Source organism: Gossypium raimondii, chromosome 5, assembly GCF_025698545.1.
Source record: "Gossypium raimondii isolate GPD5lz chromosome 5, ASM2569854v1, whole genome shotgun sequence".
NCBI lineage: Eukaryota > Viridiplantae > Streptophyta > Magnoliopsida > Malvales > Malvaceae > Gossypium > Gossypium raimondii.
Window position 1 is genome coordinate 24,986,263 of NC_068569.1, and position 144,179 is coordinate 25,130,441.

General features: G+C 32.3%; 9 protein-coding genes and 3 long non-coding RNA genes across 16 annotated transcripts; 3 read left to right on the forward strand and 9 right to left on the reverse strand.

The window, feature by feature from the left end:
- Positions 1-250: 250 nt before the first annotated feature.
- Positions 251-1,229, forward strand: LOC128041222 (uncharacterized). The gene is made up of 2 exons (XR_008195926.1): positions 251-537; positions 835-1,229. It is a non-coding gene; the product is annotated as an uncharacterized LOC128041222 (long non-coding RNA).
- A 7,684-nt stretch (positions 1,230-8,913) lies between these two features.
- LOC128041386 (uncharacterized) lies at positions 8,914-12,059 on the reverse strand. Its single transcript, XR_008196394.1, has 2 exons — positions 11,989-12,059; positions 8,914-9,132 (listed from the first exon to the last, which is right to left on the reverse strand). It is a non-coding gene; the product is annotated as an uncharacterized LOC128041386 (long non-coding RNA).
- A 13,235-nt stretch (positions 12,060-25,294) lies between these two features.
- Positions 25,295-27,133, reverse strand: LOC105770321 (transcription factor TCP23). The gene has a single exon (XM_012591467.2). It carries the CDS (start codon positions 26,820-26,822, stop codon positions 25,557-25,559), a length of 1,266 nt encoding a protein of 421 aa, XP_012446921.1. The 5' UTR covers positions 26,823-27,133; the 3' UTR covers positions 25,295-25,556.
- Positions 27,134-43,236: 16,103 nt separating this feature from the next.
- On the reverse strand, positions 43,237-44,264 carry LOC105771349 (NDR1/HIN1-like protein 6). Its single transcript, XM_012592782.2, has one exon. It carries the CDS (start codon positions 44,177-44,179, stop codon positions 43,403-43,405), a length of 777 nt encoding a protein of 258 aa, XP_012448236.1. The 5' UTR covers positions 44,180-44,264; the 3' UTR covers positions 43,237-43,402.
- Positions 44,265-46,036: 1,772 nt separating this feature from the next.
- On the reverse strand, positions 46,037-50,958 carry LOC105770327 (probable alkaline/neutral invertase D). 3 transcript variants are annotated; one of them, XM_012591476.2, is made up of 6 exons: positions 50,753-50,956; positions 50,624-50,642; positions 49,637-50,032; positions 48,676-49,107; positions 47,114-47,672; positions 46,037-46,685 (listed from the first exon to the last, which is right to left on the reverse strand). In XM_012591476.2, exons 3-6 carry the CDS (start codon positions 50,021-50,023, stop codon positions 46,390-46,392), a joined length of 1,674 nt encoding a protein of 557 aa, XP_012446930.1. In that variant the 5' UTR covers positions 50,024-50,032; positions 50,624-50,642; positions 50,753-50,956; the 3' UTR covers positions 46,037-46,389. The 3 variants fall into 3 exon arrangements, with proteins under 3 accessions (XP_012446930.1, XP_052487426.1, XP_012446928.1); XM_052631466.1 differs by having other exon boundaries at positions 50,624-50,958; XM_012591474.2 differs by lacking the exon at positions 50,624-50,642 and having other exon boundaries at positions 50,753-50,955.
- Positions 50,959-70,654: 19,696 nt separating this feature from the next.
- On the forward strand, positions 70,655-76,460 carry LOC105770743 (protein disulfide isomerase-like 5-2). The gene is made up of 5 exons (XM_012592073.2): positions 70,655-70,923; positions 71,117-71,220; positions 71,587-71,957; positions 73,231-73,538; positions 75,650-76,460. Exons 1-5 carry the CDS (start codon positions 70,669-70,671, stop codon positions 75,968-75,970), a joined length of 1,359 nt encoding a protein of 452 aa, XP_012447527.1. The 5' UTR covers positions 70,655-70,668; the 3' UTR covers positions 75,971-76,460.
- A 1,177-nt stretch (positions 76,461-77,637) lies between these two features.
- On the reverse strand, positions 77,638-83,494 carry LOC105770331 (receptor homology region, transmembrane domain- and RING domain-containing protein 2). The gene is made up of 4 exons (XM_012591485.2): positions 82,954-83,494; positions 82,414-82,641; positions 80,857-81,261; positions 77,638-78,483 (listed from the first exon to the last, which is right to left on the reverse strand). Exons 1-4 carry the CDS (start codon positions 83,087-83,089, stop codon positions 77,933-77,935), a joined length of 1,320 nt encoding a protein of 439 aa, XP_012446939.1. The 5' UTR covers positions 83,090-83,494; the 3' UTR covers positions 77,638-77,932.
- A 3,334-nt stretch (positions 83,495-86,828) lies between these two features.
- On the reverse strand, positions 86,829-91,619 carry LOC128041391 (uncharacterized). Its single transcript, XR_008196397.1, has 3 exons — positions 90,742-91,619; positions 87,606-87,686; positions 86,829-87,443 (listed from the first exon to the last, which is right to left on the reverse strand). It is a non-coding gene; the product is annotated as an uncharacterized LOC128041391 (long non-coding RNA).
- Positions 91,620-96,857: 5,238 nt separating this feature from the next.
- LOC128041010 (uncharacterized) lies at positions 96,858-103,532 on the forward strand. Its single transcript, XM_052630283.1, is given in 3 exon segments — positions 96,858-98,151; positions 98,368-99,877; positions 100,076-103,532. Coding segments are annotated over 3 exon segments (6,261 nt in total).
- A 5,015-nt stretch (positions 103,533-108,547) lies between these two features.
- On the reverse strand, positions 108,548-110,017 carry LOC105767612 (GRAS family protein RAM1). Its single transcript, XM_012587183.2, has one exon. It carries the CDS (start codon positions 109,989-109,991, stop codon positions 108,627-108,629), a length of 1,365 nt encoding a protein of 454 aa, XP_012442637.1. The 5' UTR covers positions 109,992-110,017; the 3' UTR covers positions 108,548-108,626.
- A 16,060-nt stretch (positions 110,018-126,077) lies between these two features.
- On the reverse strand, positions 126,078-134,586 carry LOC105770334 (uncharacterized). 3 transcript variants are annotated; one of them, XR_001126191.2, is made up of 7 exons: positions 134,123-134,586; positions 133,377-133,547; positions 132,645-132,879; positions 127,843-128,065; positions 127,586-127,763; positions 126,392-126,539; positions 126,078-126,308 (listed from the first exon to the last, which is right to left on the reverse strand). XR_001126191.2 is itself a non-coding variant. In XM_052631695.1 (6 exons), exons 1-5 carry the CDS (start codon positions 134,510-134,512, stop codon positions 127,599-127,601), a joined length of 1,164 nt encoding a protein of 387 aa, XP_052487655.1. In that variant the 5' UTR covers positions 134,513-134,584; the 3' UTR covers positions 126,392-126,539; positions 127,586-127,598. The 3 variants fall into 3 exon arrangements, 2 of the variants coding, with proteins under 2 accessions (XP_052487655.1, XP_012446945.1); XM_052631695.1 differs by lacking the exon at positions 126,078-126,308 and having other exon boundaries at positions 127,586-127,743; positions 134,123-134,584; XM_012591491.2 differs by lacking the exons at positions 126,078-126,308; positions 126,392-126,539 and having other exon boundaries at positions 127,211-127,743; positions 134,123-134,584.
- A 3,244-nt stretch (positions 134,587-137,830) lies between these two features.
- LOC105770335 (cypmaclein) lies at positions 137,831-138,609 on the reverse strand. Its single transcript, XM_012591492.2, has 3 exons — positions 138,492-138,609; positions 138,350-138,389; positions 137,831-138,261 (listed from the first exon to the last, which is right to left on the reverse strand). The coding sequence occupies exons 1-3, from the start codon at positions 138,549-138,551 to the stop codon at positions 138,089-138,091; spliced, it is 273 nt and encodes a 90-aa protein (XP_012446946.1). The 5' UTR covers positions 138,552-138,609; the 3' UTR covers positions 137,831-138,088.
- Positions 138,610-144,179: the final 5,570 nt, after the last annotated feature.

The following is a 144,179-nucleotide window of genomic DNA, read 5'->3' on the forward strand; positions in this document are numbered from 1 at the left end:
TAGCGCGCCACTTATGCCCAGACTAAATCGAGACATGCAACAAATTTGCGAGGCCAATTTAAATAATGAAGAAACAAGCAGAAGGATCAAATTAAAACAAAACAATAATGAAAGGGATTAATGGCGCAAATAGCCCATTTATCAGAAACGCGCGGATCCCCTGGAGCGGGTCGGGTCGCGCGCGGATCTTAAAGGCCAAAACGGCGCCGTTTTAAATTTAATATAAATACCAAAAAAAATACTAAAAAAAACAGTTTCATCTTCATTTTCAACAAAAACAGAGAGAACTCTCTCAACACCCTCTCCCCAGGAACCGACCAAAGGCTCCGGCGCACCTCCGCCGTAGCTCCGCCGTAGCTCCGCCGTAGCTCCGCCGTAGACGGCAGCCGGAGGTGCAAAACAGAACCTTTCTTAGCCCCGCTTGAAGCCCACCCCCTTTAGAACTCGGATTCAAAGCCGAATCCTTTAAAAAACGAGTCAAAACCGAAAAGAAGAGAAGGAATCCGTTCGCCTTCCCTCCTCTCCGGCGCGGCGCAGGTAAGGCTTCTTCTCATCCCTTTTTTGTTTTCTATTTGATATGCAAAATAAAGAAAATAAATAAAAGAGGAAAATGCGAATCTGATGTAAAATAACAACCTGGAATCCGTTTGTTTGCTTTTATTTCTTTCTGCTAATGTGTTCTCTTTTTTTTTTACAAAAATCCCCCCTTTTACATTTCACCACATACTTGGCTTTATAGCCGAAAGAAAAGATGAAAAATGCAGGAAAATTCCCTCTTTTGCTACTGTTTTTCTAGTCTGTTTCCATTTCTCTCTTTTTGCTACTTGTTTGCAGGTACATGGCAAGGTCAACTTGCCATTTCGGTGCAAGGCCGGCTGGTGGTGGCAGGCCTCGGGCGTGGTGCGCGCTGAAGGCTCACATGGGTAGCAGCAGGGGAACGGCGCCAGAAACCCTAGGGTTTCTGGCATTCTGAAAATGTCAAACGTTTTGGGCCGTTTGGGCTTTTGAATTTTGGGTTGTGGGTCTGTTATTGTAATTGGGTCAGTAAATTTTTTTGGGTTGGTAGGTTCGGGCTAGGGTTTATATGGGCCCGGGCAAAATAAGGTCTGTACAATACCCAAAAAAAATCACTTAGTATTTAAATATACATTTCTGCTATTTTCAATTATAAACTTATAGTATAAGTACTATTATTTGTTATCGTACGTATAAAAGATGTTCATTTCCAATTTTGGTTCCTATAATTTGATATTTTTAGTTTTACTTTTCAAAATATGTATTTTTAGTTATGATACTAACCTTTTCCCTTATTTTCATTAAATTATTTGACGTGTTTTATTTTTAAACATTTTGGTGATGTGATATATACTTTGTTGTATTCTTTTTACACCCAAATAAATATTATGCATTTTCTCCTTTTTAATATTTTTTAACTGTGCAAAAAGTTATCAAGAATAAAACATAATAAGGTGTATTTCGTTAGAATCAACAAATCTGATTTAAAACTTAATAAATCAGTACATGTCCTATCAAATCATCAATAATAAATCAAAAATAAAATTAAACATGGAAGCGTATTTGAATCTATTAATTTCTTGAAATATTTGAATCTTGAGGTTTTGATCTTCCAAATTAGCACACAGGTAATTTAGAGAAGGCGACTCTCTCTTTCCTAAAGATGGGATGTCAAAAAAGTTAAGTATGTGTAATTTGGAAACCATAACACTAATATATACCTTTTGCACATTACCATCAATTAAAAATTAGTTACTAGAGTATCTACACATATTTGATGCATACTTTATTTAATAACTGAAGTTCAATAAGTCTTAGCCAAATTAGATCATTTTTAATTTGAGCTAACCTTTTATGATAGTAAATATATAATATGTAATTATTCTTATTATATATGTAATTTATTATATATGTAATGTCCATACAATCTAACAATCTCCCACTTGGACTACATATATATATACTAATTACATTATAATCACATGTCATTTTATAATTACATTTTAAAACTTTATTATCATATCCAAAAGGCATTCCAAAAATCTCATCCATTAATTATGTTAACATTGAACTAATGTGACCTTTGTTACATATATCGTAACAAAATCCATCATTGGTCACAAATATTAATACAACCAAATGACATAGATCTGTACGGATGTATAGCATGGAAATGCATGCAATGTGATCTAAACATGCCTATTCCCAAGTGGTCCTCCTTAACCTTAGTGAGATCAAACTTTACCAAAATTAGAGTGTGAATAAACTAAATAGATATTATTTCTGCAAAAAAAATAACCTTAAAATATTTGTAAACTACAACAATTAAGAATGCGTCTATAACAAAAAAAAAAAATTAAATTTACAAAATCGCACTAAAATTGAATATCCTAAAATGACATTACACCTATATAAGCAGCGTGCTCATAAAAACCTTAGTGGTAGTCCCTTAGTAAGCGGATCTGCAATCATAGAATTTTTCCCAATATGCTTTATAGACATCTAACCACTTTGAACTCTTACTTTAATAACAAAAAATTAAAATTTATGTGCTTTTGACTTCGATGTGCTCCTGTTGTTATTGCAATAAAGGGCTACAAATTATTGTTACAATTTGCACCTTAGTGACAAAAATTTTGCATCCATATTCCATTAAAATCGAAGTCTGTCAATTCCAAGAGATTGGATGATGGAAAAAATTAATAGTTCTAATACTTCTAAACCAGTTAGTACTATAGAATATATGTCATCGAGCAATAAATTGTATTTTAAAAATAATTGTATAACAAATACAAATGAAAATTTAGTTTTACCCTCTAGTTCTCAACCAGATGAAGAAGAGGATAATATTAGTACAAACAAGACACCAATAGGAATTAAAACTGCTCAAATTACTATATTTCCTCGATCCTAGTAATAATTCTAGAAAAACTAGAATGGAAGAAATTCAAACTTCAACAATTGATAAAAAGTCAAAAGTTGGAATAAATATCAAAATCACATTTCAATTTAGAAAATATAAAAATATTCTCTAAATGCTTTTATTGATACTGAGCTACAATCAGAAGTTACGTAAGAAATGCAATTCTGAGAAAATGGGAATTAATGAAAAACCTATAAAATAATAGGAATAGACGGTAGTAAAACTATTATACATTATAAAGTAAAAAATTACCAATCTACATAAACAATGTTAGATTTGTGATTCCTAAAATTGTATGTTTTCCTAACATGAAAGGAGATATATTATTAGGAAATAATTTTATATGTAAATATTTACCTTTTACTATAGATAAAAATTCTATTTGGTTATCGGAAAAAGATGATTTTATAGAAATTCCAATTGAAGAAAATAATAAAATTGTGTGTAATAAAAAATTTACACCTATTAAAATTAATTAGTAGTTTATTACTAATATTTGCTGATTTTTTGAGCAGGCCTCATGGATAGAGGTAAACAGCCTCTAAAAGAAATAGTCGGTGAATGGACAGCCGTTCACAAAAAGCCCAACAAAGGGAAAGCAGAATCAAACTCCAAAAAAGGATTTGTATCTGCACAGATACCATTTTATCCTAACCAAGGATATTATGTGTCCTGTCCAAGGGTAAACCAACCACTTGGATCAAATGTTTTAAATTACCCGATGGTAAACCAACCAATGGGAAATACTTTTTCATTGACCCCAAATACGGTGAGTCAATTACAATGGTCCCAAAATCCGAATTCAGTGTCACAAACAAGTTATGCTGAAGTCATTAAGGGAGCTGAGAATTTGTTGAATCAACAACAAATTCAAGAATTAAAAGATCTTTCAAAAATTAAAGATTTTTGTAATCCTGGTTTATCACCAGAAAATTATGATTTTATAAATGAGATATGGAAAACCCATATTTCAAATCAAAGAGCCAATTTCTGAAGAGCTCTTACCAAATTTTCATTATTCTTAGTTGAAAAAACAACTAAAGAAAATGAAGCTGAAGATTTATTATTAAAATCTATTTTATATAGAGAATGAGATGAATTCCAGTTAGAATTCATGGATATAAGGGAGATAAACAATCTTCTTGATATCATTCAATATTTTATTCATAAAGGGAAAAACAATTCTATTATGAATAAAGTATTTAGAATCTGTTTATATAACAAATCTAGACAGATTTTACCGATAGAAATATTCAATAAAATTAATGGAATTATCTGTAACCAGCAGAATCAATTCCAAAAAGTTATTATATAAACAGAAGGGCTTCCTGTTTTGTACGATAGGAACTGAAGAGAATGAATAGCGAAAGTTTTTGTATTTATTTCCTTTGGGCTCATAATTTTCAAACCCATTTATTTATTTCAAAAAGTGTTCTACACTTTCCATCTATGATTTAACATCATATTGATCCAATCCCCACCACATCAACCTCTACTTTCTTTTCTTTTCATTCTTTCTTTTTTTCTAAACAATATACAACGAATAACACTTGAATTAATTCCAAACAAAAACAATAAATATTTTTTATTTACTTTAATATGGGAACTTAAAATGATCCAATTTGAGAATATGGGTCAAATCTACAATTATACGTATAGTACAAGACTAATGATTGAATTTAATTAAATAAATTTGAATATTACTGTTTGGAATAAGACTAAAAAATCAATTCTAGAATTAAAAAGAAACAATTAATCAAATTTAGTACCGCCTCTAAATTTACAACTTCTGTAAAAAATACAGATTAATAGTAAAATTAACAAAATTAAATAAAGATTTTCTTTATAACATCATTTAGTTGTTTGATTAATATAGTGCTAAACGATGTTATAAAGAAAATCTTTGATCATAAAAAGATAAAATAGCAAGACATAAATTCATAATTAGACGTTAAGGGTATGTTTTGGTGAGAGGTTTGAGAAGAAGATTGTATGAAACTGTGATTTCATAATAATTTTATTCATTTTTAATAGGAAAAATGATAAATTAGATTTTTCCTTTTGAATTTTAGTATTTTTAGTTGGATTTGAATTTTGTCAAGAGAAAAAAGCTGAAAGTTAGGAGAAAAAAATTTAATTTGTCATTCTTTTATTGGAAAGTGACAGAGATAACGTGAAATCACTGTTTCATACAATCCTTAGCCAAAGTTTGGTGGAGTAATTTTAAGCTTTATTTGGCTTTTCAATTTAAAAAAAAAATATTTTAGTTTTTAATTTAAATTTTCATCTTTTCTAATTTTAAATTTGTGTTTTTGTCAAACCATCTCAAAATAGATGGAAATTTTAATATTATCACATGGATAAAAACTTAAAAATATGATTTTAAAAAAAAAAAGTAAAATATCTATCGTTGCTCATAAATATTTGGTAAAAAAATAAACGATGGGTAGCAGGTGAAGTCATGAAGAAGATGTGGCCAATGAACTATATGAGGGATCACCCCATCTTCTCTTGCTAACATTCTCTGCAGAGCTTGGTTTACCTGTACCACACTAAAATTACATGCATTATAGCTTCTAGGTTTTTGAGGCACTTGTCAAAAGTACCTCTATAAGCTGCTAGGTGGTATTCTGCACTTTTGAGCCCCCAAGAAAATGTAGTATATTTTTATATATCTACAACAAATTCAAGTTATAGCCGCGTTGTAAAGCGAAAATGCCACCGTGGTCCAGCTTTGCGGTTTTGGGCCACCCAATTTCGACTCGAGATACCTTTATTGATCCCATCTGATTTGAAATCCTCGAAAATGTATGTTACTTCCTACATGATTTAAAGAAATGGATTGTTTTTGTTCACTAGGCAAAAGAGCACCCTTTTTCTTTTTGACATATCATGTTTTTTGGTTGAATTCTCATTTTTTTCATTTTTGGGAGAGGATTCCAACCGAGACACCCACATTTAATCATTTGATCAACAAAAATGACATATCAAAGAAAAGTATATTTTGTATTAAATGTATTTCAAAAGGCGGGTTTTACAAGGCACTTTTGCCCATGTTGTTCGGTCAGCAAAAACAATCCATTTATCCGTTTTTTTTTAAAATAGATAAAGTGGCATGTGCCATTAATTTTGTCAATATTATATACAAGGGCATTTTCATAATTTTATTATGAGCATGCGAATTTTTTAATTGACCCGCCTTGAAACCTGATTTCAAAGAAAAAGGTTGACCCTATTAGATCAAATTAGATTGGGCCGAAACCCGTCGGGTTTAGAAATTTTTGTCATCCCTATATTTCACAAAGAAAATACACCAAAGGATACGAATGAAATTAAAAAAGTTTGGTACACAGGTAGTATGTATTTTTAATTCCACAAGTAAATTTAAAAAATTGTCATGTGTCTCCCATTTCTTTTATATATATATATATATATTTATATTTATATTTATTTTTTTAAAAATATTTTACTATATCTTATAGAATACTTGTCATCACTTTAACCCTACTTATAGAATCTAAAAACTTCATGTGTGTGTATGTGTGTGAGGTTATGCAGGCTTTCAAATATTCCATTTGGATAGACGCTTTTGGTGAGATTAAAAATAATGTTGGTAGCGAGATTAGTTTTTGTAGTTATGAGATTGGATACTGTAGTGGTGAGACCAAAATCAGTGGTTAAGTATGTATTTGGATTCAATTATAGCAGCGAATTGAATTATTGCAAGGAGAAAAAAATTACCATTATAGACATTGGATTAAAAGATTAAAATATATAGAATAAAAAATTTAATTTATTTTATTTTATAAACTTAAACATAATAAAAATTTATTACAATTATATTATGGCATATAATAATTAAAAATAAATTATATCAAATAATTTTTTATGTATTTATATTATTTGTTAAATTAATTAATTATAAATTAATTAGTATTAACCTTATAATTATTGCATATTCATAAAACGCATAGAAAGTTAGAGTGCGCGTCAGTTGTCGCTTGGAGGTAAAGAAGTTTTTATAAAATCAATTTTACAAGCTATCTTAGTTGATACAATGCAATGTTTTTTATTGCCTGTTACAGTATGTCATGAATTGGAAAGTATTATTAGTAAATTCTGGTGGAGAAATTCTAAAACAAGGAAGGGAATCCATTGGAGTGATTGGAGGGGGATGTGCAAGCCAAAGGCACAAGGAGGATTGGGGTTTAGGGATTTGAAAAAGTTCAACCTAATGTTGCTTGCAAATCAGGGCTGGAGATTAATTAAGAAACTAGATTGTTTGTTTGCTCGTGTCATGAAAGCAAAGTACTATCCAAAAAATAACTTTATGAGTGCTAGTTTAGGTTCTCACCCTTCATATGCCTAAATAGCATTTGGGGTGCTAGAACTAGGCATGGGCTGGAGAGTTGGAAATGACAGATCAATAAATATTTGGAACGATGCTTGGTTACCAGGGCCTAGACATGGAAAAGTAACAGTTCAGAATATTGATATTAATTATACAACAATAGCATATTTTATTATTATAGAGTTGGCTACTTGGAATTTGGAGGCCTTGAGGAAGCTTTTTGTTAAAGAGAAAGTAAACATAATATTGACTATCCCAGTTGTTGAAGTTGATCTTAGAGATAAGAGGGTGTGGAGGGGTGAAAATGCAAGTGTGCATTCAACAAAAAGTGGATATAAGTGGCTACTAAATGGGGATGCGACAAGATCACATAGGGAAGTGACACAACAATCTACACTATTACAGAATTTCTACAAAAAATTATGGAGATTACAAATTGCGAGCAAAATTAAAATTACAATATGGAAACTGGCTAATAATTACATTCCTACGTTTGGCAATTTATAGTTGAGGAAGTTGTTGGTGATGAATTTTTGTCCTCTCTATCGTACAATGGAAGAATCAGTGAGCCACATTTTTCGAGATTGCACGTTCATCAAAAGTGTCCTGCAATGGGTGGGGATCGATGTCTCACCCAATATTCAAGGACAAAGTTGGAAAACGTGGTTAGCAAATCTGTCTGTTAGTATAAGAGAGGATCAATGCAAATGGTTAGCCATTGTTTTTTGGGCAATTTGGCACCACAGAAACAAGGTTTATCATCAAGGTGAAAGATAGAGTATAGTTGTAACACCCCTAACCCGTATCCGTCGACAGAATAGGGTTACGAAGCCTTACTGAAATTTACAAATCAAATATAGATATTTCATAACATTTAACATTCATATCAGGAATCATTCATAATGAATCATATCCCTTAAATTATCCCACGAGGCCCAAAATATGCATCAGAAATAAGTAGGGACTAAATCGAGTATTCGAAAAAATTTTTGCGAAATTTTAAAATTTTTCCTAAGTGCAGGGTACACACACTCGTGTGTTTCACACGGCCAAGAGACACGCTCGTGTGGGCATTCGAAATAGGGTACATGGTCATGTCTCAGCTCGCGTCCATACCCGTGTAACTCTCTGACTTAGGTCACACGGTCAAGTCACAGACCTATGTGTTTTGCCATGTGTAGGTGCAAAGGTCACACGGCCAAGCCACACACTCGTGTGCCAGGCCGTTGAAAAATCTTAAGCATTTTGTTTTGAATTTTTAAAATGCAGGGGACACACGGTCGAGACACACCCATGTGCTAGGCCGTGTGTCACACACGGCTGAGACACATGCCGGTGTCTCTGCCCGTGTGGATAAAATAAGGCCATTTTCAAGCCATATTTCTCATCCATTTGGTCTTCTACCTACATTAACATTTTAACATATTCAAAAACCAATCCAAAACATTTAAACTAAACTAAAACCAAGTCATAAATATGTCATATACCTCATTTCTCAACATTCCAATTTACCATATTTATCAAAACATCTATTTGCTTACTTTTACCAACTATACTATCTCATCTCATACATCAATATGCCTATAACTTATCCACCATTCAACCGCATCAAACACAACAAACATGAAGAAGCCACACATATTCATACATAACATAAGTATGTCCTACTTAAGCCATTCCAATGGCCATTTATAACCAAAATACATATTTGTCATCAATGGCCCAATTGAACCTATACATGTCATTATACCAAAAATTTAGTTTGTTACATATACCAAAATAAGTCGAAGGATAGTGTGATGATGCTCCGACCAGCTTCCAACCACTCCGAGCTTTTGATTTACTATAAAACAGGAAAAATAAAATTGGGTAAGCATATTATACTTAGTAAGTTCGTATAACGAGAAATTAACTTACCATTCATTTATATTTAAAGTAAGTAAGCAAAATTCATCCAAAGAAATTTGGCAATTTTCATAAATATATATAACCTAAAAAAACATGTTAGTCATGTACTTCATGTGAATATCAAGAAATAAGGATGAGCTCATCATGTAAAAATTTTCATAAACATATATTTTCCACATCATATACTTATATAACATATACATTTTTATAATAATTCATCTCAAGGTCAGATTATTCCATGTTGAAACTTTACCCGTTGAATTTATTTGAAATATCGATGGATACACAGGTAGTACACTCGAAGTGTACAAAACTGTAATCCACCAATTCATATTCAGGAATGCTCATACGAGCACATAAACGAAATGCTCTCTCTTGAGCCATATAACAGGAAGCTTATGTGAGCCATGTAATAGGAAGCTTATCCAGGCTATATAACGAGAAGCTCATAAGAGCCATAATCGGGAAGCTCATGCGAGCCAATAATGGGTAACTCTGAAGAGCCATTAACGGGAAGCTCCAGATAACCATATGTAACACCCCTTAACCGTATCCAACACCGGAATAGGTACGAGGCATTACCAAAACACATACACTTGTAAACGTATTTAACCGAGTTATAAAATTTCATCAAAATTAAAACTTTCAAAATAATTAACATGTTTCTATAACTTTTCACAATATATCCTCAAAATATTATAATCATAATAATTAGGGCCTGCGAGACCCGATACATACTCATGCAATTTAATGCTTCATTTCCATTTCATTCAATTCGCAATTTCTCATGCTCATAATTTAAATCATATCACTAGCAATTTCCATTTAATTCACGTACAATTCAATGACATCAAATTCAAAACTAATACGTATTTACCATTTAACTCAATGTTTATTGATTATACCATTCAATAACACATTTATGAAATTCTCAATTTAGCAATGAAAATATCGCTTTAGTTTGAATAACAACATCGTCTGATATAAATACACTACCACTTATCCATTTACTTTAATTCTTTCGGGCCCATTTGTCACTTACCATCCTTAATCAAATTAGGGAACGGTCACGGAAAATTGAGTACTTCACTTTCACTTTGCCATAGTATAACTATGGTCTTACGTATGATCACTTATCACTTGTCCCTGATCAGATAAGTGTAGCCACCTATCACTTTGTTTCTTGATCAGATAAGTGTAGCCACTTATCACTTTGTTTCTTGATCAGATAAGTGTAGCCACTTATCACTTTGTCTCTTGATCAGATAAGTGTAGCTAAAGCTATTACTTATCACTTTGTCTCTTGATCAGATAAGTATAGCCGAAGCTATCACTTATCACTTTTCACTTGTCACTTGATCAGATAAGTGTAGCCGAAGCTATCACTTATCACTTTCCACTTGTCACTTGATCAGATAAGTGTAGCTGAAGCTATCACTCATCACTTTGTCACTTGATCAGAAGTACTCAAATCCGGCGTTCCGCTCAATTTGATCATTTATTCATATTTCAGGCTTACCAACATGTGTTAATTCATAAACCATTCATGGTATTATTTCATGCCAAATCATATACTGAATATACCATACACACATACTATGAAACTTTATTTTCACACATGAGCTTAAACCATGACCAATAATGCACAAAAATAAGCATCATTCATATTTCATCGTTTATGAGTTATAATCAAACATATGACCATTTATACACGAATCATTCATATATTTCCCAATTTTCCTCCTCCTCCTCTCCATTCCACATCCTTAATGTGTATAACACACTTAAACAACATTAACCATAATTTCAATATACACTAACATGTATATTCAAAGCTGTTTATCCGAGTCAGAGTCACTAAATTATTTTTATCCAGAGCTACAGAGCTCCAAATTAAGATCCGTTAATTTTACCTGAAACTAGACTCACATATCTTCATACCATAAAATTTTCATAATTTTGGTTCAGCCAAATAGTACAGTTTATTCTTTAAAGTTTCCCTGTTTCGCTGTCTGACAGTTCCGACCACTCTTCACTAAAATTAATTATCTCATTGTACAGAATTCGGATGATGTTTTAGCTTGTTTCTTCTAAAATAGACTCATTAAGGATTCTAACCATATAAACTATAACTCATAATAATTTTTTACAATTTTAATGATTTTCCAAAGTCAGAACAGGGAACCTGAATTCATTCTGACCTTGTCTCACAAAATCTATTATATCTCATGATTTACAATTCCATTGCTCACATCATTTCTTTTATAAGAAACTAGACTCAATAAGCTTTAGTTTCATATTTTATTCATCCTCTAATTCAATCTCTACAATTTTTGGTGATTTTTCAAAGTTACACTACTGCTGCTGTCCAAAACTGCTTTAGTGCAAAATGTTGATTTCCATTTTGCCCCAAATTTCACAGTTTATACAATTCGGTCCTTTCTCAATTAACCCTCAATTAATCTAATTTTCTCAATTAGTACTTTACTAGACATTATAAGTTGTTACACAACTATTGAAATTCAGAATTTCCACATATAACTCTATCTTCAAACTCTTTTACTATTAGGTCCCAAACATTCACTTTCTATTCAATTCTTTCAATAAAATCAGCATATGAACAATTTAAAGCTCTAATTTCATGCTAAATCATCATATACTTCCAGCACATATTCATATCAACTTTCAACTTCTTTCATAAAATCAAAAACTAATGAATTTAACAAGTGGGCCTAGTTGTAAAAGTCATAAAAATACAAAATTTCAAGAAATAGTCAAGAATTGAACTTACTTGTAATAAAAATATGAAGAACCAGCTTGAAGAAGCCCTTCCATGGTGTTTTAGCTGATGAGAATTCAGAAAATGAAGGAAATCTAGATAATTCCACTTGGGTCCTAACTTTATTAAGCAAATTTTGCAATTTTCCAATTTTGCCCTTAATTCTCCTTACTTTCTTGCTGATTTCATGCCTCTGTTGTCCAGCCCAAATAGACCTTGGGTCTATTTGTCTTTTAAGCCCTCTTCCTTTTATCATTTAAGCTATTTAATCATTTCCCAAAATTTTGCATTTGTTATAATTTAGTCCTTTTGTTCAATTAATTATCGAACTTTAAAATTTCTTAACTAAACTTTAATACTAACTTTTAACACTCCATAAATATTTATAAAAATATTTATGGCTCAGTTTAAAATCCCGAGGTCTTGATACCTCATTTCGATTCTAATTATTTTAATATTTATTTCTAGTGCACTATTCACTATTTCAAAAATTTTCCTAACTTCATATTTAACTTATACTTACTAAATTAATAATATTTTCTACCCATTTGTCGAATTTAGTGATCTCGAATCACCGTTCCGACACCTCTGAAAATTCAAGCCATTACATTTTTTTTTCGTCGGATTTGTGGTCCCGAAACCACTGTTCCGACTAAGCCTAAAATCGGGCTATTACACCATATATCGAAAAGTTCAAGCGAGCCAATATCGGGAAGCTTAGGAGAGCCATTAACGGGAAGCTTACAAAGAGCCTTTAATTAGGAAGCTCCAAATAGCCATATAACAGGGCGCTCATAAGAGCTGCAGTGTGCCCACAACACATGCAGGATCACAACTGATTGGGATGCTCCGAAGAGCTATTAACGGGAAGTTCACAAGAACCATATAACGGGAAGCTCGAGAGGGCTAATAATGGGACTTTCTTTCAAGTTCTGGTGTGTCCGCAACATATGCAGGATCACAATCAATACGGGAAATCTTGTATCCATCGAATTTCATTTATTCAATCGGAACTTGATGTTTGTTAGACATTGTCGGATATAATATTAATTTCATATTCATAGCAAAAATACAATTACATACACAACATTCAATCCAAGCATATAAATATACACAATTTAGTTACACAAACATACTTTGACAAGTGTTCGTGTACACAAAATCTACTAATCCGACACTTTTTCTTTTCCACGACCTAACTTCGTTTTTGAGTTAACCGGATCTATACGAGTGAATTTAACGTCAATTTAATACAATTCATATTCAATTCAATTAAATTCACATCTTAGGAAAAATTACCATTTTACCCCTTTGCTTTTAATTAATTTTAATTTCGTCCCTAGGCTCAGAAAATGAAATTCATGCAATTTAATCATTATTCTAGGCCTGGCCAATTTTTACATGTAACATTTTCAGCCCATTTAATTCATAAAATTTAGAAATTTTTTCATAAATTTTACATATTTACAATGTAGTCCCTAAATCACAATTTCATCAAAATTCACTTTTCAAAAGTTATTTATCTATTAACAACCTTTCATTTTCTACCATAAATTTCATAATTCATGCATATTCATCCATGGAAAACCCTAGTACTTTGATAATTTTACAAATTAATCCCCGAGATAGCTAAATTAAGATTTTACGATCTCAGAAATATAAAAATTACTAAAAACGGGACAAGAATTCATACCTAATTGAGTCAAAACAACTTCCTTGAACTCAACACCCAAAAAATAGGGTTTCCATGTCTTTTAATTGGGACAGATGATATAAAATGATGATATTAGATATTTATTTTATTTATCATCTTTTATTTATTTACTTTCCAATTTAGTCATTTTCTTTTCTTAAATTTCCATAGATGAATCATCATACTTATATACTAACTCCTCTTAATGGTCTATTTACCATATAAGGACCTCAAATTTTGAATTCCATAGCTATTTGATCCCTTTAGCTACTAGAATTCAACTTTGGCATTTTATGCAATTTGGTCCTTTCCATCTAATTGAACATGAAATCAGTAAAATTTTCTTAACAAAATTTTTATACGATGTTCTTATCATACGGTAAACCATAAAATAATCTTAAAATAATTTTTTTTACGGACTCGAGTTTGTGGTCCCGAAACCATTGTTCCAGTTTCATTGAAAACATGCTGTTACAATAGTTGGCCTGGTCACATTTATTAAAACATATTACACAGAGAGTTTTCACACAGAACTAATGAAAACAACAAGCATAGGTCAAAATGACAGTACACGGACTCCACCAAGGTTATATGAAGTTAAATGTAATCTTGACGCGATTTTTGACAAGTGCGTACTTAGTTCAATGACTGGAATAATTTTTAGAGATAACGAGGGGTATATCCTGGCATCTTGTACTTACGCGAACAATTATGTGGCCAACGCAACTACCGCTGAGGCGAGAGCCTGCTTACAATCGATGGCAGTGGCTGAACAACTAGGGTTCCAAAGATTGGTGGTGAAGTTGAAAGTTATTAAAAAAGCTCGGTCAATAGGGGAGGATAGATCGAGCATAGATGTGATTGTAAAATAAGTAAAAGAAAGGGCACAAAGATTTAAACGATTTACCTATTGTTTTGTGGGTCGATCGGTGAACCATGCAGCCCATACGATGGCTGATGAGGGAAAATAATGGTCATCGCTGAGGATTTGGGTTGAGGAGGTGTCTTCAATAGTAGTAGTGGCGGCTGAGGAAGACAGAAAGTCTTGAAGATGAGGAGGAAATGGGTTTTAATGACTCCAACGGTTTCAGTTTCTTCAAAGTTCCATCGTGAATACTAAGGGTAATGAATCATTGGGGATGGACGATGGCAGTAGAGAAGCTATTGAGGGATGACAGAGAGATTGAACTATTTTTTTCTTTTAAATTTGTGTTTTGGTTTTCTATTTTGCTTTATTTTTTTCTAGTGGATTTTTTGGGGGTTATTGAATGACTGTTGATTTTGCTTTAATTGTCAGTTAAAGTCTTTTTAGGTTTTCGGTAAGATTTTACTTTTCTTTAATTAGGGGACAGTCACAATCTATTTTGGTTATAGCATTCGTGTGACACGTGTAACGCATGCAGTCATGCAATTATTTTACTTGGTAATGGCATCCTTTCATTTTTCAGTCAAAAAAAGTGATGGTTAAAATGGTACAAGAACTTTTTGAGTGGGAATGTTTTTCTTTTCCTTTTGGAGCTTTAATCTTCGGTTGAAAATTGAGGTGAGAGTGTGGTGAGATGTTGCAAATGCATCTCACCATTAATGATCCAAATAAAAAAAAAAAGAGTAAAAAAACATATGCTCATCATCTTCACTAATGATAATTAACAATTCAAAGAAGTACTAAGTGTATCATCAAGTTTGCTTTTTTCTTTTTCAATTAGTAAAAAGTATTTTCTTTGATTTTTTCAACAACTTTTGATTATTTTCTTTAAGCATGAAATTCTCCTCAACTACCTTTATGTTAATGTTACATTGTTGATCCCACTTGTCAAGCATGTTTTTGCAATTTTTTTCTTATGTGCTCATCATTTTCATCATTCTCACTCGACAAGTATTCATCTCTTCAAGTCATATTAGAAAACTTAATTTTCATAGTGTTTGTACACTCAACTTGTATGTTCCCAAATCCCTCACAGTAGTAACATTGAATACCTTTCTTCTATTCTCTAAACTCATCATCTATGGCAATGGATTTCTCTATAACTTTTATTGGCAACACATCCTCTTTCACTACTCCTATTCCTTCTAATAAATTTCTTGATTGCTTGATTGAAATTTTTGGTAAGAAGGGCTAGTTGCTCTAGAAAGTTCTCAACAGTAATTTCAGCATCAATTTAAAGTAAAGATACAATGTTTGAAGTTAGGTTTTTTCTCTAAGTTGACTTTATCCTTTCTGATTTCCTCCAAATTACCTTTGAAGGTTAGAGGTGATCTAATCAACTAATCGGTTCTCATAGAGTTGTTGTCTTTTGCCTCCTCAATGATTGCCATTTTGATGGAAATTCTTTCTAGAAGAGGTCTAAGATCCTTGAGCGCACTTTGCATTTGAATATTTCACACTAAATGTAAAAACTGAAATAGTGATATTATATAGCTTAGCATAAAAAAAAGAGAGTATTATCCTCATAAATTCTTACATTTCGAACATAGTAGTTAACATTTAGATATTTGACTACTCCCTATTGTCCAACCTTCATAAGAAGAAACACACTTGGAAATACGCCTGAACTTCATGAGGACCTATCACATTAAAGATTACATTTAAGGCCTTTGAGTTGTAGCTAGTTGTTCTGTCTTCTTCAAGTGAACATATTCTTTCAGGCTTAGGAGAGCAAACTCTATTGGCTTTAGTAATGAAGAGTTTCTTGTTAGAAAATAATTTAGAAATTATGTCAGATTTGCACACAACAATTTTTAAAAAAAATCTAAAACAAACTTTTGTTGTGAAATCTAAAATAATAAATCTGATCAAATAATCACTTGTGTATTGAGGCCTTTAAGAGATGTCCTTGTTGTAATACTCCTTTGTGAAGGTACTCTAACTTTTTGATCAACCCAAAGTAAAATTTGAACTCTTTAGACTTTCAACAAATTGATATTTTCTACTATTCTCAAACTTACGTTTGCTTAGAGAGTAAACTCTAACTTAAATAACTAAATACATCACAAAATCGAGACTTTCCCTTCAAAAAGCCCTTTACGCAAACCTTTATAATTGAATCCAAAAATTTCAACTCTCTAAATACAAATTATAATTACTCCTAATCTAAAATCAAAAAGAATTTATTTGAGTATAAGAAAATTACTCAAATAAAATACTCCTTAATTTTGTGGAGTTTTCCTTTAATAGTTGATAGTTAAATTTTAACTAAACATGTGTATTTATAAAAGAATTTATATAAGAACTTAATTTCCTTTCAAAGTTCTAAATTAATTTAGGGGTGAGCAAAACTCGATTTGATTTAATTTTTTTTTGAATTCTAAGTTAATCAAATCGAGTTATTCAAGCAACTCGAATTACTTCGAGTTTGAATCGAGTTGAATTTTATAGTTTGAATAACTTGAATAATTCAGTTATTCAAATAACATATTGGTTTATTGTAACCTTCCTAACTTGGTCTGGACGTTATGACCAGATTGAGAAGGCTACATTAGCCACCAGAATGGCTAAGAAGACTAACTAACCTTTAAAAAAAAAAAACTACCCCGTCTAAATTTAAGAAAATCGTGGTTTTTACTTTGAGTTGGGTTAAAACCTTCAAGTCATCTATACTTTAGGATTCATTTTATTGTTAATAGTGATGTTTTAGTAAAACCATTGCGTAATGAATTTATTTTGTAAAACTCATGGTAATATAATGCAGTGGAAAATCAACAATTATGTTAGATTTTACTTAAACAAAATAACATGCAATTACCGATTATTAAATTCAAACTACTACTCGAATGAATAATACATGCATAAAAATCCCAAACCAAAAACTACCAAGCCACAATCCAAATAACAAAATTACAACCCTAACCAGTGAAAAACTTTATTGGAAATTATTTTAAAAATAAAGTAGTTTGAAGCCAGAAGGTTCGTCTACATGTTGGGTCCAATCCTAATCTCGAGCATTACTTGAGAAGTTTAAAACTAGAGAGGTAAGCTTAAGGAAGCTCAGTGTGAGTCAAAATTACAGAACATCATATAATCATTCATATCGAATATAACAGTCAACGTTACCCATCTATACCGTTGCATAGCAATATTAAATTAGTGTATGAGCATGTTATGTTGCACAATGCAAAGGAAAAGGTTCCTACCTAACCATTTGCCACACACCATGAGTTCTCCAAAACTCGTCTACCGAACTCCAAACAGTGCTAGACGAAACTCGATGTGGATAAACCACAAATAATAGTAAAGTAAGTAAACTGCCGGTAAAAATGCAGTCAAGTTGCCAGTAATGTGGACTAGCCACCAGTATTGCAAACAAGATGCTAGTAATGCGATTAAATTGCCCAATCTCCTCGGTACCCCGATGCGGTGCACTAAGAACAATATTGCAGACTTTAAATACCATTAGTACTCCACGGAACTCCTTTGTCAACCATAAAAACCTATCCCATGCAAATGCAATATGTCATGCAATCAGTAAACACATCATGTTTCCAATAATAATTTCGGTACAATGAAATGCTTAACATGCATATCAATAAACAATATTGGTGTATGCCTTGCTTACCTTTCATTTAATAGTAACAATGGCATGCGCACATGCTTTCCATATAGTCAATATCACATATGGTATGTAATTTAAATACATATAAGCTCAATGTCAATCATGGCATACTACATACATATCAATCAATGGTTCAAAAATTCAATATGTTATACATGAATTCAACACACAATTTTCACCACAAATTATAACACAAAATAATACATTACATACAACTCGTACACAATTCAATCAGTCCCAACAAAGCCTTCTACAATTGGGCTTCCTATTTAAATATGTATTGATGGTTGTCGAGGCCACCAAATATAAATTTCTATGCTCTAACTAAACTAAACAATAGTTTAGAGAAGTAAGGTCAATCCCACAGGGATTAGGATTCCTAATTTCATTTTTTACGTAACCAGATTCTGTGGTCGTGGCAATTGTCGTGCCCACGACTTGTAACATGTTATGCTGAAAAATAAAACAGACATGTTTTAGTTGATTAGGGTTTAAAATATGGGAATAAATAGAACAAAATAATAGTTGAATTATAAATTCAAAATAAAATTAAATAATTGAAATTAAATTACATAATCAAATATGTGAATTTTTAGCCTTAGACTTGATATATTCTAGACTCGATTTGATCCTTGAAAGTGAATTTTTCTTTTCAAACGGTAAGTTGGTTATAGTGATTAAAAACTCATTAACCACCAACTCTTCCTTGTGTAGTTGATTTCAGGATGTCCTACAAACTAACCATTACTGATTAGGTCGTTTAAATCTGATCATTATGTCCCTTGACGAAATCCAACTGGCATTTTCCCACCTGGAAATGCCAATTTGTTTGTGGGAACCCAAATGCGGCAGACAACTCTAATCTAATCACGCTTTTTGAGTTGAAACTGAATTAACTTTAAGGGACGATTGTAACTATCCCATATTCTAGAGAGATAATGAATATCGTGTTGTAAGGTTTTAGTACGGGTTCATTTCTCACAATTCTTGACAAGAATAATAACTGACCTAAAGTTAAATGTAGATTAGTTGAGCATGAAATTAATCATACTTAATTGGATTATGAGAGTGGACTTCAATGAAAGATAATATGTAAAGAAGGGAGATGACTAAAAGAGCAATTGCACCAAAGTATAAAAAGCGGAAAGAAATGGTAGAATGCTTGACGCAAGAATATGCTAATCGTCTTTTTAAATTCAAGTGTGTTCTAATGCCAAAATTGCAAGCCTTTATGTACACCCCTCAAAGAGCCAATTTTACATGATTTATGCCTAAAATTATGCTTAACAACCAACCGCTAAATCAGAATTTTCTAAATATAAAATTTGTCTAAGTCAAAAAGTCTAATATTTTTATCAGCCCAAAAATAATTCAAAAAATTTCAATTCAACCCCCAACTTGCTTTTTGTTCCAATTTATCCCGATTTTTGCTTGTTTTTGAACTTTGACACTCCAATTGCATCCTTGATAAAATTTAAGCAAGAAAACACAAGCTTAGTAGTATTCTATTAAAAAATTGACCAAAATTAGGTACATTAAACAGACAAAATTAGCTTGCTATTAGTACCTTACTTGACACTCCATTTATTAGTAATTAGGCTATTTGGTCATGCCAAAACCATTAAGGATAACTACCATTTTAAAACATATTTTAAAATTTTAAGACTAACTTAGCAAAAAGAAAGACCCACACCTTAATTCGCAATCCACAGCACAAACCCAAAAATTCGCAACTCCAAAATATAGATCTAGACTATTAATTTGCCATAATTTGATATGTCAAATTAGCCTTCCCCGTACACCTAATAAGCTTGTTTCCAAGCAAATTAGTATCTTTTTCGTGGTTTTAGGATTTCAACTTAATAAGTGGAAATATCTCATTTTACTAGTTTTTGAGACCTAAAATTGGCCAATTGTGCCATTGGAGGCCCTAAGATTCTTTTGAGTGTTATAGGTGCTTATCGAAGTCCCAAAACTATGCAAAACTATCACCAAAGGAAGGGGTATTGTGACATCGAAGCACGAGAGTCACGATACCCACTCAAAGACCTTGATGAAGACCACCTACAGTGGTATCACGATATCCACTTGCCTTGGAAGGCCCTATTTGAAGACTGTCGACGGTGTTGTGACATCCACACTTGGGTATAGCAATACCCTTTCGTGAGGGGACAAAAAATCACGCAAAGGGTAGTCTTTGTCCAATTGAAGCACCAATAATTGAAGGCTCGTTCTAGGGCATTTTGAGCACAAGAATTGGGTCAGAATAGCTGCTATATTAGCCAAAATTTGGTTGAAAGAGAATAGAGCCCCAATAAAGCCACATTAGGGTAGTTTTAACTTAGGTTTCTCTTTAGTTTTCTTTGTAGTTTTCTTTTTTTTTTCCTAAGGTTTTTAGTTTTATCTTCTTCCTAAGTTTAGATTTAGTTTTTCCTTTACTTTCTTGTTGTTCGTCTTGTTCTTGTAGTAGTTAAGTTAGGTAACATTGTTGGTAGGGTTTATTTATATCTTCTTCCTAAGTTTAGATTTAGTTTTTCCTTTACTTTCTTGATATTGCTTAAAATATTTCTGAATTAACTCAATTAAAACTAGATTGAATATCACTTTTTCACCGTTAGGTTATAATTAAAATTTGAGAAATAAATATGTAAGTTAGAAATTAACTGAGTTTTAAAAAGATAATCACCGTTACAAGAAAAATGTTAAATTTAATCAGATTAGCTAACTCATGAGTTTTTTTCTTTCTAAAAATAGGCTACTTTTTCTTCTTAAATAAACAAATGTTTTAAAATGACTATTTTACAGACTCTGATAGCTTACTGGACCATTTTGGTGGCTAATGTAAGCTTTCGATTTCAGGCCTAGCGTCTAGGTTGGGTTGGGAGGTTACAGAAAATCTCTTGCCCCCAAAGCTTACCCCATCCCTACCCCATTTAACAAAATCATATCATAATTAAGATTCATAGGTTGCTTTAGATATAACTTTTTTTAACATATAAATTTCTATTTAGTACATATTTATATAAAAAAAAGTAAATATGAAAACTTAGTTCATGATAAAGTTAATTGTTTGGTTTAATATTGTAGACTTAATTTAAGAAGTAAATTTTTTGTCAAGATTTAACTCACTAACTAAACTGGAGTGTTGTTAAAATCGGATCAGATTGATTGAATCGAAAATTAGTTGATATATCAATTCGAACAAAGGGATTGAACTAGCTTCTGAGCAAATTGCTCGAGCTTGATAAAGAATTGGAAATTGGGATAGATTGTCAATGATGGAATTGATCAGTGGTAGATCTTGAGACTAAGTTTTGCGGGAACCTAATTAAAATTTTCAAAATCTCTAAGAGTTTAATGAGAATTCTTTTAAAAAAATTTTGGGGGGACTAATTTAAATTTTTTGTCAGATTAATGAGAATTTCAAAAAACTTTAAGAGAACTTAATTAAAATTTTCAAAAAGAAAAATAGGTATAATGAGAAGTTTTAAAAATTTTGGTGGGACTAATTAAAATTTTCTAAAAGTTTTGAGGGAGAAATGTAATATTTTCAATAATTTAGGCCTTAATTATTTTTTAATGGAGAAATGAAATTTTTTCAAAATTTTGGGGGGCCAAGGTTGCCCTGTCCATCATTATGATCCGCATCTGGAACCAATTAAATTAGTTTAATTTTTAAATAATTTTTAATTAATTAATTATTTATGATTGAATTGACTTTGGGACCTCTTTGCTTGGATTGGCATATTAACGAATTCTTGATCCAATCCGACTAGTTAATACGATCAAGTTACAAAAACATTATAATTTATTGAGTTGAATTTTTAAAAAAACTACCTCTTAAAGTAAATCTACAGTATTAAACCAAATAATTAGCTAGTTTGTTTAAGTTCCAAAAACATTATAATTTATTGAGTTGAATTTTAACAGAAAAAAATTGACTCTTAAATTAAATCTACAATATTAATTTTATCAAGATTAAGTTTTTATATTTATTTTGAATTAGTATCTAGTACACAATCCACAAGTAATCTTCAAAAATAGACATATATTTATTTTAAAATATTTATTTATTTTTAATATTTTATTATTCCCTTAATCTGAATTTGTTTATTTTTATTATATATAATTATATGATGAATGTAAGATTTATATATTAGAAAAGTTAAATCTAAATCAAATTGCAACTTATGGATCTCTTTTTCCTTCTAAATTCATTTTAAAATTTAATATGTATTTCTCAAAAACAAAGAACTAGTTGATGAAAATATCATGTTAATTCAATAAAACTCAACCTATTAGACTAGTTTAATCCTCCTCGATATTCAATTTTCTATTCTATATGTGTGGAATTGTTATATAAGTTGCAACTAAGAAAATACGTGGTATGATTTTGCTAAGTGGGCGGTTCCTATTAGAGATGCAACATTTTTGGATAAACACCATGAGTTTTAATCCCATCTTTACCTTATCAAACTATAAATTTTCAAATATTTTCATTATATCTTAAATTATCGATAATATCTCAATTATGTCATTTTATTATTAAAGCCTTTAATTTAACTGTTGTTGCATTAAGTAAAAATTAAAAATAAAGAGAGTAAGCAATAGAGCTTTTGTAAAATCTTGAAAACCTTAAAATTAAGATTTTAAAACATCCATTTTACGATATTTATTTTTAAAAATTTTCATTTTAAATTACATCACATAAGGTTTGACATGTCATTTAACAATTGAATTAATGATTTTAGTAACGTAAGAACTCAAAATGATATAACTACAATAGTTTGGGGATGTACTTAAAAGTTTTTGAAATTTAGAACCAATTTAAAATGAAGGTCATAATTTAGGGGTGTTCAATGGAATTAACTCTTATCTTATTAGCTACTATCTTTTGTAGCGTTTTGGAGTGTTGCTAATTAAGGGTGAACAAAACTCGATTAAAAAAATTCAAATATCAAGTTAATTGAATCAAGTTGTTTGAGTTATTCGAGTTTCGAGTTTGGGTCGAGTTGAATTTTACAATTCGACTAATTCAAATAATATGTTAGTGTAAATACCTCTTTGGTGCCTGTCAATTTTGAAAATGAGCAAATTGGTTTCTCTCTCAACAAAAATTACAAAAAAGAAAATTCAAAATAATTTTAAAAATTCAAAATATTCATAAAAATCTAAAATTTGTATTTTTAAAAATATAAAAAATCTAAAGAATATATATAAAGAGAGTTATATTTTAAAATTTTTCTAAAACAATAAATCTAGAGACCTAAATAAGTTAATTAATGTTTCAAGTTTATCATACTAAAATAAATTATTTCTTATTATTTCGCTTTGAAAAGGTTTTCAAATATATATGATTTCAAATGTATGTGCTCTAACATGGTATTAGTTATAATGTAACAAGATTTTAATTTGACATGTTTAATTTTTTAATTTAACTCGAACAATTTCACTTGATTCGATTTGAATTTCATTTCACTCTTTCACTCAACTCGATTCGAAAAAAATTTCAAATCAAGTTAGGATGATAAAATAAGACTCATCAACTTAATTAACTCGAAATTTTTTTACTCGATTCGATCTAACGCGCACCCCTATTGCTAATTTCTAAAATAAACTCTATTGCATATACTTCTAAAACATAAGCAATTTTTAATATCATTATGCTTCTTTTATAATTACCATTTATCTCATTCACTTTTAATAACTTTACAAAATAAAAGTTGAAACAAAATAATTACAAATACTACAATTTTGGTGTATTAGAAAAAGAAATTAATATTTGAAAATTTAATTTCCTTCCAAATGTAACAATGAGATCCAGTATTAAAATGACTCTAAACAAAATGCTAACTATAACATAAATAAAATCAATAAATATATTGAAATTTCAGTAAAATTGGCAAATAATCTCTTAATTTAATAGTAAAATATTTGTGTTGTATGATACAAGAGTTTAAATTCACTCCAAAATCTTTTACCTCTTCACTCACACTTATCAAACAATAAAATTAACATTTATACTTTAATTCCAACTCGAATAATTTAAATTCACACCTAAGGTGAAATTTGTTAATTCTTTTCATTTTTATGATTTGAGGACGTTGGTTTGAATATGGAGATTAATCACCTTTTCTTTAATAAAATTATTGAGAATAGTTTTAAACGATAAATTTGGATTCAGATGAGATATCAAGATTAAAAAGAATATACTTAAAAAATCAAATTTTATATTTTTAGAGCTGAAATTTTAATGAGGGAAAAGAACAGTTGAAATAGAATTCCATGGTGAAACATGATAAGAGAAAAAATCCAATTACTTGGGCAATTATTGTTTTGAAAAGCAAAGCTTAAAGCTTGATTTGTAATTAATTGACAAATGAGAAAGACAGTTAGAGATGAAGCAAGTGGCAAGATTCCTTTTTAATTGCCATTTCCTTTTATCGTAGAAATGGACAACGAATGGAAACCCCAATCCAACAAAGTAGTGCGAAAAGATATATAAAACCTAATCCTTTGATATCAAGACATGTGGTTCACATTGAGCAGCATACACCAAGCCTGCCCTACTTCCCCTTCTTTCCTTCACAGCTCTCCTACTTTCTTTGAGAGAATAATTCTTTCATAATCTTCTTCTTCTTCTTCTCTTTCCTCTCTCTTCCCAGTTCACTAAATGATACATCCTAAATACCTTTTTTACCCTTTCAATATAAAAATATAAATTTAATTGTTACATTAAGTTATTTTTTTAATTTAAAATATCATGTTAGACAGGATCGATTGAGTGAGGTAGCCCACCCAGCCTACTGCCTACTACGGTATTTATAATGAATATGTACCATAATAAGCTGTATAAATTATGTTAGAAGTAGGGTAGAAAAGAAATGTTAGATGAAAGATACAGTTGATTGGGTGTCGGGTGAAGTAGAAAGGAGTTTATTTTATTTTAAGCATAATACTGAAAAGCTTATACGCCTATCAGATAAGAGAAATGAGAGAAGAAAGAGGATGTAGCTAGATTGCCAAAAATAGATTAATAAAGGAGAAAAGAAATTATTTGCACCAAAAAGTAAGGTTGGCATGAAAATATTCTTTATTTTGTTATAATCGTTTTCTTCTCCATATTTTCACACTTCTAATAGTTGGGAAATGGAAATGATGGGATGTGCTAGTTTAATGGGCAATCTTTGACACCCAACTGCACATCAATTACAACAGTTCAGCATCCTACTAGAGGATCAAAGCTAATAGCTAGCAATCAACAATCCAAAAATAGCAACAAAACACGTGCATTTACAAAAAGGTAAAAATTAAAAAAAAAAAAGTAGAGAATTGTATCATTGGGAATCTGTAGCTGGATTTTCATCTCCACTGTCACTGCCTTGAGTTTGATTTTCATGATGATGCTGCTGTTCCAAATTCATTTTTAAACCCACTCTATTATTGTTGCTGTAAACATTCATTCCACTGCCAAGTAACCCCATGTTAGTCTCCGTCACTCCTAAACCAAGCTGTTGACCCCCGGCCTGCTGTTGTTGCAATATCATTGAGCCCAGCTGAACCGGATTCCCTCTACCCCCACCTGAATAATGAGCCGGGAATGTCCACATCTGGGCTTCTGGCACTGTAGCTGAAGCTGCTGTGGCGCCACCGCCTACCGGCAGCATCCAAAAGGCATTACCTCCATTGGTGGTGGCCGGTGCAACGGCCCACATAGCTGGAGCTGGCATGACGTTGGCTGTTTGAAACAAACCGGGTTCTTGTTCTGGCATTCCGGTTCTCTCCGGTTTAGGAGAATTCGCGTCTATGGCACCCGTTTCAGCATTGTGCTGAGATGTTTCTTTGAAAAGGTCATCTCTGAATGGCTTTGTAGCGTAGTTGTCGTTAGGGTTACTGCCACTTCTCATGTGAGTTTCGGGGTGAAGGAGCTGAGGGTAAAGTTGATGATGAAACCCTAGCATGGCGGTACTGTTGCCGATCCTTCTGGCCTCATCTCCATTACTGTTGTAAAAACCTAAAGCGCTGTGGAAAGAGAGAGGTGCGGATTTTGATGAAGGAGCTGAAATGGTTGATCCACTGCTGCGAAGTGAAACGTTGAGAGTGGAGAAATTGGCTGGAATAGTGCCGGTTCCCGTTGCAGCTATGATGGCAGGTTCCGCTTGTTGAAGCAGCCACTCGATGGTCTCACCATCTGATTTATGACCCAATTCTCGGGTGAGTTGGAAGACCCTGGCGGCGCAAACGGCGGGCATTCGGATGCGACGGCCGCGGCCATCGACCTTGGTGTGACGGTCTTTGGTGGGTCTTTTGGCAGCAGGAGGCTTAGCGAGGGAAGAAGTGGAAGTAGGGGAGGAAGAGGGAACCCCAATTTGGTTGGAAATGGAGCCCATGAATGAGACATGATGACCTGGGGCCTGAGGCTGTGCCTGAGTCTGAGCCTGAGCCTGATGGGAGGAGGTCCCATGTGCGGCACCAGCAGCAGCTTGTGGTTGACCATCACGGGAGACTAGTTGCAGTGAAGCTTCTTGTTTTTGGCCATGGTGATGATGATGATGCTCACTGCTATTGCTGCTTTTATTGCTCTGTGACTCCATTATCAGCATATGGGGTTTCCAAGGATTTCTTTGTCTGCCAAATTAAACCATCTCAAAAAATGAAGGCCCTATATTATTTATTTTACTTTATTTATTTGTCATTTATATAAATATTTATTTTATGTGTAAAGGGAGGGTTATGAGTTGTGATCCTAACAACACCACCGATGTTAGTGCGTGAGGATCTTCTTTTCTTCCTTGTGATTGACTGCTGCTACGCTATGCTATCCACTGAGAGGAGTAGGTGAGAGAAGCAGCAACTAGAGCCAATCCAAATTAAAGCTTAAAAAAGAAACAGTAAATTTTTTAGCACTACCCCACTCGTGGGGGCCCCTGCCTTCAATCATAATATCACATCTGGTAAAACCCCTTTTATCTTTCTACTGCTAAATATTGGGTAATTTACAAATAAATTTTTTTTTTTTTTTTAATTATCGAAATGGGTCTATTTTTTAATTATTTATCGGAATGATTTTTTTTCGGGAAATCGCGTCCACGTCAGCACGATGTCAGGATACGCGTCAGGAAATTGCGTCCACATCAGCATCTCGCGCTGACGTGGACGCTATTTCGGTCCGCGTGTGAACAGTACCCAACGGTCAAAAAAATAAAATACCGGGCCTATTTCGATAAATTTTAAAAATATAGGGCTTTTTTGGTATTTTGAAAAAATAAATTTTGAATTTTTTTGTACTTGTATTTATTTTTTTAATCAATTAACTCTTCAATATTACATCAATAGCAACAAGTACAAAAAAGATTCAAGATTGTTACCAACAAAATTTGAACCAAAATACTAAGAGAAAAGAGCAAGCATCTTAACCAACTAAGCCAAACTAATTAATTGACATATTATAGAAATACAGTTATTATTTTAATTATATTACTACGTTCTAACGATTTATCGGACCTATTCCATACACGTGTCAAATCAGAAAAAATAATACAACAATTCTGTAAAAAAATCCGGTGTTTACTTCAAATAAATAAGGAAAATAATGATTTGAATGTTTCAAAATTCAATTTTAAACCGAAAAAATCAAAATTTAGGGGCAAAAAAGGATCTTTTTCGACGAAAACTGCGGCAAACCGCCTTCAGCTGTTTGCCAGCGCGTAGATCTCGCAAAGTTTTTAGAAATAAAAAAAATCGTCTCAATCGGACAACCGAACGAAAAGTTATGGCTTTTCAAAGTTTTCCAAGCTAAAAAACATAAACTGTTCATCCACGTTAGCAAATCGCGTCCTCGTAGGCGCGATTTGTGTCCACGTAAGCAAAGCGCGCTGACGTGGACGCGATGTTCTGACACGTCCCCTGACATCGCGCTGACATGGACGCGATTTCGGAGAAAATGGCCCATTTCGATAAATTTTTAAAAAATAGGGATTTTTTTAGTAATTTGCCCCTAAATATTATTATTTTTATATTTATTGTTCCGACAAACTTTAAAACTTGGATAATTCATTACCCCCCAATCACTTTCAATTTAACCTATGCCTTCTGTGGATGAAATTATTTCAATAAATTTGAATTGCTGTCAAATGTCTTTTAGTATGTTATGCTCCTTTTACAAAAATAATTGCCCTATTTAATTTCCATTTTAAAAAATAATTTTATTAGTTTAATGATAAAATCAAAATTTTAAAAATTTTGAGATCCTAATTAATTCAAATTTTATCTCTGATTATGGTGGTTAAAAAAAATTAAAACAATCATTTAGATTTGAACTGCCCAACCCCAATGAAACAAGAAAAAGTAAAGATTGGAATCCATGCTCACCTTGACTAGGAACGACGACTTTGAGGTGTGAAATGTTGAAAATGTAAACAGAGAAAGACACAAGACTAATATATCTTTTAAAGCAGGATTTGTTTTTTTTCCCCCTTACAGCTCACTGATTGAGTTATTGCTGATAATGACAACGATGATTTATCATTATTTCTTTAATCAAGTAATCACAATATATAAAATTACATACAACACTTGTTTGTGGTTTTATCATTATTTCTTTAATCAAGTAATTTCGAGATTTTTTTTAAATTATCGTTACGCTTAATAGTATCGAGGTCTTTAAATTACATTATGTATTAAAGTATTCATCGTCTTATAGGAATCAGAGTAATGACTTTAAGATTTCTTTTAATTAAAATTAATCTTTTCACTGTAGGTGCTCTTCAAAGAGATAAATGGTTCACATGATTAAGAGATGAGGTGAGCAACCACCATGCCAACCATGTGATTAATATATCTATAATTGATTTTTATTGATAAAGAGTTAAACCCTAACAAATACAAAATGAGCTCAACTTTTGTAACCTTCCCAACCCGGCCTAGACGTTAGACTCGAATTCAGAAGAATACATTAGCCACCGAAGTGACTCGGTGAGCTATTGCAGTTTTGAAAACAATCTTTTTAAAAATCTTTGTTTAATTTAGTAGGAATCTTAATTACATATCAATTAATTCTTCAAAACCTTAATTAAGATATAGCAGCAGAAAAATGATAGGTGGATGCTTTTAAATAAAAACTGGGGTTTCATGCATACCTTATAAATAATAATCTCTTATTATCCTAAAATAAAATTAAGTGTCATGCAAAATAAAATCCATAATCTCAAATCCCATGACATGGTTCAAAATAAGATAATATGGTTTAATAATTGGAATAATAACTCTAAAATATTTTAGTAAAAGCAAAGTTGAGACCCTCCAGATGTCGCGTCTACATCCTAACCTAGCGGGTTATCTGTCAGGATGAAAATTAAAGGGGGAGTGAGCTATGAAGCTCAACGTGAGTTCCATCACAAATAAATCCGTGCCAAATAGTAATCCAAGCATAAATAATAACAGTTTTCAATACATTAGTATTCATATAGCATAGCAGAAATTGGCAGTCCATTCAAGCATGTTAATGCGTGATGATGCAGTACATTTAGCAATTTCAGTTTAATAGTATAATTAAATCCTACCCCACCGCTACACTCCATAGTAAGAATTCCCTATAATTCTTATATCCCGAACACTCCAGTTTGTGGATAAACCACCAGCGTTACAAGTTATAGCAATTTCAGTTTAACAGTATAATTAAATCCTACCCCACCGCTACACTCCATAGTAAGAATTCCCTATAATTCTTATATCCCAAACACTCCAGTCTGTGGATAAACCACCAGCGTTACAAGTTAGTAAGCGTCAGTAATTGTGAGTATGCAACGGGTCAGAAAAATGCTAAAAGAGGTTAAATTGTCTAAGTGATACACACTTCACGTTAGCTAGTTTTACTTTTTTCTCTTCATCTTTTAGGGTTTAGTTCTTCTTCTCTATAGCTTAGGGTTTATCTTCTTGTTCATTTTCTGGTTTTTCTTATTTCCTTAGCTGCTAGTTAAACTAGTTATTATTGTAGCTAGGATTTATTTACTTGTTAAGCTCTTCAAACTTTCTTGTATTTGCACTTTAATCCATTAGTTTAATACCACTCAGGTTTGTTATATTTCATTTGTTAAAAAATATTATCTTAGGTGTTTTTATTTATCTTCTTTGCTGCCATTATTGTGTTCCTCAAGCTTTTGCAAGAAAGCTTGAGTTTTTATCAACTTTCTTTTAGGTTAAGTTAATGGCGTTTCTCTTTAATTTCTTATTGTTAATGGGTTCAAATATGAGCATGAGTAGATAAAACCTAAGTGGTTGGTTGATGAAAGTGATGGCTAATTGATTTTTGGGTTCAGGGACTAAATCATAAAAATTGGACTAAATCAAATAGACTTAAAAACATACAATTGATGACCCTAAAGGAAAATTAAAATAAGTGAGACTGAGAGGAGATCTTATCGAACATCTGTAACAACCCAATTTTTAGTAGTGTAGGAAACAGTGATTTGGGATCACTAAATCCGACAAGTAAGCTTAAAAATTTAATAAATTAATAATTATGGGTCAAGTGTGAATTTAGAAGAATTTTTGAATTAGTGAATTTTGTGATTTAAAAAGAATTTATTAGGTAAATTAGGTCTAAAACGAGATATCGAGACCTCAAATTCATAAGCCGAGCCATAAATATTTTTATAAATATTTATGGAGTGTCATTGAGTTAGTATTAAAGTTTTGTTGAAAAATTTAACGTTGGGATAGTCAATTAATTAAAAAGGACTAAATTGAAAATAGTGCAAAATTTGTTAAATTATGATTAAATAGCTTAAGTGACTAATAAGGAGGGATTTAAAAGGCAATTAGGCCCAAATTATATGGGCTGGACAGTTTGGGCAAGAAAATCAACAAGAAAATAAGGAGAACAAGGGCAAAATTGGAAATTTTGCAAATTAAACATATAAAACAAAGACAAAATTGAAAATCTAGAGATTTCATCATTTGACTTCAGCCAAAACGCCATAGGAGAGAGTTTTCAAGCTTTTTTTTTTTCATATTTTTCATCATATAAGTTCAGTTTTTACTTTTTCTTCGTAATTTTCATGTTTTGTGACTTTTACAATTAAGTCCAACTATTGAATTCATTTGTTTTGATTCTATGAATGATTTTCAAAGTTACCATGAGTGAGTACTGGAATTTTTGATGGATTATCATATATTTTAAGCTTTAATTTCATTATATTATGATTTTATTAAGTGATTTTAGTAGAAAATGATTTTAGGACCTAATTGTGAAAAAGCTAGGAATTGGGGTTTTGTATTGAATTTATGAATATCAAAGGCTTTATAATAGCCTAAAATGATTAGATAAAGTGTTATTTGAGGAAAATTTAGTTCAATTAAAGTGTTAATTGAGTAGGGACTAAATTGTAAAATTGTAAATTTTGGGGTAAAAGTGTAATTTCAAAATTAAAGGGCATAAATTGTGAAGTGAATTATTATTGAATTAGATGCTAATGAGTGGAAAATTTTATATTATAGATCAAGAATTCAAGATAAACGCGAAAAAGAGAAAATATCAAACTAGTCTCTAAATTTTTACAAATTCTACTGATTGGCCCAGGTAAGTTCATATGACTAAATTTAATGAATTGTTATGAAAATTTCATGAATTCTATGGTATGTTATTGTATATGAATGTTATTAAACTGAGATAATTGTGAAAATATGAATGTTTGAATAAAAGTTCTAATTTAGTGGAACATTGGATTGAGTACTTTCGTTCAGTGACTCATACGCATTGACGAAAAAGACCATGATTGGACCATGGCAATATGTGATATGTGGTTTCCATATAAGACCATAGCTGGGCTATGGCATCGGTGTGATATGTGCTTCCGTGTAAGACCATGGTTGGGTTATGGCTTTGGTGTGTGATATGCGATTAGTACAAGACCATAGTTATACTATGGCATTGTGAAAATGAAGTACTCAATTCCGTAACCATTCCCTAAATTGATTAAGAAAAGTAAGCGATAAATGGACCCAAGAAATTGAAATTGATTATTATTTGATATTGAGCTTAATTAAGTAAATATTGAGGTAAGTAATTTTATTGAATTGAATGAGAAATATATTTTAGTATTGAATTATGTTCTATGTGTTATTAAAAGTAAAATATATTGATACATGAAATTTTGTGCTAAGGACTAAATTACAAAATATATAAAAGTGATATGTGAAATACATGATAAGGATTATTAGTGAATTATGGATGAATAATGAATTTAGAAATATATTACATGTATTAAAGATATTGAAGATATAAGTATACGGATTATCGGTGCAAGGATTAAATTGTAAAGTATATAGAAGCATTATGTGAAAAGTGTAAAAGTGATATATGTGCATAATATAATTTGCCCAAGTAGACGAGATTAGAACTACTAGGATATTAGTGGCATGCCATCAAGGAACCTTAGCGTGCTCTCTGATTATTAGCACATCAGTACTCTCTGATTATTAGCATGTTAGTGCTCTCCGATTAGCACATCTGTGCTCTCTGTATAGCACTTTAGGGTTCTCAGTTCATTAGTGCATAATAATGCACCTCTGTATTTGTTCCGTATATCTGGTGTGTTCTATAAAATCTACTTTGGGCTAAGAATATGAAATAGTAAATTGAAAATAGAATGTGAAATATGTTGCAAATATATGGAATATATGAGTTATATACTCATGAAATGACTATGGAATGGATATTGCAATTATATAATGAAATGTGAAATAATTTGTGAAAAGCTATTTATATAGCAAGCATGAGAATTGATATATTTGTGAAACAAATGAAATATGATATGGTTGTTGTAATAAACTCAAGTTTGACATGTCGAGAAAATAAGTTTATCAAAGTTGAATTTATATATAATATGTGCAAGTACGCTAACTAGTGTGGTTGCTTGATGCATAGGCAAGTGTCAAGCCATTGGCAGAATGGTAATATGATTATTTATATAATGCATTGAATTGGTAAGTATTTAAGTGAAAATATGCTAGTGCTCATGAAAAAGTAGTAAGGTTTAAATTATGCAATTTTTTTATGAAATGACTTATCATGCGATCAATTTGAAAAAAAAAAAACTTTGGTTAAATGCACTAGCTTGTGACCATGGTTGAATGATATGATTATGACTTGTGTGTTAGGCATATGGGATAAATGTGGAAAGAATAATGATGACTTTAAAGAATAAACTGTACTTATTGGTTAAACCATAAATTTTAAAAATTTTATGGTAAGAAGATATGTGAGTCTAGTTTCAAAGAAATTTAGCGAATCTTAATTCAGAGTTCCGTAGCCTAAAATATAGATAATTTAATGGCAATGGCTTGAGTGGACAACTCCGGTAACATTCTGTAACCCTGTTCCGGCAAAGGATGTGGGTTAGGGGTGTTAGAACATCAATTTTTAGTATCTATTTTTTATAAATTTTTTAATTTTAAATATTTTTGTATAATTTTATGATTTTTAAATGAAATACCAATTTTTGTCATGTGATATAACCTTGACAGGCCAAATGACGAAATTGTTACAAAAAAATCGCAATAGCTACTCTTAAAAAAAAATATATATATATATATATATATAAATGGAGGCTTTTGAAGTTTTAGGTCATAATAAAAAAAAAAAAGAAAAAATCATGGTAGTTGGTTCTATATTGGATCTCGTTGTATTGGTCGGTGCTCATCATTCTAGTGCTAAAGCGGGACAAGTAGTAAATTTTTCGCATCGGTAAAAATTTTAGTTTATACTGGTTACACCGATTAGTTCCAGTCAATTTTGATTACAGTGGTCGAAATATGATACATGAATAATAGTAAAAATTATAAAATTTTTAACTATTTATCTAACAACCAATTTTTAGTGGTGACGGAATAGTAGTTTTGAGACCACAAATTTTCCTCGTATCAACTCATAAATATTATTTTAGAATATTTATAGAGTCATTATAGTCGTATTAAAATTTGGTTAAGAAATATTAATGTTTAGTTAGTTAATTAAAGAAAAGGACTAAATTGAAAAAGGCGCACAATTTGCTAATTATAGCAATTAGGTGATGAAATAGTGTAATTATTAATTGAGGAAGGACTTAAGTGATAATTAAGCCCTAAATAATATATTGGGATGACAAATTGATGGATAAGGACAAAATAATGAAATTATAATGGCAAACTTATAATTTAGTTGAAATTAAAACAAAATTAAGTAAGAAGAAATAGGTTTTCTTCTTCATTTTCTTCTTTTTTCACTGTCGAAACACCATAGAAATAGCTTGGAGAATCGGTTGAGCATGGGAGCTTCCATGTGAGTTCAATTCTTACCCGTTTCTTGTAATTTTTATGTTTTTGAGATCGTTGTAATTAGGTCCAACTAACCTGTACCTTCGTTTCTGATTCTGTTTAAAATTTTGGAAGTTTCCATTGATAAATATTAGATTTTTTTTCTATAAATAACATGGATTTTGATCTTTGATTGTGTTGTGTGATGATTTTGTAAAGTGATTTTTGTTAAATATTGATTTTAGGATTAAATTGTGAAAATGTCAAAATATTAGGGTTTGATAGTGAATTTTAAGTTTATTAGGGCTGTATGAGGGCCTAGAATATTTGGATATATTATTTATTTGAGAAAATTAGTTAATTTGATAGATTAACTAATTAAGGGATTAAATTACAAAATTGTAAAAGTTTGGGGTAATTATGTAAATTTGAAAAATAAAAGGGTATTAATAGTAAAATAGATTGGAAATGAAATATATGCTAATAAATGAGTAAATTTTAGATCAAGATCCCGTAGATACTCGTGAAAAAAGAAAAATAGCAGAATAGTCCCTGAACTTCTACAATTACTACAATTCAGTCCAAGTAAGTTCGTACGGTTAAAATTTAACATTTGTATAAATTTATGATTGGTATTATGCATATATTCTATTGTTGGAATGAATATTGTTTGAATTATAATATTAAATTGGATATTCGGTTTGAATTGAATGCGAGATTTGAGTACATTCGTGATTTGGTGTATGACAGGGGTTTGGATTGGAGATGGTATTGGAGGGAGATATCGACATTTTACCCAAGTAAATCGGGGTTCAACATTTGTTGTGAACTCTCGTGTTTTACTTTTTGTTTGTCATGATTGGGTGGATCAACTCTTACGAGCTTTTGTTTAGCTTTTGAGCTTCTGCTGGCGTATTCGGGAGGACCAGCTCTTATGAGCTTCTGTTGATGATGTACTCTTACCCGTAAGTCATTTTTCAAATGGAAAAATCTCGGTTGATTTATTTAATGAATTTGAAAGACATGTAATTTAATTTTGTATTGATTTGAATACGGATGCATTTATCGATTGAAGTTGTGAATGACAGGGAGTTTTCTTGGATGATTTTTATTATTTGATTTATTATAGTTAGTTCGGTAAGCTTTTTGTTTATCTCGTCGAACTTACTAAGCTTCATTAAGCTTACTTTTGTTGTTTAATGTGATTGTATATTTTCGGAAGGTTGGACGATCGGATCGGCACTCAAGTCACACTATTCAGTTTATCTTGGTAGTTTTTGAAACGTTAAATTCGGATTATATGGCATGCATAGGCTCTTGTGCTATTTTGGTTAATGTTTGGCTTATGTAAATGTTATGTGTTGACACCATTTTTTTGCTAAAACGGGGTTGACTTGGGTTTTAAAAACAAAAACGAAAATGGGAGTCGCCACCAATCTTTTTGATAAGGTGTGATCGGGCCACCTTGAAAAATGGTTGTTTTTAATAAACGATTTAATTTTTATTAAAACAACGATTTTGGTCTATGAAATTAAGAAAAACGGGTTCGGGAGTCGGTTACGTCATTTAGGAAGGATTAGCACCTCGTAACGCCCAAAATTGGTACCTAGTTGATTATTTAATGTCTTGATGTCGAAAATTGAAATTTGAAGAATTTTTAAAAATACGATCCTTGTATTAAAATGTTGAAAATGTTTGAGTAAAAGGGGCATATTTCACGTTAATCGGGGAATAGAATCATATCCAGTAAGTTAGGACACAATGTCTCAAATTCCCGATATGCGAATGAATGCCAAAATTTTACTTATTTAAAAGATTATTTTATTATCTCGGGTTTGGAAAAACGAATCATGCCCAGTAAGTTAGGACACGATCTTTTCTTAATTCCCTAGATCGTTTTAAAATTTGAGTTTGAAAAGATTCGTGTATTTAGATTTATTATAAAAATCGAAACCCAGTAAGTTAGGGTACAATTTTTTCGAATCTAAACACGAAACGCCATTTTTTAAACAAATGTTGTTGTCGAATGAAATGAAATACGAAAACCACAGTAAAAATGCGAAAGCTGATAAAATCATAATGCACGCAGAAGTATGAAAATGATGCGGGCAATAGCAGCAATACAAAATAAATAGAAGTCATACTTACAATTATAGAAAAACATTACATATACAAATAAATTAAAATATTTATTCAAAATAATATAGAAAATGAAATAAATGAGCAATAAATACAAAATAAAACAATAGTAAGGAATAGAAATATAATGCATATATATATACGTATATTGAAATTATAAAGTACAAAAAATACATATAAGCAGGTATTAATGTGTTTATGAAAATGAAAATATGGATATATACATATATATATATATATATAAATAATTTAAAATGTATGAAAATATGTAAGTGCATATAAGTTATAAAAATAGGTACGTATGTATATGTATATATAGATTATAAAAGGGTGGGTACATATATAGGTATGCGTGTACATACAAATATAAAAGGTTATGGGAACATATATGTACATAGAGCATAAAGTATCAAATATAAATAATATATAAGTACATATATACAAAAACAAATAAAGATATGTACGGATACATTGTAAAACAAATAAAAATATGTGTAAACATATGTAATACAAAAGCCTGTATATTATAAAAGACATATGTACATATATATATAAATAGCAACACCTAAAGTTTTAAAAAGGGGTACGAGTAAATGAATAATAGTTATTAGTAATAATAACGTTAATAATAATAATAATAATAATAATAATAATAATAATAATAAATGATAATATATTAAAGAAAATGATGAAAATGTTAAAAAGGGGACTAAATCGGAGTAAAGTCTAAAATATGGGTCGGAATCGAAATAAAAACAAAAAGGGACTAAGTTATGTAACGCACCGAAATACAGGGGACCAAAATGATAAATACCCCGAAGCTGCAAAACGCTACGCTTAGACGTGGACTAAAATGAACCAAGAATAAAAATTTGTGGCTGAATCGAAAATATGCGGAAAACTTCCATGGAAGCGCTATAAAATCAAAAGGACTAATTGCGAAAATATTCCATTTTAAGAAAGCACGCGGATCCTACCCTGGGTCGGGTCACACGCGCGGGTTGAGGGCCTTTAAACGGCGCCGTTTCGTTTAGGGTATTTAAAACCAATTTTCCTTAAAAAAATTCATTTCTAGGGTTTCCTTTTTTAAAAAACTGCAGAAGAAAGAAAAAAGATCATTCTTCTCTCAACTCCCCCCATCGTCGGTCAAATGGGCCACCGTCGACCCCGCCGTGAGCGGTGGTCAGAAGCCCAAACGTCGGTCTTTTAAACCCTGCTTCAAGGACCAACTGAAGACCAAGTCTTCATGGCCTTGGGGTCGCGAGAGAAAAATCAAATCGCTGCCTTCCCCGCCCAATTTCGGTGACCCGAAGTAGGACTCCGGCGACGACGCTTGCGAGGCGATTCAGGTAAGGTTCTTTCTCCCCTTTTTTTTTTAAAAAATAAATAAGTAAATAAATAAACCCTAAATAAATGGTGACCTTTCGGCCTCAACGCCCCTTCAATCACGGTCCAAGCGAAACCTTAAAGGCTTTCGTGACCCCGACGAACGGAGAAGATCTCCGACGGTGGTCTATGGCCGATCCTCAGGTACGTTTCAAAACCTCTTTTCTATATTTATTTTGGTTATTATTCTTATCTATAACAGTGTAAAAAAGCATAATAAAAAAAGAAGCAGAGGCGCGAAGTAAAAAAATCAACCTTGATACTTTGATTGCTTTCGTTCTCTGTTTTTATTCCTTTTTTTTCAGATTACATTTTTCTTCAGGCTTTATAGCCGATTACAAAGGTTCTCTCTTTTTCTCTGTGTTTTTGTCCTCTTTTGGCTTTGTTTTGCAGGGTTAGGCAAGGTCAACGGAGGTGACCTTGCCATTTCGGTGCAAAGGGGAGGCAGACCTCGGGACGAAGCACCTCGGGTGGCCCGAAAAGGGGGGAACGGCGCGAGAGGGGAGGGAACCCTAGGGTTCTCTGGTGTTTGCTTGATTTTGGGCTCCAATGAGCCTTCTATGTTTTTTAGAATTTGGGCCGTTTTAGGTCTGTTGTAAATGGGTTATTTAATTTTGGGCCCGGGCTTAAATTGAGTCCTACATTATGAATGATATTTTGTGCAAATAACCAATTTGCAAAGGGTATGAGAATGAGGTATAGTTGTTATGCTTGTATGTGTGGCTTACATATATTTGATGTATTGTGGTTGTGGTAACTTTGTTAGTTATTTTGATTTGGTATTGCTTGAATGAGTTGATGAATTACATAAATGTGTATTTTGAGATTAAATTGTATATAATTGTGGTACCAATGAAGGTACATCGGTTAGGCACATATTAGGTTGGTTTTGATGTGTTTTTGACCCGATTAATGTCAATTTTGATTTTGTATTTTAGTTAGTATTTGAGTTTCTTAAGGTCCAAGCAATTTGATTATGTTTGTATTAATGTTTGATTTGAATGATTTACTATTCCGTCGTCCTGTAATACTCCATAACCTTATTTTGACAACGAATACGGGTTAGGGATGTTACAATTTACTATTGTCAGACTGAGGAGGCCTCAAAATTTAGAGGAAATCTCATTTTTCCTTAGAAATTTTTTAAAAATTTAATTAGGCCTTCTCAACATTTTTGAAAATTTTCAATTCTTCCTTAAATTTTTTTTAATTTTAATTAAACTCTCTTAATTTTTTTTAAAAAAATTCTCATTAAACTTATAAAATTTTTGAAAATTTTATTAGGCCCCAAAATTTAGTCCCAAGATCTACCATTGACTATTATTATTATAAAATTAATTAGAATGTATTGACCAATCAAAAACCTTTTAAACTTTGAATTTTTGGGACATACTTTCACATTTAAAATATAAAACTAAAATATAATAATAATAAAATTCACTCACTCAATTATCAAAGAAAAAAATCCCCACTCAACCTTCAGTTTCTTTTTTCTTGTTAATTTTGGTTTTATTGAATGATGTATTTTATTTGTGGAGTTTATTAATGAGTATTTTATATAATTGATGAATATTTTATATTTAAATTTTATTCAGGATAATTTATTTGATATTTCTAAATATTTTCATATACAACAAGACATCGAAACGAATCGGTACCAAAACTTATCAGTTCTAGTAGAAAAATAATGCGATCACCGCATGCAAAGATCTTGATTATTTTAGGCAAAAGAGAAAATATGAGAAGGTAGAAAATTAAAACAAATAAAATAAATTGAATTTATTTTGTTTTTTAATTTATTAATATTATATAATTTTCTTATAAGTAATTTTCAAATATAATATATTAATTATATAAATATAAAATGAAAATATTTTATACTTTAAAGAATATTATTTTAACACACTTACAAATAATATTTTGTTTAACTTTTAATTATATTTAATATAGTAAATTATAAGAAAAATTAATACAATATTTATATATTTTAGTTTTATCCAATGTTATTTATAAATTTTGTATTAATTTATTTTATATTTTATTATTAAATATAATTAATTTACATTTATATAAAATATATTTTTTTATAATTATACGGTAAAAATGTTTTTTTTTTCTAGTTACTCCTTGCGTATTCCCTATCAGTATTTTATCCAACCAAATATTGTAATTGTTGAAGGTAGTGTTTAGCTATCCATGGTTCTCTTTTATCTATGGTCCTTCCTTTTGTTTGCTTAAAGATGGAAAATTATGTTATAACAGCACCATCAGAGGAATTAGAAGTTGTTTTTAAAGTTTTCTTTCATCTTTTGGAAATTTGAAGAACATTGAGATGGTTTTAAGTCGAATGTTTGATAATACAATCATTGCCATGGATATTGGGTTGCCCTGCTGGAATGTAATAACATTGTACTTTGCATCTTTAGTTTTGCTGTAGCTAAATGTTTCATTAACAAGATTGAGAATTTTCCAGTTTTCGTTTTCCTTTTTGGACATCTACTTTTCATCCTTTATTACAGGGAAATAGAGAGTGAAGCCTCTGAAAGTGGATAAATATAAAATAATTGCAGTAGTGGACATTTCGAGTAGCAATGGCTCTTGGAGGCAGTGCTTGCAAAGAAGTCGTTGAGGCTCATTCCCCTGTTGCAGATAATGACATAGCTTCAACAACATTTGTGAGTAATACTACTAGTACTACTACAACAACGAAAAGTGCTGTTAGTATGGTTGGAAAACATGGAGCACGGGGGTGTCTTAAGGCGGAGGCCTCCAAGGGAGAATGTGCAATCGAAGAAATCTAAGCCCTCCAATGCATGAGTGCAAAGAAAGGAGTGAATTAAGTGTCCACATCGTGGAAGTAAAGGAACCGAGAGTGAAGGTTATGAGAGTTGCGATGGTTGAGAGAAGCCGAGGGTAGAAGTTGTGGCATAGTGACCCCAAAGAAGTCACTCACGTAGAAGGCATCGATACATATAATCAACAACGAGGGCATTGCTAGAACGAGTGGGGAGAATATCACGAACTACCCATGAATAAAGCTATCCAAAGAACTAGATCAAGTCTGAAATGATGCAAGCACAAGAAAACCGAGTCAAAAGATTCTTGGATTATCCCGAAAGACTTTAGAACTCTAGAGAAGGGACTAAATCTTTGTAGAACTAATTAGAATTAAGCTAGTTGTCATTGGAACCAAGCCTAAAGCTGCACGTGGCCTGTTATACATATAATCAGTTATTTACTCAGGATTGAGATAAGTCGCACAAAAACCCAAACCCAATAGATTGAAGTCGAATGTTTTAGATAATGTCCTTGAGAAAGAGGTGTTAGATCGAATTTGTCAAAATTAACTTATAAATTTTTAGGAGAGCCAAATTGCATTTTTCTTTTTTAAAAAGTTTAAATCATAATTTTATCATTTTAGGAGGGATAAAATATAATTCTATAATATATTAATATATTAATTTATAAATTTATAATTTTTCTGATTTTAGAAAGGCTTAAGTGCAATTTTTCATTTTAAGAAAGGTAGGTTGGCCTGTGTGTCACGACTTTTCGTCGTGCAATCCGTGCAATTTGAGGCAATTTCTTCGATTCCAATGAACCTAAATCAGCCTAATTTTCAAAATTGAGAAGACACTGAAATAAATCGAAAGCAAACTCAGAAAAAGAAGAAACTACGAACAAAGAAAACCACAAAAAATGAGTGCACACTAAGTGTTTGATTAAATACTATCAATATATATTTCTTTTAACTTAGAAAGGATGAGGTGGTTGCAAATGAAGGAAGACATCTATTTATAGTTAAACTCTTCAAATTCAACGGTACAGATTAATTTACATCAACAGCTAAAATTAGTTTTCATCTATACAATAAGAGAGTCTTACGGAATTTAAATTCTATACATGTTTATCCTTTAAGATTTACAAGAATTATCATGATAAAATACAATTTACTGGAGTCTTTCAATTCAACCAAGATTCAAGTGATGGGTTTTTGCTTATATTCCACGAATCGGGTCAATTTAAGTAAATCAAATGAGTCCCAATTCATTTGTTGATGTCTACGGAACTTTCTATGCGAATTGGTTACGAGTTTTGATCCTCCGCCTGTGATATTGACCCGTGAAGGAGGATGTTATTTAATTTAAAGGGAGTCATTCGGGTAAATTTTTTGTTGGCCGACACTTATCTGCAATTTCGGATGGCTGCTGGGATGCTCAATTTCATTTGGAGTTTAGAGATCTGCCGTGGTAAACTATGTTATAGTAACCTGGAAAATATGAAAATAAAGGTGTGTAAGGCTAATTGAGCAAAAAACCTGTAACAGCTTTGATTTTGTCCTAAGTTTTAATGACTTTTTGAGATATGTAAGGGGAAGCAGAGGACATAGCAAGGGGTTGGGATGGTGTTTACCACCGAGAGGGGAGGACTAAATGAAACAAGAATGCTGCTGTTGATAATAATTCAGGTGTAGCAGCAACGGGTGGTCTACTTCAATGGGTATAATCAGGGTCTTGGTTTTGGTCGAAATGTTGGGCCTGGACCCGTGCTAAAAGTAGAGCTTCTGTCAGTAATGGATGGCTTGGCAAATGGATTTAGGAAGATCATTTTAGAGAGTGATAGCTTTACAGGCTGTGCAGTTGGTTATTTCTGTGTCAGCTTGGATAATACCTACAACATGATGTGCTGCGATGGCGGTGGGAGATGGGAGTGAGACGAGAATAATCAACCTGCTGCCAAGTTTTCTATGAAGGTGATTGCAGCGTTGATGGTCTATGAATGGAGATGGTCCTTGCTGTCAAATGATACTGTTGGTTATGTTGTTCAATCATTTTGTTCCGCTGAGTATATTTGAGTATGCACAAGTGAATTGAAGAGTACAAGATGTCACTTCGTAGCATTTATTTGGCAAGGAGGACAAATCCAAGCCTGGGAACGGAATCTATTTTCTCTTAAATCATTTTGGCTTTAACATTCAATATTTAGTCAATACTATTCGAAGCTCTGACCCATTTTAAAACAACAATTTTGGTTTTAAAAATTGCTTTCTGAATCTAATATTTTTGTCATCACTCCCAAATTTCGGATTTTGAACAGAATAGGATATTACTATTATGATCTTCAACACAAAAAAGAAAAATGGTAATACTATTGTATAATATATAGGTCTAGAAGTAAATAAGAAATTACAGAGCTAGGTGCAAAGAAACCAGTGTTTTTATTTTATAATATGGAGGACAAAACCTCATAAAAATCCTCCATTCTTATGGCAATACCAATATTAAAGAAAATAAACAAAAAAATGTGGATCAAGTAATATAAATGATATATTATATCCCAACCCCCATGGCCGTAGTTATAAACTCTAAAGTCTAAGCCTAAAGCTGCAACTACTGCTGGAAATTCTGATGGCATTGTTAGCAGATAAAGCATTCACCACAAGGCGGCACCTAATCCTGAACTTCATTTTCATGAGCTTTAAGCTCCCAAGCTTAACCCTCACAGTCTGTTTAGCCCTCAGCCTCAAAGGTATGTTCCCCGTCATCTGCTGCTGCTGTTGCAGTGCCGTCAGCAACACTGTACCGTTCTGGACTTGCCCTGTCATCGGCAATACCAGCACGGTCGTGTTCCGATGACCTTGGTAGAATTTGGGTAACGCCCCTTCACATAGTTGGGTTTCATTGTACCATACGGTTATATGACTACCTCCGTCATAATATATTCCGATTCTTTTATTGGGGTTTCTGGCGGTGATGTTAACATCGAAGCTAGCAGATAAGCTGGAATTCACTGAGCTGAGATCGAACTGCGTAACCCGCAGGCCGTCGATAGAATACTTGGGTAGCTTTGGTCGGAAAACAAGGAATAAGATGCCGACGATAATCCCCAGAATGACGATCAGAAGCAAGAGAAGAGACAGCGTCCAACACATGCACCTGCAACAACAGCTTCTTCTTTTCTTGGGAGCTGTCGAATGCTTAACAGGAGATGGGCCATGGGACTGGGAGTTGAGTGGATGTTGCTCGACAGGGTCACCGGTATCGGATTTAGAAGTGGCTAGAGGAACCAAGGGAGCACTGGGGGAGGCTTCTGGCGGCGCTTCCACGTCTGGGACGGGATGGATTTTCTGTTGGTCCGCCATTGATGATGTACTCAATTCAATTCAATTCAATTCAAGCCTCTAAGGGAAGGTAACCATATAAATTATTTTTGTAAAATGAACCTTGAGAAAAATAGAATTAATATAGAGCAGGGGAAGGAAGCTATTGATTAAGTCATACGATAGAAGCTTCCTTTATTTGACTTTTTTCCAAATGACGAAGTTTTGATCCAAATATTCACCTAATGGTCCGCATTCATATTACAATCCTTTTGTAATTAAAATATATATTATATTTAATAATTTCTTTGGATGAAATATTTACAATTATTTATATTTCCTTTTAATTATTAAATAAGAAAATATTGTGTTTTAGCTTGTTCAATTCATATCCTCTCATATTGATAACAATACCGTATCAATTCATTATTTTATTAAAATTTTTAATACAACATAAATTACCATCTCACATAAAAAATTTGTGAGTTAGAAACAGATTGGGAATTCAGAATTGTTATAAAATTGACTGTAGACCAAGTTGAACCACGTGGATGGTAAATCAGCACTAATTTTATTTTTATATTTTTGAATTTGGGAAATCAGCACATAGACTTCGGATTTGTTAAAGGTTGGACATCAGGTTTTTCATATGATAATAATCATAATTCTAATGGTCAAAATTTTCTATTAATCCTTGTCTTATAAAAATGTTTTAAATTTAGTCCTCGTACTTTAATTTGATCAATTTTAGTCCTGTACTTTTCAAATTTTGAAATTTTAATTTTGGCTGTTTGTTTAAATTCAATTACTAGTTATGCAATACACATACTGTTGTAGATTGTTAATCCATTAATTAATTTTTTAGTGAGAAATATGTGGAAATAATAAGCATATGATAATATGTTTAACACATCGATTTAGAAATAAAATAAAATTAATTCAATGAATTTAACAGTTATCATATGGTGATAACTAAAATTTAAAAAGCACATGGCATAAAAATAACCAAATTAAATTGTAGTAATTCACAATTTTTACAAAGTATAAGGACTAATAGCAGAATTTAACAAATTATAATAGTCAAATTGGACAAAATAGAAGCCTGTACTTGAACTAATGACACATATCGAACTTAATGTTGAAAAAAGGAATAAAAAGTAGAGAAAATTACAAAATATTTGTTGAGGATGGCATCAACTACTTGGAAGGGGGAGCCATAACTCAAAGGAGCCGCCTTCAAAATTGAATATTTAGGACAATCTTTGATGAATAGCTTTCTTTTGGGGATTTTCTTCTGTGGTTCCATTTTATGTTATTATTTATTTAACATCTTTAGCTTTTATTTAAGTGGAAAACGAAGACCATGATGTCATGACTCTTAATAAAAGCTTGCTTCCATTTTCAACTTTGAATATTTTTCATTATAAGGTTTAGTACTTTTCAGAAGGATAGCATGACATTTCATAATTCAAGTTTAAAATAATGAGTCGAATATAAATAGAATTGCAAGCTTAATGTTTAACTTTAAGGAATAAAATTTCTTAAGCTTCAAGTAACTTTTAATAATTTCGGTTTAAACCCAAATTAATAAATAATTATAGACATGATTTAATATTCGTGATGAATAATGTGGATTCGAATATTTACAAATATTTAACTTATTTCAGTATTTGTACAGTTTTTTATCAAGTTCAGACATTCAACAAATAATTTCATTAATTCAAATTTGGACTATAAACGAAATCTAGTTTTAAAGTAAATTGGAATTTGGAGAAGTGTATGTTGGAGATAGGTCACTTGGCATGGTAAAAAGCAAAATGTTGTTTAAAGTAGTGCAGAGGCTGATATTTAGATCAGTTGCTCATGGAGTTTGTGAAGTGTTGGGGATTACAAGGTGTATTGGGACAGCAAAGTAGCAATCTCCATTGTTCGTAATCAAAATTTTCATGATAGAACTAAAAACATTAAAAGTTGATACATCCAGTGTTGTATTCATTTTTCTTTCTTAGATAGACAAAATTTTCTTTGCCGTTTCGGCCTTAAAAATCTGACCCTGAAACAGCAAAATGTATCATTTTATTATAAATGTAAAGAAAAACCAGCTACTATACACAAATAATCCAACTTTTGATCATACCCTAAATAGGCAAATGCCAAAGAATAGTGTTATAATGAAATTTGAAGGTCCTCTTACCTTCCGTCTGTTTTGTCCCCTCTACTCATCCACGTTTTGTTTTGTTAGTTTAGAGTGTTTAGCAATTCCAGGAAGATGATCTCTTTATCATTGGCTTCCTCTGTTTGTCCTCTTCCAAAGCGATCATCCCCAAGTGTGATGGATCCTCTAGCATCATTTTCGCCACTAAATATCCAGCTATTGACCATGTCTGGTACTTCCTTGCTTGTTTGCCGATAAATCTCCCGAGTTTTCCGTCATAATATTCTGGCCAGCCATCTTTCAACAAACGTGTCTCCGCAAGATCAATTGCCTGCCTTGCAATTTGTGGCCTTCCCGTTTTGATGCAAGCAGCTGTTAGCAACCACAAAAGCACTGCGTATACGAAATAGTGGAAAATTGCAAACGGTCACATTCTAACATCCAATAATTCTAATAAGAAAGGTGATAATAAACTCAGCAATATCTTCAGTTGGAAAAATGCAGATGAAAATGTTAATACATCAGTAGCCTCATGATTCCTAGTTCATGACTGTTGAATGTCAAATACAGATACTTCAAGAAAAAAGAAGAGTTGAAACAACATAAATCCCACTCATCTAAATGGCAACAACTACTTTCTACCAGCTTCATAGTTTAACAAAATACCAACAATAAATTTCTAGTTAATAACAAACAATAATAAATTGTTTTGTCAATAAGACAACATGAGTTACCCATAAAACAAATAACTTCGGTTCTTATAAGATCAAAAGCACTATAATGGTGAAGATAGATAATAGATTAGAGAATGATGGTAATACCTGGCCAAGATCCTCCATTGTGATAACTCCATCTTGTGTTCTTAGGGTCACAACCGGTGACAATTCGCCATTCATGTTTTTCTATTGCAGGATAAGCTATTTTTAAAGGCATTTCTCCAACAAGTTCATCCCAACGGGCTTCAATAAGATCCATAATAGCCACTGATTGCTCTGGTGTTGCAAGAGAAGATAAAATTGCTATACAGTTACCTAAACAAAACCATCGGAAATCCATCCTAGCAGGACTAACATTCCCAATAAAGTAGCCACCACGTGTTGGCATAAAATCAAATATCCAGTCAGGGATAGAATCGGGAATAACATTAAACTTATTTACTGCAGTGTGAGAGTACTCCTCAGTCTTATATCTGTAAATATCATTTAGTTGTTGAAAGTCAAGCCAAAAGTAACTACGCATGTGATAGCTCAAGGCATGTAAACGCTTCTCAATTCTTTCAATGCAATCTTTTCCTTCGGCATCTTGCTTCAGCATTGATAATGCACACCTCAGAGCCATATAGAAAAGCGCTTGAATTTCAATAGGATAACCATAAACATCCTGTAAAATAAGTTCACATCATAATTGGAACAAGCAATTAAGACTCCTTGGTCCCATAAAGGGAAGGACTGGTGACGATAAATACAAAAATATCAATCTCCATCACCTCTGTTTGATTTTCTATTCAGAAAAGAAAGAAAATAAGGAGTTCATAAAGCACTAATGCAAATTAACTTCTTAAGTATTTTTCATCAGCATAAGTCATCAAGTAAGAGGAAAATTTGAAGAATTCATTTAAGATCCATTTACCAATAAAAAAAAAGGGGAAGACAATAGCTAAAAAGATTTCTAGGGAAACATGAATGCAACAATTAGTACTAAAGTACAAGCATAACTTGGTGATCAATCTTCAATAGGCAAATACAATTTAGAATCCAGATACAAATTGTTTCCTTGATGAATATTTAACACCCCAAAATCCCATATTGGAAATTTGTAATGAATTAAGGAATATAAATAGAGACCTAAGTGTAACAATAAGACAAAAACTGTAACACCCAATTGGCCAAAACATACCATACCTCAAAGGTTGGGTCATCACTATAGAAGAACATAAAGAACATTGTTCCTTAATAGTTAATCAAAGCCAAAAGAGCATTTGAGACAAACAATGTATTATTGGTAAACTATGACTATTTTACACATATATTCATATCATATATATGATATTAAATAATGCCAAATTCACTTGCTTGATTGGCTTACCAAGCCTCTACAAGATTGGTTATCAATTAAGAGTATGTTTCTTTATGTCATACTGCTCTATTCTATCTGCTATTCAGCAGTAGCAATAAATAATAATTGGATGTACATTATTTTTTGCATTAATTATCCATATCTATCCAAATTCCAATTTTCATAATGTTAGACACTTTTTATTTCTCAACTTCCTAGCATATCTCACATAAAATAACTACAAGACTGGTAAGGAAACTTAAGAAAAGGAAAGCACACAAAGATGCACAAAATAGAGGGAAAGATTAAGAAGTGAAGGCTGGGTTACCATTCTTCGATCGATCATAGAGCATCCATCAGCACAAAGCAGTGTTGGAAATGTATCAAATCCTTCTGCTAAACACAGAGTAAGTATAAGCCTCATCCCTTTTTGACACTCAGGCCTCTCAGCTAGTGATAAATCCCCAGTAGATTTTGTGTATGCACGGAGCAGAATGATCCACCAGAATCCAGAGTCAACTGGAGCAACTCTTCCAATGGCACTCTCTCCAAAATCAGCAATAATCGTGTCCAATTTACGTACAGGGTCATGTAGAACTTTGAAGCTAGCTGGCATTGCTCCTTCTCCTAGCTTGAACCTATCTACTTTTTTCTCCCACCCTTGAAGTTGTAGAGTCTTCAAGAGAAAGTTCTTGACTATTTCAGGCTCTCCATTCATCAGAAAAGCCAAAGCACTAGGTACAAAATCTCTAACAAAAACCTGAACAAATCAACAATTTATTAAAACATGAACAGTCCAAGAAATTTTCAATATCATAACTCACCAGATGGTAATAGATTTTCGGCATTAAACATAATTGCAGATATTTTGAATTTTCCTCAATCTTTAACTTAAATAAAAATATTTTAAAAACAAAAATGTCAGTGATCATTTAACTTAATCTTCCCATTTTCCCTACCAAACCTCATTTTAACAATCAGGATTCCTAATTCATTTTAAAGTTCAATTATTGTTCATGTTTGGCGTTAAGTTTCACGTAGTCAAATTTATTCAACTTGGACCAAGGTTTGTACCATTAAATGATCTAGTCTCACATTCAATTAAGGCCTGAGTTTGTTATAACCTTATATCCAGGAAAGCTTTCCATTTATGGCCGATTAATTTTAGGATGGATGCTTAACAAATGATCATATTCAATAATAGATGTCATAATTTATAATTTCATAAATACGCAACAAGAATTTCAATACTCCTAAAAAGGATGCCCACTATCTGATGAGAACTTTACCTGATCATAGTTCAAAACTTCCTCGGAAGCATGATCATACGCAGCAATGGTACCAACTGGTTGGCCTCTGAAATACACCAAAGTCCTCCTGAGAGCCTCCCACGCTTCAGCCACAATGGGGTGCGGATCAAAGGAATTTCTATCCCAAGAAGCCGGAGTATCAATACCTGACCTCCCGCAGGGCGAGTGCATGCCCTCATAATTGTCATAACTCCCTCTTGTGAGAATAATAGGGAGCTCACTGAGTGACCTTTCATCAAATGATCTTTGCCTCTCTATGTTAAGCCTCGGCTTATCAAGGAGGCGTGAGAGATCATGATCATCCATTTCAGAGAGGGAACAAATAGAGCTCACATTTCTAAGTCCCATCACTTTAGTCCCATCCATTTTCTTTGTCTAAATTGCACAAAAAATACAACTCTCAAGTTTCAGAAGAAGAGATTTATGCTCAAAAAAGAGAAGATAAAAGGATTAGATCCCAAAATATTTTAGATAACAGCAATACAAGAGTAGCAAAGAAACATTCTTATATAGAAACTGAAATGCTAAGACTATATCTAAAAGTTGATGAAATAAAAGCCTTGCTTTGTTATCCATTCAACAATCATTTGCGCCAATCACGGAAATGGCTTAGTGGCAAACTTGTGTAGGTTTCAAGTTGATTGGCATGAGATCAGGATCCTTGCGTTTTGGAAACCCTTTTCCCCTTCCCATTGAAATGTTATAAAGATGAAACAATCATTTGCCTTTTTGTCACAGTGCAGAGAACAAAATCAAATTTAATCAACAAAATCATCATTTATATGGATATGAGGATAATGGACATTAAATGAATATGTTTTGAGTAATTTACAGCATTATACTTTACTAAAGGAAAACAAATTAATCAAGACTAAGAAAAATTGAAGGAAACAGATTAAGCTGCAGAAAAACCAACAAAGAGTATGAAAAACAAATAAACAAAAGAAATAGTACAGATGAAGTCACCTGAAAAGTAAAACCAGATCTGATAGTCAGCCAAAACATCAAAGAAACAAATCAAAACACCGAAACACCTCCCAAAAAAGGAAAAAGAAAGTAAAGATTCATATAATAATAAGGACAGGAAAAGCAAACCTTTAAGAAAGCAAAGATGTCGGAGAAGTGAAATCTCAGGCAAGCCCAACAGAGATAAAATTACTGAATATTTGGCCGGGAAATGGTCGGAGAAAGGAAAAAACAAAAACAAAAAGGAGAGAAAAGAAAGGAAAATGAAAAAAAGAGAAGAAAAAACAAACATGCCGTGAAGATATGATATTTATAGAGTGAGGGAAAGAAAAGACTTTTGAGAAAGAAAAACAATTGTAGTAATAATTACAACCGTACGACTACCGTGTCTTTCTCTGCCCTTTGAACAACATAAAAAGGAAATGATGGGATGGGACTAAGTTTACCGGTAATAGCCGGTGAAAGCAAGTGTAAAATGTCCCACGCGTTACCCGACAACATTGTTTGGAAATAAAGCAGAAGTTTTATTTTCACCTCTATTTATTTAATACATTTGATTTTCCAATTTTACAAAAAATATATTTTAACTTTTATTTAATTTTTATAATAATTATTAATAATTTTAAATAATTTTTTTTAATTTTTAAAAATTTAATTAATTGTTGACGTAGTATACGTGAATGTCATGTCAACAGAGTTAAGGATATTTATTTTAAATGAATTATTAAAATAATTTTTTTGTAAAGTTAAAAGTTATTTGCATAGGTTGGGTTTGTTTTTCAACTCTTATTGTATTCGTTAAGGTATCTTTCTTATTGATATTGATATGCATGGATGTTGATATATTTTGATATATTGTTTTGGATTAATTGATGTTTATAAATGTTTTTCACACATATATTTATAGTTTAATATTTAGTCATTTAATAAGTTATATGTATTATAGATACATGTAAATATATTTTAATTACATGTAAAAATATTATATGTGTAGTCTAATTTTTAGTTTCTTAATATCAAAATTGTGTACCAACTAATATGAATTGGTACCCACCAATATAAGTCAGTATTGGCTAAAACGGGTTGAAACACATTGAAACAGTTGAAATGCATCAAAATTGAACCTAGACTACTTGGTACCTATTGAAAATAGAAACAGTATGTACTAGTGTCACAAAACTAGAACTTTAGTTTGGCAAACAATGCAGTCTTAGGTAAAAAGTTAGCTTCAAATCTGCCTCAGTTAGCTTAACTCTCGGAAGATGAGAATTCTCACAGAAATTTTCTAATGCACCAAAATAAAACAGAAGCAAACTCAAAATGAAAGAACTAAAAAAGCCACAAAATAATGCACATAACGCGTTTGAATAAATGCTATCAAATTCTCTCAAATATATTTTTAACTCAAGGATGAAGTGATTACAAATGAAGTGCGAAGGCTCTATTTATAGTTAAGGTCCCTCAGATCCAACAGTATAGATGGGATTATACCAATGGCTGGGATTAGTGCCTATCACAAGAGCATTAAAGGATTTAAACTCTCTATATTTTTATCCTTTAAGATAATTATCCTGGTAAAAAAAAGTTACGGAAGTGTTTATAATTCAACTAGAATTCAAGTAGACGGGCCTTAAGTCTCTTTCAAACAATGGGTTAATCATGTCGGGCATGATCCCAAGTGAAAATGAAGAGTTTGAAATATGCGTCTCAATTACGGGTTCCTTTACGCGGCCCGTGACACTAGTCGATATGATTGGTATCGGTATAGTACCGACTACCTCGCTCTTAATTGATTTTGGTTCCTAAATCTAATTTTGGGTTAATCTACTTGGATTCAATGTCTAATTTGTTTCCCTAATTTCTTTTGTTTCACTTTTCTAACGTTCAATTTGGTACCAAAGATTTTTGAATTTAATACTTTGAGTTTTCTTTTTGTGTGTCTTAATTAAGTATTTAAGTTTAGCTTCAATATTCAATTTAGTATTTAAATTTTTTTGTCCCAATTAAGTACTTATGTCTTTTTACTAGAGCATACGAGTCAAATATTCATTAGATCACATAATATCCTTTAGCCTAGATAATGATTAAACATCGAAGCCAAGCTCATATACCAAATTGAGACAAAAAAATCAGGTACCAAATTAATCATTGACATCAAACACATGTAACAAATGGTATATTATTCAAGCCTAAAATAATTAAAAGTTAATTGAAATTTTCTAATTTATTTAGATAATTTTTACATTTTAAATATTTAAAATAAATCTTTAACTTTTAATTTATAGTAAAATAAGCTTCACTTTAATTTATATTTAAATAAATTATTAATAAAAATATTTATTTTAAAATAAATCAGATGAAAATATTATTTTATTTACATGAATTAATTTATTTTTAATATCTTAGTTTTAAGCCTTTTGTAGTCAATTATAATTTCATTTAATTTTGAGTACTTGTCTTTTTAGGTTTGAGTACTTTTGTTAATTCTTTTATTTGCTTTTAAATTTAGATTTATACTTAATCTTTATTCTTATTTACTTAACGCAAAAAAAAATTAATTTTTATCGTCAATAAAATTTTACATTTTAATATATTTAAACAAAGCAAGCCTTTTGGGTTGATGTCCCATTACAAGTTTGGCATAAGAGGATTTCTTTTTCTTTTTCTTTTTTCTACTAAAAGATGGATACATTTAGCTTTACAAGCACCGCTAGCTTTGTCGTGATGTAAGGACGTCATCAAACACATGTAGACTTGTCTTCCAGCTTAAAGTCAATTTAGTCAAGCAATTAACAACTTGATTATTTTCTCTAGGAATATAACACCCCATACCCGGCCTAGACGACAAGGCCAAGTCTAAAGAGTTACATCTAAAATCACACAAAACATAACTTCTGAATCTTAGTTAAAAGTCTTTTCAAAGCAAACCAGAGTTTAACAAACATAACTCGTAGTACAAAAACTAGTATCTTAACCATCATATGTCTTGAAGCTACTGAAAATAAGCCAATGGTAATAATAATAATAATAATAATAATAATAATAATAATAATAATAATAATAATAATAATAATAATAAAGCAGATAAATAGTATGACCGAGCTCCCGATCCGCTGACTCGATTAAGCCTATGGGTTACTTGTAATTCAGTCAACAGAAGAAATGAATTAATGATCTTATAAAGAAATAACTATATGTTCAAATAGATTTAGGTTAGAATCAGTAAAGTCCCAAATTCGAGTTCAGAATAGAAATAGATCCAGTAGGTAAATCATTTAGTTTAACAGAACAAAACAGTTCAGACAGATAGTAAGCTAGATTATTCTCAGATACAGAGTAGATAAGAATAGATGCAGTTTTCATATTCCCCACCGTTACACACCATCTTTGACCAACCCAACACACCAAATAAGGTATTGAATACTCATCCAACCCTACACACCACACAGTGTTGGTATGACACATTCCGATAATTGCATACTAGTTACCGGATCAGAATACAGATACCAGTGATTTAGCCACTATCTCAGAACAGAACACTTCCTCATTTGCTCAATTCCCACCCAATGCAGATGCAAATTTCAAATATTAGCTAATACATAGGCCTACTCGACCGTTCAGATACACTTCATGTTTGTACAGAATAATTAATATCATTAACAGGCATTACACGTAGTACACACACACACACACACACAGATTTCCAGTACTTAGTCTCAGATCACAAAATGACAATTTATATAGTTTAAGTTAGATCGTACGGGCCCCACATAAGGCCTACATTCATTTCAAACAACGCTTGTAGCCCAAGAGAAAAAATTCACATTTTTGGTCCACACGCCTGTGTGATTTCACACGGCCTGGATAGCTGGCTTGTGTGGCTCCACAAGGCCTAACACACGCCCGTGTCACCTGCCCGTGTGGTACTAATTCGCAAACAGTGAGTTACACAGCCTAGGCACACGATCGTGTCTTTAACCCGTGTAAACCCTGCGCTAAAAATCCCCACACACGGTCTAGACACACGTCCGTGTCCTTAGCCTGTGTGTCTCCAATTTATGAACAGTGAGTTACACGGCCTACCATAAAGCCATGTGGCTCACACGGTTTGGCACACGACCGTGTGGCGTTAACAGTTTCATTTTCTGACAACTAAAACTCGAAGAAGAAGGGGTTTTCAGTACCCACCTGATGTAATGTCGGCGCAAGGGCAATCCTGAGACTCCCACAACCTAAAAACAATATTCAATCACTCAATTAACTCAAAAAACACTCGATTAGAGCACAAAACCAAAACTCGTCGAAGATTTTGACACAAACTTCCAATTAAACAACAACAATTCCTTTGCACAGGACAACCAAATCGCGAGAGGCGGATGTTGGGGAAACGTTATCCACGAGACCTCCTAACGGACCACAATCGAACATATAGATAAAGAATTCGGGCGAAATAATCAGAAAATCCACGTTTGACAGAAACAAATAATAGCGAGAGTTAACGAAAATTCAACAATAGAACTTACAAATTTACCTCTCGATCGATGCAACGACAACCTAGAATTCTTAATTTGGCCTGATACAGTTACAAAAACAAGCAAAAAGAAAAAGAACAAGGAAAGAAAAGAAAAGAAAGGAAGAAGGAAAAGAAAAGAGGAAGAAGAAAAGAACTAACATGAAACTAATTTTAAAATTTAAATCAAAACTGACAAACTTCACTAGGCAGCAAAATATTTCCTTAACGCAGAGACTCGAACATAAGTCCAAAAGATATACAAAAGTTTAACCATTGAACCAATATGCTCATTCTTAATATAAAATTGCGCAGAATTAAACTCAAGTTAATAGTTCAAGAGTAGTTTCTAAATGCACAACTTGAACCCCTAACCTCAAACACATACGTAAAGTACATAGTCACAAATACATAAATTTAATTACAATAGAACCCAGCAGTCAAATATTTAAAATTTAGGACATTACAAGGTACATATCTAACCAACCATTGTGCTTCAATTCACAAAACCTATTGAACATGTCTAAGCACCATATATAGTACCTAAATCCAACTGATAGAATAGATCTCAACCTGCTACAAATTTTAGAGCACATAAAAATCATAATACTAAAGAACATAATAAAGAACTTCACTATGAAAACAGTGAATATCAGAGAATTGTAAAGCTGATTTACAAAAATTTAAAAGCTTACTTGTAATATATTATTTGATATTCAAGTTTAACGTGTTATTTGTATTATTTTTTGTCTAATTTAATATATGTATTTTTTTCATTTTGATATTTATGTTCAACAAAATTTATATATTTTAATATTCAAAGGTAACATATTTAACATTTTAGTCTTTAATTTGAATTTTAGGGTTGATTTGATGAAAGGTTTCTAATATTATTAGGTTTGAATTTTTAATTATTTTATTAAGAGAATGAATTTAGTGTTAATTGTGAATTTTTTAATTTTATGTTTAATTTATCAAATACATTCCGATGAATGTTTTTAATTTGAGTTTTAGGATTGATTTGATGAAAGTTAATGGCTAATATTATTAGCTAATTATAAATTTTCAGCAAATCAACTCTAAAACACGAATTAAACACTAAAAATTAATAATGTTTACTTTCATAAATCGAACGCATAAATTTTGTCAAATACAAGTACCACATTAGAAAAAATGTCAAACTCAAGTATCAAATTATGTATTAAGCCTATACAAGTCTATTCAATATATAAGTAATTGAGACTTGCTAACATACTATTTCAATTACAATCAATCTTCCCTTGAAAGCATAAAGAATATCTTCAAATAATTTAAGATGTACCAAACGTTAACTTTTCATCAATTTTGAGGTGATTTGACCAAAAAATGCAAATTTAATGACTAAAAAGGCGAAAAATTAAATAGAGAGCTAAAATGATATTTTCTATAAAGTTGAAGGACCAAAAAATCATTATGCATTTCATTTATAATAACTATATATTATAATTTAGTTTGTACTTCTTTGTATTTGTGGATGAATAGGATTTTTTTGTAAATCAATGGTGTTTTTTCTATAAAAAAGGAATTCCATTTCATTTATAATAAATCATTGGATTATATATAAAAAATCTTTAAACATATAAAAAATTAATTAAGCCCTTGTATTAAATTTGCATCTGATTAAGTCCTTTCCATTAATTAAAATAATCAATTAAGTCCTCGGTTTACGTCATTGACCACGTTGATCATTAAAATAAATTGAGTGACCAATCATATGATGATATGTGTCAACTTCTACTTTAATCTAATATTTTCCTTAAAATAATAAAAAAGAAAAGTATAAAAATTATTAATTATTAATTATTAAAAAATGAAAATTGATATAAACTTATAAAATTTATAAGAATTGTAAAAGATATAAAAATCTAACAAATTATAAAAATAACCAAAATATTTAAGATATTATAAAAACATATTAGAATTCTATAAAAATCATAAAAATAAAAAAATTAAAATTGATATAAATTATAAAATTATAAAAAATCATAAAAACTTAAGTTAAATTAGAATAGTTGATTGGACCGATTAGATCGAAACCAACAAGGGTGTCGTTCTGGAAAAAAACCATTAAACTAATTAACTTGAAAACCGAATAATTGAACCAATTTTTTAATTTTTATTCAATTGATCTAAATGGATCAATTAAATTAATAATCCAATAACTTAACCAATTCAACCACATGTTTAATTCTGAGTGGGGTAGAATTAGAAGCAAACCAAACAATCACTGCAAGAGCATATGGAAATATGCTACAGCTCACACTATCTAGACTTACCTTGTATGCCCACTCATCCATCATTTTTTCTCTATCTTACCCACACTAGCATTCTAATATTTCCTTCTCTTTTTCTTTTCTCCAACAAGTTGTGCATCCTAAATAAGTTCGTAATAACCATGAATCACTATAAGATTATTCTTCAATGTCATAATCAAAGAGATGTTTTTAGCATTTTTTCCCTTCATTTTACTAGGGTCAAATCGTTCTCCACATTGAAAAACCTGTACAACAACGTGACATGCCCACGTATCATTAATCTAATCCACAATACCCTTTCCATATGAATATAATCCCCCTTAATCTGTTTTCTTTTTATAGATGCACAAAAATTTTATCATACTTGCTTCTATTTTCAAATCTCACACGTGTTTATATTATATCGTATTAAATTGTCAAGGTTAGGTAACTCTACCAAATCCTTTAATAAACTAAATTTATTTTTTCTACAGTTCCTAAGACTTATATAGGAAATACGTCTGATTAAAACAAAAACAATATAGCATGTAAAACCCCAAAAAGATGAATAAGAACTCAACTACCTTCCTATGAGCCATCACAAAACAAATTTCTATCATCAAAATTCTAAGTAGTGGTGGTATGCAAAAACGTAAAGAACTGGCAAAACCCATAGTTAATACCACAGTCGATGGTGCATGATAAAAGATAAGCGGCGTGACATAACTGTAGTATTTGAACGGCGCTTGAAATGCATTGTTACATTGTTCTTTTTCTTTTAATTTCTCTTCCTCCATTTATTTGATTGAGTAGATTTGAGCAGGATAAAAAACAGATTCAACAGCTAAAGCTTGTTCGAAAGTTTTGATCTTATTGAGTGCAACCATAGGTAGGAGCTATCAAAATTTTATGATTAATTTAAGAGAGAAAATTAACAAATCAAATCATTTATTTTTTACAATTACAAACATTTTAAAAAATATATTTTTTATAATTTGTATACTTTTTAATACTTTTTACTATTATTTTGAATTTTAAATTTTAAAAATTAATTAATTGTTAGCATTGCATCCATGTGTAATTTATATACATGTCATGTTAACAAAAGTAATAAATATTAACTTTTCATTTATTTTAAGTGATTTCACAAACGGTCTAAACCTAAGAACTAAAAGAATAAAAAATTAAATATAAGACTAAAATAACTTAGTTATATCATCTCTTTATACTGCAAGAGAGTAATGTATAAAGCAAGAGTGGACTTGTTCATTGTCCATTGAATATCAATATAGAAATAAGGCTTTTAGGGCTAAATTTAGAACATAGAGGCGTGTTTGAAAATAACATATAATAAATATTAAAATGTATGGTTTAAAACTAATTAATATAACACATAAAATATGTACGATATTAAAATGGAAAAAATAAAATTCAATCGTGAGTAAAATGTAGTTTAAACACGTAAATACATCATATTAAGAATACCAATAAGTGAACCCAAGTTGTGGTCTATTTGCCAAGTGTTTATCTTCATCAGAAATAGCCTAGGTTTGAACCATCACTTAACAAAAAAAAAAATACTATTAATGAGTACAATTGTTTATCATGGTGTTGTCACAATTTTGAGTCGATATCGAGTTAACTTTTGGCACCAACTCAATCAACATTATTAATACTAAAAATTCTATCACATACGTATGTATGTGAAAATTACCTACTTAGAAAATAGAGGGTGTTTAAAATAATATAAATAAATAATAACATATGAAATATGTATAATATTAAAATGAAAAAATAGATTAAATTGTGAGTGAAATAAAATTTAAACACGTAAATACATTACTAAAAATTCTATCACACACGTATATATGCATGTGGAAACCATTTATTTAGAACATAAATTTATGTTTAAAAATAACATATAGTGAATATATAATGAAATGATCAATATATACAATTAATTGAGGTAATAAAATATGCATAATACAATTAAAATGAAAATATTATATTAAATAAAGCTTTGATTCAATGGTAAAGATTATATTTTATTGATAAAGATGGTAGAAGTTCAAATTCAATCACATTCAAAATTTTTATTGATTTTTAAAAAAATAAAAGATTAACATAACCTTGAATAATATGACTTATTTTATTACGAAGGACATTTTATAATTTTCATAACCGAGTCCCAACTCAGTTATTAAATTATCAAAATGCCCTTATTTTAACAAAGTAATAAATGTTAATTTAAGGATATTTTTTCTTTTAAATAAATATAAAAAATTTAAGTTTGCGATGAGATCTGAACCCAAAACACCAAAAATGCACTCTCCCAACTTTGCCATTTCAACTAAATTAAATAAGATTTAGTTTATAAGTGAATTCTTAATAAATATATGTTACATAATTATTTTCAGTTGGTATGCAATAATTATTTTCAATAAAAATACATAACATTTTATAAAAAATACATACAAAATTATCAAAATATATTTACTTTCTCATTTCCTAATATGATATTTATTTATTAAAATAATACTTTTATAAATAAAATAATTTAAAGAAAAAAATATGAAAACTTAAGCAGATTCAACAACCGTCATGTTCTAGTTGAGTCAAAGATTTACATCCTATGACTGAAAAGAGTAAAAATAAATATCTTTAAGTTATTTTCTAGAACAAATTTACTTCGTTTGAAGTTGAGCTTGCGTTTGAGATTTGTGGTTGGGTCAAAGACTACAATTTTTTTTCCTTTTTCCCAATATAAACATTGTCGATTTGTTTTTTTTAATTTCTCTTCCTCCTTTTATTTTATTGAGTAGATTTGAGGAGGATAAAAAATAGATTCAATAGCTAAAGCTTGTTCGAAAGTTTTGATCTCATTGATGGCAACCATAAATTTTACGATTAATTTAGGAGAGAATGTAAAAAATAGAATGTCGGTAATGATAATATATTACAAAAAAAAGAGAAATAAAAATAAAGAACACAGATTTTTATGTGGAAACTTTTTTGGGAAAAAACCACAGAGGAGAAGAAACTTTACTATGTCGAATTCGAATGATTACAAGAGAAATAGACTATGTCTATTTATAGGCTTGTAAAACCATATTCTAATAGGAGTGTAGTAAGATTGAAACACCTTATTCTAATCAATATCAAATAGATGAAGTTTAATAAGGTTTAAAAACCTTATTCTAAAATAAAATAAAAGAAGTATAATGCTATAAGGATTTTATTTTTATTTTATTTTACCACCGTATTTTATTTAAATAAGGATTCGGTCACTTAGTTCTAACATAGAAAATTAACAAATCAAATCATTTAAAATTTTTATTTTCTCTTTAGAGCTTAAATTGGATTTGATATAATATTTTTTATATTTATAGTATTTTATATTTAAAGTTTTAAAAGTTTGACTTTATTTAAAATCACATAAAATGTTTAAAAATAAATTTGTCTTTATCAAACAATCCAATAATTTTCAGTAATAAATTTTAAGTAATATATCAAATATATTTTATAACTTAAATTTAACAATTAAATTTTTCGTATTTAAATTTTCAATACTTAAAATTTTAATTTACCAAACAAAACATTAATTCAATATTTAAACTTTGGGTACAACTTTAGAGCTTATCAAACAGCACTTGAGTTTATATTTTTTTTAAAAATAATTTAATAAAAATAATTCTTATAAAATAAAATAAAATAAAATAAATATTTATTTTAAATTATAACTTGTAAATTGTAATTGTGGTATTGAATTATATGGGATGCAGGCGGGCTCTGTGAATCTCAGAACTCTCCCCATTGATTCTAAAAAGGTTCAGTTTCAAGGCGAAGGCAAGACCCATTTGATATTCCTAACTTGCATTTTAGACGCATCACAAATCAAAATGAGGTCATTCAATACGATATCATTAAATTATTTCCACCAGTTTTGACCCCATTTTTTAAAATTTTATATTCACCTCCAAATAATAAACTATGGCTTCACCCCTTAAATTTTAAAATATTAATATCCCTCCTATAGTCATCAATGAACCAAGTAGCCTCTACGACAGGGATGAGCGTCATCAGGATGGATCCAGGGGTATGCGGGGCGGTATCTTGAAATTTTTAGATTTTTAAATTATATATATAAATTTTCATGTTCATATTGTATAATATTTGTCTCTTTTAGTCAAATTAATTCGAATTTTTACCAAATAAAAATGTCTCATTCTAGTATGTTGAAAGAAAATGTAAATTTTCTCAGCATATTATATCTTTTAGGAGGTTGATTACAAAAACAAAAGCTAAAAAAGCCATAAAACGTCACCAAAAATGATAATATAATTTTGTATATATAATGCAGAAACCGACAACCATTAGCATGTATATGACAAATTAAATTTCCATAGTCCGCTTTCAGTTCCATCACTTCCATGTACTATCATATGACAAAGGATTCATTCTTTCTTTTATCGATACCATGTCATGTGTACTGTATCAGAAAAAAGTGTTTTCAGATGGATGAATGAATTGATTACCAACTTGCTGAGCCTAAAACCAAAAGCTAGTTACAGCTAGTGCTCAATTCCACGTCGGCCTCATCTGCATGGTCCGTGCCTTCATGGCTGATGCCTTTTGGATTGATTTCGAAGTAACAATTGTTTGAAGTTGACGTGTACATATAGACATGTATGCTAAAATAAATAGGATGGCCGATGTGTCAGTTAAGTTGGAGCCCAAATAACCGACATGAACTTCAATAATTTAAAGTGGGGTTGTAGTTCGTTTTCAAGCCCTCTAAGACCTTATGGCAAGTTTTTGTCATTGGTAAATCATAAATGTGGTTTTTGAGTTGGAGGAATGGAGGGTATGCCAATACCAGACTGCAAGTGAAAAGAGCTCGACTCGCTTTCTTTCTCTCAATGTATAATATTCTCCATATTTCTTTCAGACCTTATCTTAATTTCATGAGATATGGGAGGCACGTGGCTTATATGAACTCTGCAGCATGCATGAACGCATAAATCTGTTCATATGATTAATGTATTTAATTTATATTTATCTTATCAAATCATTAGTGCAAATTACATTAGTAGTCATTTAACTATAATTTTTTATCACTCAACTATGGAAAGTTAGAAAATAGTCATCCAATTATTCAAATTTTTTCACTATCCGACTAACGTAAAAATGAAAATGCCAAAAATCTAAGATAATTGAGTAACTAAAAAAGATGAAGCTATAGTTGAGTGATCATTTTTCATAATTGAGTGATGAAAAAAACATAATTGGATGACTAATAATATAAATACGAATAAATATGAATGCATTTCGTATACCAATAATCTACCACGTGGCCTACACATCACGTATAAGTATAACAAGTCTATTTTGCATGGAAGAAACAATTAGCAGGACATAATTCATGGAAGAAACACGACATCACGTGTTTTGAAACTATGTTAAATGATGAGTTGAAAATGGTTTTTAAGGAAGTGCTCAATGTATAAATTTATTTATATTTTGATAATGTATAAAAATAGAAATCCATTAAACTTAAATGTAATCCATTTAAATACCAAATAACAAAAAACAAAATAACTCTTCATGTCTAAAAACTACCCTCAGTTTAACTTGCATGGGATACTTTTCTAAATCACAGCTTCAATACATTAGCAACAGTTGTCCCGGGGATTTAATTGTAGCTAGAGAGAAGAACAGTATAATCAAAATCAATCCTTACTTGTCTGCCTGACCCTCCATCAATCTCTGTCTCTCTTTCTCTCTCTCTTAACACCAAAGCTTTTACATCCTTATCTTCCATTATAATGAAGGCAAGCCACACCTCCCAACTTCTCTATATATATACTGTAGAGCATTCCCTTTTAATTAATCCAAACATCTTTCATTTTTTTTTCTATTGAATACATATATGTATCTATAATTCATTCCCACACTTTTCAGTTTTCTTTTTCTCGAGTGATGATGCGAAAGAAGGTAGAGGTTGATAAAAGGAGTAGAGCTCCGAAGGGCCATTTTGTGGTATATGTAGGCACTGAAATGACAAGGTTTGTAATTCCCACATCGTTCCTCAACAACCCTATCTTCCAGCAATTGCTCGATAAAGCTGCAGAAGAGTACGGATTCAATAACCAGAACAGGATTCTACTGCCTTGTGATGAGTTTACTTTTCAAAGCCTTACCAAGTATTTGGCCAAGCAATGTCCTTAGACATCTTTGGTCCATTTTCAGCTCTTGACAATAGCTTAATCATGGTGATGACAAAGTTTGTATTTGTCAAAACCTTGTGTAATCTGTTAATAAAAATGCTCAACTCTTAATTTTCAATGGTTAAAATTCAATTCATGCATAAAAATAAAACATCAACTTTATCTGGTTTGCTATTAGACCGGATCAGGCGTATCAATTATGATTACTTTCCTATATTTCAATAAATGAATTAGCTATAAAAATAATTACAAATATTTATCATTTAATATAATAAATAATTTTAAATAATTATATAATTAATTAGAATATTTATAAAAAGTATTATGATACATCTTATTATTTTATTCAATAAAATTACAAATTCATATTTGTTTAATAATTTCATAAAAATAAAATATTTTTTCTATTCTCACATCACCGCTACAATTTCCCTTTAATCCAAACACATAACTCCACCGTGGTTTTAATCTCACTAGTACACTGAAGAGCGTTATACTTGTCAGTGTAAAAGGATATGGGTTCGAGCACACTGAAGAGCATTTAAATAGAAGGATAATATATTTCAGCGCACTCGAACTCACGCCTACATTAACAATAATGTTGATGCCAATAGAGTTAAGACTCAACTAGCATAAGTAGTTATTGACATTTGTATAAAAAAAAGAATTATAGTATATTTTATTTTTTTAGTTTATTTAAATATGTTAAATAATTAACTAATTTATAAATTTATCTTAATTAAATAATTTAAAAGGTTTTAAATAAAAAAATTAAAATAAATTAACTAAATGAACGATATATTTAAAATAAGGAAATAAATAAAAATAAAATAATTAAAAGTAAAAAATCAAAATGAATCTAAACAATGGTAATATTGGAACAAGGTGAAACTGACGTGAAGGATCCAACCTGTTATAGGGTCAAAGTGGTAAAAGAAAATTTCCTCCATGGAGGAGGGTTATACCAGCCGAAGCTTAATGCTCCAGTGGAAAAGAAAAAGGGGTGGTGAGGTGAAGCAATCTCACCCTTGTAATCCAAAGGCCTTGTTAGTGTGTAAAAAATACTTTTTACCTATAATTATTGGAGGAGTGGAAATGCACAATTCACTCTTAGAGAGAATAAGATTTAAATTTTGAAGACAATATTATTAAAATAATAACTCCAAACCCTACTCATAAATCATAAAACGGACATAAAAAGTATATATAAAAAATATACTCTTTAAAAGCTATGAACTGCTTTCTTTTTCATCCAAAGAAAACATTAATTTATCGTGATTTGATAGTAAAAATAATCTAAATCTATACAATCCAAAAATAAATTAACTCGAAACAATTAAAATTGAAAATAAGGTATACATTAAAAATTTATCAATAAAGTATAATTTTATTTTTAAAAATGATTTAATAAAATAAATCAAAGCATTACTAAAATGTTTGGGTGAAATGTTTGCTCTGATAATAAAAACGCAGGAATAAATTGTAAAACTAAAAAAGAGGACACGCAAGAATTATTTTGCAATTCAATAAAGAATCATTAATGGCTATGAAGCCACACAAAATAATAATAATAATAATAATAATAATAATAATAATAATCCATTAAGTACTAAAAAGTAGAAGCATTAATATAGATTTAGAAAACCTCGAATTTCCTGGGATTTTTACAATCATAATGCTAACTTTATGTGGATCCAGTGTCTTGTTTGGAAGAGTCTGTGGGCTATCAAGTATCAACTACACCTCTCTCAAATTTTCTTGATTAATAGCTTTATTTGCTCCGATCAAGTTCATACTGTGAGAAGAATCATTCCACCAATTTATCTGTTAGTGTCGGTGAACTTTCTAAAATTGTCCTCTCAATAAAAAGTGTGAGAGTTGCTAAGAATTATCTGGCTAATCTAGAAACTTAATAGCAGCAATTCGCAAGATGCATTAGACTTTTATTGATAAGCAGAGGGTTCAAAATTATATTTCTATCGCACATTACATAGTTTCCTTTCCCCAAGAGACTCCCACCAAGATTACAAAATCTTTTTTATGTGCTCAAACATCCATATTCTCAAGTGATCTTTTTATTTCTATCAAATCTGCAAATAGTGAACAGTTAAGGGCGACCTATTCCAACTTAATAGCTTCATTGTAAACTATACTCGTCTCACCATTCTATCTGGTGTCCTCCAAGGCCTAACTGGCCCTTCTAACGTTACCATCATTTTTCTAGCGTTGCTCATGTTTCCTATTGCTACTAGAGCTGTTGTTTTGTTGTTGACTTGCAACTACCTCTAGAGGATCAACTTTGTAACAACTCGATTTTCAGTAGTATTGAAAAATGTGGTTTCAAAACTCCATTTTCGTAAATCGGGTTCATAAATATTAAATATGAATATTTACAGAGTTGGTGTAAAGGTATAGTAGAGTTTGGTCTGGTAATTTTGTTGATTTAATAGTTAATTTAGATGTAGGGACAAAATTGTAAAATTCTAATCACTATATGTTTTTAATTAGCCAAAGGTTCAAAATGGTAAATAAAACATTTTGTTACATCAAATAGTGGATGATGATGTTAACTTCCACTAGTTTTTTATTAATGGTGATTAAGGTTTAAATAATTAATTTAGGTTAATGAAGATTTAATTCAAGTATAAAAAATCAATTTGTGCAAAATTGTCCTCTTTCTTTCTTCTTCTCCACCGCCTAATCATAAAAACCTAAGGGAAAAACCATTTTTGAAGCTCAAAGCATTCGACCCTTGATTGGTAGGTAAATTCATGTCATTTTCTTGAAATTTTTATGTTTTTTTATGTCAAGTGAGCTTGATTGAGCTAGCTCATGTACCAATTTGTAAAACTATTAAAGTTTTTAAAAATTTTCATTGTTGATTTCTTGAATAAATTGGTATGAAATTGATAGATTTTAATTTTAGATTATGAAAAGGACTAGATTGTAACGTTTAATTGTTAGTTTTATACATAGGGACTAAAGTGAATAAATGTGAAATTACTGTGAAATTTTGGTATAAATAGAAAACAGAGGGTCCCTAGTGAATGTAATTGAAGTTGGTTTTTAAATCAAGGCTTAAAATTAGAAGTTATGACTATTTTGAATTTAAGGACTAAATTGAATAAAATGTAAAATTGAAGGGTACTAAAAAATAAGATTATATAGGTTCACGCATGTCATGGAATAATGTATAAGTGTTCGGTATTGATGGATTGTATGGAATAATTGTATAGATCAAGAATTGGATCAAATCAGAGGTAATCAAGGAAAATATAAAATTGTTGATTAGTTCTTGAAGGATCAACTTGTTGGTGTTTTGATCAGGTAAATTTATATGGTATTTATTTATTTAGGTTGTTATGTACTTGAATTGTGCATATAAATGTGTTTGGTTGCAAATTGATATGATCAGGCTAGAATTGGACTAAATTGAAAAATGATGTTAATATGTGTAAAAGATATCCGTGTGAACTTAGTAAAGGTTAGGATACAATGGCAATTGAGTCTTGTGCGTACTTGTATGGGATTGATTACAAATGTTACAAAGGTCTAGCACTTGTTGCGAATTCTTAAATACATGTGACACAGGTTTAGCTTGGACGAGTAACCTGATGTGTTGTTATAAAGGTTTAGTCCTGACGGGTAACCTGACATGTATATATTCAGCTTAGACAAACAACTAGTGTGGTGTAGATACATGTGTATCTGAGTCTGTTTACTAGGGTCCATCAAGCAAATCAATTTATATGAAATTGAGAAATTAAAATGGGATGAAATGAACTTGATATTCAAATGATAAGTTATTGAATGAATTATGTAAGAAAAATCGATTAAAGTGTTGCCTTTGATATATAAGTGAATGTAACATCCCTTGATTAAATATGAATTTGAGATTGTTACCTAATATGACATGAATTAGCATGTTAAGTACTTGTGATGTTATATGGTTTGATTATAAGATAATACTTATCTTGTTGATGTTTAGATATGTTATGTCTAGCCAAACTATGCTAAGTTATGGTAGCTTATTGTATTTAGATAAAAGATAAGATAAGTTTTCTTTAATATCTATGGACTTACTAAGCATCTTATATGCTTACCTAGTTTGTTTTCCCTTTTCTTTATAGATTGCCACATTGTGGAACACGTCAAGTTGAATCGTCTCGAAGCTCACACTATCACTGAATCGGTAGTTATATGATCATTTTGAGTCTAAGAGTTGTGGCATGTATATAACTGTCATGGTGTGTATCTTAGTATGAGAATGTGTTTACTTTTTGTCAAGCTTGTCTTAAATATTATCTACTATGTTGATTTGGTGTTTTGGATTACATATGGTGTTGGACATATGAGTGCTTCTATGCTAAAAGATGTGATGATCTATAATTATATGTATAGCATATGAAATGACATAATTGAGGTAGAAAATTGAATTGGTAGCTTGGTTAATATATGAATGAATTGAATAGATATTTGGAGAATAGTACTCTAAAATGTGCTCGTGATATGGAACTTATATGTTTATTAAGTGCAAAGTTGAATGTATTGAAGTTGAAAGACATGTTTTTGATAGTTTTGGCATAGGTGAAGTTGTAATGGAATGTATAAAATGTCATGATTTGGTTTTGAATTGATTTACGTCATGGTAGATTTGGATCTAGTTAAAATTGGTTTAGAAACTTGTTGGCATGAAATGACATGAATTTCTCTTGATGATGATTGTATAATATGGCTTGTTTCAAATAGGTAAAGTGTATGACTTGAATTGGGATCAAATGATTCATTTTTGCCAAAAATAGGGGTCACGTCTTGATGACCAACCTACTTCGTCGCGATTTCGCGTCGCAACGTCGGCCAATAGTAAGCGACGTCGCGACGTTGAGTGGCCTGAGATCATAACGTGACCTACTATTTTGGCGACGTCACGACGTGGAAGAGATGACATTGTAATGTCGGCCTTGAACTTCTAAAATTTTACAATTTGGTCCTAATTCGTACTCGGGCTGACAAAACAGCTTTCGTAAACTCGATTAAGACTCATAATTGATTGTTTAACATTAATTGAATGTGATTGACACTTAATTGCATGTGTGAATGATTTTTTTTAATGCGTATTCGACTATAATTACTCCGAAAACAAAAGTGACACTCCATAACTCGGACCTGACGATCAGGTCGGGTGAAGGGTGTTACAAGCCTCCTCCTGCACTGGATTTCCACTGCCTTAACCTCAGCCATATCCACGATTGGTTTGCTTAAAAGCATCATCTTTTTTCTTTATTATATGAAACTTGATCTGTCTATATTAACTTTGATAAAATTATATATTTAATTCATATACTTTAAAAATTAAATGTTTTTTTCTCTTTTTTTATTTAAATCATTAGAATTAATAATATTTTACTCAAAATTTTCTAAGTTCAAATATTTATTTTTTGTCAATCACATACCTTATTATATATGAAAATAGCCTAATTAACATACTAAGTTAAAAAAAAAATTTAACAATAGATACGACTAGAGGTGATCATGGGTTGGGCTAACCGATCTGGTCCGATGGCCAGCCCGAAAAATGGGAGGTTCGAGTAAAAATATAGGCCTGAAATATGGATTTGGGTAAAAATATGAGGCCCGTTTCGGGCCTTGGGTAAATTTTTTTTGGCCCAGGCCCGGCTCGAATTATATATTAAATATATATATATTTTTATTTTTAATCAAATATATATATTTTATATATATTTAATATGGGTCGGGTCGGGCCAGACTCGGGCTTAACAATTTTCTTTCGGGTCGGGCCTAAAATTTTGTCTGGACTCGGCCCGGCCCATGATCACCTCTAGATACGACTGATGTTCATGATTGAACGAGAAATTTTGAATTGAAAAAAAAAGAGTATCTAAATTTTAATTTTTTAAATATAAAAACTAAATTTCAAATTCTATCAGAGTGCAAGGACTGATAGAAAATTTTAACCAATTCATAACACCGAACCCATACACCTAAGGGTGAGCAAAATTCGATTCAATTCGAAAAAATAAAAAAAATTCAAATTTCGAGTTAATCGAATCAAGTTATTCGAGTTATTCGAGTAAACTCGAATAAGAAATTTCGGATTTCGAGTTCGAGTCGATTTGAATTTTTACAATTCGAATAACTCGAATCATTCGAATAATAGATTAGTATAAATACCGTTTTGGTCTCTGTCAATTTTGAAAATAAGCAAATTCGTCTCTCTTAACAAAATTACAAAAAAAATCAAAGTAATTTTCAAATTTTGAAAATAATTTTGAAAATTCAAAATATTTATAGAAATTCTAATATTTATATTTTTAAAAATTATAAATTTAAAAAAACTAAAAATATAAAAAATTAATAAAATAATAATTTTGGAATTTAAATAAGTGATTAATGATTCAAATTTATCATACTAAAATATCTTATTTTTATTATTTTGCTTAAAAAATTCAAATATATTTTGTTTCAAATTTTTGTGTTCTAATCTGAAAATAGTTATATTGTACAATATTTTAATTTAACATTATTAATTTTTCTAATTTAACTCAAATGGTTTCACTCAATTCAATCTAGCGCTCACCCCTAATTCGAGTTATCTAAAATTCAAATAAAAAAAGACAAAATTATGTCGTTTTGATAAATATTTATTTTTTTCTAAAGTTAAAAGTCAAAACTATTAAGTTAAAAGGCAAAATTACGTTGTTTTGATAAATGTTTACTCATTAGTTTTACTTCCCTTCCGGAATCGCCTCATTCTTCTTCTTTTTTTCTTTTACTCAAAATTAATCTAAAAGCTTGTACTTTGTCTACTTATAAAATAATCGATCTATGTAAATGGAACATTGAGTATAAATAATAATATTCGTTAATTCGACTCGACTAGAAATTATTTGAATTGATTCGAAAAAAATTCAAATTGAATTCAATTAGAAAATAGGATTTGACTCTAGTGTAATATCCACCACTTTAAATATGTACCTATAGTAACCATATTTCCATTGATCTAGAAACGGAAACATGGAAAAGTCCCGCAAATGGTGTTTCTGGAGGAAACCGAAAATAAAAGCAACCCCTCCAATGCCCATAATCTTATTGCTGCTCTTAAGCATATTTGAAACAGGAATTAGTTCGACAGCTGATCATTTTAAGGTAGATGGGAAAGTGTTGGAGTTAGACGAATCCAACTTTGACTTAGCTATTTCATCTCTCAATTACATCCTCGTTGACTTCTACGCCCCTTGGTGTCGCCACTGCAAGCTCCTTTCCCCCCAGGTTTCATATTCTTCATCCAATTCTTGTATGGTTTTTTAGATATCATTTCGTTTTTGTTTTTTAAAGTTCAATTGAATTGGTTTGATTCTAATCATATTTGGTAGCTTTATTTCCTTTTCTTTTTGGTTTTTAATGTCCCATAATTGTTGTACCAATAAACTAAAATTGCTTATTTGCCTTTTCTGCATCGCAGTTAGATGAAGCTGCTCCTGTTCTTGCAGGATTGAAGGAGCCAATAGTGATAGCCAAAGTTAATGCTGACAAATTTACCCGTCTTGCTAGTAAACATGATGTTGAGTAAGCGTCTATGACACTTTTGTTTTATAAGGTGGATTAGAAATAAAATTTCCAAAATTTGTTATGCATTTGGTTTGCAGAAATGTCTTTATGTAGTGTTGGCAATCGAAATGAAAACTGAGAAACTGTTTCAGCAATTCTTTGCTTTGGGAATAATAGACTTTTAAGTAAAAACCCTTTGTTAACTGTAATAAATTATTTATTTTTATGCATTTCTTTCTATTTTTTGCAATGCATGTCCGTTGATGCCTTTAATACATAATCACAGAACATGAATGATCTGTTTGTATAAAGAAAGCATAAACCTCAGGCTAGGCCATTATTGTCTTCACTTTTAAGATTTATAGTAAAAATTGGAATTTGCAGTGCCTACCCCACCCTCAAGCTGTTTATGCATGGTGTTTCTATGGAGTATTATGGACCAAGGAAAGCGGATTCACTTGTTCAATATCTGAAGAAATTTGTTTCTACCGATGTGTCTATTCTTATCTCAGACTCTGCCATTAGTGATTTTGTTGAAGAAGCCGGTACTTTCTTTCCTATATTCATAGGGTTTGACTTGAATGAGACAGTGCTTTCTAACTTAGCTGTTAAGTACAAGAAAAGGGCATGGTTTTCTGTGGCAAAGGATTTCTCTGATGAAGCCAAGGTATTGTATGACATGGAAAAGTTTCCTGCTTTGGTAGCTATTCATCCGAATTATAAGCAACAAAGCATTTTCTACGGCCCTTTTGAAGGTTAGTTTATTATCAAGTGTCTTTTATCTAGGTTAGCATTCAACAATGCATTTCAAGTGCCTTTCAAATATTACAGTCATGTCACATCGCTTATCTTTTATCATGCACAATCGACTGTGGTATTAACTATGGGTGTTGCCATTTCTTTATGTTTTTGCATACGAGTACTTATAAATTTGATGATAGAAATTTGTTTTGTGGTGGATCATAGGAAGGTAGTTGAGTTCTTATTCATCTTTTTGGGGTTTTACATAATATTCTTTACCTTCTATATTTTTTTTGTTTTAATCAGACAACTTGATCTGGTATTTCCCATGTAAGGCTTAGGAACTGTGGAAAAAATAAATTTTGTTTATTAAAGGATTTGGTGGAGTTACCTGACCTATTGTAATTTTAAAATTTTTGGGTAGATTTTACTTGAACCTGGAAGGCAACTTGATAGGATAACTGTAACACGAGCCAATTGTGATATTTATGGTGTGAAATGTGGAAATAGAAGAAAGTATGACAAAAATTTTGTACAGTTGAGTGTTTTTCATATAAAAGAAAGTAGATTAAAGGGAAATTATAGTCATATGGAAAGGGTATTGTGGATTAGATTAATGATACATGGGGTTTGTTGATGGCATGTCACATTGTTGTATAGGTTTGTCGATGTGGAGAAGGATCTGACCCTAGTAAAATGAAGGGAAAAAAATGCTAAAAACATCTCTTTGATTATAACATTGAAGAATAATCTTATAGTGATTTATTGTTATTATGAACTTATGAGCTTTAGGATGCGCAACTTGTAGGAGAAAAGAAAAAGAGAAGGAACTATTAGAATGCTACTGAAAATGATGGATGAGTGGGCATACAAGGTAAGTCTAGATAGTGTTGAGCTGTAGCATATTTCCATGTTCTTGCAGCGATTGTTTGGTTTGTGTTTATTGGCATTATCCATAGGATTTCTACTACCCACTAGAAGTAAGGCTCCTGTTTCATCTGCTTTGCATGCTCAGATAGTGGCATTTAGTTATTTCAGTTTGTCTGGGACTCAGAAGGTTTAATTTATTGTATTCTTGACAAGGCTTTCATTTAAAGGCATATATTTTTCTGTGTCTTTTCTTTTTTACATTGGTTACTAAATGCATGGTAGTCAAACTCAAGCATTCTGAATCAAATAAATCATAAATGAGGATATAGCAGAGAGATGGCTAATTTGCTTTTCAATCTGTAAATTTTCTGTCTGCAAAAGAAAAAGAAATCTAACCTTTCAGCTTCAATCATGCAGGTGAATTTTTGGAGGATTTTATAAAACAGAATTTTCTCCCTCCAGTGGTGCCCTTGAACCATGAGACATTGAAGCTATTGAAAGATGAAAAGAGAAAAATTGTCTTAACCATCACTGCGGATGAGAATGAAGACCAAACACAGAACTTGATCAAGTTATTGAAGGCTGCTGCATCTACAAATCGTGATTTAGTGTTTGGTTATTTTGGGCTTAAGCAATGGGAAGACTTTGCTGATAAATTTGAAGCTAATGAGAAGATGAAGTTACCAAAAATTATTGTCTGGGATGGAGATGAGGACTACTTTTCTGTAAGTATTAATTCTTCACATATTATAGTTCAACTCTAAATCCAAGATTTAGTGCCTCTAATGGTAGTGATTAGCTTGTTTTCTTCTTATCTTAGCATAATTTATCATCAGGGCAATGATTCTTATATGGTCATCTTGATTTTGATCATTGAGCATGGCCATCTTAATCATAATTAGCTACTGGATATTGTGAATACATTTTGATGTTTATGATTATATACAAGGGAAAAAGCTAAAATTGATCCTTCAGCTAAGTGTATTATTTTCAAATCTAGTCCCATAACCCTGAGCTTTTACAATCAAAGTATTCGAACTCTTGATAAGGGACCAATTTACTCCATTTTCTGTCACAATTATTTGAGTGCTATTTGGGTGTCTGAAACAAATGTTAAATAATTCAATTGCAACTGTAGTCAACCTAAAGCCTAAATCTTGATCCAAGTCTAACCTAAAGATTATAAGCTCAAATCTTATGTTCTTGAGAAAAGAAAATCTTGAGTGCCAATCTCTATTGCTACATTTTCCTTGTACTGCCTTTTTTCTCTCAATGTGGTCTAATTTTCCATCCTCAAGATTAGTGACTGTTCACCTGCTCTGATGCTGAAATTGAGTTTAATTGTTATATTTGTTGAGAAACTGAAACATTTTCAGAGCAGCAGTGACTGAGGTTAAGTAGAGGGTAGAAATTAAGGGAAGTGCGCTGAGGAGAGAAGGACCATAAACATAAGTTTGAAAGGAGGAAAATAAAGTAAAAAAGAAGAAGTGCCGTTATCACTTGAGAAGTGATATATGTTGGTGCCAAAAAAGAGGAAATGAAAAGACTGAGGTGAAATAATGGACTATTATCATGCTAGAGCTTAATGCGTTATGGTTTTGGGTAGCAATGTAAGTGAACTGATGCATTTTCTTGACAGGTCATAAATAGTCTTAGTTTTGGGTTTTTCTTGTTTATTTATTCAACTAAACAAATGAGTTCAAATATATCTTTTCAGAATGAGTTTTTAGTTGAGTTGGAGCTTCAAACATGGGTGAGCTTCACTGGTATACATTCTTGAATAGACATGTTCTTAACATGTTTAGCTGCTAGTTTTTTAGTGTTTAATCATTCAAATTAATATTGTTGAGCCTTGTTGAGAACTTATTTAAAAAGATTACAGTATACATGACAGTATTAGGTTTTTCTTTTTTGGCTATCGATTCCCCTGCTTTTCAGACTTGGTAATTGGGTATGAGTGTCAGACATGGATGTGTCCTTCATGGTTACAATCAATTTTTTTCCCCTAAGTTTATTCATGTATAGGGAGGGTTATATCTCCATACCCGTGTTCGAATATTTGTTGAAAACGTGTTTTGGACACAAGTACTTCAAGAAAAGGATGAGGCCTAACAACATAGGATGCTCTAGTTCCCACTCTTAGGGTGGTGTTGAATTTGGAAAATCATAGAATTGACTGTTATATGCCAGATTATTCATGGATATATGTCAAATGCAACCTAGTACTTAAACTTGGAATTTTTATAAACTGTTTACCGTTATCAATCAAGCATACTTCATTATTTGATGACAAAGGTAATTTTATTGATCTTAGAACTTTACATGGTAAAATTAGATTGTCTTCAAACAAATCTATTTAAAGTTTACCACTTTATCTAGTTATTGAAGAACACCTAATGCTTTTGGTACTGAAACATCAAAAGCAATTTAACCCTATTATCTTTTCCTGATAGAAAAAAAGAAGCAATCCTATAAGTCAGTATAGATCTTATCATGCATCTTTCTAATTCTTTAAAGTGTATTAACCCTTTCTTTAACTCTTATTCTATACCGGATCTGTCACTAAGTGTCAGAAAATGGAACTGAGCTCGATAATTAAAGAAAGAGCAGGAAAGTGTTTGCATGCAAACTTTAATCACTCTTTCTTGAATTCACTATCCCTACATCTTTTGATCCCATACAATTGTTTCTAAAAGCGATACAATTATTCATCCAGGAAGAAATATAATTGTTGCATTTTGGTGGTTATTCCTTTATGTCTCAACATGGTTATTTCTTGCATTTTAAAAGCAAAATTGCAGATTAGCTGACGTGCTACATTTTGTTGATATGCTAGGTTATTGGTATTGAAAGCCTTAATAATGAGGATCAGGGGTCTCAAATCTCACAATTCCTTGAAGGGTATAGACAAGGAAGGACAGAAAAGAAAACAGTCAAAGCTCCATTATTTATGGGCTTCTTCAACTCAGTAGTTGGCATTGTAGCTTTCTTTATAATTTTCATTGTCGTTGCGATGATGATATTGATGGTTGTACTACTAATCATTATTAGTAAAGACAATGAACCTGTCAGGGTTGGCAGTCGTGAAGAGGTTGATCGTGCTGACAACTCCGAGGCCGAAAGCAGTCAGCATGGACCTGGGAAGAAAGAAGATTAAATCAAGGTATAGTAAGAAAAGGATTTTAAAAATGACGTAGGCAATAGAGTTGCAGAGAGGGAGACAAATATGTTACCAATGCTCTGTTAAAATCAATGATATGCTCACTGCAAGGCGCCTTGTTTCAAGAAATCAAGCATTCAAGGGCAAGTAATATAGATAGTTTGGTTCATCATGATTCCTTTTTCTTTCCTTTAAACACTTTTTTCCCTTGATTTTCATTGCTCTGCAATTTTTATTCAGTATTTTTTTTTGGGGGGGGGGGTGAGGGATAAGTTCTTAGCGTTTTCATTATCAAAGAAAGCAGTTAGACTGCTAAAATCAAGTAGTTTCAGAAGAATATGTATAGAGTCTGCCATTCTCATTCTTTAATCCTTGATAAATGAATGCACAAAAACCATTGCTTTAGGATAATCAAATAGTATATCGGTGGATATGTTAATTTTGTCTTGGTATTGGTATATGGTGCTAATAATATGTTTTTGCATTATCATTTTGATTTTTTTTCCCCAAATTTTCATGTATATAGGTTATTTTCAATTTCTCTGGTAATATATATGGTATACACATACAAATATATTTTTCTTTACTGTAAACATTAGTATTCCATTATCGGGAAAAAAAACATAAGCATTCAAATTTTATATCTAGGATAAGCAAAATAAACATAAAATATTATATATATATATGTATAGTTTTATGTAACCATTTAACATAAAACAAGTTGACAGTAGTAAGTTACAAAGATCTAAGGGCACATCTGGGGGATATAAGGGCCGACCACAGCCTCCAACAGATTCACGAGCCATGACATTATTGTCAGTTAACAGTGAAAGCATTTTGAGTTTGTATTATTTCTTGAGTCCATAATTTTAGTGATGTATTTATAGATTACGGACCAATATGTAAGGGTTTAATCTTTAACCCTTGTGGTATTTTTACTAACGCTAAAATAGAAGAGTTTAAACCATTAGTTTATTTGGATAAAATAAATAAATAATAGCTTCAACCATTTCCCATTCGAAAATAAATTAAAGATTACTATATGGTTTATTGTTAATATAATTTTCAAACTTCATAAAAGACTGGCATCTACCTCTAAATCTTGATGTTAAACTAAAATGACTTAGAACTCAATTAAGTGCTAAATCCAACTAGCCCCACCCCAAATTGCTCAAAAATGTCTACTTAAAATAAACTAAACTTGGAAGTGTTGAATATGAAATAATTCAAACTCTGCGAGATATAAAAAGTAATATGATGTTTTTTTTCACTAACTACCCTATATGAGCTCTTAATAGTTAATCCTTTCTCTAATTTTTTTTTCTAAAAATCATTCTTTTTTATTTTTAGCACATGCATAGTTGCAAACATCCCAAATACCCCACTTTTTCCTCTAAATTTTTCGCAGGTATCAATAATTCACATTAAAGTTAAGATGATCTTGCAGGTTAACATTTAACAACAATCTCTCCTTTTCTATTCTCATTTTCTTCTTCACCAACAAAGCAAGGCATGCAGCGATTTCCAAGTGTAAAAAATGATGCTAATATAAAGACTAAAATTAGAGAAGCTTAAATGCGATACACACATGAAAAAGAAATATATATATATATATATATATATATATAAAGCTAATATAAACATGACTAACCATAAGCATCTACTTAAGTAATACATAACTATATTCACAAGACTGATAAAACAATGTTCACAATCCTCTTCTCAAATCACTCACATTCTCGAAATCTCAAGTTTGAGTACCTCAATTATGTAAAGCAAAATATCATTCGGGGAAATAAAAATCAATTTCATAAATCTTATGTTACAATGTACAAATTCAGCAAGTTAAAATCTGGATATTGAATAACAACACAACCAATCGTATCACGAAGGATTGAATAATAATTTGCTGTAGGTCATTCCATTCTACCAAATGCAGCTCATAACTACTTTACCTCATTAACATTCTGGAAGGGATTGAGCAGATGCAAAAGGTGAAAAACTAGCAGCTGACTTGCTACAATGCAATGGATACAGCTGGCGACTGGAAGATCGGACTAAACTTGGTGACGCGTTGCTTGGGCTTGGAAAATATTGGGACATGTATCTTGCATTAAGTGGAGAAATGGATGGGTAATTCAATGAGGCAGGTGAAGCCAAATGAGAAGAAACATTTCTGAGGTCTACTGAGCTTCGGCTATAGCTCATGGAAGGAGAATGACGGTAGGACCTAACTGATGGCTGAATAGATGGAACACTGGCAAGAGAATGAGCGTGAGAAGCCGGTGGAGATGTCCATGCCGCTGTGTCAATTTGTATGGATGATGATGATGCTATCCGAGATCTAGCACATGATAGCACAGAGGACACTGAGCTTGGGCTGGTTGAAAGCAATGGTGTACTTTCTGAAGCTGGTAAATCACCTACGGTGGTTCTTGCATCTCGCTTGCAAACAGGGCAAAATGTTCTCCATGTTGTAAGCCAAGAATCAATGCAGAAGGCATGAAACTCTGTGAAAATGCCAGGAAATATTAAGACATACATGCATATTAAAAAATAATAATAAATCAAAATAAGGTAAACAAATCAAATAACTAGTTGAAGAAGCTGTACAGAAGTCATTGTGAAGGCAAGAATGATAGTAAGAGTCTACATTCACAACTCATGTTTTGGTGTCCCAAATAAAACTGGTGAGTAATAAACAAAAAAACCATTTTAAAATTGATATTTCCTTTAAATTTTACTAAAGAAACATTAAATTGGGGGAGGGAACAATAAGGATATAATTTAAGTACTTGTAACCTCAATACAGTTTGTTTCATAAAGCAGCCCATAAAGAAATGGACATACACTACAGCATTTTCATTAACCTTCTTAGAGAAGCAACGTTTCATATTCCTAGAAATCATAATATAAAACCAAACAACAAAAAAGTAATGCAGGATACAGAAGGGTTGGTTTTAAACCTAAAGCAGAGTGGGAAACTGAAAGGTAAGAAGAAAGAAGTCTGAGCTTGACATGAAGATTTCATTAGAAGTCATGACCTGGCAACTGAAGGATTAATACCTAAACCCGGGGTTAGTTAAATTCAATCCGATGAAAGCATAACAGCTGCTCGAGCTTTCATGAACTTGATACTATTAATTGGAAGAAGTTAAGACTTCTGGATATCCTGAACCCAAAGGACTTTCCGTCATAGGATAACAGGATATTCACTACTTCCAAGCACAAGGATCTAAAACTTAGCACAGTGATGCAAGAGTTGTTTAATGTTCTTTATTTATTCTGTTTTGTGCTTGTTTTTAATTTGTTTCTAAGTAGTCAAATGACTACAATTGAGGCTTAGACTTGAGATTAGTGGAGCCTTGAAAGATTGGGCTAAGCTTTAGTAATATGCTAATGACCCTAGTATGGATAACCCTAGGGATTTATATTCAATATTTGGTATTTTTTTCAGCCGTAATATTATATTTTCTGTGTTGAGAGATTTCTAAACCTTAGAGTACTTCTTTTATCATTCCACTACTATCTCTACCTACTTCTCAACTCTGGCTATCATCTAATACTGCACCATATAGCTCTGCGAGCTAGGTGTGATTCTATATTAATTTGATAGCAGGTAAAGATCAAGAACCCCAGATCTCTTCGGCATTGGTATTACTTCTTCTTCTTGCCCTAATAAAAAATCACATCAAAATTTTAAGATCTTCCTGACAATTCAAACAATTTTTTTATTCAAGATAACTAGAGTAGAAGTTAGTGTAGGAATTAGGATTAGTCCAACAATAAAAACAGACCGGGACTATATATTCTCAGCATTTGATCTTGCATCTTATTCTTACGAAGATTACCAAGCACTTCCTAATTTGAAAGTTGTCCTTACAATTCAAATAAATTATCTTCAAGGAAAAGACAACAGCCAAAGAAGTCATAGACATGCTTTTGAAAATGACAGACGAATTCGAATCTCAGACCAACAGATTTCCTAGACTAATACTAGTACCTTGAACATGATGCCACATAGTCATTCAGCAAGAAAGATCAATTAGACTAAGATGGGAAAAGAACATCTAGCAAATAGAATATTTTTAGCATAATCATCAAATAGCATATTCCCGTCTTTAAACAGAATGGAATGTGCAAGTATCTGAGGACAGCAAACATGTATTATAAGCAGGTGAGTGCATGTATGCATGTGATCTGTCATCAATGGGTAATTTAGATTTCTTTATCTGAGATTATATTTAAGACAAGCAAGTACCAATTGATAATCAGGTTTAAACACTTGGTGGGATAACTATATATAAGAATCCATTTTCCCGTCCAGCTCTAACTTGTGTATTTTGAGACTTTTTTTAATGCAATAAAAAAAAGTATAAAGAATCCACTAGCCACATCATCTTTAATTAATTGAGAAATATTCTTTTATATGAACAAGGGACAATCCATGATAAGAGAGTTAGATGAAATAAATCCTTCAAGTTTAGGAGTTTATGATGAGGAAAGCTATTCCAAATTCACAAAGGAGTTCTCTGGCCAATTTGAAATGGCTCGGAAGTAATGTCCATTCCCCCCCCCCCCCAATTTCCCTTTGAGTTTTAATTTGAAAGAAATGGATAAACAAGAATTGTTAGCATCTGACACTTCTAACTTAATCAAAATAAGCACCATCCATCTCCATTTAAATTTAATATTGCCCTATAGTAAACATCAAAAAATCATTTAGCTAGAACAGAAATAAAATAGCCACCAAAAAATGTCTCATGGAATGGTGGCCTAATCACCATGCAACATACATGCAAAAAGACTACCACATTAAAACAAATATAATTAACACAGAAAAATAGCAAGAAATGTCATCCTCGGTATTGTAAGAAGCTTACTGTGATGACATGGAAGAATCCTGAGCTTCTCTCCAATGGTATAATCTTCAAGACATACTGCACACGTTCTTGAAGTAGAATTATCATCTAAGACAGCAGTGAATATCAAGCTAGGCATTGCTTTTACTAAACGCCTACTCATTCCATGAAATTCACGAACTCGAGAAGATCGAGAACGTTCACGCCTAACGTGATATCTGCGTACAAAGAAACAAGTCGCGAGCACAGCTGACATGGCAAGTAGAGAAATAAAGGAGATGGCCATGATTGACCATGCTGAGTTTTCAAAAGTTGGGCTTAGCCATAGCTCGATATCAGGAGACCCAGTATACTTTTTGAGTATTTCACCAGAAGCTTTGGAAACAAAGACAGCGTGTATCTTTATGCCAGCAGCATTCCCTGCCACTGTAAATATATATATTACGAGGAAAAGTTAGAGGCACCATATAGAAAAGCATAAATGTTGTTCAAGGACAATAATAATGACTCATAGAAATAAATATATGCCACAAAGGAATTACTAAAAGATAATAATAAATTTGGAACAGAAAAAAGATATGCATAAATGAACAATGGAAGCATGTTTATAGATGTGGATGAAATAAATCTTGGTAAAGGTTTGGTCCTAATTCTCACCCTTCTTGAAAGCCTTCCATTATCCAGCAAGAAGATGCCACTATACTATATAACATATCTTTAATGTCAGCACTCAGTTTATTTTCAATATGCTTAAGCAAACAGTATCTCCCAGACAGCTTATTCCAACATCCAAAAAGCTATTTGTTGAAGATGATTGAGCAATTACAGGTGTGACTAATTAAAGCAATTATAATTTGATTGGTGTAAGATTTTACTCAGCCAGAAGTAAATCTAAAGAAGAAAAGATATCAGCATGATGAGTTTTCATAGTAAGCTGTTTAAGGGTAATATGCACACTGCTTTAAACAATCACATAATACACAATTGAGTTTTACATGAATTAAAATGAAAATTCAAAGTTTTTCACACAAGTAATGCCTCAGAAACAAAACCAAGAGTGGAATGTTATCGTGGAGACCAGATAAATTGCAGAGTGCCAGAAGAGAAGATTTCTATCTATAATTTATGAGATAACAAAAATATGGTGTACTACTACCGACCACCAATTACACCAAACTATCATCCAACAAATACATCAAATACGAACTTAGGAGAATGCTTATGGTCAAAATGTCTGCAAGGGTTAAACAAATGGTGAGCACTTGAACTGATGCAATCAAGACTTAGTAGAAGATAACGTCATAAGGCAATTCAACAGGTTTCAAGAAGCCAACAGGTTACATACAATTTACAATTTATTTCTACCAGCATATTCTGTTAAAGATCTTCTAGAATCTATTGACAACAAAAAAAAGGGTCTATTATATGCATTTAAATAGTGCTCCAATAATGATTACTGGCAGTAAATTGCTTGAATGGCCCAAGTTTCATTATAGAAAACCAAGTATACCAAAAGTAAAATATGCAATTTCAATCATTGAAAATAAAAAAGGTGATTTTAAAGAAATAGGACATTACTTGCAACCAAGAAACCATCATCATTGTCATAGACGATAGCGGCTTCAAATCCTGCCTTTTGCACTCTCCTTACTTTATCATCAAAACTGCACCCTCCTCTAATAACCAGCGCAAAGGGGGAAGTAATATTGGAACCTTTTTCAACTTTATTACTCAAATCCGAACAGGCATCAAGAGGATTTGCCAAATATAATATCCCACATTTTCCTGTCCCTTCAATTGCCGGAGCTGAAAAGTACCAACCAACAACAAACATCAAACAAGAAATCAATTATATTGTCAATTAAAATATGTTAATCAGACATAAATTGCTTCAATTTGTCATTAATGTACAGTTTACATTAATAATAAATTAAATCACATATTTCTTCAAATTAAATAAGTTAAGCACAATGAACAAAAAATATATATATTCAACTTGGAGCTCTCATAACACCTAAAGATCCAATCTTTTTCTTGAATTTCCAACACTTCGTCAGGATCCAAACAGGAAAAGCTGAAAACATATCTGTAAAGAAAAAAAAAACAAAATGAGCTTACCGAAATTAGCCTCAACATCGTCGAAAGAGAGAGTAGTGTTGTTCCCAATCAGCACCACACTAGCTGATGTCATCCAACAAACACCCAGTAAACAGAGAAACCATAACAATAATACCACAACACCATTCATCTTCATCCAAAAATTATTTTTTTTAAATCCAAAAATAATCCTAAATCTCAGTCGAAAGAAAGAGATATGTTTCTGTTGGGGTTTGAGAAGGAAATGGATACATCAGCTTCCATTAGCGAAATACAATGGATAGAGAAACAGAGCAACAAAAATAGAAACCCTAATTCTGCTTCCAAAGTTTGATGATTTACAGCAATTTCCTATTGCAATAGAATTTTGTTTGTTTTTCCTTTTAGCTATTAATTCAAACAAAATCGCAGAAACGAAATGATTTTTTATTTTTTCCTTCCGTTCCAATTTACAATCATCCGATTACATGACAGAAAAATGAGAAAGCGAGAGAGAGAGAGAGTTTTTTTTTTTGGGTACATAAAGATATTATATTTTACATTTGTTAAGAAAAGCTGGGTTTTTTTTTTTTTTTGGAGAGTAAAGCTGTGGCTGTTCAGTTTAATCAGGGAAGTTTTAGCGTCTTTGCCCGGGAATTTAATAAAGTTTTGACCTGTTACACAGGTAAACGGTAGACATTATTATATTTAAAATAAAAACTATATAAAATTGTCATGGTTAAAGATATATTTATTATTGGCTTAATACCTCTCTTGGCCCCTCTATATGCTAAATCATCACTTGAGTACTTATACTATTTTTTATCAGTTTTGCCCATGTACTTTACTTTCATTTGTATAGCTTGTTACCTCAATCCAATTTTCCATTAAAAATTCTTAAATCAACTAATGACACGCTGCCATATGTCAAAAAAGAAAAAATATTTAAAATTTTAAAAAATCATTAAAATTAGAAAATTAAAAAATCATAATTTATTTGAAAATAATAAAATATTTTAGGATTTATAAGTATGTGAAACTTCAAAACAATTTAAAATTTTCATAAAATTTTTAAAAAATTTGTTTGTTTGGAATTTAAAGGTTTTGGAAAATTTTAGAACTTTATGGTAGTTTCTGAAATTTTTAGGTTTTTCATTTTTATGAAATTTTTATATTTCTTAAAGAACTTTGAATTTTTTACTAAAAGATACCATAAAATTCTTTAATTTTGTATAAATTTCTAAAATATTCTAAAAGCTAAAATTGTAAACAAACAAGATTTTTAAAATTTTTGAAGCTTTGCATACTAATATAATTGTCTGAGTTTTAAAATTTTATAATTGTCTGGGTTTTAAAATTTTTGGGGTTTTATTTTTTATGATTTTGAGTTAGGGTAACTGGATTACAGAACTAAAATACGGGGCCAAACTGCTAATAAAAAAAGTACAAGAGCCAAACTGATAAATAAAATAGTATAAGTACTAAAGTGATAATTTAACTATAGTACAAAAGCCAAAAGAGATATTAAGCCATTATTATTATTATTTTTAAAAGGATAATTATTATAATAGTTTAATCTTTCCTTTCAGAAAATTTGGGTTCCTATAAAAAGATTAAATTTAATAAATTTTAAATATTCAAAAAGGATTCATCTTCCAACATCAGCATCGTCTGTGGGATGGTATTGTTGTGCTCCTCTCACCCTCTCTGCACCATGTTTTATTTGTTTCTGTCCATGCTTTCAGCTCTCAAATTTTAGATTTTATATGAGTTTTAACATGATATTTTATTTATCGTAATCTCTTTACACTTCAGGTAATTTCATTAACCAAAACCCTTTGTATTTTTAAATTTTCATCCAATTAAGATGGCAGTTTAAAGGAGATGATGGTGTGCCTAATCCTATTGGATAGATTTATAAAATTAAACATGCACTGAACATCTTCAACCTCCGATATCAGGTGATGCAAAAATCCAAGAATTTAGCACAAATAAACCACAAGTCAGAATTTGATAAATGGGGATAAATTTAATACGTAAATAAAGATGTTAGATTTAAATAAAACGATTGAGTAATAATAAATAAATAATAATATGATAGGATCAATCTTATAAAATCCTTGAATAATTTGTATAAAAGAAGGCCAATGATTGAGCTTGAACCCTTGGGAGAACAACTCCTAGAAACATTGATTATCAAGCTTGATCAGGTTTGAAGCGGAAGACTTGAAAGTGTGAACAAATACTCAAAACAAAAATCACTCTTATTCTTATAATATGTTTAACGTGTACAATAAAAAAAAGAAAAACTTTCAAAATTATTCAATGATTAATAATAGTAGTATTCATTTATTCAAAATTTTCATGTCCTTCCAAGGGCAGCAGCGGATACTACAAAGTCTATTTCAAATAGACACAAAAATGGGAAGGTTTTTTCTGGACGAAGGTGGAGGCAGCCACGGTAGTGGTGGTGGGAGAAGAGGAAGAGGAAGGTAAATTTTGAGGATCAAATTGAGATTATTTGTAAAATTTAAGGGTTATTATTTTAAAATTATGACTAAATCGATATAATATGTAAAAGTTAAGGGCTAAATTTGTTATTATATTGATTTTTTTAATTGTCACATTACCCTCCCATCACATATTTAACGGCACTTAAAGGACTAGACTAAAAGAACAATCACAATTAGTTGGGTGACCAAATTAAAAAATTTTAATAGCTAAGTGACCAAAAGAAAAGGACAATAATTAGGTGAACTATGGTGTAATTTATCCTAATATCATCATAGCGAGTCCCACAGTACCCTCGTTCAACGCCTGGTAAAAATATGAGCAGACAAGTCTTGTGGAACTGGGAAGTGTTAGATATTTATGGAAAGGTGAGAGATGTTTCATTTCTTTCAAGCATCTCAACCACGTAAAATCTGAGGACATGACAAAACGGAGATGTTTAAGGATAACTGTACTATTATTTAGGAATAATTATTTTTTGTCTTCTAATTTTATAAATAAAAATATTTTTTTATTTTTTTAACTTTGAACTTATATTACTTATTAAATCACTCTAAAATAAATAAATAAAGTTAAATTTTTGTTAATTTTACTAAAGTGGCCATTTACATGGATTATCATGTGTATGCCACATAAATAATTAACTAAATTTTAAAAATAAAATATTAAAAAACATTTTTTATAATTTTCATACTTTTATCTTTTAAAACCAGTTAGATTTTTTTTTGAAATTTTAAAATTTTACCTTTTGTATATGGGTTTTAAATATGATTTTTATTTCTCGTAACCTCTTTTACACTTAGGGTCTGTTTGATTGCCAGTAAAATATTTTCCGTAAAATGATTTTTGGAAAATGTTTTACTTTTCTCAAAAATGATTTCTTGGAAAATATTTTACGGTGTTTGATTGAATCTGTGAAAAAATTTTCTCTGCTTGGCGATTTTTGAAAATATTTTTCGAAAAGTTGTTTTACATATATTAATATATATTAATAAATTTTATATTTTAAATTATTTTTACATATATTGCAATGATTTATTTATAATAATACTCAATTATTAAGCTACAATATTAATCGTTATAAATTGAAAAAACTAATTAAAAACAAGTATTGAATAATTAAAAAACAAGTTATTGGAAAATCGATAAACAAAAGCGCTTTTCTACAGAAATGAAGGAAGGAATGAAGGAGGCGATAGAGAGGAGAGCACGGAAAATGTCTTACGGAAATTGAAAGGGTAAGACATTTTCCCTAAAATGTAACCCATTTTCTCTTGTTTTGGAGTTCATTTTCCAAATGGAAAATGTTTTCCGCCAATCAAACGCTGGAAAAGTTGGAAATGATTTTCCGGAAAATCAATTCCGTCAATCAAACAGACCCTTAATCTTTTACATATATAGGATAATTTCACTAACTAAAATTCTTACCATATTAAATTTTTATTGAATCAAGATACAATTTTAAAAGAGATAATGGTCTACCTCGCTCTATTTGACATCAATTTACCAAACTTTATGACACATATAAAGATAACTCAAAATCAAATCTAAACTAATTCCTATAAATTAAACCTGGATTACCAACAGTAAAATGCAAGTTTTACTATTTTATCATCCCAGAATCTTACATGGGATTAAAAAGAAAACAAGTTTATGAAACAAGCACCCTGCCTTGGCCGTGGTGCTGCCCCTGGTTGGTGACATAAAGTTTAGGAACAATGCTTATGGGCCCAAAATTCTTTGGGATTAAGGATGGTGAGGAGTTTTATAGACAATCTTTTGTGGGTTAACCCTTTGGCCTGTCGTATCCCGGTTAAAGCAAAATCTATGAGGAACACTGTTTCATGTAGGAAGCCTGATGAGGGTAAAATGAAGTTCAAAGGTGATGGCCAAGTTAGGAAGAGCAGTGGAGCTGCTTACTATAGATATCAACATAGTTGAGTTGATGAGATTTAAAACGGCTTTGGAAATGTGATGTTTCCGATGCTTGTGGCTTGATTTCACTCCATCATCGCTTTGAACTACATCAGCAAAACCAAAGGTTAGACCATTGAGGCTGTGCCAAACTTGAAGGAGATGGATTTCTAGCATCAAAGATGCCTTGTTTCATCAAAATGGAATGCATGTTAACTATGTTCAATTAAAAAGAAAAAGAAGAGGTGCAAGGGAAAGAGACTTTTAACCTCCGATTCATCTATATGTGCGATTCTGGTTCTGAGCAGAGAAAGAGGTTTGTTTATGGAAGGCTTTTAAGTCCTCTCCATCTGATATTGGAGTCAAATACCATTAATGCTGGTAACCTAAGTATGACCTGGTATACTAGCAATTTAAATGCTTGCATTACATAATAATGACTTAAGTTTAAGCCAGAAAAACAGGGAAAAAAATGCAGTAACAATTATCTATATTCCAAAGAATGTCATGAAAGTTTATATTCTGACACGAGGCATTGGTTATTTTGTAGTTTTCTTGTTGGTATCTCTTCGAGTCTATTTAAAAAGAAAAAAGAAAAAAAAGGCTAAACTTATAAATTGGTACCTAAATATTTCATTTTTCTCATTTTGGTACTTAAACATTTATTAGGTCAAATGTTATCTAAACTATTTTTTTCTTAAGTTGTACCTTGTTAGTTCGAATGTTAGTCAAATAATTAAGTCTATATCAAAAAAGATAACCAATTAAAAATTATCATGTGGTAAAAAAAAAACAAAGTATTACTTTCTCTTTATATATGTACTTTATATTTTCTTTCTTTTTCTTTCTTCTTCCTTATCTTAGACTTTTTCTACAAGTGTGAGCATTTCGAGTTTTATGGTTTTATCAAGATTTTTAAAATTGGATCAATGGTTAAACCAGTCAAGCCACTACTTCTTGATTGATCGATTCATTTGGTTCGATCAAATTAATTATTAAAAAATTTATAAAAATAAAAAAGAATGAAAATAAAGAAAATTGATTCAACTAAATTTTTAGCTCGGTTCAACTGGTTTGTATCGACTCGCGGGTCAACCAATTCAACGCTATCTTCATACCAGTACCTCGATTGATTCTCGGTTCAATCAATTGATTCTGTTCAGTTTTGAAAACATTGGTTTTGATTAACGAAAGAATTTTTTCAATCCCGTCAAGTTGAGCAAGCAAGAAGTGAAGTTCGAAAACAATATTAATCGCTAGTGTCTCAATCTCAGGAGAGCAAATTTCGAGCATTACTAACATTGTCAAATATTTTAAAGGAATAAGAAAAAAAAGAAAAAAAAAGAATTATTTTTTAAAAAAGTTTTTATGAAGTGGCGGCCTATTATTGGTTGGAATTTTTTTAATAGATTTAACGTTTTAGTCTTTGCCAACAACTTCTTAATTTAGTGGCAAGAGTATTACGAATAGTTTATGTACCAATTTAAAAAAATGATATAATTTAAGTAATAATTGGTGGATTCAACATTTTTAAATAAATTTAATAGTTTGATTAAAAGTTAAATTAATGAATGTACAAACTTGAAAACACAAGTTGCTTAGATACCATTTATAAAAAAAAAAAGAGAATTAAATAGTAAAATAAGAAAAAAATTACTTTAAATACCAATTTATAAATTAAACCTAGAGAAGAATCCCAAAATGTTTATGTTTTGGTGGGCTTGGGCTTTAATTCTGTTGTTGTTAATTAAGAAGCATCGTTACCTTAAAAAATTAATTAATTAAGAAGCGACTTAAATGAGCTACGACAATATTTGTTTACTCGTCTACATGAGATTAATCTATAAACTATATATAAAAGGAATTTACATGATATATATTAAAGTTAAAAGATTTTTTTAAAATATTAAGATGATGGTTAAATTTTAATTTTGATGTTTTTATTTTAATAGTAGAATTTTAACTTTGGTTTTTATATCATGTTTAAAATTTAATCTTTATATTTTAATTTTTTTTATATAATTTTGGTATCTCAATTTTTGTAATGTGACGTGTTCCTTACATGACACGCGTCAAAGTCTCTTTTTTTTTGTAATAGTATCATAAAAGGTCCTATACTAGGAGTTAGATTACATTTTACTCATTCTACATAAAAAAAGGCAAATTAGTCCATATAGGTTTGATCAAAGAGCAAATTGGTCCTTTTAGTTAAAATTTTCATTCATTTGTACTATTAAAAACTGACGTAGCTGATGGAATAATCAAACAATAATATGTAGCGTGCCATGTGTACCACATGCTAACATATAAGGACCAAATTTTAACAACAGAATTGGATGAAATTTTTAATAGAAGGGCCAATTTGCTCTTTGATCTAATGTACGTGGACTATATTGCCCATTTTTTAGTAGAGGTGGCAAAATACAATCTGACTCCTAGTACAGGGGCCTCCATAGTACTTTTACCGTCTTTTCTTTTTTATTACTTTATAAGATAATGGTCATGTTTTAATTTTGATCCCTTTACTTCTTTTTTTAAGATTATATAACAATAGTCAATTTTCAATTTTGATCTCAGCTCAAATTTAAGATTTAATATATATACTTTAATTTTTGTGGCATATTTGACACCTCAACTTTTACAATGCTATTAGTTAATCTAAATATTTTATTCTAATTAAAATGTTGACGTGAATTTTGATTTAATAATTAGATCAAATGGTAACATGATTATAAAAATTATATTTCAGAAAAGGAGTTCCATTCAAATTTAAGAATACCTTAAGTATTAATACATGCATGGAAATTGTTTACTTCACTGATAATAGCATTTCTTCTTAATTATTAATTATATTTGGGAATTTGTTATTTATATTTATATAAAGAGATTCTTTACATTAAAAGAATTAAATATGTTTGTAATGATAGAATTAAGTGGAGGGCTATCAAAATCTATAATCCTAGTATTTAGCTTTTCTTAAGAGGATTGCTTTGAGTGCAAAAAAAGAAAGAAAAATGTGTATTTTAATGGACAAAATCAATAAAAGGTGAAATTTGAAGCTTAATATGCATGATTTAAAAATAGTTGTAGAAGCCAAAGATTTCATATAATATAAAGACAAACCAAAATTGCAAACTTTGGTATTTCAAATCCAATTGAATAAAATATAATGAAGCTTTGGATAGAAATGATGTGTTTTACATTCAACTTCATCAGTGAAGTTAAAGAATTTAAATAAAATATATATGGGATTTGGAGCGATATGTAGCATATTAAATACTTAAATGAAAATTTTTATTTAATTAATTTTATTTTAAATTTATTATACTTAATAAATATATATTTCCAAATTGAAAATTATTCTACAGCTATTTTATTTTTGCTTAACTGAGAAATGGTAAGTACCTTCATGCCTTGTGTAGAAGCCCAAATTTGTTGGGCCCAGTATCTAAACCAGAGACCCAATAACAATGGCCCAAAATAACCAGGCCCAAAAAAATCAACTTTCAGCAAACCCTAGTGGCCTCCCTGAGCCCTAGCGCCATCTGCCCAAGTCCCTTGGCACCGCACGTTCCCTGGTCGGCCTTTAGCGCCACCACCGCTCGACTCACCAATCGACGACTTTGTGTCTGCCTCGTCACATCAGTCGCCTGCAAAACAGAGAACACACGCAACAGAGAAACAACAAAAAGGAAACAACAACATGCAAAACGACAAACGAACGATCCAAGGCACAAAACGTCAAAATAGAAATCTAGGGATTTTTTAAATCGGTTATATAAACCGAAATCGGAACTGTAATGCTTCTTCTTCGATTTTCCTTGTAACGAACACACATATATTGAAATCAAAAAATCGAGATTAAGAAAAAGGTTTTTTGAACTGCTTTTCTCTTCATTTTCTTAAATTTTTTTGTGTATATATTTATTTCTTTTATTTTTATTTTATTTTTTCGCGAATCGATTCTAAACAAAAAATAATCAAAAAAATAAAAGGAAAGAAACCACCTGAATCGGCCCCTGAAGCCGTCGTCGTCGTCGGCCCTTCGCCGTCGTCAGACGCAAGTTTAGATAGGGGCCCGAAGCTTTTCTTTTTCCCGTCGTTTCCCCCCGTTCCTTGGCCTCGATCTCTGAGTGCGCTTCAACGCGCGGCCTGAAGGCGCCCTTGCATGGCTCCGGCCACCGGGCAGGGGAAGGCGTGACGGCGGCGGGCCTGGAACCCTAGCAGAGAAAAGGGATTTCCCTTTTCATTTTTTTTCTTGCGTTCTTTGCAGAGAATGAAGCAGCAGAAAATAAAGCAAAATTTTAGCCTTTATTGTGATTGCAATACGGCGCCGTTTAAGGGGGAGATTGCGCATTTTTGCCCTGATGGGTAATTTATGAATTTAGTCCCTCCGTTTTGCGCTGAAGCGCAATCCAACTTTCTGCTTCTTTTAGATTTGGGCTGCGAATTTTGTTTTTTGTTTCAATCAGGTCCTTTGACCGTGTACAGGCCTTTGCGCTGAAACGCTGCGTCTTGGACTGGGGAATATTTCCCTGAAGGTCCTTCGAGCCTTGAGCGCGTTTCATTTCAGTCCCGAACCATCATCTTTCATATATTTGCGATTTAAACCTCGAATTTTGGGCCCGATTTTAATTTCGTCCTATTTTGTTTAATTAATTTATTATTCTTTTTTTAAAATTATTAATAATTAATTCATTCGTTATTTTTTAAAGAACTCTTCTTTATTGTTATGCATTTTAAGTTTTACATATATTATTTATTTTAAATGTTTCACCTAATATTTATTTAAAATTTTCTTATTTGCATTATTTGTTTTAAACTATTATATATATATATATATTGTCCTTTAACCTTTTAATTATTTTTATCTTTTATTTTTTATAAAGAAAAGGATACTGTTTTGTGTTTTTAGTTATTGTAGTTTATTTATTTTAAACTATATTAGTATTTTTCATTTTAGTTTCATATTTTGTTTGCTTGAGATATTTGCCATTCATTTGAATTGATCTCATATTTATTTGTTTTATAATATTAGCTACGTAAAATTGTTCTCGATTATTTCGTTTACTCGGATTATTAATATTGGCATGTAAAGTGATGCATGTGATATGATTATTATCATTATGCACGCGTAATTTGTTCATTTGTTTTCACATTATCGTCATTTACTAACGTGATATTTTATTCGTGAATTATCATTTCATGTGCTATATTATCGTTTCATTTCATTTCATTGCTTCAAGTTATGTTTGATTTGTATATACCCATAATAATAAACCGGTTTATCTTATCACGAACAAAACAAATTCACCTCGTACAAGTGTTGCGCTTGTCATTATTCAAAAGAAAATTTTAAAATAAGGCAATATTTCGTTTGGAAAATCGAGAAAACGTGCCCTAACGTGCTGGGTTTCGATTTCTTGTTCGACCAAATAGCCAAATATCCTTTTTAAACTTTTAAAATAAGGCAATATTTCGCGTTTGGAAAATCGAGGAAACGTGCCCTAACGTGTTGGGTTTCGACTTCTCGTTTGACCAAATGGCCAAATACCTTTTTAAACTTTCAATAATGAAGCCAATATTCCGTATTTAGAAATTCGAGAAGTCGTGCCCTAACTTACTGGGTTTCGATCTTTTTTCGCGTTAAACCTAAATAACCGAATATCCTTTTAAATTAAAATAAATGAGGTTTAAATAAGAAAATAAAAGGCAAACTTACTCTCAAAATACGAGGTGTCGTGTCCTAACTTCTTGGATGTGACATCTTGTTAATTTGAGAAGAATGCATTTTCATTTTGATTTCTTCAAGTAATATTTAAAATAACACAATATAAAGAGGGACCGTATTTTAATTCTTTTCGAGTTTTTAGTTTTCGACACCAAGACATTAAGTAATCAATTAGGTACCAATTTTGGGCGTATCGAGGGTGCTAATCCTTCCTCGTATGCGTAATCGACTCGAAACCCATTTTCTAAATTTCGTGGACCAAAATCGTTGTTTTAATAAAATTAAATTGTTTATTAAAAGCAGTAGTTTTACGAGGTGACCGATCACACCTCATCAAAAAGGATTGGTAGCGACTCCCATTTTCGTTTTATTTTCAAAACCCAAGTCGACCCGTTTTATCAAAAATGGTGTCAACAACTTAGCGACTCCTTGGGGATGAAAAAACACGAGAGTCAAGCCACGAGTTGATTACTTTTGTCCTTTTCGTCGAAAATTAAAGATTTTGTTTAAATTTACGATCCTTTCATTGCATTTCATTCGTCTTGATTTTAGTTTTATCATTATGATTTGATTGCTGTGGTAGTTTAAGCTTGGTATACTGCTCCATTGCATTGCATGACCGTTGGTCACACCCTTCTAAGTGGGAGCGAAAAACTAGTCCTTCGTGAGGTTTTCACCTCCGTGTAGGATAGTGGATTGCTTCCGGGATACATCCGTACTTATGTCTTCATGAGATCTTCATCTCCGTGTAGCCATAAGAAAATGTATTCCCCTGAACCGAACTTGATCCGTATGAGCCTATAATGGGTGAGGATCGAGGAATCTGCGGGTTCAGATACCTTCGCTCTAGAACCGAACCTCATATGATGAACCTTAAGAACTTACCCTAGGTAGATCCATACCAAACCCTAGTGGCTACTTGAATAGGCAATTTATTTGTTCTTATTCTTTTCTTTCATGCTTTAAAAGCTAGCTTGATATGCAATACTAACTTATCATGTTTTTGCTTTGATTGCATGACATTTCATTTCTAAAGAGGTATTGGTTAACATTCGATATCTAAATAGAAAGGTTCAACATGGAAAGGGAGTTTTTTGGTAAAGTGGAAGACAATGCGGCCGTCCGAGTTTGGTCTGAAAAGGTTCAGAAAGAAAAAGGTGATAGTCTCACGGAAGGATACGTATCGGAATTATGGGACTTCACTCGCATTAGTGTGACTCAGGATGGTGTGCAAGAATTAAAGGAGATATGGAATCAGTGGGATAATGAGATTAAGCAACTCTTTTACAGCAACTATGGTGATCTATCTTGTTTACTTGATGTGAAGATAGACAAGCACTTATTTCGAGCCCTCACGCAATACTGGAATCCGGCTTATAGTTGTTTCACGTTTGGGAAAACAGATTTGGTACCTACAATAGAGGAATATACGACCTTACTACGGTGTCCGAAATTCCAAGTTGACAAAGTCTATTCAAGATCGGCTAATGTCCCGACATTCTTGAAGAAATTAATGTGCATCACAGGAATGAGCGAGCAATGGGTCACAACCGGATTAGCGAAGGAGACAAAGAATGCATACCTTGGAGGAACTTGCGAGATTTAATCTTGGCACATCCGGATGTAAAGAAGAGGGTTGATATTTTCGCATTGAGCATTTATGGTCTGATTGTCTTCCCTAGGGCATTAGGCCATGTAGATGAGGCGGTTTCAGATTTGTTTGATAGGCTCGACAAGGGGTTCACACCGGTCCCGGCGATTTTGGCGGAAACCTTCAGGTCCCTAAATGCATGTCGAAGAGCGGGTGAGGGAAGATTCATCGGATGCACGCAGTTGCTATTGGTATGGTTCCATAGTCACTTTTGGAAGGTGGAAAAAGTCTCCTATCGAGTCTTCTCAGAAAACTACTCACCATTAAAGGAATTATCAACTACGCCGAGAAGAGACGACATCACAGAGGAGAAATGGATGATGATTCTTCAAAATCTTCAAGAGGAAGACGTTGAATGGAGGGCCCCATGGATGATTCCTAACAAGATCTTGTATCGATACGGGGACTTCGACTGGGTCCCTCTACTTGGAATTTGGGAAGCTATCGGATATACCCCTTTGCTGGTATTAAGACAATACAGATCGAGACAATTCATACCAGCGACTTATGGGCTGGCGCAATGTGAATTCTCTTATAAAGATGATAACTATAAGAGGAAAATTCGGGAAATATCTAACGCATGGAAGCAAGTTCACCGGATGGAAAAGTTAGCCGTAGGGGTCATGACAACTCCTGAATACCATGGATGGTGGAATAATAGGGTTAATGACAATATCCCTGGTCCGAGAGAAGACTGCGTGTATTCGCTAGAGGAGCATCTGCAAGTGGTTCCATCAGAATTAGAGATCATCAAGCAGGACTTTGAGAAAAGAAGTTTAGAATGGGGAAGGAAAATAGAGCAACTAGAAGAGGAGAAGATGCGTTTGGGGCTGGATGTCGATATCCATAAACTAGAAGCCGAGAAATTAAGGAAAGGGAAGAACAAGGCTGAGGAGGATTTGGACAGTCTGAAAACAGATTATAAGAAGCTGCGGTTATCAATGAGGACTGCCGGCTTAGGTAAAACATCGGAGCAGTGGCGCCAGGTGATTAAAGAAGAAAGAACCAAGGCCGACAAATGGGAGAAAGAATTCCAAGATGCCCGAACTCGAGAAAGCGTTTTGGAGAAAAGCTTATCAGAATGTCGAAATGAGAAAGTGGGGTTAAAAGCTCGGGTGGAAGAACTGGAAAAGTCACTTCATTTGTACCGCAGTCGCAATTCCATGATCGAACTAAAAGCGAGTTTGAAAAAGATTGATGAACTGAATGGAAGGATAGGAGAGCTTGAAGATGCTTTACAAAACTCTGAACTACGAATGGAGCTTCTTGAAAGGAGTAACAAGCAGTGGCAAGAGCAATTCCATCATTCCTAAAATCAAATTAGGGAAAGAGACTACATTATGGGCGAAGCCGTGACCCAAGTACGAGAAGTAGCTGATCATTTACAAACCCTAGCAGTTCAGGCTGATGTTTTGAGCTTAAAATATGAATCAGAATCGAGCCGAAGACGAGATTTAGCTTGGCTCCTTAGGAAGGTTAAGGCTTTGGGTATAAAGGCGAGGCCATATATGTAACCCATTTTATGTAAATAAATTTGCTTTCTAGTTGAGTTTTTCTAATGAAATTGAATTAGAATCAATGCCTCTTTTTGCATTCATGCATCTACATTACATCTCATTATATGTATTAAAGTCGTAAAATGGGACCTAATTAATTCAAATTATGAACAGTTATCCTGGAAACTAACGAAAACCCGCCAACCATTTATCACTACGGTACCCGTCGCAAGACAAAAGCCATGGATCAAAGATTCGAAAGACTCGAACAACTCCAAAAAGAGATGCAAGAGCAAATGCAAGAACAATTAAAGAAGATTCAGCAAGATATGAGGAACGAAATGGTAGAGTCTCAAAAAAGCATGATGGCTGAATTGACGCAGCTGATAAAAGGGGGAAACGACAAAGGAAAAGACCCCGTGGTTAATATAGATGAAGGAAATAATGATGGCCCTCTCTATCCCCCAGGCTTCACTCCTCCTTATGCGCAAACCCAAGTTGGGGTACACCTAGGCAGATCGTCTGTCACTATCGAGCCTCAGCGATTTGCACCAAAGACCTCAATGCCAAGAATTTCCAAACTGGAATAGGTTCTCATCCAGGAGAAGCCCCTACCAATCCCATAGTAACTGATTTCGACGAAATGATGGAGAAAGAGAAAACAAAGGAAGAATTGTCAAGCCGGTTGGAGGAAAAATATAAATGGCTCGAGGAGAAATTCAGGGCCATGGAAAGTAGTGAGAATTATCAAGGGATCGACGCTAAAGATTTGAGCTTAGTCCCGGATTTGGTACTTCCCCACAAATTTAAAATGCCAGAATTTGAGAAATACAACGGGACTAGTTGCCCAGAAGCTCATATTACCATGTTCTGCAGACGTATGACTGGGTACATTAACAATGACCAACTGCTTATACATTGCTTCCAAGATAGCCTCGTGGGGGCAGCATCTAGGTGGTACAACCAGTTAAGTCGTACCAAAATTGGCTCATGGAGGGACTTAGCACAGGCATTTAAAAAACAATATAGTCATGTAGCTGATATGGTCCCCGATAGAATTACCCTCCAAAATATAGAGAAAAAGCCTAATGAAAGTTTTAGGCAATACGCGTAAAGATGGAGGGAGGTTGCCGTTCAAGTCCAACCCCCACTCTTGGAGAGAGAGATGTCAATGCTCTTCATCAACATATTGAAGGCACCATTTATCACACACATGTTAGGAAGTGCCACGAAGAACTTCTCCGATATAGTTATGAATGGAGAGATGATTGAAAATGCCATCAGGAGTGGGAAGATCGAGTCTGGAGAAAGTAACCATAGATATGCTCCGAAAAAAAAGGAGAATGAGGTAAACAACGTGAGCACCTATAACAAGGGTTACTCGAAATCAATCACTGTGAATCAACCAAGGAAGGTGGCTACTAATCAGCAAAGTTCATCAAGAAAAAGGCAAAACATCGAGAAGCCCCAGTTTACGCCAATTCCAATGTCGTACAGGGAGTTATATCAAAATCTGTTTGATGCGCATGTTGTCTCTCCTTGTTATTTGAAACCTCTGCAACCTCCATACCCCAATTGGTATGACACGAACGCGCAATGTGACTATCATGCGGGAATCATAGGGCATTCGATAGAGAATTGCACAGCCTTCAAAAGGCTGGTGGAAAAGCTGATCGGTATGGGTGTTGTCAAGTTCGATGATTCACCCAGTGGGGAAAATCCATTGCCTAACCATGCTGACAAGGGGGTGAACATGATAAGCGGAAATACAGGGAGGAAAATCAAAACAGATATTGTAGAAGTAAAAACCCCACTGAAATGGGTTTTGAAACAAATGATAGATATGGGATTAATCATTCAGAATCTAGAGAAGAGACCAAGAGGGATGAAGAGCTACTGTGAGTTCCATGCCGAGAAGGGTCATAATATCCAGGAATGTACAGAATTTAGGACCATGATACAAAATTTGATGAACAACAAAGAGCTAGAATTTTATGAAGAGATCAAAGGACTAGAAGAAGGAGAAGTTTACGCTTCGGAGGAGGGACCTACGGGAAAAGCCCAAAATTAACCGGTGGTGATTATTTCAAGGCCAAGAAGCACAGGATCTGGAATACAACTGGCACCAAAGGTCATAATCCAAAAACCTGTAGCCTTTCCTTATAAGGATAGCAAAAAGGTTCCTTGGAATTATGACTGCAACGTGATAATCCCGGGAGAGGAAAGCCCGGTAAACGCTTCAGAAGAGGGTAGTGATGTAGGCTTCCATACTCGTAGTGGAAAACGCTATGACCCAGCAAATACAAAAGGGGAGCATATGAAAGGAAAAGCCTTAGCGGTTGAACAAAATAAAACAAAGATGGCCAGAATTGAATTGCAAGTTAACAAACCGGTGACTGAAAATGAGGCTAGAGAATTCTTAAAATTCTTGAAGCACAGTGAATACAGCGTGGTGGAGCAACTGCATAAGCAACCGGCACGTATCTCAGTGCTCGAGCTACTTTTATGTTCGGAGACACATCGTAATGCGTTGATAAAAGTGCTAAATGAGACGTATGTTGCTAACGATATCTCTGTGAGCAAGCTGGATCGCCTGGTTAATAACATAAATACCGACAACTTCATCTTCTTCAACGATGATAAGATTCCGCCAGGTGGTATGGGATCTACCAAGGCCTTACACATCACTGCCCGTTGTAAGGGGTGTATACTACCGGGGGTACTCGTTGACAATGGATCGACATTGAATGTTTTACCCCTATCTACATTAAACAGGCTACCTGTGGATATTTCTCACATGAAGTCATGCCAAAATATAGTGAGAGCATTTGACGGCACTGAGAGAAAAGTGATGGGAAGAATCGAGATACCTCTATTGATTGGTCCAAGTACATACGAGGTGGACTTTTTGGTAATGGATATCAAACCATCTTACAATTGCCTATTAGGGAGGCATTGGATCCATTCTGCGGGGGCTGTACCATCGTCACTTCACCAAAAGTTGAAATTGGTGGTAGAGGGACGATTAGTGACTATAGGTGCAGAAGAAGACATCATTGCATCAGTCACCGATGACATGCCATACATAGAGGCTGATAGTGAAGCGATAGAATGTTCATTCCGATCATTGGAATTCGTAAATGCCACATTTGTCATCGAGAGGAGCAAAATCCCAGAGCCTAAGATATCCAAAGCTACGTCAATGTGCTTACAGCTAACGATGGGAAAGGAAGCGTTGCCTGGAAGAGGACTTGGAAAATACCTCCAGGGACAGGTCGGAGTACCGATCCTGGTTAACAAACAGGACCGTTATGGTTTGAGATATAAGTCTAATGCAAGGGAAATGAGGAAGGAGATGGAGAAAAGGCAAGAAAAGAGAAGAGCACGTTTGAGCGGGATAGAAGCCAAGTGGGGTTCGATAACCTTTCCCCATATATCTAAGACATTTGTTTCAGGGGGATTTGTCTACCCTGAAGAGAATGACGAGGTTACAGAAGGAAGAATTAGAAGGTTGGACATCAATGCCGTATCCGCGGAAGAAAAGGTGGAAAGGAATTTATCGGGTATTCGCCCTTACGAACCTGGTAGCGTTCTGAATAACTGGACTGCAGAAGAGATCCCTGTAACATTTAGAACTAATTCAGAGAAATGTTCAGAACACTTGTGGCCCTAAGCCTGGGGGTAACAAGAATCTTTTGTAAAAGGCACATGTCCAAAATCTAATTTCAATGAAAACTTATCATTCAGTCTCACTTTGAGCAAATATTCTTTCATTCTTTTCTTCATTTCATTTATAATTATACTGTGCATACAAGTATTCTTAGATTCTTTTATTTGGGCCTCTTTTCGTCCCAATAACAGGTCTTCAGATGTCAACGAGATGAGTGACGCTGTTACTGACTCAGAATCCCTTTTTGAACAAGACGTGAGTATGGAGGATCTTCAAGACTTTGAAGATGACCAAGACAGCGTTTTATCTCCAGATCTGTTAAGAATGGTGGAGGAAGAAGAAAAACAAATCCTATCTCACAAAGAGTCGGTGGAGGTTATGAGAATAGGAGAAGGAAAAGAGGTAAAAATTGGCGCTTGTATTGCCACGCAAATAAAACAGGACCTCATTGAGTTGCTCAGAGAATTCAAAGATGTTTTCGCATGGTCCTACCAGGATATGCCGGGGTTAAATACTGATATTGTGGTGCACCGACTGCCCATAAGAGAGGAGTGTAGACCAGTCCAACAGAAGCTCCGTAGGATGAGGCCTGATGTTTTGTTAAAGATAAGAGAGGAGGTTTGGAAGCAGTTCGATGCAGGATTCTTGCAAGTAGTCAAATACTCAGAATGGGTAGCTAATATAGTCCCAGTTCCTAAGAAAGATGGGAAAGTTCGAATGTGTGTGGACTACAGAGATTTGAACAGAGCCAGCCCAAAGGATAATTTTCCATTGCCACATATCGACACTTTAGTGGATAACACGGCAAGTTACTCACTTTTCTCCTTTATGGATGGTTTCTCCGGATACAATCAGATAAAAATGCATCCTGAAGACGTGGACAAGACCACGTTCGTAACAATGTGGGGCACATTTTGCTACAGGGTGATGCCATTTGGATTGAAGAATGCGGGGGCAACATACCAAAGAGCCATGGTGACCTTATTTCATGATATGATGCATAAAGAGATAGAAGTCTATGTAGACGACATGATTGCGAAGTCTAGAACAGAGGAGGAGCATGTACAAGTTTTGAGAAAATTGTTTATGCGGTTAAGAAAGTTCCAACTAAAGCTTAACCCGGCCAAATGCACTTTCGGAGCTAGATCTGGGAAGCTTCTAGGGTTCGTGGTCAGTGAAAGAGGGATCGAAATTGATCCGGACAAAGTAAAGGTCATACAAGAATTGCCTCCGCCGTGCACTCAGAAAGAAGTTCGAGGTTTCTTGGGAAGACTGAACTATATCGCCAGGTTCATTTCGCAGTTAACAGAGAAATGCGACCCAATTTTTCGTCTCCTTAAGAAGCACAATCCGGGCGTATGGAATGAGGAGTGCCAAAGAGCTTTTGACAAGATTAAGAATTACTTGTCTAATGCTCCGGTACTAATGCCACCATGCCCAGACAAGCCATTAATATTGTATTTGGCAGTATTTGGAAATTCTATGGGGTGTGTGTTGGGCCAACATGATGAATCAGGAAGGAAAGAAAAAGCGATATACTATCTCAGCAAGAAGTTCAATGAATGCGAGACAAGATTTTCGCTAATCGAGAAGCTGTGTTGCGCTTTAGTTTGGGCGACGAGGAGACTGAGACAGTACATGTTATATCATACCACTTGGCTAATCTCAAAATTCGACCCATTAAAATACATGATGGAGTCAACTGCTCTGAATGGAAGAATGGCCCGATGGCAAATTCTGCTCTCTGAATTCGACATACTCTATGTGAATCAAAAGGCTATAAAAGGGAGTGCAATAGCAGATTTTCTAGCTAGTAGAGCTCTGGAAGATTATGAGCCTTTAAACTTTAACTTTCCGAATGAGGACATAGTATATGTAGCAATCACCAAAGAAAATACCCGAGAGGGAAATGTTTGGAAATTGAACTTCGATGGAGCTTCAAATGCTATAGGCAATGGTGTTGGGGCAGTTTTGGTATCCCCGAGCGGAGATCATTATCCATTCACTTGTAAATTGGATTTTGATTGTACAAACAATATGGCTGAATACGAAGCATGTATCATGGGGATTCGCGCAGCCATAGAGCGGAAAATCAAAGTGCTAGAAGTATATGAAGACTCGGCACTAGTAATCTATCAGCTCAAAGGAGAATGGGAGACAAGAGATCCCAAATTGGTCAACTACCGAAAATTGGTTATGGAACTAATTGAGGATTTTGATGATATCACTTTCTGCTACCTTCCACGAGAGGAAAATCAGATGGCTGATGCATTGGCTACATTAGCTTCTATGATCAAAGTAAATAGACAGGAGGATGTGAAGCCAATCCAAATGAGCATTTATAAAGCTCAGGCCCACTGTTGCAACATCGATCAAGAGGAAGGAAAAGACGATCACCCTTGGTATCAAGATATATTGCGATACGTAAAGAATCGTGAATACCCAGACCAGGCGACGGAGAATGATAAAAGAACATTAAGAAGGCTGGCTAGTGATTACGTCTTAGACGGAGAAATCCTGTATAAAAGGGGCAGGGATCAGGTGCTACTAAAATGCGTAGACTCTACTGAGGCCAAACAAATCCTGGAAGAGGTCCATGATGGCGTCTGTGGAACACATGCCAATGGTTTCACAATGGCCAGGCAAATCATGAGATTCGGATATTATTGGTCCACTATGGAAGGGGACTATATCAAATATGCCAAGAAATGCCACAAATGTCAAATATATGGGGACAAAATTCATGTACCTCCCTCACCTCTGCATGTCATGACTTCCCTATGGCCTTTTTCCATGTGGGGCATGGACGTCATTGGACCAATATCGCCAAAAGCTTCAAATGGCCATCGGTTCATCTTCGTAGTGATCGATTACTTTACTAAATGGGTAGAAGCCTCTTCATACGCTAACGTCACGAAGGCAGCGGTTAGTAGGTTCTTAAAGAAAGAGATCATATGTCGTTATGGAATGCCAAAAAGGATAATATCTGACAACGCGCTAAATTTGAACAACAGTACGATAGCGGAGGTTTGTGGCCAATTCAGTATTAAACACCACAACTCGTCGCCATACCGCCCAAAAATGAATGGCGCGGTGGAGGCAGCCAATAAAAACATAAAGAAGATTGTGGGGAAAATGACCGAGACTTATAGAGATTGGCATGAGAAGCTTCCATTTGCTCTTTTTGCTTATAGAACATCTGTCAGAACCTCCACCGGGGCAACGCCTTTCTCATTGGTTTATGGAATGGAGGCAGTTTTACCCATTGAAGTAGAAATTCCTTCTCTTCGAGTCCTGTCAGAATTAAAGTTGGACGAAGCATAATGGATCCGATCTCGATACGATCAGCTGAATCTTGTCGAAGAGAAAAGGCTAAGAGCTATCCGCCATGGTCAAATGTACCAAAGACGAATGATGCGAGCTTACAATAAGAAGGTTCGCCCTAGGGAATTTCAGGAAGGGGATTTGGTACTGAAGAAGATCCTTCCCATACAAAAAGACTTTAGAGGAAAGTGGATGCCAAATTGGGAAGGACCATATGTGGTGAAGAAGGCCTTCTCTGGAGGAGCACTGATATTAACCGAAATGGATGGAAAAACTTTGCCTAACCCAGTGAATTCAGATTCGGTGAAGAAGTACTTCGCCTGAAAAAAAAAAAAAAGAAAAAGAGGAGAGGCCAAAGTGAAAACCCGCAAAGGGCGCTTTGAGACCAAAGGGGCTTTGAATTGAAAACCCGATAAAAGGGCGATTCAAGTTTTGATCAAAGGTGGGGCACTCGATAGTCTTACTGTGCCTAAATTATCAAAAAGGAAGGCGAGACGCTACATCTCGAGCCATCAACAAAGTCTTCTAGGACTTCTAAACACATATCAACTTCAAAAAGGTCTTCAAGAAGCTCATGCAGAGAAGCTCATGCTGCGACATCTGAGGCACCTGTTTTCATATTTTTCATCTCATTTTAGCAAATTTGCCATCTTGATTAATCTATTCATTGCGAGCATTGTTCTCAATAAAATTTCATCTTGTCCGTTGTAATAATCTTTTTCAAGCATTTTTTATTGAAATAACGATTAATGGACCGAATATTCAAGTAAAAGGAGTTTTGCATATTACTCTAAAGGATTCTAAATAATACAGGAACCTGAAATAGGACTATTATTTAGAGCACACCAGGTTTAAAGGGTGAAATGTCTAAAAAGGAAAAGTCTAAATTAAGACTATCCTTTCAGATTTTGTTGTCCAAACATGGATTGAGCAAAACGAGAAAATGTCGTGTTGGTGACAAAACTTCAATGAACAGAGAAGCAATGATCACCAAGTGATAAGAAAAGGTTTTCTCGGAGAAGAAAATTTTGCAATTATGCATGAGCATTTGGTATGACACCTAGGAATGAGGTAAATGACCAAAGGGTTTCACATCCTTGAATTGCGATAGGAGAGGATTGAGAAAGGCCATATCTTTCTACCCTTGGGTTACAGTGGGAGAATGATGGTTCAAATTTTATGTCCCAGTGGATTGAACTTTGACGTTCACAGTAGGGGCAATCAGATTAAGTGTTTCTTTGGATATGCCAGCCGAGCAAGAAGGCGTTGTAGCAGGATAGTGACAAAACCTTATTAAGCTTTTGTGTGATGATAACCTAAGCATTAAGGAATCATTTTCATGACATTTTGCATTCATTCAAATGTCATTCATACACATCTAGTTAGGAGCGTTTGATTCATTCTGGTCATGTCATCCTAATCACTAGGCACAATTAGGTTCATAAAATCGAACATACAGGTCATGTTCCCCAGAGAACAGATCAGTGAAAATTGAAAACAAAGCCTTGCCTCCATCGGTTGCAATGGAGCTGGTTGAAGATTTTAGATCTTATCTCCCTAAGCAGTAGTGGAGCAGATCGAAGATGGCGGATTTTACCTCCCTGTGGTTACAGTGAAGTACATTGAAGCCAGTAACTCTATCTCCCTGGACAACAGTGGAATAGATTGAAGATTTTAGATCTTATCTCCCTAAGCAGTAGTGGAGCAGATCGAAGATGGCGGATTTTACCTCCCTGTGGTTACAGTGGAGCACAATGAAGCCAGTAATTCTACTTCCCTGGACAACAGTGGAATAGATTGAAGATTTAAGATCTTATCTCCCTAAGCAGTAGTGGAGCAGATCGAAGATGGCGGATTTTACCTCCCTGTGGTTACAGTGGAGTACATTGAAGCCGATAATTCTACTTCCACAGACGATGGAATAGATTGAAGATTTCAGATCTTATCTCCCTAAGCAGTAGTGGAGCAGATCGAAGATGGCGGATTTTACCTCCCTGTGGTTACAGTGGAGTACATTGAAGCCAGTAACTCTATCTCCACAGGCAACGATGGAATAGATTAAAGATTACAGATCTTATCTCCCTAAGCGATGAGTGGAGCGGACAAAAGAAACCAGATCTTATCTCCCTAAGCAGTAGTGGAGTAGATCGCATCAAGTCTTATCTCTCTAAGCAGTAGTAGAGCAGACGAAAGATTACAGATCTTATCTCCTAAGCGAGTGGAGGGCAGAAAAAGAAACCAGATCTTATCTCCCTAAGCACTAGTGGAGTAGATCGCATCAAGTCTTATCTCTCTAAGCAGTAGTGGAGCAGACGAAAGAAACCAGATCTTATCTCCCTAAGCAGTAGTGGAGCAGATCACATTAAGTCTTATTTCCCTGGAATTGCAGTGGAACATTCTAAAGCCACAAATCTCATCGCCATGGAATTACGACAGAATAGATTGAAGTCATATCTTTCTGAAGTACGGTAGAGTGGATTGAAGCAACAAGGCACAGTGGACTTGAATGAAGCTACTTGAAGAGAAGCACCCAAAGAAGTCAAGCCTCGGCGAGTCCAGGCAAATTTGGTCTTTCTTAGTCTTTGCTCTGTTCTTGTTACACTAAAACGAGCAAAGAGGGCAACTCAGAGAAGCCCAAATTTGTTGGGCCCAGATATCTAAACCAGAGACCCAATAACAATGGCCCAAAATAACCAGGCCCAAAAAATCAACTTTCAAGAAACCCTAGTGGCCTCCACGAGCCCTAGCGCCATCTGCCCAAGTCCCTTGGCACCGCGACGTTCCACGGTCGGCCTTTAGCGCCACCACCGCTCGACTCACCAATCGACGACTTTGTGTGCGCCTCGTCACATCATCGCTTGCAAAATGAGAGAACACACGCAATGAGAAACAACAAAAGGAAACAACAACATACAAAACGACAAACGAGCGATCCAAGGCACAAAACGTCAAAATAGAAATCTAGGGATTTTTAAATCGGTTATATAAACCAAATCGGAACTGTAATGCTTCTTCTTGATTTTCCTTGTAACGAACACACATATATTGAAATCAAAAATCGAAATTAAGAAAAGGTTTTTGAACCGCTTTTCTCTTCATTTTCTTAAATTTTTTGTGTATATATTTATTTCTTTTATTTTATTTTATTTTTTGCGAATCGATTCTAAACAAAAATAATCAAAAATAAAGGAAAGAAACCACCGAATCGGCCCTGTTGCCGTAAATCGTCGTCGGCCCTTCGCCGTCGTCGACGCAAGTTTAGATAGGGGCCTGCTTTTCTTTTTCGTCGTTTCCCCGTTCCTTGGCCTCGATCTCGAGTGCGCTTCAACGCTTGGCTGAAGGCGCCTTGCATGGCTCGACCCACCGCGAGGAAGGCGTGATGGCGGGGCGGGCTGGAACCTAGCAGAGAAAAGGATTTCCTTTTCATTTTTTTCTTCGTTCTTTGCGAGAATGAAGCAGCGAGAAAATAAAGCAAAATTTTAGCCTTTATTGTGATTGCAATACGGCGCCGTTTAAGGGGAGATTAGCATTTTGCCTGATGGGTAATTTATGAATTTAGTCCTCCGTTTTGCTTGAAGCGCAATCAACTTCTGCTTCTTTTAGATTTGGGTGCAATTTTGTTTTTGTTTCAATCGGGTCCTTTGACCGTGTACGAACCTTCTTGTTGAAACGCTGCGTCTTGGACTGGGAATATTTCCTGAAGGTCCTTGAGCCTTGAGCGCGTTTCATTTCGATCCGAACCATCATCTTTCATATATTTGCGATTTAAACCTCGAATTTTGGGCCGATTTTAATTTCGTCCTATTTTGTTTAATTAATTTATTATTCTTTTTTAAAATTATTAATAATTAATTCATTCGTTATTTTTAAAGAACTCTTCTTTATTGTTATGCATTTTAAGTTTTACATATATTATTTATTTTAAATGTTTCACCTAATATTTATTTAAAATTTTCTTATTTGCATTATTTGTTTTAAACTATTATATATATATATATTGTCCTTTAACCTTTTAATTATTTTTATCTTTTATTTTTATAAAGAAAAGGATACTGTTTTGTGTTTTTAGTTATTGTAGTTTATTTATTTTAAACTATATTAGTATTTTTCATTTTAGTTTCATATTTTGTTTGCTTGAGATATTTGCCATTCATTTGAATTGATCTCATATTTATTTGTTTTATAATATTAGCTACGTAAAATTGTTCTCGATTATTTCGTTTACTCGGATTATTAATATTGGCATGTAAAGTGATGCATGTGATATGATTATTATCATTATGCACGCGTAATTTGTTCATTTGTTTTCACATTATCGTCATTTACTAACGTGATATTTTATTCGTGAATTATCATTTCATGTGCTATATTATCGTTTCATTTCATTTCATTGCTTCAAGTTATGTTTGATTTGTATATACCCATAATAATAAACCGGTTTATCTTATCACGAACAAAACAAATTCACCTCGTACAAGTGTTGCGCTTGTCATTATTCAAAAAGAAAATTTTAAAATAAGGCAATATTTCGCGTTTGGAAAATCGAGAAAACGTGCCCTAACGTGCTGGGTTTCGATTTCTTGTTCGACCAAATAGCCAAATATCCTTTTTAAACTTTTAAAATAAGGCAATATTTCGCGTTTGGAAAATCGAGGAAACGTGCCCTAACGTGTTGGGTTTCGACTTCTCGTTTGACCAAATGGCCAAATACCCTTTTAAACTTTCAATAATGAAGCCAATATTCCGTATTTAGAAATTCGAGAAGTCGTGCCCTAACTTACTGGGTTTCGATCTTTTTTCGCGTTAAACCTAAATAACCGAATATCCTTTTAAATTAAAATAAATGAGGTTTAAATAAGAAAATAAAAGGCAAACTTACTCTCAAAAATACGAGGTGTCGTGTCCTAACTTACTGGATGTGACATCTTGTTAATTTGAGAAGAATGCATTTTTCATTTTGATTTCTTCAAGTAATATTTAAAATAACACAATATAAAGAGGGATCGTATTTTTAATTCTTTTCGAGTTTTTAGTTTTCGACACCAAGACATTAAGTAATCAATTAGGTACCAATTTTGGGCGTATCGAGGGTGCTAATCCTTCCTCGTGCGTAATCGACTCCCGAACCCATTTTTCTAAATTTCGTGGACCAAAATCGTTGTTTTAATAAAAATTAAATTGTTTATTAAAAACAGTCGTTTTACGAGGTGACCCGATCACACCTCATCAAAAAAGGATTGGTGGCGACTCCAATTTTCGTTTTTATTTTCAAAACCCAAGTCGACCCCGTTTTTATCAAAAAATGGTGTCAACACCTTGTATTGATTAAAAATGGGAGTCCATTATTATAAAAAAAATGTTACAATTAAGAATAATATGAATGAGTTAGGGAACAAAAAAGAAAAAAAGCAGAAACTACTATACACATTGCCATGCAGAGGCCGTAAGCAAACACCTATCTTGCCACCCTAATGAAAGAGCCTTTGCTTCATCTCTTTCAAAAACTCTAAACCCACCATTAACCTCTCCTTCGCACTGAAGAGGGCAATAATGAGTGGTGATTTTCAGCAGAAGTTTCGCCTGTATCAAACACTTTGAACTCAGTTTCGTCCCTTCAAATCCATGGCTCTCCATCCTGCTTTTCCATGTTTCCATCTTCTCATACCTTGAACTTGATTTATTGTTTTCCTCATCCTTGTCACAGTTAATCATACTTTTGATCTCTTTCCCAAGATGGTTTTTCTCAATGCTTAACCTCTCAGCACTTTCTAGTGGGAGACAATCGTCCAATGAATCAAACATGGCTGCAAAATAATGTAAAGATTCCATAAATCGCGACAAGAAGCTCCTTGGGCTTCGACCACCTTCTTGTTCAACCAACATAACAATGGAAGGCCTATGCGAACGTACTGATTTTAACGTGTCTGATATTTTCATGGAGTTATTCAAAGTATTCAAATGAAAAACTAAATTTACAGCAACCGTTTCATTTTTCTTCTTCCGAAGGTTTGTCAGCTTGGATCCTCTTAACAAGCCTTGGAATTCAAAGACCAGGTTGCGAAACCCTTTGGCAAAGCTCACTAATCTGTTCTCGGTTTCTTGCAGTTCTGCAAAGCTTGCTCCGAAGCCGGTTAGACGAAGGGATATCCGGTTACCACCGGATGCCTTTTCGGAAAGAGATTGAATGAGAGAAGGCCATTGAAAGCCATAAGCAACATCAAAGTCAATAACATGCAATGCTCGGTTATTGAACTCTTCTTCTTTCTCGTAGGCTTCGATTATAGCCTGGTTGGCAGTGAAATGAGCAAATTGGTAATAAGGAGACACCCTATAAAGACAAGTGAAAGCTAGAAACTCTTCTTCGGCCGTCGGCTCCTTCATGATCATGTCGTAGAAAGGGGATTTTCGAGTAAGAAGCCTTGCGACTAACCCATCAGCGAAATAAGCAACGACCCTTTGTACAGAATCCCCCATTAATGACACAGATTGATAAAGTTGAGTGAGATTGTCCAAGGCTGAGTTCACATTATTCTCATCGACTGAAGTTGCAGTGATGAGCAACAAATGGATTAAATGAAGAGCTTTCCCATCTTCAACCACACCTTTTCTCTTGTAATCAAGCTTTAACATCTCCTCTCTTACTTGAAGAAGCTTAAATATCTTCCCTTCACAACCTTCATATGATGATGGAAGTGGAACCCTTCTCTTCCTCTTTCTGTTAATCTTTTCCCCACCGGGATCCGCCATAATTGCCAAGCTGAGATTCAAAGGCTCATCTTCCATGACCACTTTCAAGAGAAAAGAATTAAAGAAACATATATATAGATCCAAGTGAAGGATTTTTATGACATGAACGAGGCTAAGCCTTTTTTTATGGGGCAACTATAGCATGAGAAGATAACTATAAAGATTCCCTCGTGTCATTACATGTGAAAGGAACCCAAAGATTAATATAGGAAAAAAAAGAAAACGGTGTCATTGTATTCTCAAGAATCATTTTCTTGGGTGTCTTAGGTCAAGCAAAACATTTTGATCTTCTCACTTAAAATAAATGAAGATTTCAAATATGCTTTTGGAAAAGAGATGTGAAATGTAATTTGGGAGTTTGTGTGGAAGGCAGGTTTGAAAGATGCCATATTGAAATAGACAAAAAGCAGTGGGAAAAATGAGGAATCAAAAACCTAAACTTACCTACGGCCCTATGAAGAGACTTTGTCCACACTTGCAATTTTGATATGGACTTCTTTATTTTTCTATTCAAAATTGGTCATTTGTCATCTGTCTAAGATTTGGCATGCAATCATAACGTCTGAGAACTCTACCTATATTTTGAGATTAAATTCTCAACTTAATAATTCTATGTTGGGTAAAATTCATTAACCGCTTTAGATTTTTATTAAAATTTTAGTATTATTATTATTTTTGAGTAAATTATAAGAGAAAAGTAAAATTTTATCGACAACGTGATATAAATCACACCTAAAGTGATAAGCACTTTGACTATTAGGTTAGCACACAAAATTCTGTTTTATTCTCCACTTTAAAATATTAATATTTATCGAATTAAATTTCTTAAATCTTTTAAAATATATAATATCTTTATTCATTTATATATAGGGTTTAAGCCCATTGTATGCTCTAAGCAAGTTTTGGTATTATTTAATTTATTGGTAATATAAAAAATTATAATATATCAAATATTAATCCATTTATTATATTTATATCTATTATCTATATAAATTTCAATCATTTATATTGCTTCATAATTTAGATCTATTATGCAAGTATTTAATTACTTATAAAACGACATTTTATCTTTACTCTTACATTATTATAAATAATTAAATAATTATTTTATTTTCATTTCTATGGGATATGCTTTATTTCTTTTTGGTAAATAAAATCACAATTTAATATATCTAGTGAGGTTGATTGCTTTTTAGGTGTGGAAAATAATTTTCGATATTCTTCATGTGTTATGATCTATGTTCGAAGTTAATAGATGACTCATACATAAATAGTAGATGACCAATAAATAAATACTCTTTTTTCATGACCTCCTATTTCTTTGTATTTAAAGTTTGATCTTTAATAAAATTTGCTTTTATTCGTATGAAACCGAATTTTTTCTTGGGCGGAATTAAGTTGTATATTTTTATGAGAGTTAAAATGCAATTTCACAATTTTAATAGCTTATATCTTTATAATTTTTAAAGGACTAAATCAAATTTTTATTATTTTAGATGGTTAAAGTGTAAATTTACCTTTTACGAAATTAAAATCTTGTAAACCTTAAATGGTCAAAATAAAATTTCACATTTTTAGGGGGGTCGGGCCCTGCTAGCCCCTTGACCCTGTTTTTATTCTCAAGAAATAAAATAATTATAACTATTTTTTATATTAATAATTTTTGGGTTAGTATTTGGTACGCTGGTAGTGTACTTTTTTTATTTCACAAATAGTCTTACAAAATTATCATGTGTCCCTTTTTAAAAAATATTTTGTTATATTTTACTATGGGTGAATATTTGGTACATTATCAGTGTACACTTTTTATTCCACAAGCAACCTTAAAAATTGACACGTGTCTCTTTTTTAAAAATATTTATTTTTTTAACATTTTACTATATTCTTATAGGACACTTGTCTACCCTTGATCTTGTTTATGGGCTAAAAACTTCATTGACAGTGTACCAAATAATTTTCCTTTTACTATACCCCTATAGAATGCTTGTCATTTGTCAACCCCTTAACCCTACTTGTAGAATCTAAAATTCCATTAGTAGTGTACCAAATAATTTCTGATAACTTTGATCATATTTATTGAAAAAAAAGTAAAACTAAGAGACTATATCACGATTAAATTACTTTTGTTATTATCACATAATATTTAATAATATGTGTGTCAATTGAGTCTTAGTTTGATTGGCATCGACATTGTTACCACTGCAGTAGGACGTGGGTTCGAGTGCGCTGAAGCACATTATCCTCTTATTTTAAGGGTTGAGGAGGGGCTATGGATAGTTCTAAGCATTGCATTAAAAAGAACATATATGATAAAAACTTATAAAAAAATTAATGTTAAAATAATAATATATGTAATATATTTTCTTTATATTTCTCTTCAAGCTCCATCCTGTACTATTTACATTACAACCCAACCAAAAGACGGATTATAATAGAACAAAGGATGTCGAGCAAAAAGCACCTTCATTTCTACATAACGGAAAGTGGTGGGTTTTAACATCCACATCGTTTCAAACTAAGTTTTACCATAACATTCCTCTAGAGCTATTAATATGCCAAAATATATTAAATCTGATAATGATATAAAAATAACAAAAATATCAATAGAAAAATAATATGTTTTGTTTCTTATTTCTTTTCCTTTTCTTTCTCTTTTTAAGAAAGAGATATAATTATTTGTATTTAAATACATAAATTTAATCTTATAATCTTTGATTTATTCAATTATATTTAACGATTTTATATATTTTAAATTTTAATTAATTAATAATATATATAAATATGATTTTATGGAAAACTTTTAAAAGAGAGATCGTAGTTAATTATTTCAATGACATCAATTGTTAATTAATAAATTCTTTTTAAATGCACTTAATATAATATAGTAACTGATATAATATTTAGGAAAATATTTGGTATATCGCCAATGAAATTTTTAGATTTTATAAGTAGAATTAGGGTATTGATAATATTTTAAGTTTGCGTGCTATTAATGTACTAAATATTAGCACATAGTATTTTTCACTAATTATTTCAAATGTTTCTTTAATTAAACTCCTATTTTAGTTTATATTATAAATAAATAAAATTTAAATTCATATTTTATAAAAAGAGAGCTAGGTTGGAAATAAAATGGTAGATAAAGGTATAGTTTTAAGTAATTCTGTATGCTTGATTGTAGTATGCGAAGAATATATGGACGACAGCAACACATAACACTATTATATATAATATCATATGGGTGACCAAAATGGTATTCTTCAATCTTGGATTCTTAAATGGCATTTTAGTTCTTGGATTCATTGCACAAGACAAATATAAAATACTATAATCATCATACTACGACTTGAATGATGGATCAGTTTGCCGATCCAAGGAATAAATTGATTATACATTGGGAGAAACGTTTGAATGCGTCCTCACAAGCAACCATTGGATCCCCAAAACAATATCCCATGAAACATGGGATCTTGTAAACTGGATTTATATATCCTCATAATTTGTTGATGGACAGCATTATGCTAAATTTATGGCCTTCTAAAACAATGAAGGAAGAAAAATAAAAATAAAAGGATTAGTATTTTGTTCAAAGATAGATGCGATATGTGATGGGTGTGTAAGGTTGACATATGGCAACTTCCCCAACAGCCACTGCTAAAATAGAGGAAGACAGAGAACAAGTACAAATATGATCCCTAAAAGCTGGGGATGATAACAACATTTATTTTTATAGCATTTATCACCACCCTTTGTTCCTACCATTATTCTTACTTGCACCAACAGCCATTGCTAAAATAGAGGAAGATAGAGCACATGTGCGGTTGTCCATACAAAAAGATATGAATTTGAGTATGCTGAAATGTATTATTTTTTTATTATGAATTGGGGAGGGGCTATGGATAATTTTAAGAATTATATAAAAAAAAATATGTTCAGATTCTATAATGAAATTATTCAAAAAAAATTATAAATTTTTAAACTTATAATCTTACATTTTAAACAGTTTAAAAATAATATAAAATGATATTAAAATAAAGTTAACCCAACCTTTTTTTTTCTTTGCTTGAGTTTGGAGGATTTGAATCTACTTTTTAGGGTTTTTAAGTAAGGATTCGTATATATCGCTTAAATGTTTGGTAAGGTTAAAAGAATCGAATCAATGGATACATGATAAAAGAAAGGAAATCGAATGAAAGGTAACTTTTATTCCTACCTTAATCATATGAATAAATCCCCCCGATTAGGGTGATGACAAATATCTTATAGGATATAATAAAATATTTAAAAGAAAAAAAAAACGTATGTAGCAATTTTTAACTATACTTGTGGAATTAAAAATTACACTGCATATGTACCAAATACTAACCCTTTGTAACTTATATTGTTATGAATGTGTTTTTATTTTTATTTTATATAAAACGTATAAAACTATCGAGATTTAAACCTAGAGTAACTATTTGGTACATTGTCGGTGTATGTTTTTATTCTACATAATTTTAATAAATTGAAGTGTTTTTCTTAAATATATATTTTAATAATTTACTATATCTCTATAAGACACTTGCCAATCTTGTAACACAGGTTGTGAGTATAATTTTAAAAGTAAATGCATAATGACTTATTTGACCCTTCAATTTTATATATATAAAAAAAGGATTTTAGTTCTTCATTTAATTTTCCGTCTCTTTTAGCCTTTGAACTTGTATTGTTTATCAAATCACCTCAAAACGGATGGAAAAATTAACGTTGATTAACTTTGCTAACATGACATCCACGTGTATCCCACATTAGTAATTAATCTTTAAAAATTAAAATATATTTTTTAAAAAATTGTATAATTCTTTTGTAATAATTTTTAAAATATTTTTTTGAATCTTTTAAATTAAAACAAATTAATTAATTACTGACGTGGCATCCACGTGTATGCCACATCAGCAAAGTTAACAAACATTAACTTTTCCATACATTTTTTAAAATGATTTGACAAATAACACAAATTTAAAAACTGAAGAAACAAAAGTTAAATAAATAACTAAAATAATTCTTTTTATAAAATTTAAAAAATCAAATAAATCATAACTTATTCTAATACAAAATTCTCATGCACTAACAACTAATTAAGGAGACTATTGGTTTAACACTATTGGTTTTATACAACTATCCTCAAAAGCAAGGGCGGTAACTTGTAAGCAGGGGAAAATGGAAATTTTCCAACTTTGATCCTTTTCAAAAAATAACAATTTAATCTATCTTCTTAGAGTTTTGAATAAATGAATTTTTTATGGGCTTATTCTAAAGTTGATAATTCAATTCAAAGTCCTTTAACATAAAACTTTTAATTTTAAACCCTCAAAATTTTATAATTTTATCTCTGTCCCTACACAAAATTCTTAACTTCACTCTTATTTAAAAGTTGACATTCAATAAATTTAAAATTTTTTTTGATTGCGGATGCTCTTCGAAAAGGCCATTAAATACCCCTAACTTCATGAGGTGAGCTACAGCTACACCACATCTCATAATTAATATATTTGAAAATCGAACCATGCTATCTACAACTTAACCCCTTATCCCTAATCTAAGGCCTCTTTTGTAAAAAAAAATAAAATAAAGAGATTGGTGTAAAGGACCGTAAATCTATAGAAAATAGATAGCTGAGATTACAAGGTGATACCTACTTGGCTTTTGTTTTGTCATTACCACAGTACCCATAGTTTGAATATTCTTCATATATAATAGTTATACCATTAAAATAGAAGAGGAAGCTTCTAGTCTGGTACCTAATTCTAGTATTGAAAAAGAAGCCACTTTTGTCCTAATTTCTTGCTTTGATTCCTTACACACAAAAAAGGTTCAACTTTTCACCAAATCCATTTGTCCTTTCAAGCCATAAAACGGCAGATTCATGTTTTGGTTGGAATTGAGTAATTTTCTGTGTTTTATAACTTTATTAAAAGATAAATGCTGGTCACGAGTTTTATTGTATTTTTTTTGTAATTCTTTTTATTAATGATAATGATTATTCCATGAGTGGTGTGAAAATAAATTAAGAAAAGTATACAAGAGGTGTAGGGGTTATAAAGTTGTTATGTGTCTTTATTTTTAGAAAATGATGAAATTATAAATTAATACGTGATAAAATTATACTTTAACTTCTCAAACATTTATAATTCAAGTCCGACCTCTCTTAAAAAAATCTAAATTAGCCCTTGATTAAAGAACACTGAAGTATTATAATCCGCTTGTAAATTTTTTTTCACGAATAAAATAATCATTAAAATTAAATTAAATAAAAACATTAACCATCTTTTCAACTCAGACAAAAAGAAGCTATGAAATAATAATTAATAAATACATTTAAATTAAACAAAATATTATACTCATTTTATTCTCTATACGTTTGAATTAAGTTTGAATATTAAAATCGACAATAATTTTAATAAATACCATATTAACTTAAACAAAATTAATCTCCAAGGATCGCAATACTTGTTATATCTCATCCACATACATAATTATTGAATTACAACAGGTGAATTTTTATTTAAAATATGATTTGATTTTGATGTGAAATTTTATTAGCACCTTCAGCTTAGACTTAATCAAAATACACAAAGTTCCTCGGCTTGATACAAGAAAAGTGATAGTATTATTAAAACAATCAAATAAGGTTAAAACTGTAATATAAAAGGATATGATTTTTTTTTCATTTGTAATTCATCTCTAAATAAAAAATTTTATTTGCAAACCATAAAAAATTTTAAATTGTTAATTCTGTTAACTAATAAATGAATTTCTTTAATCAATAAATGTTAATTTTATTAAACTTTGACCTTTTTTAATAGTATAATGGTTAAATTGTTTTTTAAAGTTTTTATCATATAAGATAGGGATAAATCTCAAAATTATACAAATTTTAATTAAATGTGCAATTGTATACATGAAATTTAATTTGGTGCAATTATATACGGAAACTTTAATTGTGTTTCAAATATATACTTGAAACATTAATTTTGATTTAATCATACACATTTAAAGAAATAAATACTTTAATTTATTTTTATATTGGATAAATATAATTATTTATACATGCAATATATAAACATAAAATGATGGTATATCAATAATTGTGTTAACAATTTACAAGAATTGGATCAAATCAAAATTTCATGTATAAAATTGCACAAAATCAAAGTTGTTGTATACAATTGCATATTAAACCATAGTTCATGTATAATTTTACTATTTATCTCTATAAGTTATACATTATAATGGAGGAAAGGGAAAAGAGTTTATAAACATAAAGATTGAACTTTCAATTCTTGCAAATCAACTTGAAATTCACGCAAATTTATCACAAAGCCAATGATGTAATTGACATATTAATAATAAAAGATCAATTTATTGTGATACATCTACCAAGTACTTTCACCCCAAAAATCTCTATAATATAGGTTTGGGGACTTAGTATAACTTAGGATCATGATCAATTAAGACAACAATCTCTACAATATACTTTCGGAGATTTGGTGTAAATAACAATCATATGATCAAGTAAGACATTTGTTTGGACCAATATCATTTATGGAGCTAAACCATGGTTATCGATATTATTTTAGTATTGATGGTATTAGTTAATATTTTCTCGTCTTAAATTGATATCAAGTAGTTTTAAGTTTTGTTCTAATTAAAATTTTGGTGTATTTCTATTGTTTCAATATATTTTGATTCGTTTTGATTAATAATAGCTTGTATCAGTCTATGCTAGTTGATATAAGATTTTAATATTTTAAGCAAATTTTATTTTTATACCTTAACTATTTTATTTTTATAATTACATTTTAAAATAAAATATAATCATTTAATTAAATTATTAAAATTTATTAATAATTTTAAAATTTATATTTATATATGTAATTAAGGTATATTTGCATATTTTTGTATATATGCAATTGAAGTATGAGGAAAATATTTGGTACACTGTTAGTGAAATTTAAAAATTGTGTATGTAAAAAAAAAAGAATGTCGGTAATGACAATATATCACAAAGAAAAGAGAAATAAGATAAAGAACACACAGATTTTTACGTGGAAACCTTTTTGGGAAAAAAATCACGAGCAGAGGAGAAGAAAATTTACTATGTCGAATTCGAATGATTACAAGAGAAGTTGACTATGTCTATTTATAGGCTTGTAAAATCATATTCTAATAGGAGTGTAGTAAGATTGAAACAACTTATTCTAATCAATATCAAATAGATGGAGTTTAATAAGGTTTAAAAAAACCTTATTCTAAAATAAAATAAAAAAGTATAGTTCTATAAGGATTTTGCTATTATTTTATTTTACCACTATATTTTATTTAAATAAGGATTCGGGTCACTTAATTCTAACAATCTTCACCTTGACACGAATTCTCAATGAACAAGTTTTTCATCGCGAACTCTTAATGAACAAGTTCTCCACCTCTTCCATAAAATCCCTTAAGGGTTTAACTTCAACAATGAACACCTATCAAGTCTAAGCAATGCTCAAACTTGGTTATAGGAAGTGACTTAGTCATCATATCTGTAGGATTTTCATGATTACTAATTTTGCTCGAAACAATATCACCACAAGCAATAATATCACAAACAAAATGATACCGAACATCAATGTGTTTTGTTCTCTCATGAAACATTTGATCTTTTGTAAGGAAAATGGCACTCTGGCTGTCACAAAATACTGTATTAATTTGAAGGTCTTCATTGAATTCACTAAAGAGTCCCTTCAACCAAATAGCTTCTTTACAAGCCTCAGTAATTGCCATGTACTCAGCTTTAGTGGTAGACAAAGCAACTGTAGTTTGTAAAGTGGCTTTCCAACTAATTGCACAACCTCCAATTGTAAAGACATAACCTGTGAGAGATCTTCTTCTATCAAGGTCTCCAGCAAAATCAGCATCAACATACCCAATGACTCCATATCTAGTTCTTCCAAACTATAAGCAAACATCAGTAGTACCTCGTAAGTATCTTAAAATCCACTGAACTGCTTTTCAATGTTCTTTACCGGAATTCACCATGTATCTACTAACTGCACTGACTGCATATGATAAATCTGGACATGAACAAACCATGGCATACATGAGAGATCCCACTGCACTAGAGTATAGAACATGTGACATGTACTCAATCTCATCATCTGATTGTGGAGACAAAGCCGATTAAAGTCTGAAATTGGCTGCTAAAGGAGTACTAATAGGCTTAGCATTCTGCATATTGAATCTGCAAAGAACTTTCTCAATGTACCCTTTCTGACTTAGGTACAATTTACTTGCTTTTCTATCTCTGAGAATCTCCATCCCAAGTAGCTTCTTTGCTGGTCCCAAATCTTTCATCTCAAATGCTTCACTTAGTTGGGCTTTGACCTTTCTTATTTATCTTTCACTACTACCAACATGTCATCAACATAAAGGAATAGATACACAAAAGAACCATCACTGTTTTTCTTAAAGTAAACACAATTGTCAAAGCTACTTATTTTAAAATCATGAGAAGTCATAAAGGAATCAAATCTCTTGTACCACTATCTTGGTGACTGTTTTAAACTGTAAAGAGACTTTTTCAACAAGCCAACATAGTCATCTTTTTCTGAAACTGTAAAACCCTTAGGTTGTTGCATGTAAATATCCTCCTCAAGTTCTCCATGCAAAAATGCAGTTTTTACATCTAACTGCTCAAGCTCCAAATCATGCATGACCACAATACCAAGCAAAGCTCGAATCGAATTATGCTTCACAACTGGGGAGAACACATCTGTGAAGTCCACTCCTGGAATTTGACTGTAACCCTTTGCAACTAGCCTTGCTTTATATATGGGTTCTTCAACTCCTAGAGTCCCCTCTTTCTTTTTAAACACTCATTTACAACGAACAATTTTTTTACCTTTAGGAAGTTTCACAAGATTCCATGTTTTGTTTTTGTAGAGTGATTCCATCTCCTCTTGCATAGCAAACACCCACTTTTCTGAGTCTTCACAACTAACCGCCTCAGAATAATTAGATGGCTCTTGGTTTGCATCTATATCTTCAGCCGCATTTAAAGCATAAGCAACTAAATAAGCCTCGGCATACTTCTTTGGAGGTTTAATTTCTCTTCTAGTTCTTTTTTGGCGATAGAGTATTGTGGTGAAGAAGAAACTCTATTTTGAATTTTTGTACTGGCTTGAGGAGTCGACCCTGTTATAGATTCTGAATTAATCTGATGCTCCACCTGCTTTTAATTTTCTTTATTGGAAGAGTCTTTAAGAGAAAAGTTAGGTAGCATAGCAGTTTCATCAAAAACAATATCTCTGCTAATCACAACTTTTCTATTTTCAGGACATTATAACTTATACCCTTTTACACCAGCTTTATAACCAAGAAAAACACATTTAATGGATCTCGATTCTAATGTTTAATTATCAATATAAGCATATGCAGGACACCCAAAGATCTTTATATCAGAATAGTAAGCAGGATTACCAGACTATACCTCTTGTGAAGTCTTTTTCTTAATGACAATGAATAGAGATCAGTTGATCAAAAAACATGCAGTAGAGGTAGCTTCATCCCAAAATGACTTTGGCAAGTTGGCATTTGACAACATACATCGAACCTTTTCTATGATCGTTCTGTTCACTCGTTCTACAATGCCGTTTTGCTGTGGAGTATGACAAACTGTCAAGTGTCTCACGATCCCTTCTGACTTGCACAATTCATTAAACTCATCAGAACAGAAATCTAAGCTATTTTCTGTGCGAAGGTATTTTATTTGTTTTCTCGTCTATTTTTCAATCATAGTTTTCCAAGACTTAAATGCGGAAAACACATCGCTTTTCTGCTTCAGGAAGAACACCCACACTTTTCTGGAAAAATTATCAATAAAAGTTAGCATATAATTAGTTCCACCTCTCGAAGGCACTCTGGATGGCCCCCACAGATCTATTTAAATATACTCCAACGTTCCCTTCGTGTTATGGATCCCTTTGGTGAATCGAACTCTCTTTTGCTTCCCAAAAATGCAGTGCTCACAAAACTTCAGTTTGCAAATTCCTTACCCATCAAGAAGTCTTCTTTTGCTTAATTCTACCATTTTATTCTCACTCATATGCCCTAGGCCCATATGTCAAAGTTTAGTAATATCATCATTTGACAAGGAAAAGGATGCAACAGCTGCATCACCAATAACAGTAGAACTCTGCAAAACATATAACTTTGCAGTCTTTCTTTGCCCTTTCATCACAACGAGGGAACCTTTGGAAATCTTCAAAAATTCACTTTCAGCTGTGTATTTGTACCCTTTTGAATCAAGAGTTGTAACAGCTCAATTTTGGGCCTAGTCGGAACAGTGGTTTCGGGACCACAAATTCGAAGAGGATAAAATTTTTATTTTTATTATATTTTTATGGTCTACAATTTCACAAAATGATTTCATGAAAATTTCGTTCGAAAATTTCAACGTTTGGGCATTCAATTTAGTCAAAAGAACTAAATTGTAAAAAGTGCAAAAGTTGAGATCTACATGTTAGAGGTGTCCAATTGTTATGAAATTTTAAATTGGAGGTTCTTATATGGTAATTAGACCATTGGTTAAGTTGGTGGACAAAAATGGACATGGTTAGACATGTTTCCAAAGTTTTTCATTAAGGGCATTTTGGTCATTTAGTTATTAAAATGAATTAAAAACAAATTAAAAGCCAATTTTTGTCCATCTTCAACCCCTAGGCCAAAAATTGCATGGAGAAACCATGGCTAGGGTTTTTCACGCTTCCAAGCTCGATTGTAAGTCCGTTCAAGCCTCGTTTTTAATGATTTTTACGTTTTTGAAATCCTCGTAACAAGATTTACCTATTTTTACCATTATTTTGAACTAGGGTTTGTGTTTAAAAATTTACCCATGAATGATATGCATGTATTTTGATGTTTTATGGAAGAATATGAATGTTTGGAGTGTGATGAACGTCTTTTACTAAGTGATTTTCGATGAAAATGCCTAAAAGGATTAATTCGTAAAAGTTATAAAATATGTCACAAGTGTGTGAAAAAGTGAGAATTGTGGACTGCTATAGTTATGAAAATGGTTCGTCTAGGCCTAAAATGCAAGAAAATTGAATAAAACTATTTTATGAGCCTAGGGGCAAAATCATAATTTTGTGAAACTTTAGGGGCAAAAATATAATTTTCCAAAGTATGATTTTTTGACTAAATTGAATAATGTGAGTGTTAAACAAGTTAAATGTGTTATTATAAATCAAGAAAAATGAGAAATTGACTTTGATCAGTAAAAAGAAAAGTGAGAAAAAGTGAAATTATAAAAGAGTACATTTAGCAACAAAACAGTTTAGACAGCAACAGTTGTGTGAATTTGAAAAGTCACCAAAAATTTTTGAAATTGAATTAGAGGCTGAATAATATATGAAATTAAAGCTGAATGAGCCTATTTTCACATAAAAGAGACAAAGCAAGCAAAAGAGTTTTATATTATGAGATATTTTAATTTTAGTGAGACAGGGCTAGAATGATTTCGAAATCCCCTGTTCTTAATTTGGAAAATCATTAAAAATTGTAAAAAAATAATTATGAGATAAACTTTATATTTTTAGAATCCTGAATGAGTTTATTTTCAAAATAAATAAACAAGAACATTATCCGAATTTTGTACTATGAAATAATTAATTTTAAGTGAAGAAAAGTCAGAACTGTCTAGTAGTGAAACAGGGGAAAATTTAAAGAATAAACTGTACTTATTGGCTAAGAAAAAAATTCTAAAAATTTTATGGTAAGAATATATGTGAGTCTAATTTCGGAAAAAATTAACGGATCTTAATTTGGAACTTAGTAGCTCGAGATATAAATAAATTAGTGACTCTGACTCTGACAGACAATTTGAATTTACATACAGGAAAATAGTGAAAGTATGGATAATGTTGTTTAAGTGTGTTATACACATTAAGGATGTGGAATGGAGAGGAGTGGGAGGAAAATTGGAAAATATATGAATAATTTGTGTATAATTGGTCATATGCTCGATTATGATTGATAAACGATGAAATAGAAATGATGTTTATATTTGCGCATGATTGGTCATGGTTTAAGCTCATGTGGAAAAATAAAGTTTCGTAGTATATGTGTATGGTATATTTGGAATATGATATGGCTTGAGGTAATGTGATGAATGGTTTATGAATTAACACATGTTGGTAAGTTTGATACATGAACAAATGTTGTGTTCATCTATGCTTATAATGCTTATGCTATATGTTTATTTGGTTAACATATTTGGTGTACATGCTTAGGCTTTAGCCAAGATGTGGTTGGATTATGCCACGTTAAACTTATAAGTTATGCATTGAGATGGTAAGTGCCTAAATGGAAATATGCTTGTGATCTTGACAAGGGTGGTAAGGTTTAAATTATGTAATCTTTAGCGAAATGGTTTATCACGTGGTTAATTCCAAAAAAGAATTATGTTTAAATGCATTAGCTTGCGACTATGGTTGAATGATATGCTTATGTCTTGTGTGATATGCATAGGAAACAAGTGTGGAAAGATAATGAAATAGTAAGTTCATATTTGAAGTGAAAAATGATGAAAAAGGGGATGATAAGTTTAATTGATGTTGTTATTTAAGCTAAAGTAATATTTTCATTGAAAATTTGAGAATTTCATAAATGTGTTAATGAATGGTATAATCGATAAACGTTGAGTTAAATGGTAAATACGTATTAGTATTGAATTTACTAATATTGAATTGTACGTGAATTAAATGAAAATTGCTAGTGATAGGATTTGAATTGTGAGCATGAGAAATTGTGAATTGAATAAAAAGAAATGAAGCATTGAATTGCATGAGTATGTATCGAGTCTCGTAGGCCCTATTTATTATAAATATAATATTTTGAGGATATATTGTGAAGAATTATAAAAGCATGTTAATTATTTAAAAGTTTTAATTTAGATGAAATTTTATAACTCGGTTCAATACGTTTACAAGTGTATGTGTTCTAGTAATGCCTCGTACCCTATTTCGGTGTTGAATACGAGTAAGGGGTGTTACAAGAGTACTCAACGAAATTAAATTTCTCTTTAATTCTGGAACATGTCGTGTGTCACTAAGTATTCTGACAACTCCATCAAACATATTAACTTTAATTGTTCCAACACCTGTAATTCTACATGAAACATTATTTCCCATCAAAACAACACCTTCAGACACTGTTTCGTAAGTTGTAAACCAATCCCGATTGGGACTCATGTAGAAGGTGCAACCCGAATCAAGGATCCACTCTTCGCTCACTTTAGAATTGTTGATAGAAGCGACTAGAAGTTCATCATCGCTGTAGTCTTCTACAGCATCAGCTGTACCGAAATTTTTTGGTTGTTTTCCATTTTGATTCGTAGCCTCCCTTTTGATCTTGTTCTGTAGCTTATAACACTCAGATTTAATGTGTCCCTTCTCCTTGCAGAAGTTACAAGTTTTACCTCTGTTTGAAGACTTCGATTTATCCTTAGATTTACCATGAGAATTTTGTTCCTGTGTCCTTCCATGATCATCATCAGCATTCTGATATTGTCTTTCACGAACAATGAGACCCTCTCCCTGAGAGTCGATTTTAACCACAAGATGTTTCATCTTATCATACGAGGTTAAAGAATCACAAACCTTACCAACTGTGAGAGACTCGCGGCTATATAAAATCGTATCTCTAAAGGTTGAATAAGACGAGGGCAACAAACAAAGTAGAATCAACTCTAAATCTTCCTTATCATACTGAACCTCCATGGCCTCCAAGTTTGAGAGAATTTTTTAAACACTGTTAAGTGTTCGTGCATAGATGCACATTCCTCCAAACGATGAGCATAAAGACGCTGCTTCATATACAGCTTGCTAGTTAGAGTTTTCGACATACATATTTGTTCCAACCTCTTCCATAATCTAGCGGCGGTCTTCTCCTTCATCACATCCTGCAAAATTTCGTTATACAAATGCAGATTTAATTATGCTAATGCCTTTCAATCCTTGCTCTTCTTCTATTCCTCCGTCAATGTTGAAGGCATCTTATCCACCCTTAGCAGGGCTTCCTCTAAGTCCATCTGTGCAAGAACTGCTGCATCTTTATCTGCACAACGCGAATCTGGTGTTGCGATCCAACAACGAAATTTCATACTTCAAATACGCAATTACCGTGATTGAGATGAACAACCCAGGAGCTTTGATACCAATTTGTAAAAATAAAATAAAATAGAATATCGGTAATGACAATATATCACAAAGAAAATAGAAATAAAATAAAGAACACAAATTTTTACGTGAAAACCCTTTTGGGAAAAAAAACCTCGAGTAGAAGAGAAGAAAATTTATTATGTCGAATTCGAATGATTACAAAAGTAGACTATATCTATTTATAGGCTTGCAAAACCATATTCTAATAGGAGTGTAGTAAAATTGAAACAGCTTATTCTGGCAGAGGAGAAGAAAATTCACTATGTCGAATTCGAATAATTACAAGAGAAGTAGACTATATATATTTATAGGCTTGTAAAACCATATTCTAATTAGAGTGTAATAAAATTGAAACACCTTATTCTAATCAATATTAAATAGATGAAGTTTAATAAGGTTTAAAAACCTAATTCTAAAATAAAATAAAATAAATATAATTCTATAAGAATTTTACTTTTATTTTATTTTATCACCGTATTTTATTTAAATAAAGATTCAGTCACTTAATTCTAAGAGTGTATATGAAGTATAATAAGAAAATTAGAAGATATATATAAAAAGAAATGAGACACATGGTAATTTTATAATTTATTGAGTTAAAAGAATGTACTACTAATGTACCAAATATTTATCCTTGAAATATATATGAAAAATATTTAAAAAATATCCATAAACCTAAAAATGTACACTAACATAGACAAATATTAATTAGTACCAAAACAAAAACAATCCATCGATACGATACTTAAAAACCTTGAGGTAAATCACCAAGTCGAACAGTGAACAAGATGTTAAAGTTGAAAAAAACCTAAAGCCTCAAATATCAACCTCGAAGTTTTATTTTATATATAATATATAGTAAAACTAAAACAAAAAATTAGCATCAATTCAAGGGGCATGCATAATTATAATAGCATTTCATCTCATGCACAACTAGTTTAAATTTACAAGTCTATAGGCAGTGCTAACTGTATAAACAATTTTGAGTTTAAATTCCTTATCCTCTTGAATTACAAGTATTTGGAATTTAACCTACTCGTGTTTCCGATCTTCAAATGAAACATTATCCACACTGCACAAGCCCGCATCGTTTAAGTTCCTAGTCTTCCTGCATTACAAGAATCAGATGGATGAATCTCTACTAGCAAATAGATAAACAAGTTGATACTACATAAAAGGATGAGCATATACCTATACTTTACATGCTAGTATTCAGTTCATTCTCAGTTCAAGCACAGTGCTTCTCCAGCTCTCTCATTGAAGTATCACTGCCCCTTGAGCTGTTGTTTCATTTTTCACTCACCAAAATCTTACTTATTTCAATCTTGTTATTCCTCATCTACGGACATTACAACAAATTACATTTGGTTATCAAAAAATTAAAAAAAAGAACATGATAAGCTTCAGATTTCAGATTCTTAGTTTTATACTTTTATTCTCTATCTTTACTGATCTTCTGGTAAAAGCAGTGATTGTTTTCTTTTTGGAAGTATTTAAGGATTATTTAACTATCCCAGGCCAAAACAAGAACAGAAAAAGAAGCAAAGGTATGCAGATCAGCATTTTCTGGTCTCCGTATAAGCACATTAGATACAGGAAGCAACCATCAATAATTAGTTTTGAGAGAAAACAGAGCATTTAAAGTAAATAAGTTGAATCATGAATTCATGATTCTGAAAAGGGTGTAAATGAGATAATTGTACTTGTAAGCTATTTGAGTTCAATTCAAAAAAAGCTCAAATTCAATTTGATCTTTGTTGAGCAGAGCTCAAACTTGAGCTATTGAGTGACCCGAGTTCGAGCTATTCAGGAGCCTAATCAAACTTTTTATTCATAATATTATTTAACATTAAATTACTACTTTTCCCTTAAAATATATAAACTTAAACCCAAACCCTAAATTTTGTTTTCTAATTTCTTCCCTTCAGCCCTTCTTCTCTCCCTTGTGTCTCTCCGTAAAATCACTTCTTCCTTTCACTTCTTTTTTATTTTTTTTATTACTACATCAGCTTTAAAAAATTCGTTATTTAAATAAATAAAAAAGAACGTATACAAAATGAGCACGAGAATGTAAATAGCATACACAAGGCTAATTGAGCCAAGCTTGAAAAGTTTGATGTTTTTTAAGCTGAGCTCAGCTTAAATGATTGTGTCCAATAAGTCTTGAGCTGAGTTTTGAGCAGCCAGTCTCAAATCAAGCTCGAGCTCGAGTTTCTTACTATTCAAGCTCAGCCTGACGCTATTAAAGACCTAATTCAGGAGACACCAAAAGTAATCTTGAAAATTAGAAACTGCCAAGAATGTATGCTATGCAATACAGCAGACACCAAGTCATTTAATTTCCAGATTAGTCTTTTATGTAATCATGTAATATTGGAACCTTACCAGCACTTGGGGCTTAACCATTTGAGAAATTAGATCTACTTTCACGAGTAGATTTATTAGTTTCTTCCAACAGTCTAAAAAAGTTAGATAAAACATTTGCATCGTTACTTGTGTCCCTTTCAAGCAACCATTCTTCTTGAAGATGAACATCAACGTCCCTGTAGAATAAATGGGGAAACTTTGGAAATCAAGAACCACATATAATTAAGGAACAAAACCACAGGGAGACTTTGACCATAAGGAAGGAAATATGTTACCTCCTCAAGGCTAGGACTTCATAATTTCTCCACAGATAATCAGCATACTTTGTGAGGGCCTCTTGTGCATACTGTCTGCCAACAGTTCTCACTGATGCTGCATTTAGTAAGTTTTCCAGTGAACCATGCTTTTTTAAAAGCTTTAAGGCAGTTCTCCGACCAAAACCAGGAACCAAATGTTGAATCCCAGGAACGCCATCAACCTCGTCACCCATGATGCATCCTACAAAATTACTTAATGATTACTTATGCACATCATCCTAAAGGTGGTCTAGAACACTAGGAAGAAATAAGGATACGCAAAGTCAAGGAACATTCATTTACCGAAAACCAAAAATATGTATTTTTCAAATTACAGTTTCCTAAATAAGGAATATTGTGTGTGTATTAGCTAAGATTCTGTCAATATTTCAATGATTGTTATCCCTAACTTTAAGGCTGTTTTTTAGGGTCAACATTCCTAGAATTAGTCTGTTTCCTAATATAGAGTTTCCTAGGTTAGGCTCACTAAGTGTATATATATCAGTGTAATGTCTTGTGAATAAAAAAGCTTGATTTTAACATGGTACCAGAGCCGTTTTTTAGCTCAATTTCTGAGATTTTTTTTATTCTTTGTCTGGCAACTTCTCATTCTCGATCAACCCTCAAGCCTATAGAATTTGCTCAAAAGCAACATGGCTGAAACTGTCAAAACCAGCAACACTGGGGATATCTCAGAAGTTTCTGTGAACAACTCAAACCCAACAAGTGAGTTGCAGAACATCCAAGCAGCTTACAGGTTAAATGGGAAGAATTACCTGAAGTGGTCTCAACTGGTTCGTACGTTCTTGAAGGGAAGAGGAAAGCTGAGTCACCTATTCGGAACTGGACCTAAGGAAGGAGATCCTAAGTTTGATGCTTGGGATGAACAAGACTCTATGGTAATGTCTTGGTTATGGAACTCTATGATGCCAGAAATTAGTGATACATGCATGTTTCTTAACACAGCCAAAGAAAAATGGGAAGCTGTGAAACATACTTATTCTAAAGTTCGAGATGCTGCCTGAATTTATGAAATCAAGACAAAGATTTCATCTACCAAGCAAGGAAGTTGGTCAATCACAGAGTATTCAAATCTGTTGCAAAGCTTATGGCAAGAGATGGATCACTACCAATGCATTCAGATGAAGTGCAGTGAAGATGCAGCACTCCTGAAAAGTTTCGTTGAAAAGGATCAATTTATGATTTTCTTGCTGGATTAAATGTTGAGTTTGATGCAATAAGAGTTCAAATACTAGGAAAAGAGGTTCTACCATCACTAAATGAGACAATTGCGATTGTTCGTGCTGAGGAAGGAAGAAGAGGAGTTATGATTGAGAATAGTCAGGTGGATAGTTCAGCATTGGTTACAAAAGTTGTAAATGAGAGGAGATTTGGCCTGGAACAGCCAACTAGCAAAGATAGTAGGCAGACAGAACTTACAAGGCCTATTAACAGGGATTCCTTATGGTGCACCTACTGCAAAAAGCCCCGTCACACTAAAGAAAGATGCTGGAAACTCCATGGGAAGCCACAGACAACGAGTAAAAATTTTTCAAAAAAAAGTGGACAACCAAAAGGACAAGGGAAAGCACATACAGCAAGACAGCTAGCTAGAGTCAAGAATCATCTGTTGAGTTCAATAAAGAAGAAATTAAGAAGTTGAAGAATCTGCTGAGATCATTGGAAAAATCTTCTTCAACAGGTACTTATAGTTTGGCTTTTTCAGGTATATCCTCTTCTCAATATTCTAAAGTCTCGGATATACCCATCAAAAGTTCTTGGGTCATTGACTCAGGAGCTACAAACCACATGACCCATTCCTCACAAAAATTTGTTTCATATACACCTTGCCTAGTAATAGAAAGATAACAGTAACCGATGGTTCTGTGATCACAATGGCTGGTCAGGGTGATATTGTTATAAACAAAACTCTTACTTTTAGAAATGTCCTTCATGTTCCAAAACTGTTTAACAATCTTCTATCCATCTAAAAAATTACCAAAGACTCTAATTGTAGTGTGGTTTTCTATCCCAATCGATGTGTTTTTCAAGAACAGAATACGAGGAGGATGATTGGACATGCAAAGGAAGTAAATGGCCTATACTATCTTGAAGAATCCAGTGGACAAGTTAGTGATTTGAATTCCTCACCTTTATCATTCATCTCAGAATCTGTTAAAACCAATAAAGACCAAATTTGGCTCCATCACCTCCGCCTTGGTCATCCATTTTTTAGAGTCCTTAAAGTTATGTTTCCTTCATTGTTCAAAGGGTCAACTGTTGAAAATTTTCATTCTCGGTCTTCTGCCCAGCCAAACACTCAGTCCTTGCCTGCCAACCAGCCTGCCCAACTCGAAACTATGCAGCCCGAAACAGAGCCTAATACACCCAAATCACAAGAAGGGATTCAAGACACTACTCGTCCTTTACTGGTTTACTCAAGGAATAAGGCACCGGTGCAAGTTCAATCATCTTTTTCTTCTATACAATCAGCTACTATACAACCCGAGGTACTTGCTGAAACTACTTTAAATACTAATACTGAAACTACTGAAAATTCAAATCAGAGAGACTATGATTTTCCCATTACTATTAGAAAAGGGACTTGGTGAAATTACCGAGAGGAAAGAAACCAGTGGGATGTCGATGGGTGTTCATAATGAAATATAAGTCAGATGGTTCTTTGGAGAGGTACAAAACAAGATTGGTTGCTAAAGGGTACACTCAAATGTATGGAATAGACTACCTTGAGACATTTGCTCCTATTGCAAAGATGAACACTGTGAGAGTGTTGTTTTCACTAGCTGCCAATCGAGGCTGGAAATTACAGCAATTTGACATCAAAAACGCCTTTTTACATGGTGATCTTGAGGAGGAAGTCTATATGGATGTTTCACCAAGATTCGATCCAAATACATGACAGGTAGTTTGCAGACTAAAAAAAGCTTTGTATGGACTAAAACAGTTCCCGAGAGCTTGGTTTGGAAGGTTTACCAAAGTAATGCTCAAGTTGGCCAAGGAGATCACACTCTATTTGTAAAACACTCATCTTCAGGGGGAGTGACTGCTTTATTAGTCTACGTAGATGACATTATAGTGACTGGTGATGATCTGGAAGGAATGGAGAATTTAAAGAAATGCCTAGTAAAAGAATTTGAAGTCAAAGAGCTCGGTAAGTTAAAATATTTTCTCGGTATTGAAGTGGCACATTCTCGGGAAGGAATCTTCATATCTCAGCAAAAATACATAATTGATTTGTTGACAAAGACGGGCAAGTTGGGATGCAAACCAGCAGAGACACCCATAAAGGTTAACCATAGACTTGAAGATGCACTAGAAGATGCAGTAGTTGATAAAGGTTCATATCAAGGACTTGTGGGGAAGCTCACCTACTTGTCACATACTAGACCGAATATTGCCTATGCAGTCGGTGTTGTAAGTCAATTCATTCACAACCCCAAAGAATCACATCTTAGAGCCGTGTATCAAATTCTACAGTACTTAAAGGGCACACCAGGTAGAGGAATTTTATTTAAGAAAGGGGAGATGTTAACCCTTGAAGCCTATACTGAGGCAGATTATGCAGGGTCTATTGTTGATAGAAAATCAACCTCGGGCTATTGCACTTTCCTAGGAGGCAACTTTGTGACTTGGAGGAATAAAAAACATAATGTTGTGGCTAAATCTAGTGAAGAAGCTGAATTTAGGGAGATGGCACTCGGGATTTGTGAGTATTATGGCTGAAAATCATTTTGGAAGATTTGAAGATCAAGTGGGAAGGTCCAATGAAGTTGAATTGTGATAATAAGTCTGCTATCAATATTGCACATAATCCAGTTCAACATGATCGTACGAAGCACGTTGAGGTTGACAGACATTTTATAAAAGAAAAGCTTGACAGTGGCTTAATTTGCACTCCGTTTGTGTCCACTGATAGTCAACTGGCAGATATACTTACCAAAGGATTGTCTGGGAAGTTCTTTCAGAAACTAGTAAGCAAGTTGAGAATGGATGATATCCACTTCCCAGCTTGAGGGGGAGTGTCAGATTACAGTTTCATAAGGAATATTGTGTGTGTATTAGCTAGGATCCTGTAAATATTTCAATCATTGTTATCCCTAACTTTAAGGCTGTTTTTTAGGGTCAACATTCCTAGAATTAGTCTGTTTTTCAGTGTAATTTCTTATGAATAAAAAAGCCTGATTTTAACAGTATTGGAGAGCAATATATTCTTCTTATCACACAAGTCACTAGCAGAATATCCCTTCGGTCTGGAATCATTAAAGAATATGATCTAAGTACTACCTTTTTTACTTTTATATAATGGAACTTCCATGTTAAGTTTCAATTCTCAAAAATGTATTTACTATAAATCTTAAAAGTAATGGAGGAAAACCAACATAAATCAATCCCCTATGTGTGATAACTAGCTGGTTTAACTTGATCGGGATTGATTCTTCCTCTCAAAGTTGTTATGGAACAGGCACTGCGTCATGCCATACTCCACACCATTACTTCTCCAAAAGAATGAAACTAAAGTAATCCTAGTAAATACATTTCAAACATAAAGTGGGTAGTTTCAGGTTATTTATCTTACAGGACCAGGTACTGCATGCCTAAAATAACACTACTAAAATATTTTACAGCCGTAAAGAGTAGCCAAAAAGCTATAGCATCGAACATAATTTATCAACATGAATACAAATATGTTTAAAATTATATCAACGGTTTAATAATTGCAGTCTTGCTATCACCAAAAAATATTTGGTATGAAAACTTACTAAGGCTCAAGTCAGACTGTGGATCACAATTATATTGAGCCATGTAGTGCTTCAGAGTATAAAAGGACCACCGCTTCAACTCCACCAGAGGCATAACAATTTGAACATTTTCAGAAATCAGCTGCTTAAAATCCTTATCAGGAGAAGCAATAACCACGTGATATCCTCTTTCTAAAACTTGTTCCACCAGTGTGGCCACAACATCATCTGCTTCATTTCCTTCAACTTTTAGGACCTGAATGGTTTAGGTTATTAGATGAAACCAATAGAACAAAAAGGATAGATCAACCAAAAAATTAGTATCAACAAACCATCTGCATAATGTCCTCGGAACAACTATGACATTGAGGAATATGGTGGCATGTGGATTGAAGTCATAAGATGCAATGTTCTTTCCAACAAATAGGTATAGTTTTCTTCTAAAATAGATATATTTGAAATCTTAACAATTATTTGAATTAAGCTAGTTGCCAGTCTCTTTAGCCATCTGGTAAATGAAACCAATCATCCTTGTTGTCCTGAAGTAAATTTAATGCAAGAACAAGTTGATTTGGCAATTTGCATACAATTGGTTTCTATATAACCTAAACAGATTATGCTGGATACCAAAACACCACAATCATAATTGAGAGCATTCTTCCATAAATTTATAAACCATATTACTTTTATAATCTAAGCTTATAATCATTTCTATTTCTCAGGATGAAAATAAAACTAAAGAGGTTCACTTACTGGCACATTGCATTTTCTAAGAACATCCATGATGAGCTGCTGTGATCTCCCAACTTGACCCCTGACATATTTTTTTGAAATTGTTGATTGTGGAAAGAATTTCCTCCTATGCGCTTTATATGAAGGTAATAACCGTCTTCGCAGCTCATTACAGTTGTCACCATCAAAAACCTGCAACAAAAAGAGAAAAGAAGAAGAAGAAAGGTCTAACATCAACCATGTTGCTGCATCCACAAACGTAAGATTGAAGTTTGCTTTTACTTTTGCTACATCCTTTTTACATTTAATCGTTCATTCTTCAAAAATTGCTGAAAGGGAAAGCAAATTATAAATCGCAAAAGCAGCAACATCATATTTATTAAAACTGAGCAGTTAAGCAAATTGTAACACATATTCAAACATAATTTGATCATATAAAAGTAAAAGCTCGCATTTTTCTATTGACATAATAGATATTTTAACTTTCAATTCTTCAAAAACATAAATAATTTCCTTTACATCCAAACAAACTTTTCGATTTTACTAGGAAACAAAGGACAAGCAGCATTCACCGAACGCAATCTAGGTGAACAATTTTAAAATTTCGCGAGCAATATTTGATTCTCCATACTACTAATTATTTTAAATGAGCAAAAGCGACTGTATGAAAGCAATATAAACTAAATGAAGTATTAAACACTAAAATTATTCACCAGATGCTTACTAAACTATTATGGGATAACAAAATTAAGAGATAAAAATCTTACGGCAATAACAGGGTCGGTGAGGCAGACTTGAGAGAAGAAAAGAGAAACCCAGTGACCAAAAGACTGTAAGCTTGGTTTATTTCCAGCATAACAAAGCGGATTAACGTCCAAAAAGAATACCCTTTTCTTGCCTTTGCCCTCTTTTTTATATTTTTCAAGACATTCTCCTTCTCGCAAAACTTGTCCACCAACTGTTTGATTAAAAGACCCAAAAACTGAGGACGAACAAGAAGCAGCAGCAACGGCGGTTCTAATCTTCCATGCTTTGGTGCTTGTTGGGACAACTTTGGTTGTCTTGTTTCTGGATTTCCCATTTGAAATTGAATTAAATGAGTTTGGGGTTAGACAAGGTGCGCGAGAAATCCAGGCTGCCACTGTAACGTCGACCATTTTGCTTATCTCCTCCCTATCACATTGGAAACTTTATTTTTTATTCAGTTCTTTTTAACAACAGAAATGATTAAATACAAAAATGGATATCTAGTATATATTTTAATATTTTATCAATTTCATTTGAAATTATTAAATATATTTATTTGGGTAAAATATTTTCAATTTGTTTTAAATTTATAGTTTACATTATTTGTGTTATAAAAATAAAAACAATAATAAATTAACTTCTAAACCATAAATAGTACAAATTAATAATATTATCCACGTGTATAATTAATAGTACACTATATGATAGCTACAATCAATATTATTTATATATATAAAAAAAATGTCACACAAATATTTAATCGCTAAAAAAATTATAGACTCATGAAGCTTAATAAATAATATAATAGAAATGAGGAGGAGAGGCGGAGGCTGACCAACAGAGAGGAAGGGAGGACGATTGTTTAAGCACATGATGATTAGAGGAAAGCTAGCCGTTGGATTAGGGAAGCGGCATAATTTATATAATTTTTTTATTCATTTTAATTATTTCTTAATATGAATTCTACTGATTTTAGCATTTTATTGGTAATTTTGTATGCAAGTATAATATTGTCCAGTGCATTGCAAAACAAATCAAGCTGTAAATTAAAATGAAGATTTTAAGATTCTTGGACATTAAAATTATTTTAGTAAGTATTTTTATTTATAAAAATATTTCTTTATGACTTTAATTGAGAATTAAATTTATCTTTTAAGCACAAAAAAACCTATATATTTCAATTTAGGGTTTATTAGTTTTTAAATTATTCTAGTTTAGAAAATAAGATTCAGTCGCCTTACAACATCATTTTAGCATAAAAAATGAGAAGAGCCTCTTGATTGGGTGTTAGATGACATATAGTTAGTGAACCGGAACGATCAGTAATTGTTGTGTTTAGTCCACTGAATAACAAATTAACACAACCAATAAAATGAATGGTCGGATCCGTCAAGCAAGTTTAAACAACTTGTGCAGTTGAGGCCGTTGATTTAAGTCGGGTCCTTCTAATTCGCAAGGCTAGCGAGGAATTAAATCGTGAAAGTTTATTTCAAGGTTATTCGCTTAGTAAGTATTAGTTGTCGAATTGTTCTCGCAATTAATTTAGAATCAGAAGGGTTAGTGGTTTGAGGTTATTCCTAGAACATTATTAACTGACTTATTGATTGGAAGAGAAAATCTATTGTCCAGGATTTGTTTGAAGCTGAAGTCAAATTCGTGTTTGAAGTTGGAACTTTCAATTTTGCTTGTTTACTTTTACAGTGCTCAATTAGTTTTTTATATTTATATTTATTTAAATTTTAATTATTTATTTTATAATTATATTAAATTTCTCTTGTATTTTTGCAGATTCACATAAATTCTTGGTTATAAAAAATAATAAAATTAATCAATCTAATCTTTATAGGATCGATATTATTCATCATACTGTGAATTTAATTAAATTTTGTTTTAAGTATCAAAATTTATTTTTGATTGATTCCACAATCCACACCATTGAAGGGTGGGAGAAGTGGAGGAAGGCGAAAGAGTAGAAGTAAAAAAATGGGAAAAGAGAGAGGACAGCTGGGTTGAAACAGGAGACGGAGAAAAAGTGAGGACTTGGGGAAGAGAAAGTCAAGGATTGGGAACCCTAATGCTACTGCATGGCATCAATGTTAAACAGTTCTCCTCGAGATACTAAAAAGAAAGAGAAAAGTATCTATAGGAACCTCTTTTATTATGATTGGAAGAAGAAACGTTTATTTTGTCACACATTTTGCCCTTCTTTTATAATAACCCTCTAACCACAATAAACAGATGTCAAGTGTATTTTAAATTAAATCAAAAACTTATTGCATTAATTAAAACAAGTTAATAAACACTAGCATGATGAAATCAAAAGAAAATCAACAAATTTCTTAATGTTGATGGTCATCACCCTCACTTCAACTTCCACTTCTCACCATATGAAGAATTCCAGTGTTCCACCCCAAATACATGTTCATCTCAATAAAATTTTTTAAATATGAATCGAGATTCAACTTAATTAGAAATAAGTGATTTGTCAAGTGAACAAGAAGAGTGATACAAATTCGAAAGGTTGATTCTTTTATTTTTTTCTATTTTTATAGTAATTTCAACATTTAAATCAAAGGATAATACATATATATATTTAAGTACATTTAAATTATGTTTTTTGATATCAATCGAGATAAAACTCAATCTACATATTCATAGTTGAGCTAAATCTATACTATCTTTTTCATAAATTTGATTTCTTTGTCATTTAAGAAGCGCATCAAAAATTTCATAGATTTTATTATATTGGATTTAGATGTTCATTTTCTCAATAAATTTTTTATTCTAAAAGATGATTTTTTTCAATTTTTGCTTATTCTTTTGTGAATTTGTTATATTAGAAATAGTAATTTTGAACTTGCATAAAATATTTCTCTCAATCATTTTGCTTTGGTTAGAGTTTTGCTTTAATTAATCATAGTGAAAATCAAATGAAATAATCCTTAATACATTTATGTTACATTTGGTTATTAATGTAATAATATCTGAAGAAAAATTTATTTAACACATGTTTTAAAATACTTAGACATAAAATAAAAATAATTAATACACATTTAAACATAAAATTAGAAATATGAGTAGAAGTTTTATAAAAAATAAAACATCTTCAGAATAAGTGAAAAATTTTCCTTTTTGCCACAAATAAGTCGTGTGAGTGGCTAAAAAAATACCAACTGTGTTTAATTTATAGCTAATCAAAGGCTAAAACACGTGAAAAAAATAATATTCCAACCAAACATAGCATTATAGTAACAATTTTTTTTTTGTTGATCCTCTATTCACTTTGAATATGATTTATGTCTTACAATGAGAGATTATATCTTTGGGATACCTATTCGAAACTCATTTCTGTGATGAATCAAAGCATGACAATTTTGATTTGGTATGGTAAGTCAAATGACTAGTTTTACGCTGTTGTCACATGAGATTATATTCTATAGATACTTGTGTGATTATACAAGTAAAATTTTTCATGATAGATCATGTTCGATGAATTTTTCCAACATATTATATTAGTCTTAGTTCAGTTGGCATTGATATTAATGCCAGCGCAGGAGGATGTAAGTTGGAGCATGCTTAGATGCGTTTATCTTACTATTTAAAGGTTGAGAGTGATTGTTAGTAGTTTTAGGCGTGGTATAAGAAGAAAAAGAAAAGCTAATCATGTACCAACAAGAACATGTTTATTCATATACTTGATAATCTTATTATCAAACTCATTACACTTGTTAGATTGGCAACCAAATTTAAAATTATAATCAAATAAATAGGGGGGAAAGATAAAATCAGTTGAAATTATCAAGGAGAAGGATAAATAAGCAAGCTTAAACTTGCATTTTTATTTAGTGAATTACATTTTTTTTCTTTTCTCTCTTTGTTTTAAGAGATTTTATTAAAGTACACAAGAGACCCTCTCATAAATACAAGTGATAATTTAGAATGAATCCATGAGAGGAATGCGTGTTTAGAAAATAGAAAGAAGTGATTCAAGGGCACTTGCCATTCTTGTACTTGGCATAGCAAGGGCATACTTCCTTGTTAGCAGTAGGGCCAGGGGGCACACACCCATCGCAGGTGTTGCAGCAAGCGTTGCATGTTTTAAGGCACATCTTCGGCTTCCATGACTTGCTGCACCTTGATGCACACTTCCCCTCGCATTCTGGGATTAGGGGTTTTCCATTAATGCATACATTCATATATAAAGCTTTTTATATTCGAAGAGTATAATTATTCATAAACTCTCTTACCTGGCCTTTGGACTTGGGCTTCAACCATTAGCATCCCAATCTAAGAATTGTCAAGAAAAGACATGATTAGTTTTGTGTTGGTACCTTAAAATCATGATGGATTGCAACATAAATTGCTGTTTAAAACCTTAAAATAAAGTACCTCGCAAACTAGGAAAAGACACAAAACAGCAAGCAAAAGGGTTGTCTTAGTGGTGGCCATTCTCAAACTTGTTTCTCTTTATGTGTGTGTCCTTTCCTTTTTTATTGTGGTTCATTTCAATGCTAAGGTGTGGGGGGGGGGGGTTTATAGGATAGAGGTATGAATCTCAAAACTAATTTTAGGAAGCTAATTTCTAATATTAGACAATTTAGCCATTCTTTTAGGAGTAATTACCCCAAATATATATAAAAGAGGATAAACAAAACATGAATACCATCCTCAAACTTAATTTTCTATATAGTTACTCCCTAATTACAGTAGATTTGTTTTACATTAATTAAGTTTCACTTCTTTATCTTCCTTCAATTATAATTAATTATATCCCTTTTATAATTCTTTTCTCTTTATCCATAATCATTTATATATATAAATTAGTTTTTTTTCATGCTGATTGATTTGTGTATTAATTAAAATATATTATATGTAAATATTAAAAACATTTCATCAATAATATTGTCGAAACCATTTTTTATTTTGAAAAAACGGGGTCGACTTTTAAAACGAAAATGGAGTCGCCACCAATCTTTTTCGAGATGTGATCTCGGGCTCGGGAGTTGGTTACGCACGAGGAAGGATTAACACCATCGTAACGCCCAAAAATTGGTACCTAGTTGATTAATTAATGTCCTAATGTCGAAAAATTAAAAATTCGAAAAGAAATTTAAAAATATGATCATTTTATTAAAAAAAGAATGGTGTATTTCACATTAATCGAGAAAAAGAATTGTATCCCGTGAGTTAGGACACAATATCTCTAATCCCAACACGAGAATAAACACCAAAAAATTATTTATTTTTAGAAATTTTGATCATCTTGGTTTTGGAGAAGAAATCATATCTAGTAAGTTGGAACTTTTCTGATTCCCAAGACAATTTTTTAAAAAACATGTTTTTTTTTTAAAAAAGGGGTCGTATATTTGGAATTATCAAAAAAAATCGAGACCCCGTAAGTTAGGATACAATCTTTTCGAATTCCAAAATATGAAGTATTTTTATTTTAAGAAAAAAATATGCATTTGGGTCGAAATTAATGCGATACTTGAAATGTTACACGAATAAAATATTAAAACGACGAATAACGAGAATACGAATGTAAAATAACAATGATCACATAATATACATCACTTTAATATTAAAAAACAACAAAATGAACAATAATAATGAATAATAAAGGTATAAGCAATAGTATAAAAAATATAAGAAGACAATATCAAAATTAAAAGAAATTAATAAATAAATACACAAAATAGCGTTGAGGAAATTAATCTACGAAATATTAAAATGATTATTAAAAAAGGTGAAATTAGGGTTATAAAAATAATAACATTAAAAATAATAAATAATCTAAAGTTTTTGAAAAAATAAAAATAGGAGATAAAATAAAATAAATGCATTTAAAGTCTTTAAGTTAGGAAAAAATATATATATATATAATGGAAATAATAGTATAAAACTAATTGATTTAAAGATATAGCTACAATAATAAGTACATAAATAAATAAGGTAAAATAATAATAGCAATAATAATTTTGAATTAATTAACTTAATAATAAAATAGTCAAAATGACAAAATAAGATTAAATTGGGCTTTAAAACAAAGTTTTGGGGCAAAATTGGAAATAAACGCAAAAGGGAGGACTAGATTAAACGCGCGGATGAGATGGAGGGACTGAATGGGAAATAATTCCCACCCTCCAAAACGCACAGTTCCATCAGGGACTAAAATTGAAGCCGGGATAAATTATAGGGCAAAATAGACCCTTCCACAAAAACACACGGCTCCTAAGGTTGGAGCGGGTCCGGTCTCGGGTTCATGGCCAAAATAGCGTTGTTTTGGTGCCTAAGAGGCCTGCAGGGCCTATAAAAGCCAAGTTTTAAACAAAAAAATCTATTTAGCCCCTAGTTTCAAAAAAAAAAACTGAAAGCTCTCCCCTCTTCCTTCAAAGATTTCAGAATCGACCACTCGGCCGGCCACCACCATGGCCACCGATCACCGGCTATGGCAGCCATGCATCCATTGTGGTAAAAAATCAAAAATATTTTTTGGGTATTTTCGACTCCCGAACCTGAAAAACACTGATTTTTATCTGAATCGGCACCTCCCTCGCAAAAAGGTACGATTTTTATCCTTTTCTTCTTCTTTTTTGTTTTCTTAAAAAAATAAAAATAAATAAATAAATAAGCCGAAAAAAGAAAAAATGGCACAACTACCTTTGAAAATGATCTATATTTGAATTGATTTTTCTCTGTTCTCTTTTGATTCATTCGTAAGTAATAAAATAAAATCAGGGCCTTTTTTATAGCCCGAAAATACAACTTATTTTCCTATTTTTTTCTATTTTTTACACTAGTTTTTTTGCTTTTGGACTCTTCTAGTTTGTTTTGCATGTGCAAGGACGTGGCGGCACACGCGGGGGAGGCGGCGGCAGCTGGAGGCTGTTGTTATGAACGTGGCGGATTAGGGTTTTTTGTTTTATTTTTCTAAAAGTGTTTTAGGATGTTCTGTTGGGCTAGGGTTTTAGTTATTTGGGCTGATTTGTATTTGTTTATTTCTTGTGTTTATTTTGGGTTTTGGGCCTAGGCTAAAATTGGCTTATTACAGCTGCCCCTCTTTACTCATTGTCGTGTAACGAAAATGGAGCAAAAACTTAAAAATAATCAATTTTGCCTGGTCTTGCAAAGTCTTAACCTCTCTTGGTGCTCCTCTTCTTCAAATAGCCTAATTCCAGCCCACTACGTCTTGTTGCTTCGATCGACTCTACTGCAACTTCAGATACAACTTGTAGCTTCAATCTACTCTGTCGCGACTACTGCAACTTCAAAGGTATGGGATTTGTCGTTTTAATCCGCTCCACTGCAACTTCAGGGAGATAGGATTGATGGCTTCAACCTACTTCATAGCAACTTCAGGAAGATAAGGCTGGTGACTTCAATTTGCTGCACTGCAACTTCAGGAAGATAAGATTCGCCATAATTTGTAGCTTTAATCTGTTCCACTGCTACGCCAGGGAAATAAGATTCGATGTCTTCAATATGCTCCGCTGCTACTTTAGGGAGATAAGGCTGGTGGCTACAATTTGCTCCACTATAACTTCAGGAAGATAAGATTCACCATAGCTTGCAACTTTAATCTATTCCACTACTACACCAAGGAAAAGATTCGCTGTCTTCAGTCTGCTCCGCTGCAACTTTAAGGAGATAAGGCTGGTGGCTTCAATCTGCTCCACTGTAACTTCAGGAATATAAGATTCGCCATAACTTGTAGCTTTAATCTGTTCCACTGCAACGCCAAGGAAATAAGATTCGCTGTCTTCAGTCTGCTCCGCTGCTACTTCAGGGAGATAGAATTATTGGCTTTAATCTGCTCCACTGCAACTTCAGAGAGATAAGATTCACCAACTTCTTCAATCTATTCTACTGCAACTTCAGTGGTATAGGATTTGTGGTTTCATCGATTTGTTCTCTGGGGAACATGACCTGTAGAATCCATTTCATGGGCCTATTTATGCCTAGTGATTAGGATGTTATAATCGGAATGAATCAAAATCTCCTAACTAGATGTGTATGCATGAATGCAAAATGTCATGAAAATGATCCCTTAATGTTTGAGTTATTATTGCTCGTTGTTCATTAAGGCTCTATCACCGACACGTTAGAACGCCATCTTGTTCGGCAGGTATTTCCACAGAAACACTTATATTTTACTTAATCAGATTGCCCCCACTGTAGTCTTCAAGGTTCAATCCACTGTAATCTTCTAGGTTCAATCCACTATACTTTTGGGATATAAAATTTGAATCATTTTCCTCCCACTATAATTTAAGAGTGTAAGATCTGGCTCTTTCTCAATCCTCTCCTACTACAATTCAAGGATACAGGATCTGAATCTCTTCGGTCTCCTACACCATTCCCAGGGTGTCATACCAAATGTTTATGCACAATTGTATAACTTTTTTCTCCAAGAACAACCTCTTCCTATTACTCGGTGATCATTGCTTGCTTGTTCATTGAAGCTATATCACCAACACGATATCTTGTTGTTGTTTTTTCAATCAATACTTTTGACAACAAAATCCAAAGAGATAGTTTTAATTTAGACTTTTCCTTCTTAGATATTTCAACCTTTAAACTTGGTGTGTTCTAAACAATAGTCCTGTTTCAGGTTCTTGTATTATTTAGAAACTTCTAGAGTAATATGCAAAACTTCCCTTGTGAAAGTATTATTAGCCTATTAATCATTATTCTAACGCAACATGCTTGCAAAAAGATTATAAAAATGGATAAAAATAAAATTGATTTAGAGCATAGCTCGGAATGAATAAATTATCAAGGATGATATAAAAAAAAGAATTGATTGGGAACACGCATCTTGAAAAGAAATGAAGTATTCCAAGAACAACAAATTTAATATAAATAGTATGTAGAGTAGGTACCCCAGATATTGCAGCTTGATCTTCTCTATACCAACTTTCTGAAAAACTGTTTTTTGAATTTGACATATGTTTAGGAGATCTACAGTACTTTTTCGATGCCCCAGATGTCGCATCCCCTTTCCTGTTGATTTAGGTATAACAAGATCACCGCATGATCCATTTTGGTCAATATTTGAGCTGCCCTTTTCGAGTTTTCAACTCAAATCCCCTTTGGTCTCAAGGCGCCATTTCCGGGTTTTCACCTTGGTCTTTTTTTAGGACTCAAAGCGCCCTTTGCGGGTTTTCACCTTGGTCTCTTCTCCTTTTTCAAGTGAAGTACTTCTTGACTGGATCTGAGTTTACAGGATTAGGCAAGTTTTTACCATCTATTTCACTCAAAACCAATGCTCCTCCAGAAAAGGCATTTTTTACAACATAAAGTCATTCCTAATTTGGCATCCATTTCCCTCTAAAATCCTTTTGTAGAGGAAGGATCTTTTTCAACACCAGGTCCCCTTCGTGGAATTTTCTCGGACGAATTTTTTGTTGTAGGCTCGTATCATTTGTTTCTGGTACATCTGACCGTGGTGAATAGCTTTTAGCCTTTTTTCCTTCTATTAGGTTCAACTGATCATATCAAGATTGGATCAATTCTACTTCATCCAACTTTAGCTCAGCCAATACCCAGAGAAAAGGAATTTCAACTTCAATGGGTAAAATTGCCTCCATACCATAAACCAAGGAGAAATGTGTTGCCCCGGTGGAAGTCCTGATTGATGTTCGATAAGAAAATAGGGCAAATGGTAATTTCTTATGCCAGTCCTGGTAAGTCTCAGTCATTTTCCCCACAATTTTCTTGATATTTTTGTTGGCTGCCTCAACTGCACTATTCATTTTTGGGTGATATGGTGACGAATTATGGTGTCTGATCCTGAATTGACTGCAGAGCTCTGCTATTGAGCTATTGTTCAAATTCAACGTATTGTCAGATATGATTCTTTCAGGTATTCCATTTTCAAGAACTTGCTGACTGCTGACTTTATGACATTAGCACACGAAGCAGCTTCTACCCATTTAGTGAAGTAATCAATAACCATGAAGATGAAACGATGCCTATTAGAAGCCTTCGGTGATATTGGCCCGATGACATCCATACTCCACGTGGAGAAAGGCTATGGAGAAGTCATAACGTGAAGAGGTAAAGGAGGTGCGTGTA

Bases quoted from the DNA above. Each gene is read 5' to 3' on its own strand.
- LOC105770321 (XM_012591467.2), bottom strand. From the start codon at position 26,822: ATGCTGATAATGGAGTCACAGAGCAATAAAAGCAGCAATAGCAGTGAG.
- LOC105771349 (XM_012592782.2), bottom strand. From the start codon at position 44,179: ATGGCGGACCAACAGAAAATCCATCCCGTCCCAGACGTGGAAGCGCCG.
- LOC105770327 (XM_052631466.1), bottom strand. From the start codon at position 50,662: ATGTTTTGGCTGACTATCAGATCTGGTTTTACTTTTCAG. The intron at 49,108-49,636 runs GTAAAGTTCTCA...TGATTTGTTCAG, and splicing joins AAGTTTTGAACTATGATCAG to GTTTTTGTTAGAGATTTTGT. The intron at 46,686-47,113 runs GTATTACCATCA...TCGTATACGCAG, and splicing joins CAATGGAGGATCTTGGCCAG to TGCTTTTGTGGTTGCTAACA.
- LOC105770743 (XM_012592073.2), top strand. From the start codon at position 70,669: ATGGAAAAGTCCCGCAAATGGTGTTTCTGGAGGAAACCGAAAATAAAA. The intron at 71,221-71,586 runs GTAAGCGTCTAT...TGGAATTTGCAG, and splicing joins GCTAGTAAACATGATGTTGA to TGCCTACCCCACCCTCAAGC. The intron at 71,958-73,230 runs GTTAGTTTATTA...TCAATCATGCAG, and splicing joins TTTCTACGGCCCTTTTGAAG to GTGAATTTTTGGAGGATTTT.
- LOC105770331 (XM_012591485.2), bottom strand. From the start codon at position 83,089: ATGAAGATGAATGGTGTTGTGGTATTATTGTTATGGTTTCTCTGTTTA. The intron at 82,642-82,953 runs GTAAGCTCATTT...GGTACTTTTCAG, and splicing joins CGATGTTGAGGCTAATTTCG to CTCCGGCAATTGAAGGGACA. The intron at 81,262-82,413 runs GTAATGTCCTAT...ATATATTTACAG, and splicing joins TGATGGTTTCTTGGTTGCAA to TGGCAGGGAATGCTGCTGGC.
- LOC105767612 (XM_012587183.2), bottom strand. From the start codon at position 109,991: ATGGAAGATGAGCCTTTGAATCTCAGCTTGGCAATTATGGCGGATCCC.
- LOC105770334 (XM_052631695.1), bottom strand. From the start codon at position 134,512: ATGGTCGACGTTACAGTGGCAGCCTGGATTTCTCGCGCACCTTGTCTA. The intron at 133,548-134,122 runs GTAAGATTTTTA...TTTTTGTTGCAG, and splicing joins TCACCGACCCTGTTATTGCC to GTTTTTGATGGTGACAACTG. The intron at 132,880-133,376 runs GTAAGTGAACCT...TAAACCATTCAG, and splicing joins TTAGAAAATGCAATGTGCCA to GTCCTAAAAGTTGAAGGAAA.
- LOC105770335 (XM_012591492.2), bottom strand. From the start codon at position 138,551: ATGGCCACCACTAAGACAACCCTTTTGCTTGCTGTTTTGTGTCTTTTC. The intron at 138,390-138,491 runs GTACTTTATTTT...GACAATTCTTAG, and splicing joins GTCTTTTCCTAGTTTGCGAG to ATTGGGATGCTAATGGTTGA. The intron at 138,262-138,349 runs GTAAGAGAGTTT...CCCTAATCCCAG, and splicing joins AGCCCAAGTCCAAAGGCCAG to AATGCGAGGGGAAGTGTGCA.